The following is a 144,179-nucleotide window of genomic DNA, read 5'->3' as shown; positions in this document are numbered from 1 at the left end:
GGTTGCTCTCCCTCCTCCTTAAGGATCCCAAAAACACAATACGAGACATCATGGACCCTGGCACCTGGGAGGTAACACACCAACCGTGAGTCTCTCTCATTCCCACAGAATCTCCTATCTGTCCCCCTAACTATGGAGTCCCCAATGACTAATGCTGTCCTCCTCTCCCCACTTCCTTTCTGAGGAACAGGGACAGACTCTGTGCCAGAGACCTGTACCTCATGGCTTACCCCTGGTAAGTCATCCCCCCCAACAGTATCCAAAACGGTATACTTGTTATTGAGGGGAATGGCCACAGGGGATCCCTGCACTGTCTGCCTATTACCCTTCCATCCCCTGACTGTAACCCATCTACCTTTTTCCTGTACCTAATGTGTGGCTACCTCGCTGTAACTCCTCTCAACTACCCCCTCAGCCTCCTGAATGATCCGAAGTTCATCCAGCTCCAGCTCCAGTTCCCTAATACGGTTTCCAAGGAGCTGGAGTTGGGTGTACTTCCCACATATGAAGGCAGTGACCTTTACCTCCCACATTCCACAGAAGGAGCATGCAACTGCGTGGCGCCCATGCCTCTGTTCTAAATTCACACACAGACTATTGAGAAAAAAAAACAGTAATCCAACCAAATCAGTGCACAGATCCATTTTTTTGTAAGAGGGGGAGGATGGGTGGGAGACACTGCCTAATTGCTGTTTCAGGTGAAGCAACTTGTTGCACTATTCCCAGTTTATAAACTGGATTTCACATACAGAGGGATTACCAATCTTCCTTCTGGCTGCCCTGTAGTGGGAATTCACTGGGAGTATTAAATAATTCGGAGTGGGCCTTCTGACCATACAGTGGAATAGCTCTGTCCTGTAAGACAGCTGCTAGCCAGTTGCAGGGTCTAATTGACTGATAAACTAGAAGCTCAGTAGCCCCTCTGTCAGAATGGTGGCTGCTGTTGGCACTAGAAGCGACTTGTGAGGTAAAAGGGCTCAGAATTCGAGACCACTCTGGAATTTGGGCTGGGTCCGACAGGGATGACCTAGTGAGTAGTGTAAGGTGCATGATGGAGTGGATGCTGCGTTGAAGAGGCTGGGAGGTAAGGAGGAGACTTATAGAGTTATACAGCACGGAAACAGACACTTCAGTCCAATTTGTCTGCACCGTCCACACATCCCAATTTGACAAAGCACCATTTGTCAACATTTGGCCAATATCCTTCCTGTTGGTGCACTAATCTCGATGCCATTTAAATATTGTAATTGTACCCACCTCCGCCACTTCCTCTGGCAGCTTGTTCTAGACACACACCACCCTCTGCATGCAAAAGTTCCAACTCACGTCCTTTTAAAATCTTTCCCCTCTCAGCTTAAACCTATATCTTCTAGCTTTGGACTCGCCCGCCCTTGGAAAAAAACCTTGATTATTCACCCTATCCATGACCTTCATAATTTTATAAACTTCTATAAGGTCACCCCTCAGCCTCTGATGCTCAAAGGAAATATGGCCCCTACCTATCCAGCCTTTCCTTCTAACTCAAGCTCTCCAGTCCCAGCAACATCTTTGTAAATCTTTGCTGCATCCTCTCAAGTTTAATAACAGAATGGCAACCTGAACTGCATGCAGTGTTCCAAAGTGGCCTCACCAAAGTCCTGTACAGCTGCAACATGACATCCCATCTCCTATACTCTATGCACTGACCGATGAACGCAAGTGTGTCAAATGCTTTGTTCACCACCCCATCTACCTGTTACCCCACTTTCCAGGAACTACATATCTGCACCCCTTGGCCTCTTTGTTCAGCAGGGTCCTACCATTAAGTGTGTAAGCCCTGCCTTGGTTTGCCTTTCCAAAATGCAGCACCTCGCATTTACCTAAATCCCACTCCATCTGCCACTCCTAGGCCTGTTGGCCCATCTGATCTCCATCCCATTGTACGCTGGGATAATCTTGTGGGATAATCTCCACCAATTTGGTGTCATCTGAAAACTTACTAACCATACCTTCCATATTCACATCCAATTCACTTACATAAATGACAAAAAGCAGTGGGTCCAGCACTGAACCTTACAGCACATCACTAGTGATAATGGGAACTGCAGATGCTGGAGATTCCAAGATAATAAAATGTGAGGCTGGATGAACACAGCAGGCCAAGCAGCATCTCAGGAGCACAAAAGCTGACGTTTCGGGCCTAGACCCTTCATCAGAGAGGGGGATGGGGGGAGGGAACTGGAATAAATAGGGAGAGAGGGGGAGGCGGACCGAAGATGGAGAGCAAAGAAGATAGGTGGAGAGGGTGTAGGTGGGGAGGTAGGGAGGGGATAGGTCAGTCCAGGGAAGACGGACAGGTCAAGGAGGTGGGATGAGGTTAGTAGGTAGCTGGGGGTGCGGCTGGGGGTGGGAGGAAGGGATGGGTGAGAGGAAGAACCGGTTAGGGAGGCAGAGACAGGTTGGACTGGTTTTGGGATGCAGTGGGTGGGGGGGAAGAGCTGGGCTGGTTGTGTGGTGCAGTGGGGGGAGGGGATGAACTGGGCTGGTTTAGGGATGCAGTGGGGGAAGGGGAGATTTTGAAACTGGTGAAGTCCACATTGATACCATATGGCTGCAGGGTTCCCAGGCGGAATATGAGTTGCTGTTCCTGCAACCTTCGGGTGGCATCATTGTGGCAGTGCAGGAGGCCCATGATGGACATGTCATCAAGAGAATGGGAGGGGGAGTGGAAATGGTTTGCGACTGGGAGGTGCAGTTGTTTGTTGCGAACTGAGCGGAGGTGTTCTGCAAAGCGGTCCCCAAGCCTCCGCTTGGTTTCCCCAATGTAGAGAAAGCCGCACCGGGTACAGTGGATGCAGTATACCACATTGGCAGATGTGCAGGTGAACCTCTGCTTAATGTGGAATGTCATCTTGGGGCCTGCGATACCGCATTTCCCGCGACACATCCCTCACACCCCGCCCCCGCCACAACCGCCCCAAGAGGATCCCCCTCGTTCTCACACACCACCCTACCAACCTCCGGATACAACGCATTATCCTCCGACACTTCCGCCATTTACAATCCGACCCCACCACCCAAGACATTTTTCCATCCCCACCCCTGTCTGCTTTCCGGAGAGACCACTCTCTCCGTGACTCCCTTGTTCGCTCCACACTGCCCTCCAACCCCACCACACCCGGCACCTTCCCCTGCAACCGCAGGAAATGCTACACTTGTCCCCACACCTCCTCCCTCACCCCCATCCCAGGCCCCAAGATGACATTCCACATTAAGCAGAGGTTCACCTGCACATCTGCCAATGTGGTATACTGCATCCACTGTACCCGGTGCGGCTTTCTCTACATTGGGGAAACCAAGCGGAGGCTTGGGGACCGCTTTGCAGAACACCTCCGCTCAGTTCGCAACAAACAACTGCACCTCCCAGTCGCAAACCATTTCCACTCCCCCTCCCATTCTCTTGATGACATGTCCATCATGGGCCTCCTGCACTGCCACAATGATGCCACCCGAAGGTTGCAGGAACAGCAACTCATATTCCGCCTGGGAACCCTGCAGCCATATGGTATCAATGTGGACTTCACCAGTTTCAAAATCTCCCCTTCCCCCACTGCATCCCTAAACCAGCCCAGTTCATCCCCTCCCCCCACTGCACCACACAACCAGCCCAGCTCTTCCCCCCCACCCACTGCATCCCAAAACCAGTCCAACCTGTCTCTGCCTCCCTAACCGGTTCTTCCTCTCACCCATCCCTTCCTCCCACCCCCAGCCGCACCCCCAGCTACCTACTAACCTCATCCCACCTCCTTGACCTGTCCGTCTTCCCTGGACTGACCTATCCCCTCCCTACCTCCCCACCTACACCCTCTCCACCTATCTTCTTTGCTCTCCATCTTCGGTCCGCCTCCCCCTCTCTCCCTATTTATTCCAGTTCCCTCCCCCCATCCCCCTCTCTGATGAAGGGTCTAGGCCCGAAACGTCAGCTTTTGTGCTCCTGAGATGCTGCTTGGCCTGCTGTGTTCATCCAGCCTCACATTTTATTATCTTAGCACATCACTAGTCACTGGTCTCCAGTCTGAAAAACAAACCTCCACCACCACCCTCTGTCTCCTATCTTCATACCAGTTTTGTATCCAATTTGCTAGCACCGCTGGATCCCCGATGATCTAACTTTGGTAACCAGTCTACCAAGCAGAACTTGTTGAATGCTTTGCTAAACTCTATATAGACAACGTTTACCACTCAGCCTTCATCAATCTTGGTCACCTTTTCAAAAAACTCAATAAAGTCAGTGAGACATGATTTCTCACGCACAAAGCCATGCTGACTATCCATAATCAATCCTTGCCTTTCCAAATGCATGTAAACCCTCAATAGGGATCTAGGTGGGGGAAGGAACCTCCAAAAGGGACAGGGCAGCCTCGAGAGAAGATGCTTCCTCTTGGTGTTGATCTATGGGCAATATAGATAAAGTTGCCAAGGCTCCCCCCACCCTGTGTTATGCCAGTGTTGTGGGAGGAAAGGTGGGGGAGGGGAAATACAAGGCCCTTGAGTGGCCATTAATTGGCCTCGATAATCCACAGTTCAGGGAAGTTACCATACCCAGTGGGAAAAAGCTCAGGATTGGGCAGAAGATGGTGGCCACACACGCCAACGTTGCCCAAGGCGGGGCTCAGGGAAAGAGGCTAAAGTTCAGCCGCGTTATTCTATCTGATATATTAGTATAAAATTGCTAAATGCCTTAATTTGATTTTTGATTTAATTTGACTTGATTTGATTTAATTTGATATATCACTCTCACGTGTACCTAAGTACAGTGAAAAGTTCTGTTTTGCATGTAGTACAGGCAGATCATACCATATAAAGTGCATTAGGGTAATAGAACAGAGCGAGGAATACAATGTTACAGCTGCAGGGAAGGTGAGCAAAGAGCAGGGTCACCATTAAACTTAAAATTTGAGAGTTCCATTCAGAAGTCTAATAAGAGTGGGAAAGAAGCTGTTCTTAAATGGTTGGTAAGTGTATTCAAACTTTTATACCTTCTGCCTGACAGAAGAGGTTGGAAGAGATTATAACTGGAGTGAGAGGAATCTTTGATGATGTTGTCTGCCTTCCTGAGGCAGCAAGAAATATAGATGGAGTCAATGGAACATAGAACATAGAACATAGAACATTACAGCAAGGTACAGGCCTTTCGGCCCTCAATGTTGTGCCGACCTGTCAGACCAATCTCAAGCCCATCTAACCTACACTATTCGATGTGCGTCCATATGCTTATCCAATGACGACTTAAATGTACCTAAAGTTGGCGAACCTACTACCGTTGCAGGCATAGCGTTCCATTCCCTTACTACTCACTGAGTAAAGAAACCACCTCTGACATCTGTCCTATATCTTTCACCCCTCAATTTAAAGCTATGCCCCCTCGTGCTCGACATCACCATCCTAGGAAAAAGGCTCTTCCTATCCATCCTATCTAACCCTCTGATTATTTTATATGTCTCAATTAAGTCACCTCTCAACCTTCTTCTCTCTAATGAAAACAGCCTCAAGTCCCTCAGCCTTTCCTCGTAAGACCCTCCCTCCATACCAGGCAACATCCTAGTAAATCTCCTCTGCACCCTTTCCAAAGCTTCTACATCCTTCTTATAGTGCGGTGACCAGAACTGTACGCAATACTCCAAGTGCGGCCGCACCAGAGTTTTGTACAGCTGCAGCATAACCTCTTGGTTCCGGAACTCGATCCCTCTATTAATAAAAGCTAAAACACTGCCTGCCTTCTTAACAGCCCTGTCAACCTGGGTGGCAACTTTCAAGGATCTGTGTACATGGACACCGAGATCTCTCTGCTCAACTACACTACCAAGAATCTTATCATTGGCCCAGTACTTTACCTTCCAGTTACTCCTACCAAAGTGCATCGCCTCACACTTGTCCGCATTAAACTTCATTTGTCACCTCTTAGCCCAGCTCTGCAGCTTTTCTATGTCTCTCTGTACCCTACAGCATCCTTTGTCACGATCCACAACTCCACCGACCTTAGTGTCATCTGTAAATTTACTAGCCCATCCTTCTACACCCTCATCCAGGTCATTTATAAAAATAACAAACAGCAGTGGACCCAACACCGACCCTTGCGGTACACCACTAGTAACTGGTCTCCAGGATGAACATGTCCTATCAACTACCACCCTCTGTCTTCTTTCAGCAAGCCAATTTCCCATCCAAACTGCTATATCCCCCACAATTCCATTCCTCCGCATTTTGTACAATAGCCTACTGTGGGGAACCTTATCGAACGCCTTGCTGAAATCCATATACACCACATCAACCGGTTTACTCTCATCTACCTGTCTGGTCACCTTCTCAAAGAACTCAATAAGGTTTGTGAGACACAACCTTCCCTTCACAAAACCGTGCTGACTATCCTTAATCAATTTATTCTTTTCTAGATGATTATAAATCCTATTCCTTATAACCTTTTCCAACACTTTACCAACAAACTGAGTTAAGGCTCACTGGTCGACAATTACCAGGTTATCTCTACTCTCCTTGAACAGGGGAACCACATTTGCTATCCTCCAGTCGTCTGGCACTATTCCTGTCAACAATGACGAGTTAAAGATCAATGCCAAAGGTTCGGCAATCTGCTCCCTGGCTTCCCAGAAGATCCTAGGATAAATCCCATCCGGCCCAGGGGACCTATCTATCTTCACCCTCTGTAGGATTTCTAATACCTCTTCCTTGTGAACCTCAATCCCACGTAGTCTAGTAGCCTGTATCTCAGTATTCTCCTCGACAAAATTGTCGTTTTCTAGAGTGAATACTGTCGAAAAATATTCATTTAGCGCTTCCCTTATCTCCTCTGACTCCACATACAACTTCCCACTACTATCCTTGATTGGGCCTAATCTTACTTTCATCATTCTTTTATTCCTTAAATACCTATAGAAAGCCTTAGGGTTTATCCTGATCCTATCCGCCAACAACTTCTCATGACTCCTCCTGGCTCTTCTGAGCTCTCTCTTTAGGTCTTTCCTGGCTACCTCATAGCCATCAAGTGCCCTAACTGAGCCTTCACATCTCATCCTAACATAAGCCTTCTTCTTCCTCTTGATCAGAGATTCCACCTCCTTCGTAAACCACGGCTCCCACGCTCTACAGCTTCCTCCCTGCCTGACAGGTACACACTTATCTAGGACACACAGGAGCTTTTCCTTGAATAAGCTCCACATTTCTACTGTCCCCATCCGCTGCAGTTTCCTTCCCCATCGTATGCTCCCTAAATCTTGCCTAATCTCATCGTAATTGCCTTTCCCCCAGCTATAACTCTTGCCCAGTGGTATACACCTATCCCTCTCCATCACTAAAGTAAGCATAACAGAATTGTGATCGCTATCACCAAAGTGCTCACTTACTTCCAAATCTATCACCTGGCCGTGCTCATTACCCAGTACCAAATCTAATATGGCTTCGCCCCTTGTTGGTCTATCTACATACTGTGTCAGAAAGCCCTCCTGCACACACTGGACAAAAACTGACCCAACTATAGTACTCGAACTGTAGTGTTCCCAGTCAATATTTGGAAAGTTGAAGTCCCCCATGACAACTACCTTGTCTCTCTTACTCCTATCGAGAATCATCTTTGCTATCCTTTCCTCTACATATCTGAGACTATTCGAAGGCCTATAGAAAACTCCCAGCAGGGTGACCTCTCCTTTCCTGTTTCTAACCTCAGCCCATACTACCTCAGCTGACGAGTCCCCAAACATCCTTTCTGCAACTGTAATACTGTCCTTGACCAACAATGCCACACCTCTGCCCCTTTTACCATCTTCTCTGTTCTTACTGAAACATCTCAATCCCGGAACCTGCAACAACCATTCCTGTCCCTGCTCTATCCATGTAATGGAATGGAATGTTGGCTTGTGGGATGGTCTGGGCTGTGTTCACAACTCTCTGTAGTTTCTTATCTATCTGTGCAAAGCAGTTGCCATGCCAAGCCATGATGCATCTGGACAGAATGCTTTCTATGGTGCAACTATAAAAATTGGCAAGAGTCTTAGGTTATTGATGGGCTATGGAAGGACTGAACTTTACAAATGGCCTTGCAACATTTTGAGCCTTTAATGCAACAATCTATTATTTAGTTGCCAAAATGCTTGCTCACTCTGGGAGAAGAAGACTTTATGGTTCATTACAACAGACGCTGGAATCAAAATCTGATCCCAGCCAACTTGAACCGAGCATGACTGCCCCTACCCTGTCCCTGCCTGTACCTCACTTGCTGAAAAGGGAATATTGGACTTAGAGACAGAAGCCTTGGAGCTTTCAAGTCTGCTTCAACATTCAAAAAGGTCAGTGGCCCCTGTTCAAATCAAATGTGAACAGAAAGGAAATCTATTCATTCTCACAATTGACAATCCTATCACAATAGCCTTCAGGAATTCCAACGCAAATCACTAACAACAGAGTAAATCTGTGAAGCAAAGTACAAAATACTTGTGTAGATGTCAGCCTAACCCTTCAAAACATCCATCCATCAGCCAGTGTGAACTCATGGGAATGCAAATCATCAATATGCTTGAGATCCTATTTTAACACAAGTTCTACGTTTTGCATTTTGCGCCCTGCCAAGTCGTTGGAATGTAAGGTCTATCTGGCTACAGTATTCCTACGTTATTCCCTTTTAATGTTTCTGCTGTTTTCCTGTTCCAAAAGAAATCTTCACAGAGCTTTACGTAAGCATTGCCACAATTTTCATTTTGCTTGGCAATGACTCCATTAGTGAACAGGCTGGGGAGCACCCATTCTCTCTTGTAAGGTGTGACAGACAATACTAGATTAGGACAGCTACCTTTGTATCACAGCCTGAGTGTGCCACTGCCATAGTCCGGCTGATGTTGAAAGCTTTGTACGCGCTTTTGTCATCTCTGGATCCCTGGGCACCATCCCTTCCCATGCACACAGACAAATCTCTTCTCCATACCTTAACTTGTACCAAATCCCAATCTAGCTGCTGCATGCTTATTTTATTTGTCCACTGGGAGTGGGCTGGTTTGCCATCAAGAAGTTGTAACCTTCTCTCAAACGGTTTTGTCTCTGTGAGATATTTGTGAACAAAATTCATGTCTGCCATCTTGCCTGGCATCATGCAGTGCTGAAAGACATGCATGCCACGTTGTGCCAGTTGGATAACTCCTATCAATTCTGGTGGACAATGATCCAGCGCTCCATGCTAACAACAAAGTGTGCAGCTGGATGAACACAGCAGGCCAAGCAGCATCTTAGGAGCACAAACGCTGATGTTTCGGGCCTAGACCCTTCGTCAGGAAAGGGGGATGGGGAGAGGATTCTAAAATAAATAGGGAGAGAGGGGGAGGTGGCCCGAAGATGGATAGAGGTGAAGATAGGTGGAGAGGACAGTATGGGTGGGGAGGTAGGGAGGAGATAGGTCAGTCCAGGGAGGATGGACAGGTCAAGGGGGCGGGATGAGGTTAGTAGGTAGGAAATGGAGGTGCAGCTTGAGGTGGGAAGAGGCGATAGGTGAGAGGAAGAACAGGTTAGGGAGGCGGGGACGAGCTGGGCTGGTTTTGGGGTGCAGTGGGGAGATTTTGAAGCTGGTAAAATGCACACTGATACCATTGGGCTGCAGAGTTCCCAAGCGGAGTTGCTGTTCCTGCAATCTACAGGTGACATCATCATGGCACTGCAGGAGGTCCAGGATGGGCATGTCGTCTAAGGAATGAGAGGGGGAGTTGAAATGGTTCACGACAGGGAGGTGCAGTTGTTTATTGCGAACCGAACGAAGGTGTTCTGTAAAGCGGTCCCCAAGCCTCCGCTTGGTTTCTCTAATGTAGAGGAAGCCACGCCAGTTACAGCGGATGCAGTATACCACATTGGCAGATGGAAAGTCATCTTGGGGCCTGGGATGGGGGTGAGGGAGGAGGTGCGGGGGCAAGCGTAGCACTTCCTGCAGTTGCAGGGGAAAGTGCCAGGTGTGGTGGGATTGGAGGGAAGTGTGGAGCAAACAAGGGAGTCACGGAGAGAGTGGTCTCTCCGGAAAGCAGACAAGGGTGGGGTTGGAAAAATGTCTTTAATGGTGGGGTCGGACTGCAGTGCCATAATGATGCCACCTGTAGCTGAAGAAATTCCTCCTCATCTCAGTTCTAAAGGGCTGTCCCTTCATACTGAGGCTGTGCCCATGGGTCCTAGTCTCTCCTACTAGTGGAAACCTCTCCTCCATGTCTATTCTATCCAGGCATCCTAGTTTCCCATAAGTTTCAATCAGATCCCACCTCATCCTTCTATTAGTCATCAAGTACAGACCCAGAGTCCTCAACCCCTTCTCATAAGATAAGCCCTTCATCCCCAGGATCATTCTTATAAATCTCCTCTGGACCCCCTCCAATGCCAGTACATCCATCCTTAAATTCTGAGCCCAAAACTGCTCACAATATTCCAAGGCAATATAGTGTGGAGTGAGAGGAATACAGCAGGTCAGGCAGCATCAGAGGAGCAGGAAAGTTGACATTTCGCATTTATACCCGAAACATTGACTTTCCTGCTCCTCTGATGCTGCCTGACCTGCTGAGTTCCTCCAGCTCCACACTGTATTGACAGTGGCTCCAGCATCTGCAGGTCTTGCTATCTCACAATATTCCAAATGTGGTTGGCCCGGCCACAACAGTACATTCTTGCTCTTGTATTCGAGCCATTTGTTCCTGTGCAACTTCTATTGGCTTCAATGACTGGATATTGAGCTTTGGGTAGAGTCTTTCAACAGCTCTTGTTCTAATCCGAGATGCTTTCCTTACTTATAATGCACAGTTTGCAAGTTGGCTGGCACGTCTCCCATATTAAACCAGTACTTAATTAACTCTGACGCACTTTAAGCTGTCCCAAAGACTAGAAAGACACTGAATATGTGTATGTCTTTGCTTAACCAAAAGAATTAACAGAATTACTTTTGCAGTGCTACAAGAAATCAGATAGTTTGTTTTCAGATTACTTGCGTAGCTCTGTGTTCAGTCATGGAGAAAGTGCTTGAAAAGATAACCTTGCACATCTCAGCATTTAAAGCACGAGAATGGGGCTGACATAGACAGCTGGCATGGTATCAATGGACTGAATAGCCTGCTCCTGTGTTGCAAAGGTCTCAAGGTCTCCATTGCTCAATAACCTTACATCTCTTCTTTTAATGTATTTTTCAAATTCCTTTATAAGGAAAAGCAATTATTTTCCTTCTACACTGCATGTAGGCATATTCATTATAATTGGTACATTAGGGTCAAATGTTCACCTGTAAGTACAGTTAGTTCTGTTCCTCGGAGCTTTTCCATTCGGTGGTGCTTTGAACAAGGGGTAACAGGTCATTACAAATCAACGGCTATCAGACAGCATAACAGGCTCTTTGCCATTTCCTGCAATCATTCAGAAGTTGACTATCAACCGTCAGGCTAGAAAAAAATGACACTTCTTTCAAAGGCCAAGTTTTAAAAAAGGCAAACACATACACTGTCATCTTTCAAAGTACCTTTCTCCTCACTAAAGGAACTTGTCTGGTTTATTGAAGAGGAAACTAGCATTTGATAAAAGTAGCAATTTGACAAAGACTCTCTGAGGACAATTATCTAATGTTGGCCTTGTATGCCACTATGAAATGAACTCGATTGAATTTGCTCAGCTTCTATTCCCACTAAAGACAATGGAAGGGAGTCTAGATTGTGACATACACTAAGCAGCCAGTACACAACAAGACCTCCGCAACCAGCGCTTCCAGCTCCGCAATGTGTTACCCCCTATTAACCACCAAAAGGGATACTGATTGTGGATGATCAGCCATGATCATAATGAATGGTGGTGCTGGCTCGAAGGGCCGAATGGCCTACTCCTGCACCTGTTGTCTATTGTCTTTTGGGACTCAAAAACAATCAGCAAATCATGGGGGTCCTGCTTCCTTCAACCAGAGATTCAAGACAGAAATGTATCCTATCATTTCTGATGGGGGGTTGGGGGCATGGCATGGCAAGCAAGGGCAGCACAAGCAGGCCATTTAGCCCAGCCAGACAATGCCAGTGTTTGTGCTCCACTCAAGCCTCCTCTCATTTGCCTCGTAAAAACATAGACAAAGAAATTAGAAGCAAGAGTGGGACACTTGGCCTTTCAAGCCTGCTCTGCTCCGATCAAATGATCCTGGTTAATCATCTCGCTCAAAATCCTGTTCCCACTTTCTCCCCACATCCTTTTCATACAATAGACCCACCGCCCCCATGCCCGATAACTAAACCTGAAACAGCCAGAGAGGCTTGCCTCACCTCATAGTCTGTTAAAAGAAGTGTAAAAAGTGGTATAAGCTGCCTCTCACCCCCCAATCTGTTATAAAGAGGTGATTAAATGAGATGAAATTCTTTCAGTCAGTCTATAATCAATGAGTAACAATTTACTCATCTAACTCTAACAGTGAACAAGTTAACAGAACTACTAATGAACCAAACAATTCCCACTTAACTACTAATCCTGAATTAAATAAAATTCTATGGTATGCTGTTCCAATAAGTATAACTCCCACTTATATAAACCAAAATAATAAAAGAAATTAAAACTTAATCTCTCAAAATTACAGCTAGGATATATATCTCCCGGCGTGCTCTGTGACCCCTCTGCTGATCTTCAGTCAGGAACGCCTTTCTCTGTCAAATTCCTGTGTTAGGAACGTCTCTCTCCTTCAAATTCTTGTGTCAAGAATATTAGCTAAGACTGTCACTGTGCCTTTTAGTCAGATGATGGTTTTCTGAGAGCTTACAGAATTACGAGAGCCACGGATTTTCTCTTTAGTGCTGATGGTTGTTACCTTTAACAGATCGCAGTTGTCTCACCCCAATTTCAAATACCCTTTTCTTTTATACCCCGATGACCTAACAATTTCTAAAGAAAGGTTTGTCCCTAGGTCGTCAAAACCATCAGAATTTAAATTTAATTGATTTGTAAGTCTCTAAGCGCCTGGTTTAAATTAATTAGTTGCTTTTCTAACTGGTTGCCTTGCTAACAAGACTACTGCCTGGATTTCTAACCATCAGCCTATAAAAACATCAACTTTTAAATGGTCCATGTAATCTTCCCCACTCTCATTTTACAAACATCAAATCCTAACATTCTGCCTTCCAGTCGTGAAATACCAGACCAACTTTGCAACACTTTGATTCCTTTCTCCCAAGAACTATATCTAACTCCTTCTTGAAAAGTAAAGTTGACATCTGAATCAATTGTGATAAATTTTATGCCTTTCTCATTCATATGGTTGTCAACCATGCCCAAAGTTCATCTGTCCGACCTGAGAGGCCTCTTGCTCTGAAATGGATCCAGTTTAATCTATCAGTCTTACCATGTCATCTAAGTATTTTTAAATAGAGCCATACAGCACAGAAACAGACCCTTCGGTCCAACCAGTCCATGCCGACCATAATCTCAAACTAATCTGGTCCCACCCTTCTGCATTTGGACCATATCTCTCTGATATTTCCTATTCAAGTATTTATCTAAATGTCTATTAAATGTTGTAACTATACCCACATCCATCACATCCTCTGGAAGCATTTTTCTTTATTCTGTAACTAATGACTGTACCCAGGTACTCTGTACCAAGGATGATACCATGTCTTGGTGGCATTGTTACACTGTAACTGGTCCTGCAACTGAAGAAGTTGTGCCTGGGTACCTCTACATCTAAGATGGTGCTACAAGTGGTAACTTATAAACTTTTCACTGCAATTATTTGACAACATGTGACAACAAAGCTAATACAATTCAATTTCAGTCCACACATGAAGCACATTCTTAAACACGTCTTTTTTTAATCTTGAAATGTCTTGTTCTTTCTTAAAACACGTTCAATTTTAGGATGCTTCATCACAGCGCTGAGGTTGAACACATCTTCTGGTCAGATCTGATTTAAGCTTCACGATAATTTCTTCAACATAGTCTGCAGCAACACTGAAATGCTCACTGATCTCCCACATCTGACTGGAAGAGCACATCACTCTACTAAATGCCATCTCTGCCCCTTTAACAATCTACAGATCCAGAAAATACCTAAAAACAAACATAACATATGCTTTGCTCAAAAAACCAGCATTCGTACAGTCTTACTGCTCAATGCACTGCTCTGGGAAACCTTAATACCTGTCCTCTGTATTAAAACTCAATCAAAAGACAGATGTCAGTAAAACACTTTTAAAAACTCACCCTACTCATTACTGCAGATTTACAACAAAAAAAAATAAAGATTTCTAAGTTTTTAAGTCTTAAAATCAAACACTTAGCTGAGCAGGCTCTGAAATCGTCACAGATCTCTCAGCTGTCATGATTCAAATTGCTATGGCGATATATTTCACACCCTCACAATTCAGGGTGAAAAAGTTTCTATGGCTGCTCTAGTGCATTTACTAGTTTGCCTTTCCTTACTCAAGATAGAAAAGATACCTGTCAATGTTTGCCTGACATGTACGTCCACATATCTCTGGTCTCATCCTTGTAAATCTTTTTCCCATAGTTTCTATATCTTTTTTATTATCAGGTAACCAGTACTACACACGGTACTCGAGGACTGATCTCACCATGGTTAGCACAACTTTGCTGCTTTCAATTTTACTCCTCTCAGAATAATTTTTAACATTTTGTTAACTGGTGCTGAGACAGCTTGACCTATTTGTTCCATTCTTCCAACTGGACTTGCACTCAAATAATTTCTTCTTCCCAAAATGTATTACCTCACGTATTTCAGTGTTAAACTTCATTTGCCAATTCTGTCGGTTTATTCATGCTGCCTCCTTATTATGTTCTTTCTCAGTATTGAAGATCCTGGACAGGTCAATCTTAGAGTCATAGAGAGGTACAGCATGGAAACAGACCCTTCAGTCCAACTCATCCATGCTGACCAGCTATCCTAAATTAATCTACCAGCATTTGGCCCATATCCCTCTAAACCCATCCTATACATGGGCCCATCCAGATACCTTTTAAATGTTGCAATTGTACCAGCCTTCACTTCCTCTGGCAGCATGTTCCATGTGTCCACCACCCTCCGCATGAAAAAGTTGCCCCTCAGGTCCCTTTTAAATCTTTCCCCTCTCACCTTAAACCTTCTAGGTTTGCACTCCCCTTCCCTGGGGGAAAGACCTTGACTATTCACTCTGTCCATGCCCCTCATGATTTTAATAAAGTCCTCTTTGACCTTCTGCACCTAAACTCTGACCATTGGCCATCAGCCACAGCCATACTCACAGAGCATTGTGTTCTGTCACCAATCAGCAGGAGAGAACGCTCTCCATTATCTGATTGGGTCTTCGTTCTCAGTCAAAAAGTAAACTTCTCCCATGCTCAATATTTTTATAACTAATGAAGAAGGACTTTCAATGTGAGAAGCAGGTGTTACTTGAGTCATAACTTTTTTTATTGCTGTGTTTGCTTGCTGCATTGTTCTAGAGATCTATTTTCCATCGCCAGAAATTCCTGGACAGTGTTGGAGGGTGGAATCAGGATGGGAGCAACAGAACGGGGTATGCAATCAAATTTAACCTACTCCAAGAGCTATCTCAGTGACAAGCAAGTCTCATTTCAGTAACCGTAATGATATAATAGGGTTTCTTACTGGCGGGTGAGGATATCTGTCATAGGATCCCTATGGCATGAAAGCAGGCCATTCAGCCCATCCTGACACTCCAAAGAGCATCCCACCCACACCCATCTCCCTACCCCTGTAACACTGCATTTACTGTGGCTAATCCATCTGACCCGCATGGACACTATTACATGAACAATCCGTCTTTGGGCTATGGGAAGAAACCAGACCACTTGGAAGAAAACTCACACAGACACAGGGAGCATGTGCAAACACCACACAGAGGTCTGAGGCTTCATTCAAACCCAGCTCCCTGGCACTGTGAGGCAGAAGTGCTAACCACTGAGCCATCGTGCCATGCCACAATTGAAGTAAAGAGCTCACAACCATGGGCATTTCTCCCCATTACTGAAACCTACTTAGTGATATAAAGCAAACGACCGCGGACGCTGGAGATCTGAAACAAAAACAGGTATTGCTGGAGAAACGCAGCAGGTCTGGCAGCACCTGTGGAGCGAGAACAGAGTTAACATTCAAGTCCAGCAATCCTTCATCAGAACTTAGTTATATGAGGCTTATGGGATACCACTTACAATCAAAAGGCAAGGCAACACTCCACAAACTATCACAGGGGTTGACCCTGCATCATTGATATCATTCTGCATCAAAGCCTAGCCGTCTAGCTAACTACCCCACTTTCAAAAGAGAGGAGCTAAGCATGGGAGCTGGTCATAGACAAACTGTATTAAAGAGAAGAAGATCACGGATGGAAGTGAAAGAAGTGTCTGGCTAAAGGAATAGCAAACAGAAGTTTTACATGACTGCAGAACCTTTTACAATATAAGACACACATCACACTTCATTGTCAGTGAAGTACTTTGGAAGTATAGTCACTACTGTTGTCTAGTTCCTCCTTAAAGCAAGCGAGACAACTCCAACCAAAATATTGTGAATGAATTTGCACTGGTGTCCCGCAATCCCCAAGTGGTCAAATCACTATGAACACAAGCCAGTAGCAACACAAACAGCCCCAACTTAATTCAGAGATAGTAGGACCTACAGATGCTGGAGAATCTGAGATAACAAGGTGTAGAGCTGGATGAACACAGCAAGCCAAGCAGCATCAGAGGAACAGGAAAGCTGACGTTTCGGGTCTGGACCCTTCTTCAGAAAATTATATACTTTATTCTTAATTCTGAAGAAGGGTCCAGATCCAAAATGTCAGCTTTCCTGCTCCTCTGATGCTGCCCAGCCTGCTGTGTTCATCCAGTTTTATTCGGAAGCAGGTTACCCTATATGACAAAGCCATAATATCTCTAATCCTACTCAGCCCCTTAACACTACTATACTTCCCGAGGCTCTTGTTGATTTGTGCAGCTCCCCCTCTCTCTGTCCCCATGGGTATGTGAAGCTGATTTCTTCCCCTCTATCTGCATGGTCAACAGGTCATGCTGGTCTCCTCAGAAGGTCCAAGGGAGGGGTCTGCAGGTTAACCCTGTTCTTATTACACTTTAGACAGCTTTCTGGAATTTTCTTATACTCTGGCCATTCAAGGAGATTCATTTAATAGTTTCAAACAGAGTCAATCATTTGGATGGTATGCTACTGTCAGTTCTTTGTATTGCAGGACCCACTGCCTTTCTGCCTACTTGTTTGGCGGATAAGTTGTTAGGTGGATAAGTTGTTAGGAATATGTCTGCCCAGGATAACTGTTGCCTTTACATTATACTAATGTCAGTAGCACCTGGGCGCTGTGTTTGCACTGTGTCTGGTGAGTGAGTTTTGTGATTCAAGAGTTTTACTTAGCCAATGTATCCCTTGCTCCTTTGCCAATTTCACAATGTATCTGTGTTTTAGTAGCCAGGAGCTGCTACACTACCCTAATGAAGGGAAGTGGAAGCCAATTTGGACAAAAGAAATTCTAATAAACAGCTGTGTACATGGGAATGTAGGAGGTGAAGAGGTGAATTGGTAGAAATTTATAAAATAATGACAGATATAGATAGAGTTAATGGTAGCTGTTTTTCCCGAGGAAGGGGGATTTCAAGATTAAAGGGTACATTTTTAAAAGTGAAAGGACAGAGGTTTTAAAAAAGACAGGAGAGGCAAATATTTTACTCAGAGGATTGTTCATGTGTGGAATGAACTTCCTGAAGAAGTGGTGAATGTGGGTACAATTACAATGTTTAAAAGACATTTGGACAAGTATGTGCATAGAAACGGTTTGGAGGAATATGGGCCAGGAGCAGGCAGGTAGGATGAGTTTAGTTTAGGATTATGTTTGGCATGGGCTGGTTGGACTGAAGGGTTTGATTTTGTGCTGTATGACTCTATGATTCTATGGAATAATGTTTTCTTCTTTTGCACTGGAGATTCAGGGATAAACATTGGCCAGGACAATGAAGGGTATTGCCCTGGTCTTCTTCAAAACAGGTTCTCCAAGAATTTGAGGAAGATAATTAAAAGCAGCCAACATGGATTTCCAAAATAATGAAATGTGAGGCTGGATGAACACAGCAGGCCCAGCAGCATCTCAGGAGCACAAAAGCTGACGTTTCGGGCCTAGACCCTTCATCAGAGAGGGGGATGGGGTGAGGGTTCTGGAATAAATAGGGAGAGAGGGGGAGGTGGACCGAAGATGGAGCGAAAAGAAGGTAGGTGGAGAGAGTTTAGGTGGGGAGGTAGGGAGGGGATAGGTCAGTCCAGGGAAGGCGGACAGGTCAAGGAGGTGGGATGAGGTTAGTAGGTAGGAGATGGAGGTGCGGCTTGGGGTGGGAGGAAGGGATGGGTGAGAGGAAGAACAGGTTAGGGAGGCAGAGACAGGATGGACTGGTTTTGGGATGCAGTGGGTGGAGGGGAAGAGCTGGGCTGGTTAAGTGATGCGGTGGGGGGAGGGGACGAACTGGGCTGGTTTTGGGATGCGGTGGGGGAAGGGGAGATTTTGAAGCTGGTGAAGTCCACATTGATACCATTGGGCTGCAGGGTTCCCAAGCGGAATATGAATTGCTGTTCCTGCAACCTTCGGGTGGCAGCATTGTGGCACTGCAGGAGGCAAATGATGGACATGTCATCTAGAGAATGGGAGGGGGAGTGGAAATAGTTTGCGACTGGGAGGTGCAGTTGTTTATTACGAACCGAGTGGAGGTGTTCTGCAAAGCGGTCCCCAAGCCTCCGCTTGGTTTCCCCAATGTAGAGGAAGCCACACTGGGTACAGTGGATGCAGTATACCACATTGGCAGATGTGCAGGTGAGCCTCTGCTTAATGTGGAAAGTCATCTTGGGGCCTGGGATAGGGGTGAGGGAGGAGGTGTGGGGGCAAGTGTAGCATTTCCTGCGGTTGCAGGGGAAGGTGCCGGGTGTGGTGGGGTTGGAGGGCAGTGTGGAGCGAACAAGGGAGTCACGGGGCGAGTCGTCTCTCCGGAAAGCAGCCAGGGGTGGGGATGGAAAAATGTTTTAGGTGGTGGGGTCGGATTGTAGCTGGCGGAAGTGTCGGAGGATGATGCGTTGTTTCCGGAGGTTGGTGGGGTGGTGTGTGAGAACGAGGGGGATCCTCTTGGGGCGGTTGTGGCGGGGGCGGGGTGTGAGGGATGTGTTGCGGGAAATGCGGGAGACACGGTCAAGGGCGTTCTCGACCACTGTGGGGGGAAAGTTGCGATCCTTGAAGAACGTGGACATCTGGGATATGCGGGAGTGGAATGCCTCATCGTGGGAGCAGATGCGGCGGAGGCGGAGGAATTGAGAATAGGGGATGGAATTTTTGCAGGAGGGTGGGTGGGAGGAGGTGTATTCTAGGTAGCTGTGGGAGTCGGTGGGCTTGAAATGGACATCAGTTACAAGCTGGTTGCATGAGATGGAGACTGAGAGGTCCAGGAAGGTGAGGGATGTGCTGGAGATGGCCCAGGTGAACTTGAGGTTGGGGTGGAAGGTGTTGGTGAAGTGGATGAACTGTTTGAGCTCCTCTGGGGAGCAAGAGGCGGCGCCGATACAGTCATCAATGTAACGGAGGAAGAGGTGGGGTTTGGGGCCTGTGTAGGTGCGGAAGAGGGACTGTTCCACGTAACCTACAAAGAGGCAGGCATAGCTGGGGCCCATGCGGGTGCCCTTGGCCACCCCCTTAGTCTGTAGGAAGTGGGAGGAATCAAAAGAGAAGTTGTTCAGAGTGAGGACGAGTTTGGCTAGGCGGATGAGGGTGTCAGTGGAGGGGGACTGGTTGGGCCTGCGGGACAGGAAGAAGTGGATTGTCGGTGGAGGGGGACTGGTCGGGCCTGCGGGACATGGGTTTCCAAAAGTCTACTTGACAAACCCGATTGAGATCTTGGAAGATTTTAAATGTGGGGTCGGTCATTCACAAATGGTGATGATGATGTGGAACTCTCTCCCACAGAGATCTGCCACTTGAAATTTTAAAAAGTAAAGTTGACAGAGTTTCATTAGGTAATGGAAGTAAATGGCATGGAGGTGGCATCAACATAACTGATTGATGAGTCAGGCCAGAGGAGTTGAGTGGGCAGCTTGGTCTTAAAATGAACATGGTTTGCCAATACAGCACTCAGTCAGTGCTGCACTGATGCGTCAGCCCAGGTTTTAGTTCTCATGTCCTAGAGTGTCTCTCCAACCCAGAAACAGTGCTACCAACAGGGCCATGGTTGACATGTCCCAAGCCAAGCAACTGATGTAGGAAATGCTATACAAAGTAGCCCTTAGCCTCATCCAATAAATTCCTTGGGATACCTTGCCAGAGTTTATTTACTTTGATATGCACGGAATTTCCCTACTCAACATATCTGTCACCTCCTCAGGACCGTATCACCATTCAATTAAATCATCTATCCCTCAAATTCGGTTTACCCCTACTCTTGACTCATATCCCTTTCTGAACATAAATCTATTGACATTAGGCCCTTAAAAATTTTGCAGCTATCCAAAGTTCTCTGGGAAAGAGTTTCACCTCTTTATTAAGATTTGTATGACTAAGCATTTCCTGATTTCACTCCTCAATGACCAGAGCTGAATTTTAAATCCTGAAAGTCAAGTCTGTTAATATTCTTTTTAAAATTTGTGTGGGCTGCTTCCGATTACTTGTGCCCCCTTCCTTCTATTTAGTAGCCTCGTCTCCAATTAATGTTTCTGAAATTTTCCCTGGTATAAATGTCAGGCTAATGAGTTTTTAATTGCTCACATTGTTGAAAAACAATGTTACCTTGTTGATTCTTCACTGCCCTTGTTGGCATTGGTCTATGTATAAATTTGAAATAGAAATCCTGGTTTTAACTCAACTCATGTAATGCGTCACAACTAATTATGGCTTAGAGAATTATTTAACACGCCAATGAAGGACTCTTGTGATATGCTGGTAGTGACCCTATCTCTTGACCAGGTGGCCAAGATTTAGGTCTCACCTGCCCTACAGGTGAGAAATATTTACAATATGTACTTGCACATTATACGTGGCTCTCTGATGCAGTGGCAGTGTCCTTACTACTGATTCAGGAGGCCATCTCCTCCAGAAATCTGTCATAACATGCCTGAACAGATTGATTAGAAAATATCTAGAGGGTCATATAGACTTTCACTGGGGTCAGATGCATGTATCGTCTTCCCTAGTGAAGGAAATTAAGTTAGTAGTAAGTTATTACTTCCAGTGAAAGGATGTAGCTTGGGAAAATTCCAAACCAGGAGTGTTTGGTTAGAACTCTGCAAGCTGAGGAAATCTCAGCTCTGAGTTGTGAATAGTCAAATGAAAAGGCTTCACATCTCACAGGCCCAGGGCTAAGTACTTACATTAAACCTGTAGATTTGATAACAAAATAATGTCTCTGGGTTTCTGAGTACTATAATATCATGACATTGGGAAGCAGAAGGCGTTTTGTTTTGCTTTGTGTTTTGAAACTTTTCAAACTGTTACATGTAGGCGTCTTGGTTTATTTAATGTTTCTCCTGCTGTATAATAAATTTCTGCATTTTGATAAACACAAGCCTCTCAGTTTGGTTTTAAGTGTTCACTGAAAGACTGCCACATTAAATTGAAAGTTAACGTTTACCAAACCAGATTTTGTTTTGAGACCTGACTTGCCCAGTGGGATAATTAGCTGAGATCACAACAATATGTTATATTCACACACTTCTGGTATGATCCTTTGTACCTTAGTGGAGTGTCAAAGAGGGTGTATTGTATAAAACACATGTTCTGAAACAGTTAATAGTGCCTAATTTGATAAAATCACATGCACATACAATATATCTCTCTCTGTTTGGGAGCAGACAAGATTTCTAAACTATCCTTTGTGGGGAGACAATGTTTTCTCTACAACTCTGCGAGACCTTAGTAATTATGCTTGACTAGGAATATAAACTGCTCTTATTGCTAACATTCAATGAATCACCTTTTTACCTACGACAAGTGCTCCTTCTGGTTTGGTATGCTTGCCTTTATTGGTCAGTGCATTGAGTATAGGAGTTGGGAGGTAATGTTGTGACTGCATGGCATATTTAGGCTTCAATCTGCTAGAAGTTAATTTCAAACATTTGTTTCCATTGCCATGGGTCTTTCCAGGCCTACAAGCACGGACAGGCAATATGTTGATAGTTGCTCTGTGAGTTGCCCACATTCCTCTCAACACCGACTCTCAAACTGCATCGAAGTCTGATAGCTCCAGGGATGAGAATCTTCAGTTCTGAGAATTGACTGAAGAAGTTGGAATTTTTCTTCTCGGAAAAACATGCCAGATCTAGGTCACTTTTGGAATAACATGCTCAATTGTGGTCTCCCTGCTATTAGGAAAGATGTTTTGAAACGTGCAAGGGGTCAGAAAAGATTTACAAGGATGTTGCCAGGGTTGGAAGGTTTGAGCTATCGGGAGAGGCTGAATAGGCTGGGGCTATTTTCCCTGGAATGTCAGAGACTGAGGGGTGGTCTTGTAGAGGTTTATAAAATCATGAGGGGCATAGATAAGGTGAATAGATAAGGTCTTTTCTCCAGGGTGGTGGAGACCAAATCTAGAGGGCATAGGTTTAAGGTGAGAGGGGGAAGATTCAAAAGGGAGCTAAGGGGCAACCTTTTCATGCAGAGAATGGTGTGTGTATAGAATGAGCTGCCAGAGGAGGTGGTGGAGGCCAGTACCACTACAGCATTCAAAACACGGCTGGAGGGGAATATGACTAAGAAGGGTTGAGAGGGATATAGGCCAAATGCTGGCAAATGGGACCAGATTTATTTAGGATATCTGGTCAGCATGGATGAGTTGGACCACATTGTACATCTCTACAACTCAGCAACATTTTACTCTCAAGCACTAATAAACAAGGCACTACTCACAGCATAGACAAAGGACCACATGCTGGCAGTGGTGACAAATAACAGCAGCCTAAATTCAAATTCCATACAGAAATACCCACAACAAGGATAGCGTTGTAGATCGCCAACAGCTACAGGCTGCGACAGCCATTGCAACATTGACAGGGCAATCTCAATACTCCAGAGACAAACCATCACCAAGAAGGTGGAAAGAAGTGCAGGGAGATATGTGAGGAGAGATGAAGTTCAGTCCAACTTAGAAAAGTGCAGATACATTTGTGATGGGAAGGGGTGAAAATTCCATTCCAGCAGGTTTGCTCACCTGCAGTGCAGTGGGTCTGGGTAATAAATGGCCTGGTCAGTTTATTTACATTTCTCCCAAGTTAGTTTTGGGTGGTGGCGATGGGGTAAGAGCAGTGAGCCATCTGCTGCTCACAAATCTGAGCCCAGAGCTGACATTGTGATTGAGTGAAAAGATTTTTCTCTCAACATCCCTTCTTAGTATGTTTGCACATCAGTTTAAATCTGTGCCCTCTCAGTCATTTTCTCTTTTACAATCTCAGTTTCTCCCTCCCAATCTATCCAGATCGAACACTATTTTGCAAACCTCCATTGAATCTCCTCCCAGCCTTCCGTTTCCGAAGAAGAAAAGTTCCAATTTCTTCAGTCTGTCCTCAGATCTGAAGATTCTCATCCCTGGAGCCATCAGATTTCAGTGCAGTTTGAGAATTGTGTTGAGAGGAATGTGGGCAACTCACAGAGCAACTATCAACATATTACCTCTCTGTGCTTGTAGACCTGGAAAGACAGATCTCTATGGCAACAGAAACAAACATTTGAAATTAACTTCTAGCAGATTGAAGCCTAAATGACAAATAAGGTATCGGGAAGCTGGCTGAGACAATGGTGAAAATGAATTCATTTGTCTTCATTCTTCAGTTGACTTGCTTGAAAAGCCTTACCATCGAGAGGTTTAACTGATTTCTGAAAATCCAAATAACGCAAGAGAATTTGTCAGCTAACTTCTTAAACAGTTCCTGTGGGTTAGGAATCTCAATGTTACACTACACCGACCACTCTTTCTGGAACCTACAAACTCCTAATGAACATCTCTCTTAATCAATGCCCTTCCACATTACAGCAGTGGCCATAATTCTCAACTACTTCACTGGCTGTAAAGTGTATTCGGGCATCCTGAGGTCATGAAAGTTCAACGCAAGTCATTCTTCCTTTCATCATCAGTATCCCGCCAGATACTCTCATGCAACTTTCCCTGATTTAAGATCAACTGGCTCATAATTTCCTGATCGAAGACTCCCATTTTCCAAAAACCAAAAGTCAGCACATTCTTAAAGGGAACAGATGACAAGTGTAAAGACATAACCTGAAAAATGTTATCAGTTAGAAGGTGCACAGAGACACTGAGTGGCTCAGTTTCTAGAACCAGTCCACGCAATGTGCTGTTTGTATTCACATTAAGCTGATGCTTCAAAACACCTAAGAGTCTGGTTTGAAGTTACCTGAAGCTAACGATGAAATAATACCAGTTTCTAACAGTTCATCACAAGAGCTGTACTGTCTTTTGCCGGGAGTGGGGGGGGGAAAATCTAACGTTGGAGCATTCAGTAAGCCACAATTCTCAGCATGTACTGCCTCTGTTCTAAGCATCTAAATCTTAGTGTTTTCATCCTTGAAACGTAAAACAAAGGTTTTGCAGCAGGAACCATTGTCAAACTGCCATATTCTATTTTGGATTTTGCATAGTTTCATGTCCTGTGGTCAGCATCTGTTCCTAATGCCAAAATAAAGTCTTGACTGCTGAACCAGGTCTGGGTGGCATCATGCCCGATTAGGCAGAGTTGGCACAAAGATCAAACTGGACAAAACCTGGGGCAGTATCCAGGTTATCAACAAAGTATTTGATAAGTGAGATGGTAAGAACTGCTGATGCTGGAGTCAGGGATAACATTGTTGAGCTGGATGAGCACAGCAGGCCAGGCAGCATCAAAGGAGCAGGAAAGTTGATGTTTCGGGTCAGGACCCTTCTTCAGAAAAGTGAACTTTATGAGTGGGGCGATATGAAGAGTGGCAAATATTCCATCCCTCTAATAACCAAAAAATGGACATTACAACAGTATAATAATAATGGACGGCAGACATGCAATCTCTGGATTATTACTAGAGCCGTATATAAACTGGCAGAGTGCATAGAAGATTTGAGAAATAGATGGGCAGCTCAAAGATTGGTGTGGAGAAATAGTTCCAGTTTGTGAAGCACTGGTACTGTACTGGGAAAAGTGAAGACGATACCTTCGGGGACTGAATCATGCTGGGACCCAGTCTTCTAGCAAGCTGCATAAGCAGGCAGGCAGAGAGCATTTTAAACGAAATAGTGAGGGCCAGTCATCAAACGTTAGAGCCATGTGTAAGCACAAGGCAAAAAGAGAGGTATTAAGATGGAAAATGATAAACTGACCATGACACGAAGGGGATAGAAATTAAAAATCTAAGAACAAATCAACTGGTGAGGGCATAGGTTACAAAAATAATAAATAAACAAGGCCCTGTATTGGCAAGATGTGATGAGGGATGTGTTATAGTGATCAAGAGGGACCGTGAGCTTTTCGCCATTTATAGAACTGATGCGTATCTGAAAGTCAGGTTACTGCATTTACTGGTGTTACAAAGACAGATGGGAAAATGAATTGACAAAGCCTTTTTTTCTCCTGAAGAAGGATCTAGGCCCAAAACGCCAGCCTTCCTGCTCCTCTGATGCTGCTTGGCCTGCTGTGTTCACCCAGCTCTACACCTTGTTATGACAAAGCCTGCTGTTTGGTACTGCAATCATCAACGTCCACGCCCTCTACCACAGATGTTCAGTCAGACACGTACCAGTGCTTTCTCCAAGATACACTGCAAAAACTCCTGAACACTCCCACGACAGTATCTTCCAAGTACACAACTACTTCCATCGAGGAGGACAAGGGAAGCAAGTACATGGGAATATCACCATCTCGATGTCACTCAAAATATATCACTGTTCCTTCACTGTCACTAGGTCAAAATCCTACAATTCCCTCCCTAGTGGCATTGTGGGTGCACTCTAAATGGACTGCAGTAATCAAAAAGGCATCTTAACGTACAATAAATACTTAGCTTGCCAACAATGTCCTCATCCCATGAATACATTACAAAAGGACATAAGGAGGCTACAAAGCATCCAAAGGCAAGTTGAGTGTTGGAAAAGATCTGACAAATGGAAACTAGTGAGAAAATGGAAGATTGTTCATTTTGCAAGGAATACTAAAAGAATATCTAAATAGCAACAGATGGCAGAGCTGTGATCATAGAATCCCTACAGTGTGGAAACAGGCCCTTTGGCCCAACAAGTCCACACTGACCCTCAGAGCATCCTACCCAGACCCAATTCCTACCATTTCTCTGTAACTCACCTAACCTACACACCCTTGAACACTATGGAAGATTTAGCATGGCCAATCCACATAACCTGCACTGTGGGAAGAAACCCACGCAGACACGGGGAGAATGTCCAAACTCCACATGGACTATCGCCTGAGGGTGGAATTGGACCTGGGTCCCTGGCGCTGTGAAGCAGCAGTGCTAACCACTGTGTCACCATGCCGATACAGGAATTTGAGAGTCCTGGCGAACGAACTGCAAATGATTAGTCCGCATGTAATGAAGAAAGTTCATCAGGTAAATGGCAAGGCCTTTAGGTGAATTGATATCAGGCAGGATCTTGGGGTGCAAGTCCATTGCTCCCTGAAAGTGGTAACAAGTGGATAAGATGGTGAAGGGGGCATACAGCATGTTTGTCTTCATCGGTCAGACCGATAAGCTGGCAAGTCATGTTGCAGCTGTATAAGAATTTAGTTCAGCCACATTCGGAATATTGTGTGCAGTTCTCATCACCAAACTATAGGAAGACATGGAGTGCTTGGAGACGGTGCCAAAGAGGTCTACCGGGATGTCGCCTGGATTGGAATGTATCAGGCATAGGGAGAGGTTGGACAAACTTGGATTGTTTCTATATTGAGAGGCTGAGGGGATGACTTGATGGAAGTATACAGAACAGCTTATTCTGCTTTACGTTCTAAACATTATTGCTTAGTGCAAGGGGAAATGAAAATGGAAGTACAGAGACAATGCTGATTTGATTTTGATCTTACCGTCATTTATACTTTACAGTAAGAACACAATAAAATACTGTGAGAAGCTTTCATTTGTTGCCACTAAACTGCACCATTTTGAATAACTTAAGGATAAGGATAAATAACAAAAAGAAACCCTGGTGAGTGTAGTGTGCAGTCCAGTGTAAATGGGTTGGAAGCAGTTCAAGAAGGATTATATAGGCCTAATATCTGGAATAGGCAGGCTGTTTGTGAGGAAAATTTGGACAGGCTACACTAGTGAAGAAGAAAAAGTGGCAGCTTGATTAAAACTTATGATCCTGAAGATTCTTGTCAGGGAAAGGATATTTTCTCTGGAACGGTAAGGATTTTAAAATTTTTCCTCAGAGGGTCATGACTCTTTGGAACTCTCCTCTTCAAAAGATGGTAGAAACATTCTTTGAATATTTTTAAGGCACAGGGAGATACATCCTTTGCTCTCCAAGAATCTAAGCTCATCAAGAGAGCAGGAATATGGCCTAAGATCTTATTGAACGTCACAATTGGACAATCGCTGCTCCTCGTGGAAATTTAACAACTTATACACTCAGATTTTTTTTTAAAAAAATCATTCTTGGAATGAAGAGATCACTGGCTAAGCCAGCATTTATCACCCATCCCTAATTGCCCAGAGGTCAGTTAACAATCAATCACATTGCTGTGGGTCTGGCATCATCGAGTCATAGTCATGCAGCATAGGAACAGGGCCTATGGTCCAACTTGTTCAGGCTGACCATAATCCAAACTAAACTAGTCCCACCTGCCTGCACTTGGCCCACATCCTGCCAAGCATTCCTTATTATGTACTTACCTAAATGTCTTTTAGACATTGTAACTGTACCCATATCCACAACTTTCTCTGGGAGTTCATTCCACATACAAACCACTTTCTGTGTAAAAATGCTGCCCATCATGTCTTTTAAGAAAAATTTTTCTCCTCTCACCTTAAAAATATCCTCCTTGGTCGTGAAATTCCCCATTTGAGGAAAAGACACTTGCCATTCACTTTATCTACTCCTGTCATGATTTTAGAAGCCTCTAAGGTTAACCCTCGATCTCCTACGTTCCAGTGAAACAAGTCCCAGCTTATCCTTGTAGCTCACACCCTCCATTCCCAGCAACAGAGAACCCTAAACGTTATTGCAGTCTTCTTCCCTGAAGATAGCAAAGTGTGGAGCTGGATGAACACACCAGGCCAAGCAGCATCTCAGGAGCACAAAAGCTCATCAGAAGGGTCTAGGCCTGAAACGTCAGCGTTTGTGCTGCTGAGATGCTGCTTGGCCTGCTGTGTTCATCCAGCTTCACACTTCGTTATCTTGGATTCTCCAGCATCAGCAGTTCCCATTATCACTGATACAATTCTTCCCTGAAGGATGTTTTTGAACCAGATGGGTTTTTCCTGACAATGGATTCACGGCCATCATTAGACTCTTAATTTCAGATTTTGTTTTATTATTGAATTCAAATTCCACCATCTATCATGGAAGGATTCAAACCCAGCTCCCCAGAATTTTACATGACCCCACACCCCACCTCCAAAGCCTGTGCATCATTCACAAGGCTCAAGTCAGGAGTGTGATGGAATACTTCCCACTTACCGGATGGGTGCAGCTCCAAAAATACTCCAGAAGCTTGGTACCATCCAGGACAAAGCAGCCAGCTTAACTGGCACTACATCCACCACCAAAGCTCAGTAGTACACACTGCTGCTATCTACAATATACACTGCAGAAATTTACCAAAGATCCTTAGACAGCACATTGCAAACTTGTGACCATGAACGTGTAAATCACAGATTTTGTGGTTGAGAATTATATTTTTAGTGGAGATAAATCAGATCAGAATCTGGCTATATTTGGGAAGAAAATGGGTGCTTTTCCTGCAGGATTATCCTCAGAAATTCAGACAGGGCAAACTTAATTTATATTGACTAAGCAGAGAAAAGAACTAATTGTCACAGAATCAGGGAGCAGGCGAGGCTGGTCAATGTCTAAACATGATGACCCTTGTAGCTGTTTGGCTGTATATGATAGTACTTTCAAAAATATTAAAACCCCTATGCAGAAACAAATGCTTCCCAGCAGATATCATCCTCACAATTAATTATAACAATATGCAATTGATAACATGAATAGACAATGGCCTATTAGCATGATCACTATTTATCCAGTTTCTGGCAGCCTGGCTTTAAATCCTACCATGACAGGTGGTGGAATTACAATTCAATTTTAAAGAAGTAACAGGAATCAAGAGTCTAATGAAGACCATGAAACCTCTTGACAGAAAAACCTGATTCACTAATGTCCTTCAGGTAAACCAACTGCCATCCTTACCTTGATAACAAAGTGTGAAGTGGATGAACACAGCAGGCCAAGCAGCATCTCAGGAGCACAAAAGTTGATGTTTTGGGCCTAGACCCTTCATCAGAGAGGGGTGAAGGGTCTGAAGAAGGGTCTAGGCCTGAAACGTCAGCTTTTGTGCTCCTGAGATGCTGCTTGGCCTGCTGTGTTCATCCAGCTTCACACTTTGTTATCTTGGATTCTCCAGCATCTGCAGTTGCCATCCTTACCTTGTCTGGTCGACACGTGACTCCAGGCCCACAGCAAGGCAGTCAATTCTTAACTGCCCTCAAGGCAGATAAATGCTGGCCAAATTAGTGACACCCACATCCCATGAATGAATTAAAAAAAACCAAATACAACAGTGAAAACCTGAGCTTAACGATCTCCTGTTCCGAAATGCGAATAATGAGAATTGACTCCAGTAATTTTTAAAACTGTTTTATTCAACTCGTGCAACTTTGTGTAATAAAAGTAATTCACAAATTAGAAATACAAAACAAAATTTGCATAAAGTCCAGAATTTCAAAACATTCATAATTTATCAGACAACAACCCTTTATAAATTTTCATAATAAAGGAGAGTTAGAGCTAGGTTTTCATTTATGGGCCTGTACCACAGTCATAGTTAAAAACAGCTTATTAAAAATAATCGATTACTATCTGAACTGGCTAAAATAATCAGTACAATATTCTACAGTAAGAAAACAAGCCAGCGCTGTAGTAAAACATAACAAAATATGTTTCTGAAGTAATACATCTTAAAAAAAGATGCAAATTTCTTTTCATTTCCCTCTCCTGTCTGGATCTGCCTGTTTCACTGAAGACACTTCAGACTGAACAGTAGTGCGACAGTCAGTAGAAAAGTTCAACACTCTTGTCCCAGCTCCTCAGTAGTTTGACTCAACACTGTTCTGGTGATCTGGCTGTGTGACACCATGCACCCACCATCACCTCAGGTGAATTTATATGTAAGATTGTTAAGGAATTATTCTCAATCACAGGCAAGATTTTTGAATCAGACCCTGAAGTGCAGCACAATATTGAACAATGTACTTTTCAAATGTTTCCGACCCCTTTAGAGTCACAGGTTTACAGTACGGGCTGTTTACAGTCTTGCTTTTGTTCACTTTTATAGCTCCCCTCCAAAATAGGAGCCACGACCTGTGATGTCCTGCTCAAAGAAATTACCCACAAATTAATGCAACTCAAAACTGCTGCATTGGGATGGTTTTTAATGTTTTACAGTATAAACACCGAATACCAGCAGGTTCGTTAAATGAAAGATAATAGCATCCTGTAATAATAAAGAACATGCCCAACAGGACCCTTAATTCCCAATTACACGGTACTCTCTGTTAACAAATAAATTGCAACAAGTGATAGCATTCCGTATCAACAAACGGGCAGCAATACACATATTTGGTGACAGTCATTACTCAGTGTGTATCAGTTATCAAGATTTCTTGCTTTAAAGCTGTTTTGCAGACACTGTCTGGATTGCTTCTCCAAATCAAACAGGGTTATCTGTCAAGTGTGGTCACAAGCTGGTCGTAAAAACTGATTCTTCCGGTGGGTTTTGCATAACACCATTAGGTGTAGCCGCAGAATTAAGCTATTCAGCCCATCCAGTCTACCCTGTCATTCAATCAAGGCTGATATGTTTCCCAAATCCATTTCTCCCACATTCGTCCTGTAACTCTTGATCCTCTTACTAGTCAAGAACCTATCTAGGAGAAAACAGGGTTAACGTTTCGGGTCTGGTGACCCTTCCTCAGAACTGTTCTGAGGAAAGGTCACCAGACCCAAAATGTTAACTCTGATTTCTCCTTCACAGATGCTGCCAGGCCTGCTAAGCTTTTCCAGCAACTTTGTTTTGGTTCCTGATTTACAGCAACCACAGTTCTTTCGGTTTTTACTTAAGAACTTATAAATCTGTCTTAAAGACACTCAATGACTTGGCCTCCAGAGCCACCTGTGGCATTAAGTTCCACAGATTCATCACCAACAGATGAAAATATTCCTCATCTCAATTCTGAAGGGTCATCTGAGGCTGTGCCCTGGGTCCTAGTTTCTCATACTACTAGAAACATCTAACCAGGCCTCTCAGTCTTCTCGAGGTTTCAATGATCTACCAACCACCAGCACACCACCCCCAAACCCTCTCTACAAAACTTCAAACACAGACCCAGAATCCTCAACCCTCTCCTCATCGGACAAGTTCTTCGTTCCCGGGATCATTCTTGTGAACCTCCAACGCCACTACACATCCTTCCTTAGGAAGGAGGCTCAAAGCTGCTCGCAATATTCCAAATGTGTCTGATCTGAGCCTTATTTGGTCTTGGAGTAAATTTCTGGTCTTGTGTTCAAGCAACCTGAAATGAATGCTCACATTGCACGTGCCTTCCTAACTGTCAACTGAACCCTCACGTTAAGCATAAGAGAATCCTGAATTAGGATTCCCAAGTCTATGGGCTTCAGATTTTGATAACTCTCTGCATTTAGAAAAATGTCCGTGCCTCTATTCTTTCTTCCAAAGTGCATAAACTCACACTTTCCACATTGTTTTCCACGTGCCACTTCTTTGCCCACTTGCCAACTATGTTCAAGTCTTTCTGCAGCCTCCCGTTTCCTCAACACTACCTGCCCCTTTAGCTATCTTTGTGACATCTGCAACAAGGTCCTCAGTTCCTCTGCCCTGATTGTTAATGTATGACATGAATAGCTGTGGCCCCAACACTGATCCCTTCAGAGCTCCACTAATCACCAGCACCATACTGACAGATTCCTTTATCCCCACTCTCTGCCTTTTGCCTGTCAGCCAATCCTTTATCCATGCCTGTACCTTGCCCCTACACCATGGGGTCTTATCTTACTCAGCAGACTCCTGTGCAGCACCTTATCAAAGGCCTTCTAGAAATCCAAATAGATCACATCTACTGGATCTCCTCTGTCTAACTTGCTCAATACCTCCCTGCAGATTTGTCAGGCATGACCGGCTCTCAACGAAGCTGTGCTGACTCAGCCCTATCTTACCTGGAATCCCAAGTATTCCACAACCTCTTCCTTAATAATGGACTCTAAAATCTTACCAATGACTGAGGTCAGGCGAACCAGCTTTGGGTTTGCTGTGGTGTTGTTCTGCTGATTGTTTCGGATGCGAGTGGATCGGTACAGATAGAAATATATCAAATGGTGATGAAATAGTCAGCTGTTCTCAGTCAATTAACTGCTCAAAACCTACAACAGTGCCAAGTCCTATATTACGACAGACCAAATGTTCAAAATGCTCTCAAAACAATTTGCATTAATCCATTTATCACTGTAGTGTTATTTTACTCTAACCTTGTCAAGATAACTGTTTAAAGTAGAAATACCATCTAAAATCAACAGAATTTTGCAGTAACATATCATCCTGGTGGACTGAGAACGGTAATACTCGAGAAGTAGAACTCTCAACACGAACATACTGATAACACCACACTGAACAGGCTTGAGCAAAGGTGAGTAATTTAATATAGATCCTGACTCGCCAACAAGACTCAATCTCCTGTGGCACTGGGAGAATTCTAGCTATCAGAAGACAGTTACTATTCTCTGTCACAACCAGCATGCAAAGATTGTTACTCACTCAAGTGAAACGCAATGCTGAAAGCATCTTTGAGGTTCCAAGGTAAGCACAATATTCGCTTAACTATGCTGTGTTAGAGGGCACAGCACAGCACCTTCCTTCCGGAGGTGCACTGGACTGTCCTGAGCTTGAAGAAAATTTATCTGCCAACAGATGTTAAGCTTGAAAATCTGGGGCGTAGGTAGTCAAATGTAGATAAAATCGTCAGAACGTGAGATGATTTTTAAATTGCCAGGTCCAGTAAGTAGACAAATGACCCAATGTCACTATATGCATTGTTCAGACACTTCCACTCGCACTGCTGCCTGTAAAACAAACCAACAATCCAATCTAATTTCTGCCTTGCCTAATATACAGATGATTTGGTGTCTAGGTTTGGTATCCTTCAGATTTCAATTTCCATTTACAATAAGGGATATCCCTCCCATAGAACAGTGGACCCGAGCTTTTGAGGCTTTGTTTTGGTTTGCTTGCCAATGAAATTCTCCCCCTCCAATCTATTATAGAGCAGTGAGCTATAGGAAGTCAGCTACTGGTGGGTAACCTGACTGGGCGATCACACCATGCATAAACACAATAGTGGATACAGGAATGTATAATAAAAGCACCAACTTAGAAGATTTGATCACAGATCATAGATTCCCTACAGTGTCGAAACAGGGCCTTCAGCCCAACAAGTCCAGACCGGCCCTTAGAACATCCCACCCAGATTCATCCCCCTAACCAAAACACCCCTGAACACTATGGGCAATTTAGCATGGCCAATCCACCTAGCCTGCACATCTTTGGACTGTGGGAGGAATCCCACGCAGACACGGGGAGAACATGCAAACTCCACACAGACAGTCGCCCGAAGCTGGAATTGAGCCGGGGTCCCTGGCACTGTGAGGTAACAGTGCTAACCACTGAGCCACTGTGCCGCCCTTCTGGCAGATTTCAAGGGAAGTCTGGGATACCTGACGAGGTTGTTCTGACAAACCCTTTTAAATAAACAAACTATGTGCGTCATTAGCCATGGATGGTTGTGATCTCTGAAAAAAAGGTTAAAAAGATCAGCAAAGTTCACTGGGATGCAAATAAGCCGAAGCAACAAGTTTTGTCAGGAGTTAGAGCTGGAAATGTTCACACATGAAAGGATATGATTCATAATCAAGCGTTTGCGTCAGGACACCAGTCAAAACAAACTCTGCGTTGTGGACATCTGGAAATATCAGGGCAGCGAGGGAGGAAAAAAAACAAAACCAGAAGTTACAAATCAATACAAAAACTAACTGTTCAAAGGAACTGTCTCAGGCATAGATAGTTACTCACCTATATTTCGGTGAAAATAATCCCGGCATAAGTGAAGGTCGTTTTCACATGAGATGAGGATTATCTCAGACAAACTCTTAGGAGAGAGAAAAGGGACTTGTGAGTAGCTGAAGGACTGACTAACATACAGCAAGTGAAGAAATTTGTCAATGTAATAGTCCCAATTCCATTTCCCAGCATTAATTCATTCCCTTTTCCTTTGTTCAAATGTGTGGGGATGCTGGGAAGAAGCATTTGCACTTCAGATACCAGCTGTCAGCAGACATCACTCCTGTGTCAGGCTTAACAGAGCCATTTAAAATGCCAGGAACTAACATCAGGAAAAAATCACCTTCTCGCTGAGCAAGAGTAGCAATTCCACCCCAATTTATTTTTTACAGATCGATACATGTTGGTAGCTCACTTACAATGATGAACCTCATTTCGTGTTAGACTGTTACAGTCTAGGCTGCATTTGAACCCAGCGGGTGGAAAGAAGCGAAAGTGAAAGTTTATCACACCATCCAATTTCCATGAACAAAAGAACTGAACAGGTACCTTAGTTACTTTAACCAGAAGCGAGGTTGTTCTCTGTTTCTGCTCATTTTTGTTTCCAAGGCTGATCAAGGTTAAGGAGCCCAGGAAGCAAATGCCCTAATGGTTTTCATCATGAAAACAGGCCTAACGTCTGTCTGTTTGCCTGATGGTGAAATCCGGGGTTTCAGCATCCGCAATGCTCAAACAGAAGTGCACTTAGACAACCAACCTTGTTCTGTTTATGCTCCATGATCTTGCGATAGGAAGGTTGTTTGGGCAGCAGTTTACCACCTGCACACTCTATTATGGCTTTCATCGTCGCAAGACTAGGGCAAATTCCAGGAGTGATGTAGAAATACTTCCCCTGCAAGAAAATAGGCAAAAAACTGAACAGACACAACGGCTACAGCAAAAATTACATCGCAGAGTGAAGCCACTTGGTTTGTACTAGCCAAAACAAAAAAAAAGCCACCTCATCTCATTTTCTGAAGAAGGGTTTAGGCCCGAAACGTCAGCTTTCCTTGCTCCTCTGATGCTGCTTGGCCTGCTGTGTTCATCCAGCTCTGCAGTTTGTTATCCCACCTAATCTAATCCCACTTTCCAGCATTTGTCTGTAGCCCTACAGGTTACACAAGAACTCTAGAGATAGGAATAGGCCATTCAGCCCTGCCAATCTATGAGATCATGGCTGATTTACCAGAGGACTCATATCCCCATTTTTGCGGCAGTTCTTCACAGCTCTTGACATCTCCATATTTAAAATCTACCTCCTCTTTAAACACCAGTGATCTAGCTTCCAGGAGTTAGAGAATTCCACACGATGGATAACTCCAACAGGGTCACATTTAAGTTCTTCTACTATTAACGCAATCATAGCTTTTTATAGCACAGGATGTGGCCACTTGACCCACTGTACTTCTGTCTACTTGCAAGAGCTTTGCTCTGAATGCCCTGCAAAACTTTATTTGAGTTGATATAATTAATTCCCAGGTTCTGCCTGATGCTTTACAGCAAGTTCAGACCTAGAGAGAACTTGCTCAAAAGTTCTTTAGTTATGCTAATTCTTGCAGCTTTTAAACTTGCCTTCATTTCAGTGTGAACACATACACAAAGAAGATCAATGGTAGCTACATTTCTTTTCCTTTCTTGAAAGGGATTAGTCAAAAGCTCTGCATGGCTGTTATCTGTGCAGGTCTTGAGTGAGCCTTATTCACGAGCATTGAAATACAACATGCACAGACATAAACAAACATAGGGAAGTACATGAACCTTGCCTTGAACAGGGGAGCACTCTGTGCCCTCTTAAGTGACTCCTCCAAACTGAAACAGAAGAGAACCTCTGCTTCTGCATCTCTCAAGACAAAATTCTGCTCATCTGCAGGGAGAAGAAAAACTACCCATTAGAAAAGACTGCAGCTTTCGATTTTGGGTGTACACATTAAAAATAAATCTACAAGCATCGATCTTAACTCAAGCCCCTTGCACAACAGCGTATGGACTGGAGGCTGGCTTCTGGGTAAGATGTTTTAGGGGGTCAGCACACTACATCCATGCACTGATATGACCAATTAGAGGGATATGAATTTGTTTATCCAATCTGCACTGATCATGCCTGTCCTGAGACACTAAACAGAGGTAGCTACTTCCCCACTGGGGGATAGCACAGCAGGAAGAGAAGTGTCCCAGGTGCTGGAAAAAGTCAACAGCTTGGCTAGCTCACCATCAGCAGAGGAGCATTATTAACCTGCCCAGTCAGCGCAGATCCATGATTTCTGGTGAGAAGACCTAGAGAAGCCGATCGGGCTGGAGGTGGATACATGAGTAGATTCAAATGCAACAACTTCAATAACATTTTAAATTGTTAGGAGAGTACTTGAAAAGGCAGAAAGCTTGGGAACCACGGGGAGAATTGCACTAAGAGAAAGGTTCAGTGAGCCAGAAAGGGTGAGCCCCACAACGATGGGCCAAATAGCCTCCTGTAACAATTCTGCCATTTGCAACACACCAACAAACAGCATCAGTCACTATACAAAGAGAAGACCCGATATTGGAGATGTGCATATTAATATTAGGGTTACCTCAGATCTGGAGTAGCCGACGTGCAGTGAGATAAGGGAGAGCTCTGAAATCAATTACTGGCACGCTGACTTACCAATAAACTTCTGACTTTTAAAACTCTCCTCTAACCACTCGGGTGTGACGATGTGATTTACGGTGGAGATGGCAGTCAAGAACTTCACTGTACGGGTCACCTTATTTGCCACCAGATGGGTACATTTCTGAGCAGACTCTGCAACTTCACCACCAAGCACGTACAGTTTCTGAAAAAAAAATCGAAGAATGAAGCTTTTTCGTTTTGACGAAAAAAAAAACCCCTGAAGTACGTCATAAGTGCTAACCATGCACTAACACGGCACGAACTATGTAGTAAAACGGCCAAAGAGGATGAATGCAAAAGTTATTGAATGAAATTTTACACAGTTCCTTGACCTATTGTGGCAGGGGACCAAAAGTACCACCAAAGAGGGAGGTTCTAGGAAGCGTGTTAAAGAGAAAGGCACTGAGAAACAGAGGGGTTTGAAGGAGAGAACAGCAGGGTTTGGGAATACAATGGCTGAAGAGAACGCAGCCAATGGGCAAGGCAATTACAATATCATGGTGATAGGACATTTCCGAGAGGCACCGAGATCTGGGAATGTGTGCGAGCTGCAGCAGATTGCAGAGATAAAGAACCACGAGATTCTGGAGGGATCTGAAAGCGACCAAGAATCTCAAACTTGAGCGGTTGTGTCACTGTGCCTCTGTGTTTGGGGGTGGGTGGGGTGCGCATGTAGTGGCATTGTGGGTCAGCAGGTGCAGAGGCAATAGGTGACCATGATTAGCTGACAGTTAGATAAAGCAGTGTTGCGGATGAGCTGAGCTTCGTGAACAGTGTGAAGTGTGAAACTAACCAGGCTGAGCTGGAGGAATCACAGCTAGAAGTAACAAAGACATGAAAGAAGGAAATCTTCAATTCTTGAAAAGAAATGTTTCGCTGAATTACCAATGTGTGTAGACAGCTTGATGACAACCGATATAATGGCCAACAAAATAAAAGGTTGTAACTTTGGTGTATAAATATTTGTTTCCTTATGGTCTCTCATGGGCAGTGGACATCACTGCCAGCATTTGTTTCATAGTCCCAAATGACCCTGAACTGTGTGGGTTGCTAGGCCACCCAAGAGTCAGTCACATTTCTGAGAGAGTGTGGAGTCACGTGCAGGTCAGACCAGGTAAGGATAGCAGCAGTCGCTGCCCCTTAACCACACAAAGCTAGCACCCGAGTTCAGCACGTAACAGGGGATGGAATTTTGCGCTTTATTTGAAACGGAATGGAGCATAAAATTAGAGAGGTTTTGCTAAAACTATCCAAAACACTAGTCAGAGTACAGTCTGGAAACAGTTTTGGTCCCAAATCGAAGGAAAGATATAGTTGCAATGAACTGACCCCAGGTATGGAAGGGCTATCCTATAGGAAGCAGTTGAGTAGGTTGGGCCTATAGCCATTGGAATATTTTCAGCAGATTGAGAGGCAACCTTACTGAAGCATGTAAGATACATAGAGGACTTGAAAGGGTAGATTGAAGAGGTGTTTCCCCTTGTGGGGTAGTCGAGGATAGAGGGCAAAATCTCAGGATAAAGGGGTGCACGTTTAAGTGGGAGATGAGGCAGAATTTTTTGCCTCAAAGGGTAGTGAATTTATGGAATTCTTTGCCACCGAGGGCTGGGTCATGCAATGTATTCAGTGCTGAGATAGATTTTTAACCAGTAAGGGAATCAACGGGTTGGGGGAATAGGCAGGAAAGTGGAGTTCAGGATTATCAGACCAACTGTGACCTCACCAAAAGCCAGAACAGATTTGCTGGGCAAAATGGCCCACTTTTACTCCTACTTCTTAAAGGACAACAGTGTGTCAGAAGTGTTTCCATGACAATTGACTATTGTGACTATGAAAAACAGACTAGTATTATACTTCAGATATTAATTGAACTCAAATCCCACTAGCTGCTGAGGTGAGACTCAAACCCTTAACCCCAGAGTATTAGCTTGGGGTTCTGGATTAGAAGTCCAGTCACAAGCCCAGAGTCTCCTTGATGGTTAAGAGACTCTAAAATTACCTTTGTTACAACTTGCCAACATCACGAACTCCCTTCCAAAAACAGTCTACCCATAGAACATGGAACATTACAGCGCAGTTACCAGCCCTCGATGTTGTGCTGACCTGTGAAACCAATCTAAAGCCCATCTAACCTACACTATTCCATTATCATCCAAATGTTTATCCAATGACCATTTAAATGCCCTTAAAGTTGGCGAGTCTACTACTGTTGCAGGCAGGGTATTCCACACCCTTACTACTGAGTAAAGAACCTACCTCTGACATCTGTCCTATATCTATCACCTCTCAATTTAAAGCTATGTCCCCTTGTGCTAGCCATCACCATCCGAGGAAAAAGGCTCTCACTGTCCACCCTATCTAATCGTCTGATCATCTTGTATGTCTTTATTAAGTCATCTCTTAACCTTCTTCTCTCCAACGAAAACAGCCTAAGTCCCTGAGCCTTTCCTCAGCATCATTTCCAACGACTGTCTTATCAATGGCCTTGCTTTAAGATGCCTGAATCCATCATTTGCACTCCAAACACACCCTACTGAATTCTCTCAGGGTAGTGGCAAGGAGTGGTTCAAACCTGGCCCAACAGTGCCTTGTTTGAAGGCACCAACAATATTCTCAATGACCATGACTGTGACAGCTTAAATTTTTCTTTCGGGTTTCCATTATCTATAATTCCATCTTTTACTGGCCAATGGGTGTTGTTTCACCCCCTTGTGGCTGCAGTCTTTCCTACATTATCATAGGCCCACAACAGCATTTACCACATTCTCCACCTGTGCCTAACTTTTATATTCCGAAGTGACACAAGGCAACCCTGTGACATTATCTTCATTGTCACCCTAGTTTCCAAAAAAAAACTCCCCATAACACAGAAGGGGGCCATTCAGCCCATATTCTCTGGGAAACTAGGGTGGGCAATAAACACTGGCCATGCCAGCGAGACTCGTGTGCTAGAATGTGTAAAGTGTTCTCATCACTTGTGTTCCTGCAACAAGTTCACAAGCCAGATTCCACAACAATATCTGGAGATTCCATTCGTTACTGGATTCCTAACTATTTTTCCCCTGAATTTTCATTTGTCTGGTACTGTATTAGTAGATCGTTATGCTAAGTACATAGGGATCACATTTGATCATGGAAATATCTTTTGAAACACGAGGCAGGAAATACTCATTTCCCTCTTCAAATGCCTTCATCATACCTGCACAACATGCTACAACACGACACACTATTTCTAATCAGTTCCAGTCAGCTCTCCACGTCAGCCCCATCTCCACTGCAATATCTAGTAGTGGCTTTCACATATGTCTAAGGTCAAGTGAAACTTGGGAAAGGGGATGGTTATGTGGCAACTGAGAGTAACTGGATGGTTTTATATAGAGGGAACAAGTTATCAGCGTGGTTGGAACTGATGGTGGGACAGTTGGAATGAAGCGTAAGCTGACAGAATAAAAACATACATCTAGACTCCATTTAACCAACTGTTTAACCTCTGCTTTTTATCACCTTAAATCTGTCTCGTGCTGGCAGAGACCTCCAGAAATAACAATCTGTCATTCCAGAACTCCAAGCCAATGGCCCTCCAACCTAACGGACAATGAATAGGGTGAACAGACAAGGTCTTTTCCCTGGAGGTGGGGGAGTCCAACACTTGACGGCATAGGATGGAAGTGAGAGGGAAAAGATTTAAAAGGGGCCTAAGGGGCAACTTTTCACACAGAGGGTTTGCGTGTATGAAATGAACTGCCAGAAGAAGTGGAGGAGGCTGGTACAATTACAATGCATTTCAAAGGCATCCAGATGGGTATATGAATAGGAAGAATTTAGTGGGATATGGGCTAAATGCTGGCAAATGGGACTGGATCGATTTGTGGCATCCAGTCGGCACTGACGTACGGTCTGTTTCTGTGCTGTATGACTCTGACACTTCAGAACCCACTGCCCTAATCAAATCCATCATCAGATCTTCCAATTCTACCTGCATCTCTTTGAACCTCACTGTGACAAAGTATTTAGTTATACTTATGCAGCAGAGGTTGTACTGGTGCAGTCCCACAGGTTACTGTTGACACTGAAGCTTCAGCCATTTATTGGCACACATCTCTCCCTATTTCCAATTCAGGGAGGGGCCTCAAGCTGTTTGAGTGAAGGATGGCAATCTCGGCATACCACACATTTAATAGATTGCCAATCAAGCAGAAAGCTGGGTCACCAGTACACCCTGCAGTAAGGGGCATCTGCTGACATGCTGTCCCTAAATTTTCACTACACTGTAAAATTAGAAGACTGGACTAAATCGCAGGCCTAGGTTGCCACTATGAATGGCTGCTCAGAGGAAAACCCCATTAACTATTACACAGAACAAGTAGTGAGAGATGAGGCACAGGGAAGGGTTACCTTGATATACTGCTGAACCTGGACAGGCTCAAATCCTGTGAACAGCACTGCTGGTGTTGACTCTGGAGGAAGCTTTTTTGACGGTGGTGGCAGATCCTCAATCCTGGTTAGACAGACGACTTGCCGAATCAGAAACTGTGATTGTATCGACGGGAAAAAAGAACCACACAAAACTACCCAGGTCATCTAGCTGTCCCGCCCCGCTGCCGTATCATGTGCTCTTTCAGTTTGCTCTCTCTTGAAAAAAACTGAGCACTGCTACAGCACTATTCCACAGGCAAAGTACGAACGCACATACCACGAGGGGGGCAGGCCAGTCGGCCCACTCTGTCATTCGAGATGACCACGGCTGATAATAATATTAACCTTAAATCCCCATTCCTACCTAACCCAGTTTCCTTTCAGCCTCTTTTGTTTAACGAGAAAGTTAAACTATTGGATTATTAAGGTGGGGGGTGGGGGTGCGGCAACAACCCACTTTGAAACTGTTGGGATTCAATCCCCAGACACGTTGGGTAGGTTGAAGTTTTGCCTCTCTGTAAAACCAGGCAGATGGTTTGCCATGCAGTGATGGCAAATAGTGGGTTCGGTTCCTGCATCAGCTGAAGTTACCAAGAAGGCTCCCACCATCCCAGCCTTGCCTGGTGACCCTCAGGTTAAACTGGCCAGAGTGGTTGCCTGCCTCTGATGAGGTGGCAGCACTATGGTCATCTGGAGGTCAGTAGTGGCGCTCCCCACCTCTGGTATTGGTCTGCTGTGGTTTCTGATGCAATTGTTGATGACAGCAAACTCGAAAAAGTGCAGTAAATGGTGCAGAAGATAGTATGCAACTTTAAGAGGACACAAAAAGGCTGATAAAATGGGTGGCTGATGAAATTCAGTGCAGTAAAACAAAAGAGGGAGATGATAAATCCTGGCTGGAATGATGAGCAATGATATGAGTTAAACAGCAGGAATGTTAAAGCGCATTTAAAGAAAAGACAGATATCAGTATATTTGTGTGCCAATCTCAAATTGGCAGGTCATGTTAGTCATTTTTTGTTAAATATACAGGATCCTGGGTACCAAAGCAACAATGTTCTGCTCAACTTAGATAAAACTGGAACAGCTGATGCAGTGCGTCCAACTCTAAGCATCCCTCTTTGGTGAGGACGTGTAGACTTCGTGCAGGATGCAGAAGAGATTTACAACAATGAGTGAAGTGGTAGTACAGTAACAGAGCAGGAAGTGTTGAAGAGATTTGATGGAGGTGCTCAATATCATGAAAGGTTTGAACAGAGTTAATAAAGGGTTGCTGCTTCCAATAGAAAAAGGGTTGGAACCAGAGGGCTAAAGGCAATTGTCAAATGAACCAAAAGTAGGAAGAGGGAAACCTTTCTTAACAAATGAGGTGATGGGATTTGGAATGCACTGCTCTAGAGGTTGGTGGGAACAGATTCAAAAATGAGTAAACGGGACAAATGTCAAAGGAGAATAATTTGCAGAAAGGAGTTGGGGAGTGGGGCCAAATGGATCATCCTTGGAAGGGGTGGCACATATTTGATGGACAGACTGGTCTCCTTCTCTACTAGTTTTGTTTTATGATTCTAGTCAAGGGTAAGCCAACGCCTGTATCCACCAACTGAACATTGAGAAAAGTTATGACAATCCAGTATGTAGCAAAGCAATTAGTTAAATTGCAATTTAAAAAAATGCATTCCATTAATTTCCAAAAAAACATTCAAGTTGAGGACAGCAGGAGTTTAAAACGACAGTTTGGAGGTTTACGTAATACAAATTGTTTCACATCTGTCATCTATTTCAGAGGCACTGGACGGACAGTTAAGGAAAACCACAAAAACAAAGCAAACACTGACAAAAATACGGCAACCAAGACTCCAAACCACAGCTGTCTGTCACAAACAGACCGGGATAGCTAGGTGTTGCAGATTCTGGTCAAGACTCTTGAACTGTCTAATTCTGGAACTCAAAGAGAAAAGCCCTAGTCATAGTCACCTTACCTTGCTCTTTTTACAGGAGGTGGAACATTATATTCATTTTGTTTCTGTTTAGTCTGGAGACGTACATTCTGTAAGATAAAAGACAGACCATCAAGACACCTCCAGCAGGTTTACACAGGAATGAAACAGATCACTCGGCTCAAGAGAATCTACGCCAGCGTTGATGTTCCACAGAAATCGTCTCATCATTCTTTATTTAATAGCCAACGTCCCTGACAGTGCCTTTGAGTTATTTTCCCCTTTGTACACATCCAGTTTCCTCAAAGCAGATCTAAACAACTGGTCTCATCTACTCCCCGAGATAGCAAGTTTACACATTCTCACCATGGTCTAGCTAAAGAAATCTCTCCTGAACCCCTTTAATTGGGCCACACTAGGTATACTGCGTCCAGTTCTGGTCACCACACGACCAGGAGGATGTGGATGATTTGGAAAGGGTGCAAAATAAGGTTTACCAGCATGTTGCCTGCTACGGGGGATTTCAGCTATGAAGAAAGGTTGGATAGACTGGGTTTGTTGACACTGGAATGCAGGAGATTGAGGGGGCAATCTGACAGAAGTTGAAATGGCATGGATAGAGTGGAAAATATGAGGCTATTTCTGAGGGTGGTGGTGGTGGAGGGGTGCACAAAGGTTCGAGGTGGGGGGGGGGGGCGCTGAATGAGAATTACTTGGCACACGAAGGGTGGCGAGTGCCTGGGATGCGCTGCAAGAGGTGGCGGTGGTACTTAACACAACAGCAGCATTCATGCAGCACTGGGACAAATGTGCAAGTAGGAAGGGAACTGCGGGATATGGGTACTGTAAGCAAAGACAGTAGTAATGGTAGGGCAAAATGCGTCAGGGCAGGCTTGGAGGGCAGTAGGGCCTATTCCTGTGCTGTATTCTTCTTTGTTCTTTCAGATTTATTACAGGCTATTTTTCATTTATGGACCTAACTCTCCACTGCATTGAAAACATCTGCTCTATAGGTCTATTTTACAAACAGCTCTCCAAGGTAGAGAGCTGTGGGCATTGCTAGGTGGGGCAGCGTTTATTGTCTGTCCTTAGTTGTCCTGGAGAAGCAGTTTCAGTTCCCACAGTGCATGTGCTGCGGGTAGACCCATGATGCTCTCCGGGAGGGAATTTCAAAGTGAAATCTGTCCACTTGTTTACTAAAAAGTTCCCAATATACAATGCAATTTACTACACATTGTTCTGACTCAAAACATGAAATTTGCTTTCCTCACCACTGACCTGCTGACTTTCGTCAGCACTTTCTGCTTTATTATTACATTTCCAACATCTGCAGTCTTTACTTTCATTTCTGTTGCCTCATTTTATAGGTGAGGTGATAGCCTAATGACATCATCACTGTACTATCAATACAGAAACCCAGGTAATGTTCTGGAGATAACAAAGTGTGGAGCTGGATGAACACAGCAGGACGAGCAGCATCTTAGGAGCACAAAAACTGTCGTTTTGGGCCTAGGCCCTTCATCAGAAATGTTCTGGAGATCTAGGTTCTAATCCCACCATGGCAAATGACGGAATTTGAATTTAATTTAAAACGTCTGGAATTAAGAGTTTAATTCTGACCACAAAACTGTTGACAATATCGGGGGGGGGGGGGGGGGGGAGAAGAGATAAAATGCCATCTAATTCACAAACATCACTTAGGGATGGAAATCTGCCAAACTGAACTGATCTGGCCTACGTGTGACTCCAGATCCACAGGATCGTGGCTGGCTCTCAATTGCTTCATGGTAATTACATGCAATAAATACTGGTCTGGCCACATCCTGTCTTAATTTATCAAGGAACAGTACAATTTAAACAAGCTGGTTATAGGCACCATTTGAGCAGGGAATTAGTTTGGAATGCAAGAACCCCTCAGAGATGCTGCCAAAAGACACCATAGGTTTGGCACAAAGCTACACAATGGCACTCAGTTTGGGTTACGCAAGGGTCACTTGGCTCCTGACCCCATGACAGCCTGGTAAAAAAACAGATAAAAAGGCTAAGGAGGTGAGACTGACTCCACTTGATGTGGGAGCTACGTGTGGCATTAAGGAGCTCTGAGACAGCAGTCAACGGGAATCGGAGGAAACTCACTGCTGACGGAAGCAATACCGAGCAGAGAGGGAGATAATGGTGGCTGCTGGGACATCCATCACTTCAGCCTCAGGTGGTCATCAGGACAGGGTCCTCAGCTGAACCACCTTCAGCTCTTTCAGTAACGACCATCTCTTCATTGTCAGTTCAGACGTGGGGCTGGTTACTGACGACAGCATAACAGAGTCAACAGTTTCCTGTGTCAGAGGACTCCATACCCTCACCACTCTCTGCGCGAAGAAATTCATCCTCGTCTGAACCCGGAAAAGGCTTTCCCCTGATCCTTAGGCTGTGTACTCTGGCTCTGGATTCCCTGGTCACTAGGAACATCCTTCCGGCATCTATTCAGTTAGAATGTTTTAGGTTTCCATGAGATAGCTCTGGATATTCCCAATGCTGGTAATTATAAGGCTAACCAACTTAGCCACTCCCTATGTGTCAGTCGTGCCATCCCAGGAATCGGTTTGGCAAACTTTCTTTGCACTCCCTCAAAAGCCACAATATTGTTCCTCAGAGAGGGAGATCACAACTACATACTTGGAATTTTAATTCCATCAGCTACCATGGTAGGACTTGAGCCCATGCTCAGTGTATTAGTCTGGGCCTCTGGATTAGGTGTGTAATTTCTATCACTATGCCACCACATTCTCTTACGACAAATGCAAATGCTTTCTTTTGCCAAGGTACTTTGATGTACATCATTTGCATGGGAATAATAAACTTGCCTCAGTTTGACTGAAGCAAACTACTCAATCTCCCACAAAGCTACATATACGTAGATATAATCCAGGAAAAAGACCAAAAACCAGGACAAGGTGAGAAAGGAAGAACAGTATGTAGATACAGTCCACACTTGAAATGAAGGGTAATTAAACACAATCATACCATCAACAGCTCTGTCGAGATCTTCAGTGGCATCCGCCAAGCAGCTGAAAACAGAAATGGACAGAATTTACCCAAAATTATTACATTTTTGTAGAAAATATTGCGCGCAGTTTTGGTTGCCACACTACCAGAAAGACACAGATGCTTTGGAGAGGGTGCAGAGAAGGTTTACCAGGATTTTGCCTGTTCTGGAGGGTTTTAGTTATGAGGAGAGGCTGGATAAACTCGCATTGTTATACTGGAAAGACAGAGGCTGACGGGAAACCTGATAGAGGTCTACAGAATTATGAGGGGCGTGGATAGGGTGGATAGTCAGGAGGTTTTTTTTACCCTCCCAGGGTGGAAAGGTCAACTACAAGAGGGCACAGGTTCAAGGTGAAATGTTTAGGGAGAAGTGTGGGGAAAAGTTTTCACACGGACAGTGGTAGAAGCCTGGAACACACTGCCAGTGGAATGGTGGAAGAAGATACATTGGCAATGTTTAAGGCACAGGAATGGGAGGCGAAAGCAAGAATAGAAATTGAACACAGGCAATAAGTAGCAGGTCTAAATTAGGACTAGGATTTGACGCAGGTTTAGTAGGTTGAAGGGAGTGCTCCTGTGCTGTACAGTTCTATACTCTTCTTTAAACTTAACACTCACACCTCTACATTTTGACAATAAAAACTGTGTGCAACCCCATGATACTGTACTGAAACACAAAGCTGTTGGAAAAATAGTCCAATCAATGATTCAATTATATTTCCAATCTCAGCTTTCATTTGGATTGTAGCCCTGTTGTATACAACTAACACTGTTCTCCATTAATACTTTTACAGGAAGGATGGACAGGGGACGGATAACTTAATCACCCCTACAAAAATAAGAACAATATCTTACAGTTAGCTACCTTTGAATATAGGAATAGCTTTGGCACAAAGGATAGATGTCATTGCACACGACTTGAGACCTGGTGATGCTTTTAGAAGTTAGGGTTTAACTAATTTTGTCTGAAGTAGGAGTAGCAGATTTAATGTTTTGATTAAGAACACATGATACAACAAAACCGTAGAAAATGGAAATCAGAACAAAGATGAAGATTCTGGAAATGCACTGGGTATTGGTCAGTGTTCAATACATGAGCTCAGTTGGCGAACTGGTGAGGAAATAACAAGCTAAGTCCACTGGAGAGGCAGATACAACAGAGGCGTTGAAGTGGCTTTTAGATAAGCACATAAATAATTCAGGATGGAGAGATAGGGGCCATGGACAGACAGGATTAGTTTAACGTGGCCACATGTTCGGCACAACATTGTGGGCTGAAAAGCCCATTCCTTTGCTGCACCGTTCTATGAGTGATGGTGAAAATTCAACATGGCGACTTTTTGGGATTTCAGCTTGGCTGTGGGATCCAGTCAAACCTTTCATCTTTTGCCATTACAGAAAAAAATATGGACTTTACATCTGCATGCTCGCATACAATACCTAAAAGATTTGCAACCAGTTGTGGATTGGGAGCAAGAGGGTCCTGGAGGTTGAACACTGTGTAGCGACTGTGCTGAATCAGTCGCAATGCGTCGAAGTTTCCCAGGAGAATGTCACAGAGCCACTGAGCATTCACACATGGTATCCTCCACTCCTTCGCCTTCTCGTATTTCAATCCACACGGTCTGTTCTCAAGACAAGCCACCAGGAAAGTAGAGTCAGTTCACTTTCAAAACAAGTACCAAAGAGGAGGTCTCACCGTACTGTACCGTGTCCCCACCACAAACTCCCACCCTCCCATCTCACACTCAGTCAGTACCTGCACAAACAGGTCTATGGAAAACTTTAAACATTGTCTCCAAGCCACCAGCATGCAACAGTGGAGATAATATAAGGTAGAGGTGGAGGTTAGATAGACCTTCGGTTTAGGATAAAAGTTCAGCACATCATGGGTCGAAGGGCCTGTACTGTGCTGCACTAGACTTACTGAGCACAAATTCTCAGTCGTGTCTATTACATGAGGCTTAATGCATTTCAGGGAGATTTTGGGTGAAACCAATCATTTTAGGATTTCAATTCTTTTATGTGAGGCTGTCCGACAATCAGTGAAAACAAATTCAACTTGTTCACCAGCGTCCTTTGGGATGAGGAACCTGCTGTCCTCACCAGTGGCAGAGCCACAACACCAGGAAGGGCTGGTGACGGGAAGACTGTGTCATATCCAGGCACTACAGCTCAGTACCTGGGGGAATTTCCTCACTTGAGAACTGCCTCAATATCATGATTAAGAGCTGGTTGAGAAATTTTCAGGAAGCAGATCATGTAAATATACAGTGCAGAAGAGGCCCTTCAGCCCATCGAGTCTGTACTGCCAAAAATACACTACTTTCATGGGTCCCGTTTTCCCACACTAGGCCCAAAGCCCTGAATGTTAAAACAGTTCAAGTGCTCATCCAAATCCTTTTTACAGGTCATGATGTTGCCCGGTTCCACTACTCTCACAGGCAGTGTATTCCAGACTCTCTGGGTGGAGAAGGGTTTTCTTATGTCCTCACTAAATCTCCTGCCTTTCACTTTATATTATACTCCTTTGTCAGAGACCCTTTAGCTGAGGGGATAACAGCTGCTTTCTATTCACCCAGTCCATGCCCCTCATTATCTAACACACCTCTATATACTCCATCTCAGGCAATATCCTGGTTTGGCGTCTGTCTTGCAGACATGCGAAACAGAAATAAGTCCACCACACTACAATGAACTATTGGCATACTATGTTCTTTTGGAAATAAACATTTTTTCTAATATTGTCCTATATAACAGGCAACTTGAATCACCTCTCTGATGAAAGGTCTAGGCCCGAAACGTCAGCTTTTGTGCTCCTAAGATGCTGCTTGGCCTGCTGTGTTCATCCACCTTCACACTTTATTATCTTGGATTCTCCAGCATCTGCAGTTCCCATTATCTTTGAATTTCTTCCTGTTGCCCTTGCATGTAATTGCTTTGCACCAGCTACAGCATTATCAGAGATCACTTTAAAGGGTAACCTTACAACAGTCGTTGTATATTCTACCTGTCAGCTTGCTGATGGACATGTCCACATTTCCATCACTCTGACTGCATGGCTGCCTGGACACAAAGTTCAACTCTGTAAAACCTACCTCTTTGGCCACTTGTCACTGACCGCACTCCATCTCACTCAATGTTGAATGTTCTTTGATCGTGCTCCTGCATCATGCCTGCCAGTTAACTGCTAAAAGTTGCTATATAAATGCACTTGTTGTCATACAAAGACAACCTGGTTTTTTTAATTGATTGGTGAACCTTTAAACAATGATCAAATTCAAGAGAACATTTCCCCAGCCAGTATTTCTGTTTTTCCACCAAAGTGCATAGCCTTACATTTCCCTACAATGTACTCTGTCTGCCAATTTTCTTGCCTACTCTGTTAGCCTCTTCAAATCCCCTTGAAGGGAGCTACCACTTTGTAGTTTCATATCATCTGCAAATGTGGATTTATAACATTTAACCCCTACATTCATACGGCAGTGAACAACTACATTCAGAGCACTGATCCATGCAGTATCCGCTTGCCAAAGCTTAAATACCTGACGTGATGCATTTAATTCATCTGTTTTCTGTCCATTAACCAGTCTGCAATTCAATGTCAGTATGTTCCCTGTTAATCTGATGTGTTCTACTTTTGTTAACCAAATGTCTTGTGTGACCTTATTATTGTTAGCCTTCTGAAAAGGTTCATACACACCAATTACCCCATATCTATTCTTCTAGCTGCATTCTCAAATCTCCACACGTGTCAAATATGACTTCTCTTCCATAAGTCCGTGTTCAATCTGTCCAATGATTGCATTGTTATTGATTCTTATTTTTCCTCTGACTGATGTTAAGCTAATAAATTCTGTAGTTTCCCCAGGATCTCCTACTTTCCTTCCTTAAAACATGAGTTTGCATGTCATTTTCCAAACTGCAGAAAATCCAGAATCCATCAAACTTTCAAAGATGCTCATGGATACATCGACTAACTTTTCAGTAGCTTTTCAATGCTCTGCGACATCGATCCATGGGGAGGTAGCCAACAGGATACAAAATTAGCTTGAAGGTAAGAGACAGAGAGTGGAGGTAGAGGTTTGCCTTTGGGACAGGAGGTCTGTGGCCAGTGGTGTTCCACAGGGGTCAGTTCCAGGTTCACTTTTATATGTCATTTTATATAAATTATTTGGATGAGAATACAGGAGGCGTGGTCAGTAAGTCTGCAGCTGGCACAAAAATTGGTGGTATGGTGAACAGTGAAGAAGTTTATCTAAGACTACAAAGAGATCTTGATCAATTGGGTCAATGGGGTCAGGTGTGGCAGATGGGAGTTTAATTTGGACAAACGTGAGGTATGGCACTTTGGTAAAACAAGTAGGGACAGGATTATACGACATAAATTGTAGGGCACTGGGCAGTACTGACTAACAGAGAGACCCAGGGGTTCAGGTACATACTTCTTTTATCAACCTGCGGTGCAACTATCAATGTGGTTAAGTAGGCATTTAGCACACTTGCCTTCATTGCTCAGACCTTTGAGTATATCATGTTGAGGTTGAATAGGATGTTAGTGAGGTATCTCCTGGAGTACTGAATGCAGTTCTGGTCACCCCGCTATAGGAAGGATATTAGTAAATTGGAGGGGGGGTCGAAAAAGATGTTCCAGGATGTTGCTAGAATGAGGAGTTTGAGTTATAAAAATAGGCCGATAGGTCCGGACTTTTTTCACTCAAGCGTAGCAGGCTGAGGGGTGACCTTATAGCAGTTTATAAAATCATGGGGGGGTATAGATAAGGTGATTGGCAGGTTTTTTCCCCTAGGGTGTGGGATTTCAGACTAAAGGGGCAGATTTTTAATGTGACAGGAGAAAGATTTAAAAAGGGACCTGAGGGGTAACTTTGTCACGCAGAGGGTAGTGTGTGTTATAGAACAAGCTACCCAAGAAAGTGATGATGGTGGGTACAATTACAACATTTAAAGGGCATCTGTATGGTTACATGAATAGGAAGGGTTTAAGGATATGGGCCAAATGCTGGCAAATGGGGCTAGGTCAAATTGGGAAGTCTGATCAGCACAAACAAATTGAACCAAGGGTCTGTTTCTGTGCTGTATGATTGTTGTGTAATGTATCTCTCCTGACTAGGACACTTTTTCAGCAAGTTTTAAAACATTTTGTTAATCTGCAGCACGATAACTCTACACAAACCTCGGAACCAAATGTTAATGAAGCCTGAAGTCACCCAGTGAATCTTGTGTTGTATGCACATACGCAGTTATAGCACAAAAGGTAACTATAAAATCATTGACAACAGTAGCAATCTGGGAAGAAATATTCCAGGCTGGTTGTTTATCCACTAGCAAGACAGTAGATGGTCTTGAACTGTTGGCAGTTCTGCTTGCGAGCAACCCATGGCAGACAGCAAATGATACTTTTAGAAACAAAGATCTTCCTAATTTAGAAGGAGAATGCACTGATGTGTCACTGGAGTAATTCTAAGCATTACATGCAGCATGAATGCAAAATTAGCTGCAGTTCTTATCCTTTTTTTTAAAGCCAAAACAGATCTATATACTGTGACCCATTAAAAATGGTCTTCATGTGTTGGCTTATCCCCCCACCCCTATCATCACCAACAACTGTGAAAATATAGTCATGGGGGTGTACAGCATGCAAACAGACGCTTCAGTCCAACTCATCATGCCAACCAGATACTCTAAATTAATCTTGTTCCATTTGCCAGCATTTGGCCCACATCCCTCCAAACCCTTCGTATTCATGTGCCCATCCAGATGCCTTTTAAATGTTGTAACTGTGCCAGCCTCCACCACCTCCCGTGGCAGCTCATTCCATACGCGCACCACCCTCTGCATGGAAACGTTGCCCCTTAGGTCCCTTTTCAATTTTTTCTCTCGCACCTTAAAACTATGCCCTCTGGTTTCGGACTCCCCCAACCCGGGGAAAGGACCTTGTCCATTTACCTTATCCATGCCCCTCATGATTTTATGAGCCTTGGTAAGGTTACCCCTCAGCCACCAACACTCCAGGGAAAACAGCCCCAGCCTGCATCTCCGAGGCCCAGCTCAGCAAGATGGCGGCAGGGTAAGACGCTCCGCTCTGCTCGCCGGTTCCCTTTCCCTCCTTTTATCATCTTCTCTTCTCTCTCCTCTCTGTAGTAATTCGAACAACATTGGTGGTGACCGCAGCCTAGGAATTACAGTAGCGCCTGCACCATTGTGAAGATGGGACTTGGAACTCCGATCTGGACTTTTCTTTTTCTTGCTTTCCTTTTGGCTCTGTTAGATCTTTTAATTGTGGTTTTTGTAACCAAGTGGGTGCCAGTCAATGGTGACTTTGTGCACTTCTTGCTGTACTTATGTATTTCTATACTTAGTACATGTGATAAATAAATAAACCATTCTACTCAGCCTCTCCCTGTAGGTCAGGCCCTCCAAACCTGGCAACATCATTGTAAGTCTTTTCTGAATCCTTTCAAGCTCCCCACATCCTTCCCATAAGACGGAGACCAGAACTGACTGCAGTATTCCAAAAGTGATCGAACCAATGTCCTGTACAGTCACATGACCTGCCAACTCCTATAATCAACGCACTGTCCAATAAAAGCAAGCATACCAAATGTCTTCTTCACTAATCTGACTACCTGCGACTCCACTTTCAAGGGACTAAGAACCTGCACTTCAAGGTCTCTTTGCTCAGCAACACGCCCGAGGACCTTATCATTAAGGTATCTAAGCCCTGCCCTGATGCTCCAACACAAGGGACAGGGATCCTTCACTGCAAAATGTTCCATGTTTGCACAACAGCAGTAAACACAGAAGTGTTTCCAACCATCTGCAATTCGTGAGGTGTTCTGTTTTTGCTCTAACACCCTCATCTTCACAGTATGCTATCCCTTTCTGCAGCTGGAGAGAATGGTAGGTGTAGCAATGATGCAAAATGCAACGTCATGAAGTCTCTCCCCTTTCCAAGGGATACAGCAGCTGTGGACCTTATTTGGAAAAGAGGAGATGCAAGTTCTATTTGCAGCAAGCCCCTTCGCTCTGCTTGCAGTCATGAGCCATTTCCTAATTACACCAGTTGCCTGGGCTCACTGACCAACACTGGCCAAGAAACCTTCTAATCAGTGAATCTCTGCACGCTCCCTACTTTTGTCACCTCCTCCAGCCTCGCAACGATTCAAGGCCTCAGCTTTCGTGAGATACTGGCCTCTTGCACATCCCTGATTTTAATGACTAGACTAAACAAAAAGAAAATCAGAAAACTGCTGTTTCTGATTGTCAGCACCTGCAATGGTTGGAAAAACTCAGCAGGTCTGGCAGCATCTGTGGAGAGAAAACAGGGTGAATGTTTCAACCCTTCTTCAGAACCCGCTGTGGCTGCACGAGCAATTGCTTGGGACTGAAGCTCCAGAATTCTCTCACCAATTCACTGTTACAAGATGCTCCTTAAGAGTTACTCTTCTGTAGGAGGCTTGGTTTACTTGCACCCCTTCCAGTGGAATCACAGCCTTCCTATAATGTGGGTCGTGACCAGAACTGCACACAGTGCTCCACTTGTGGTCTGCCTCCCTGCTCTTATCACCTATGCCACGACTGAGAAAGAGAAGCATCTCACTGCCTTCTTAACTGCCCTATTATCCTGCCCTGTCACCTTCAGGGATCTGTGGACAAGTAAGTCAAGATCCCTCTTTTTTTTGAGCTTCTGAGTGCATTTCCATTCAATGAATACCACCTTGTATCTTGTTCCTTCTCACATGTATCATCCACCAGTGAGCTGGCCATCTGTCCAATCCATTTATGTCGGACATAGGAATGGGATGGTCATCAATAAACCATGCAGAGAACTCAGAATGTGTACCATTACGTATTAGCATAATTTGGAACTCAAAGTAGAGATAAAATAGGTTCTGTGAAGTCAACTTTGTTTCAAAATGTCAAAAAGATATTTTGAACAGTGAACTAAAGAAATCATTTCGAAAGAAGTTACGCTATTCAAGTTGCTTGCAGGATACCTGCGACATTCACTGAGGAAGTTGAAGTTTTGGTATGTACAGAAAGCCCATAGGGGTCTCTGGTGGATTTCAGTTCAGTTCAGAACCAGATTTCAGTTCAGACATTCAAATTTCAGTACAGAAAAGTTTCATCATATCACAGGGGTAGTATCAGTTTAAAAACCTCCAAACTGAAAAAGTTCATGGTAAGAGTTTGCCTTGAGTGTTTTTAAGCTGTCAAAACTAACTAAAAATTGAGGCTTTCGGAAATGGAGGGAGATTTCCAGGCAATCAAAACCAGAACAGGTCAGCAAAGTAATAAATTGAAGACTTAAGATCAGAGTAACATTTCATTGGGATTGAGGATCTCTAAAGGATATTGCTGGGAAAAACAGTTTATACTTTGTTTTGCTGTTTATGTTAGTATCATTTTAATCTATGAAACCAAGTTTCACTCTGGGATCAGACTTACCCCATACTACGATCAGCTAAGGACATAACAGAACATAGAACAATACAGTGCAGAACAGGCCCCTCAGCCCTTGATGTTGTGCCGACCTGTGAACTAATCTAAGCCCATTCCCCTACACTGTCCCATCATCATCCATATGCTTACCCAAGGACTGTTTCAATGCCCCTAATGTGGCTGAGTTAACTACATTGGCAGGCAGGGCATTCCACACCCTTACCACTCTCGGAGTAAAGAACCCGCCTCTGACAGCTGTCTTAAATCTATCACCCCGCAATTTGTAGCTATGCCCCCTTGTACAAGCTGAAGTCATCATCCTAGGAAAAAGACTCTCACTGTCCACCCTATCTAATCCTCTGATCATCTTGTATGTCTCTCTTAAATCCCCTCTTAGCCTCCTCTCTATTGAGAACAGACCCAAGTCCCTCAGCCTTTCTTCATAGGGCCTGTGCTCCAGACCAGGCAACATCCTGGTAAATCTCCCTTTTCCAATGCTTCCACATCCTTCCTGTAATAGGAACTGCACACAATGTTCCAAATGAGGCCGCGCTAGCGTTTCGTACAGTTGCAGCATGACATCACGGCTCCAGAATTCAATCCCACTAACAATAAAACCTAACACTGTAAGCCTTCTTAACAACACTATCAACCTGGGTGGCAACTTTCATGGAACAATGTACATGGACACCAAGATCCCTCTGCACATCCACACTACCAAGAATCTTTCCATTGACCCAGTATTCTGCCTTCCCATCATTCCTCCCAAAGTGAATCACCTCACATTTATCCATATTAAACTCCATTTGCCACCTTTCAGCCCAATTCTGCAGTTTATCCAAGTCTGCCTGCAACCTGCAACATTCTTCCACACTGTCCACCACTCCACCAACTTTAGTGTCATCTGCAAACTTACTAACGCATCTACCTACGTTGCGTCCAAGTCATTTATAAAAATGACAAACAGCAGTGGTCCCGAAACAGATCCTTGAGGCACACCATTAGTGACCTGACTCCAGGCTGAATATTTTCCATCAACCACCACTTGTTGCCTTCTTACAGAAAACCAGTTTCTAATCCAAACTGCTAAATCTCCCTCAATCCCATGCCTCTGTATTTTCTCCAATAGCCTACCACATGGAACCTTATCAAAGGCTTTACTGAAGTCCATGTACACCACGTCAACTGCCCTTCCCTGATCCACATGCTCGGTCACCTTCTCAAAAAACTCAATGTGGTTTGTGAGACACGACCTGCACTTGACGAATCCATGCTATCTCGAATCAAGGTGTTGCTTGCGAGATGATTATAAATCCTATCTCTTATAATCCTTTCCAAAACTTTTCCTACAACAGATGCAAGTCTCACAGGTCTATAATTACCTGGGTCATCCCTACTGCCCTTCTTGAACAAGGGCACAACATTTGCAATCCTCCAGTCCTCTGGTACTAAACCTGTAGACAATGAGGACTCAAAGATCAATGAAGTTCCTTGTGTGAAGTGTGATGAGAATGGCGGGGTTCAATACAACACGAAGGCTGAAATAAATAGCACGGATTGGAAAAAACTGGACAAGCATACAAAGTAGGCAAGGAACAGAAGATGACAAATGATAAATTCAGATCAGGAAAGGTGGAAGCTAGAATGCTTCAATGTGGATTGGCTGGGTTGAAATGCCCCATTTGTGTGCCAAATACCTCAAGTAAGGCCCAATGGTATCAATGTGGATTTCACAAGCTTCAAAATCTCCCCTCCCCCCCACTGCATCCCAAAACCAGCCCAGCTTGTCCCCCGCCTCCCTAACCTGTTCTTCCTCTCACCTATCCCCTCCTCCCACCTCAAGCCGCACCTCCATTTCCGATTTACCAACTTCATCCCGCTCCCTGGACTGATCTATCCCCTCCCTACCTATACTCACCTCTACAGGCTCCATGCCAACCCCTTTATTTTGTATGTCTCCTCTCCACCTATCTTCTCCTCTATCTATCTTTGATCCGCCTCCCCCTCCATATTTATTTCAGAACCCTCTCCCCATTCCCCTTTTCGGATGAAGGGCCCAGGCCTGAAACATCAGCTTTTGTGCTCCTAAGATGCAGCTTAACTGCTCTGTTTATCCAGCCCCACACCTTGTTATCTCGGATTCTCCAGCATCTGCAGTTCCCATTATCTCTAAGGTTTCTGCTTGCTAACTCTTCCCAGGATTTTAAAATTCTGTACAAAAAGAAGAAAATGTGTCTCAGTTTAGAGCTTGCAAAGTATCAAGTGACTAAAGAACAAGGCCCATTACAAAAACATTCTAAGCTAGCACAGATCCAAAGAAAACGCTCAAAATCCGAATCAATTTTACCACCAAAAAGCTCGGAGCAATGAGCTGCATGGACAAAACCTCGAGCATAAATCAGAATCAAATACACAGTGCTCACCACCACCATCAATACCAATTTTTTATATTAAGGTTCCAAACTTCCAGGCAAGTGGGACTTCAGTTACACAGAGACTGTGGAAGTAGGGGTCAGTCCACTTTACGCAGGTCAGAGAATGTCTAAAGGAGATTTCGTGGAAAAGTTTTCAAAAACACAGTAGTATTGATACTTCCTCCTTATCTGCTCTTGACAATATCAAGGTTGGTCAGCAGAGGTCACAGATTTTAAAAAAACAGGAACAAGATGTAGAAAGATAAAAACAAAGGGTTATGATCTGGAAGACTTATGATCTATAAAGTACAGCCTGAAAAGGTTGCAGGAACAGACCGAATAACAACTTTTAAGTTGTTAAATACCTGAAGGAGGAAAGAAAAACTTTGCAATGCTGAAGGTTACATGAAGTTGCATAGGTCCATTTGAATCGGTCATCCAAAATGACTAACACAGGTACAATAGCCTTATCCTGTTATGTACCCAATCAATGAAAACCTTAAGCAAAAAGTACTTTTATTTTAGAATTCTGGCTGCACTGCATTCTGCCTCATTAGCTCTATCAATGCCACTTTGAATTATCCCCCATTAACTCCCTGCTCTCTCCTCACCCATGCCCTCAACTGCTCCAGCCCACAAACACTCGAGAGTTATGACAAGTAGTCTTTGGAAAAGAGACAGGGAATCATGATGAGCTGTAATTATGGCAACTGTACCTTTGACTACTAATTATTTCACTCAAGAAAGCAGTTGACCAACATTGCTCACGAGAGTACCAGTCCTTCAGGCATGAAAACTCTAATAATTTCACTCCAGGTGGCCTTGATACTTTCAGTAAAAGGATTCTGCCTATAACTGCTCACTGTCATTTTTAAAGGAGTACTCAACCAAACACATCCCAAGCCAAATGGAGTGCCATTACTTAAAAAACTTGGCAGACAGCAAGTCAGAATTAAACTAGTGGAAGTCTTTTTGTTTTGCGGTGACAAGCACTATCCATCACTAATAATCGCTGCCATTTCATGTTAACAATCAAGAACTTACTCTTTGCAGATGAGGACGGTGTTGCTACGACAGAGATATCCTGTGTACTTGGCCCCGGCTAAATAACCCATCAGCTTCAAGTCTGCTCGATCGTTGTCCATGAATCCAGTGACAGAAATCATCTGCAAAGTCACAGGAAGCAACTCAGTTTTGTTTTTCCAGACATGCTCCATCAAAGCAGCTTTCATCCATGGTCAGCAGAGAGAAGGGAAGAAAAAGACTGCGCAAATAAGTAGGAAGGCAACATTTTCCACGATGCCAGCTTATTTAAGACACAGCATCTTCTTGATCTTCAGACACAATGACACTATACACCACAGACAGCTCTCCCTGGTTTTTTCAGTACCGCATTGTGAAATTACCAGTCAAATTAAGGATTCATTTCTTAATCTGTCCAACACAACGGTAAACCTGCCTCTGGGTTGTGTCATTAGTCTGGTCACTGTCAATCTGTGAAGTGAAACTGCACACCAAAATAAAAAGTTAGAAGTTGTTATTGCAACGGAGAGCTGGTGAGGCCCTGTTAGAAACCCTTTGAGCAGCTTTAATTTTGATTACCCCCACCTTCGACAAGCACTGTTCGATTTGCAGCTCAAGGACCTGGAAGTTAGTTATTGATTGAGTTATTGATCGTTTGAATATGCTCCAGTTCCTTAAAAGTTTGAGCGGAACATAATCAATCAGTAAAGGGATTAAGGGTTACAGGGGAGAAGGCTGAAAAATGGAGATTTGGATCACTGAAAGGCAGGGTGAACTCAATGGGCCGAATGGCCTGCTTCAGCTCTAATGTTTGGTGACAGAGGGCCAGCTGGTTATCTTACAGCACGTGTATATTGTTTTGCAGTCCTTGAGCTCCTTAACCTCCTGCTTTACAGATTTCACACACACAGAGCTCCCTGATATCGTGATGAAGCAGTTCCCGTTTATTGAGCTGTGTCAGTTTGAGAGGGTCCAGACTGAATGGTGAGAAGATTATACAAGTGACAATGCAAAAACGGGCCCATTGGTCAACAGGGGTGATGCCTGGTCTAGGGCGTGATTACTGTCTGCTCCCCCAATCACTCCCAAAACTGAGGAACAACTGTCCTATCTCTCAGGATAATCACTGAATGCGTTGGCAAGAATAAAAAGCCACGCACAAAGCACAATCCTCCTCAGGTTCAACACAGCCTCCAAACATGACAGCTATTACTTCAGCCAATTGAACTTGTCAGTGGTACTGCTTCACCAGGTCCTGCAGGTTTCATTAGCTTCTGATTCAGGGTCCCTCTGTACAGTAATTACTTTCAAAAGGGAATAGATGAAATGAATAGTTTAAAAACCTTAAATGGCTAAATCATTTCTAGACACAGAGTCTGTCACACCTTGATTCTATTATGGCCATCTGTGATAATATTGAACTGTCAAGCGGGCCTTTGAGTAATAGCTGTTCCTCTGACAATGCATCAAAAAGGGCAGTAAAATGCAAGCAATCTTCAGCGGTAAACATAAGGATTCAAGAACAGTTTAGTAACACAATGAATTCAGAACACAGTGACAGCTCCCATAATTTTCAGAGGAAGATAGGGGCAAAATATCTACTTTATTAACCATTGCTAAAAATTAAATCAAAATAAATCGATTCACTATTACACAGCTAGGTGCAAGCTACAGATGATGCAACAGTTTTTGTGAAGATTTTCCTGAATTGTTGGTGAGATTTGAGCAACATTTATATTAGTTTCGCTTCAAGTTAGTATTTCTAAGCCAGTGTTTCTAAGAACTCATTTGGTAGCTCTCTCATTTTGAATCACAGGGTTCCAGGATCAAATCCCACTCCAGGACCCTTGGCGCAAAATTCCAGGTTGCCATCCAGGGGAGCATCCAAGATATGCTGCACCATCACAGGTGTCATCTTTTGGACGATTCATTAAACAGAGGATCAAGAACGTCACCAAGGATGAAGAGTTTGAGCTATAAGGACAGGCTGGGTAGGCTGGGGCTACCTCCCCTGGGAGAGTAGGAAACTGAGGGGTGGCCTTATAGAGGTTTATAAAACCACGAGGGGCACGGATAGGTGAATAGACAAGGTCTTTCCCCGCAGGTAAGGGAGTCCAATACAAGAGGGCATAGGTTTAAGGTGCAAGGAGAAATATTGTAAACGGATCCAACAGGAAGAGTTTTCACGCAGAGGGTGGTGTGTGTATGGAATGAGCTGACACAGAGGCTGGTACAATTACAACATTTGAAAGGCATCTGAATGGTTACAGGAATAGGCGGGGTTTAAGAGGGATATGGGCCAAATGCTGGCAAAGGGGGCAGGATTAATTTAGGATATCTGGTTGGCATGGATGAGTTGGAATGAAGGGTCTGTTTCAGCGCCGTCAAAGTCGATGGCTTGTTTGGGTGGATGCAGACGATCTCATTGCACTATTCTGAACAAGGGAAGGGAGGCTATTCCTGGCATCTGGTGAATATTTATCCCTCAACCAAAGTCTCAAAAATAAAACTGGTTGGTCATTATCACAGTGCTATTTGAGGGAGCCTGATGTGTGCCACATTGTCATTATGTCAGAAACATGACGGCCAATGACAAGTACTTCATTAGCTGTGATTATCTTTGCAAAGTCCAGTGGTGATGCTAAGAGCCAGATAAATGCAAATCTTTCTGTTCTTATTCAGTCCACATTTTATGATTAAGCTAGTTGATTCAAAGAGTTTTAGCACTTGTCTCGTCTCGCCTTTTTAAATACTGCCACGCCGTCAGACTCAAATTCAAACAACAAGAAATCTGCAGAAGGTACTTGGTCACTGAGGCTGAATGAGGCAACCGATGCTGTGCACCAGCTTATTATCCACTTTGGAAACAGTTTTCCAAAGTTCTCTACTGAGTGGTTCAGTCATTGGCAGCATCAATTGCTCTGAATGGTGGCGTAAGAGAATTTAACAACGACAAACCGCATTGTAAGAACAATGTGCAGTAGGTTATAACGCACCACAAATTGCCAAACCGTGCTGTTTCCCATCCTCGACATAACTTAGGATTCGGCCAGGGGTCCTACGTGATTTTTTCATACAGCTTCACACGAAGGAAGCATTAGTGAGCGTGGATAGGAGAGTCAATATAAAAGAGTGCAATGTAGGCCTTTTAGAAGGATGGAAGAAAACTGATTTGATTGAATTGTGGATATCAAGGCCAAAGACGATGATTGCAACAAATTATTTCCAGCGGTTTGACAGTCTATGGCTGGAGCCAGGAGCCACAGCTCAAAACTCAGAGCAAAATCAGGAAACATTTTGACAAAACCAAACAAGAGTTTTGTACAGGCTCCTCAGTACCCAACGGCCCAAACACACCTTCCAGGTGAAGCAGTAAATTTACCTGCACATCACTCAATCTAGTCTATTGTATTCACTGCACAAAATGTGGCTTCCTTGACACTGGGGAAATGACCACTTCACAGACCGCCTCACATTCTGTCTGCAAAAAAATGACTCTGGGTTTTCGGTTGCTTGCCACTCCAACACAACAGTTTTCCCTGGTTGTTTCTCTATCTCCAGTGCTCCAGCAGAGGTCAGCGCAAGCTGGAAGAACTGCATCTCATTTTCTGCTTGGGGACCCTGCAGCCCTCCGGACTCAATACCGAGTTGAACAATTTTAGGGCCTGAGGCACCTTATCCCTTACCCCAAACCCCACACATGGCCTGCTTTTACACACAATCCATTATTAGCCACAAGTAGTCTCCACGAGCAGCCATTCATTCTCCTAGGGTGACCGCCATCCGCTCCTTTGTCTGTCCAACTGTTCTTCTCTCTCTATGGCTCTATGTCTACCTATCACTTACTCCTTAGCCTCTCTGATGGTCTGAGCCAATTTTGAGCCTCCCTGGACTCCATGGAATATTAGCCACAAAACTGGACCTATTTCTTGCTCACAATTAAGTGAACTGACAAAATTTTCAAAAAAATAGCCATCTTTTGGATGAGACACCAACAGTGGCCAAACTGGTCACATCAAGCCAATATAAAAAGGCCGCTGGCATGACTGCAGGAAGGGCAGAGGGAAATTTCCCTAAGGTCATAGCCTATATTTACCTTGTACACTTACTACTCAAAATCAGCATTAGCAAGTATGAGGTGCTCTGGTCCTTGTCACATCTCTTATTTTCCAAGTACAAAGTGGTTGCCATATTTTGGCATTTCAAGTGACTACACTTCACAAATATATCATTCGCGGTGCACTGCCCTTTGGGAAATTGAGCTGTTCTTTTCAAAAAAAATTCATCTTTAATGTAGAAATTGATCCCTCTGATGTCATCCAGGGGGCAAAAACCAGATCGCTGAAAGTTTGGAATCACATGCAGACCAGAGCAGAGGAGGGTGGCGGATTTCTTTCCCTAAATTAGTGAACCAGATGGGTTCGTGAAAATGAATCAACAATCGTCGCCATTAGTTCAGTTCTTTATCCTACATTTGACCAAACTCAGGATTTCACTGTCAGCCACTGGGGTCTGGATTATCAGTTGAGTGACATTATCACCATGCCATGGGAAGTCCAACATATAAATGCACCATAGATTCATGGAAACGTACAGCATGGAAACACATCCTTTGGTCCAAACTTGCACCACTTTCTTTTTAAGTGAAGTGTTGTTCAACAGCTTTGACAAAATAGGATTAGCCCACCAAAATTCTAGCAATCCCAGTCACTGAACCGCATACAACGCCTAGTGGTAGGTTACTCACATGCTGGGAGCAGGGCTTGCCACCTGGCGGGAAAGCAACCGGAAAATGCAACCCTCGATGAGGTGGTATCATTTTCTTCTTCTTTAAGATGGTATTCAACCAATGAGCGGTGATGCATCGCTTTCCTTCTCTCAGGGCCTAGCAACAGAAGGGCAACATAAAAATTTTCCGCAGGCTGAAGCATTAAGAAAACAATGGCCCCGAACCATCTCATAGAAATATTGCCAACAGGACGTACAAGACAATTTAAAACAAAAGGAAGATCATAATTATTTGGGTATTGTGAGCTGGGTTTCAACACCGCGCCTCAATGCTGCACTTGAATTTCAAAGCACACTCTGATGGGCAGAGATAGTGGGAACTGCAGATGCTAGAGAATCTGAGATAACAAGGTGTGGGGCTGGATGAACACAGCAGGCCAAGCAGCATCAGAGGAGCAGGAAGGTTGACGTTTCGGGCCTAGACCCTTCTGAATCCCCCTTGCTCCTCTGATAGTGCTTGGCCTGCTGTGTTCATCCAGCTCTACACCTTGTTAGCTCCGATGGGCAGAAGTGGGTTTTCAGTGTCAGCATTCTGTGAAGGACGTTGATGAATCTCACGCCAACTGCGTTGACGAGGAACTCGAGAAGGTTCACTAGCACAGCAATGGGCCCAACTCTTACATTTACAAATTGAATTTGCATATCAATGTGAAGCATACCACAATCTAAAGCACATCGCTGGCTCCTCTTGGCTGAAGGAAGTTACATTTCTAAGATACCCCAAAAGAATACTGTTTTTGTACAGAGGACAGGAGGTGGAAAGAAGGGAAAATAAATTGCCAGCCGGGAAAATGTTATATTGAACAGCGTGCAGCAAATGCACACCCTATCCATGTCTACATGTAGTTGACTATATGCTGTTCCTTCTTTCCAAACTTGTTTTAAGTTCTGCTTAAGTTAATTGGCCTAATTAAACTATTTGCACCAAATTCCTATTTTCCATTTGATGTTCCTTCATTAAAATTATTGGCTACTTCTGCTCACAGTGCAAAATAACAATCACTGGGCTGTATCAGTATTCATTCAAGTTAAAGACAGTTCAAAACTGTAAAGCAGACAGTAAGAACTGCAGATGCTAGAGTCAGAGATAACAGTGTGGAGCTGGAGGAACACAGCAGGCCAGGCAGCATCAGAGGAGCAGGAAAGTTGACATTTCGGGTCAGAACGGAAGGAGGGTCTTGGTCCGAAACGTCAAATTTCCTGCTCCTCTGCTGCTGCCTGACCCGCTGTGTTCCTCCAGCTCCACACTGCTGTTTCAAAATTGAAACTACATTTTACAGTAACTGCTCAAAAAGGTACATGTATTAAAAGGTCAAGTGGCCATATCCCCCGAGGACCACAGGGCTGCTCTCGCATTGCAGAGGTGACTGGTGGTGAGTTTAACACCTCAAGCAAGGGAGGGATGTCGAGAAGATGGGACCTTCACAGTGACCTCAGACAGCAGAGGAATTGAGCCCATACTGTTGGCATCACTCTGTGCTGCAAGCCAGCCATCCAGCCAACTGAGCTAGCTGAGCTCCAAAGTCAGTGTACACTTTCTCAATGTGCAGAGTACATTAATGAGTGCTCAGGCACGATGGAACTAACACATCACACCTGCACCTCATGCAAAGGTGAGGGCTGCATGTTTTATTTGACAAAAAAAAACTGTGTAAAGGTCGTTGAAGGATGAATAAGATTGATTTGGCCGTGGGGAAAGAGCGTGAGAGAACAGTGACATTAATGAGTGGAATTGAGAGTACGCGCTGCAAGGAATTAAAGGCGAACAAGAGAACGCTTCAGAGTACAGAGTGACTCAAAACAACTGCTTCAAATTATGAAGGGATGCCTTCTATCATTGCAACTGGTGTGATCAATTCTCTCAAGAGTACAGAACTAACTAATGAGTCACAGTCAGGAGTCAAGTATGTTCTTTTCTTGAGAGTTTCCGTCTCGGCATTGATTGCAGCTCACCAGGGAACAACTGGAAAAGGTTAATTACATCCCAGAAAGGTTAGCAAGTATCCCAAAATAATGAGATCAGACAGAACACTGTTGATAATAAATGGGACTGTAACATTCATGCTTACTCTTATTGCGTTCCTTGGTAAACACTGTCGGCGTTTGCAGCTTCTTTGCCCAGAAGCACCTCAGCTTGGGCGGGTCACAGAAGTTTACAAAGACACAAGCCCACGTGGGACAAATGGTCTACGTTTCACACAAGCTTCCTGCCATCTTGCTTCGTTTCACTCTATCAACATATCTGTCTCTTCCTTTCTGCCCCCCGGTATTTACTCGAACTGCATCTGCGCTCATCACCTTCACTGATTCACATGAAGAAGGGGTGGGCTTCCCATTCAGAGTAAACAAAACTCTCTCAAATTCCTATGGAGATAGTAGGAACTGCAGATGCTGGAGAATCTGAGGTTACACGGTGTGAGGCTGGATGAACACAGCAGGCCAAGCAGCATCAGAGGAGCAGGAAAGCTTGACGTTTCGGGTCGGGACCCTTCTAAAGGGAGAAGGGTCCCGACCCAGAATGTCAAGCTTTCCTGCTCCTGTGAAGCTGCTTGGCCTGCAGTGTTCATCCAGCTTCACATAGTGTTCTCTCAAATTCCTTACTGGATTCGTGAGTGATTGATTAATAATTTTATCAGGTCTAGTATTGGACTCTCACTCCCAAATCACATTTGCTTCACGCTACCAGAATCAAAAATTACACATTTTGTCCTGCTTACTTTTACAGAGTGAGCGCTCTCCCACAACTATGGGCAAACTGCTTTAAGAACATAAGAACTGGGAGCCGGAGTAGGCAATTCTGCACCTCGAGCCTGCTCTGCTATTTAATATAATTATCTCACCTCAGCATCAACACAACTTTCCTGCCCACTCCCCACAACGCTTCAACCCATTTTCAGAATTCCCCCAGAGATTATTTGCCAAACAGAATCTCCTATGCCCTGCCTCGACAAGATCTGCTGGTTTTCCAGTTAATGCACATTGATCAATCCTACTCACTTTGCTTCCCAAACTTAAATTCAGTGATTTCCACTTCTATCCACGCAGCTAATAGCTTTATGAAACCAACTGCAATGAAATGCCCATGAAGAAAACCAACATCAATGTTTTTTAGGGTCAACCAAGGATGGAAACTCATGTATATATTTCTTCATTCTAAACAGAGTCAGACAGCATGGAATCAGACCCTTCAGACCAACCAGTCCATGCTGACCACTACCCCAAACTAATCTGGCCCCACCCATCTGCGATTGATATCGTAACAGCGCCTGCATCTACCACTTCCTACAGAATTGTTTTTCTTTATTTATTTTCCTTTATTTACAACGATCGTAGCCAGGTACTCTCTGCCTAAGGCGTGCTGTGTCTTGGTGGTATTTTTACACTGTAACTGATCTTGTAACTGAAGAAGCTGTATCTGGGTGCCTCTATATTCAAGATCGAGATAGTAAGAACTGCCGGTGCGAGCGAATCTGAGATAACGAGGTGCAGAGCTGGATGAACACAGCAGGCCCAGCAGCAGAGGAGCAGGAAGGCTGATGTTTCGGGTCTGGACTCTTCTTCAGAAATGGGGGAGGGAAAGGGATTCTGAAATAAATAGATAGAAAGGGGGAGGCAGATGGAAGGTGGATAAAAAGAGCAGACAGGTGGAGAGGAGATGGACAGGTCGGGGGGCAGGGATAGAGCCAGTAAAGGTCAGTGTAGGTGGGGAGTTAAGATGAGTGTTGGTCAGTCAAGGGAAGATGGGCAGGTCAAGGAGGCGAAGTGAGGCTGGTAGGTGGTGGGGTGGAGATGGGAGTTGGGGTGGGGGTTGAGGTGGTAGGAGCGGATAGGTGAGAGAAAAGACGGGCAGGTTATGGAGGTGGGGTTGGTGCCAGTAAAGGTGATTGTAGGTGGAGATATCCCTGGACTGACCAACCCCGACCCTAACTCCCCACCTACACTCACCTTTACTGGCCCCATCCTCGCCTCCTTGGCCCGTCTGTCTCCTCTCCACCTATCTTCTCCTCTATCCATCTTCTATCTGCCTCCCCACTCTCTATCTATTCATTTCAGAATCTCCTTCCCCTCCCCCATTTCTGAAGAAGGGTCTAGACCGGAGACGTCAGCTTTCCTGCTCCTCTGATGTTGCTTGGCCTGCTGTGTTCATCCAGCTCCACACTTTGTTACCTGGATATCTAAGATCGGGCTGCAAGTGGCAACTTATAAACTTTTCACTGTACTCATTTGAGTACGTGTGACAATAAAGCTAATTTAAGTTCATTCCACACACGAACCACTCCTAAAAGAAAAAAAACACGCTCAACTTTAGGACTCTTCATCTCTGCACTGAGATCCAACACATCTTCTGGTCACGTCCAATTGAAGGAATTGATCAAGCTGCTCAACTGTTTCTTCTATTACCTTCTTACGACCGACCAGCAGACTAACACCCCAATCATCAATTCAAAGTTACTTCACTTGTATTTTGCTTAATGTCAAAACCAACACAGAGCCAGTGAAGCTTGACTTCCCAATCTTGAATTCCACTTGGATCTTATTGAGACCAGTTCTTGAATTCTGCAGCAACAGCCCAGAAGAAAGCACCAACATTTATAATGAAGAAGCCTGACACCTTCCCTTTTGACACCAAACCTGGAGGCTGCTTTATGGTTAGAGCTGCACATCAATAGTACAGACAAACAGATTAGCATTCCTCTCTGATTAAGGAACAGAAACCGTGTCAGATTAGCAAATAGGTGCCATGTCCAGGGGGAGTACCTGAACCCAGCCTATTCTCTATAAGATAATCTCACCGAGAAATGCCACCACCTTGAAACATCAGTGCAGCCATAAATACTTGTTTTCTGTAGTATCCCTTCTGCAACTCTTGCCTCAAAATGTTTCGGAAACATTTCTCTCTGAAAGTTCTCATCTTGCAGTAAGATGGCTTTCGCAACGATTGATCTGGGTTCTCAATGAAACAGGAAGTGGCCAAATAGATTTTAAGACAAGACCGTATTTTTCTTACTTTTTGCACATTGGGAGAGTCCATTCTTCAACTATTCTGTGCTGTAAATTCCCTCTTCAGAACACCACAGAAACAAGCATTACTATAGTCTCAATTCTCCCTGCAAGTGCCTTTTCTGGACAAGCTGATCCATGTGACTAAGGTAGTTCCTTAGATGATGAGTTAGTTAGACTTACTTAGTTAGATGAAACATCTGCAAATAAAAGTTCCAGCTCAGCGAGCGAGTCAACAACTGAAGGCAAGCATGCCAAAAGCCTTTTTAACCAGCCTTCAAAGAATTATGTACCTGCACCTCTCAGTTCCTCTGTTCTACAACACTACCCAAGGCCCTACCATTAATTGTATAAACCCCTACCCTTGTTTGTTGGGCCAAAATGCAATACCTCGCCTTTATCCAGACTGAACTCCATCTGCCATTTAGCAGCCCATTGATCTTTTTGTTATCTCAGAAAACCTTCTTCACTGTCTACAGTGTCAACAATTTTATTGTTGCCCACAAACTTACTAATCATGCCTCTGAAGTCTCATCCAAATCGTTTATATTAATGACATTCAAAAAGGACCCAGAACAGATTCCTGCAGGACACTGCTGATCACAGGCCTTCAGCCCGAAAAGCACCCTCTACCATTATCCTGTCTCCTTCCATTACGCCAATTATGTATCCAATTGGCAAGCTCACCCTGAATCCCATGTGACCTAACTTCACTTATTAGTCTACCATGCGGAACCTTGACAAAAGCTTTTGCTAAAATCCAAATTAACAATGTCTACTGCTTCACCATCAACCACCTTTTTGGTAACTTCCTCAAAAATCTCAATCAAGTTTGTGAGATGCAATTTTCTTTGCACAAAACCATGCTGACTGTCCCTAATCAATTCTTCCTTCTCGAAATGTCCATAAATCCTAACTTTTGTAATCATGTCTAACAATTTACCCACAACCAAGAGCCAGACTCGCATAGTTACCTGGTGTTTCCTTACCAACTTTCCTAAACAACAATACAACATTAGCCACCCCCCAGTTATCAGACTCCTCACGTGTAGTTATAAATGAATCAAATATTTCTGCAAGGGGTTTTGTAAGGTCCTCCCTTACTTCCCACAACATTCTGGGATACATCAGATCAGATCCCAGAGATTTATCCACCAAAGATCCTTTAACAGCACCTGCCAAACCCACAACCACTTCCAGCTGGATAGACAAAGGCAGCAGATATCTGGGAATGCCACCACCAGCAAGTCCCCCTCACCATTCTGACTTGGAAATACATCGCCATTGCTTCACTGTCACTGGGTCAAAATCCTGGAACACTCTCCCCAAGTGCATTGTGTGGCAACTCACCGCAGATGGACTGCAGCGGTTCAAAAAGTCAGCTCACCACCACCTTCTCAAGGGCAACAAGGGATGGGCAATAAATACTGGTGCATCGGCCCATGAAAATAAAAAAAGTCTTGTTTCAATTGTATAGGAGTTTGGTCAGAGCACGTTTGTAGTACTGTGTGTAGTTTTGGTCCAAGTGCATGACGAAGGATATTATTGCCATCAAGGGCCTGCAGAAAATATTCACCAGACTTGTTCCCAGGATGGTGGGACTCCCACAAGGAGAGATTTGGGAAGCTGGGCCTGTATTCTCTTTCACTCAGAACATGCCAAATTAGCTTTATATCCTCTTATGATCTTGACAACTGCAAGTATCGCTTACAAGCCAGGGTTCTCAAACAGTGCTTCACAGGCTCGAATGCAAAGGGTTATTCAACCACTTCTTGCAAACTGGAACTCACTACATCTGTGGAATTTTCGCAGATTTCCTGCAACTGAACAGCCTGCCACGGCACAGCTTCTGTTTACTCTGAAAACGAAGCTGGCAAAGAAAATAAAACAAAACGAATCGAGTTTTAAAGCTTCGTCTTCCCACCTCCTTCTCAACCAATCTTGTGGTCAACGTGCAAGTCTCTTGAACCATAACTCTCACGAAGCTGTTTAGTCACCAGCAGTAAGCCAAGGGACCCCTGAGACACAGCAACAATCCCACGGGAGTTATTACAAAGCTTTAGGATTTGAGCTGTTTCTAATGTGCTTGCACACAGGGTCACTACCCTGTGGCGGAGTGGTCACAGTGCTATTCAGTTCTGGTGCACCAACCACGGTTGAAAAGCAATGAGCCAGGCTACACAATTAATTTAGCGGACACACTGAAAGCCTTGTGACACAGCCTCTGCAGAACGAAGTGGACAGGCTCTCTGAGTAATTGCAGAGCTGGCCTACACCGCAATTTGTCTAATGAAGTACTGAACTGGTTTTGTGCATGACCATTCACTGAACACAGGAGGTGCAGCATCAGCTAATCTCCAATTTTTCAGGGGCACTGACCAATTCAGTGTCCAGTCATGGCCATTTGACCTGTATCTGCAAGGAACGGATTAGTCAGACTACTGCATGCTTGGGTCAAGTAGCAACGCTTGGCCCCCAGCAGACCAGGCTGCACTGGCAGTTCTCAGCACTTTCCAGATTCAGTTGGCCTAACCCATTGGAGTGAGGGCACCCAATTCTTGTGAACTTGTTGACAATGTGCTATCCAGCACGGAGGACTGTTTATGGTTTACTGTCCTTGAATGCACTGCAGCCTGGGTATTACCAGCAAATTTGTCAGAGACCACTGCAGGCCACTGTGGCCCCAATCACTACCCTGCTATAAGGCTACGATTGACTGGCACTGGTCTGTCCTTCAGATTTCCAGTCCAATTACCTCCTCAGCATGAAGGAGGAGCCATGGGAAACCTGTTGGAAGTTTGCAATCTCATCAGTCAGAGCCTCTAATGGCCACTGGATATCAGATCTAGATTTTCTGGTCACGTGTTCTCAAAAACTGAAGTACAGTGTATGGTGAAAAGTCTATAATGTCACTACACAAGGCTACCTAGTCACAAAAATCCTAACAGGTATAAAGTAGTAAAAAAGAGAGAGAAATAAAATTAAGCATTACAGACCATTTTCCTATAAGTAGAGGAATAAAGAAATAAATGTAATAGTTAAATGTTTAAGTGCTTCTTAATGCAAAGTAAGAAAACATGGAAATAAAGTTAAAAGTTCAATAGTCTTTCGAATGTTTAGCTATAACGGGGACCCAAACTTCTCCAGGAGACCTCAGCCGTCTGTTCTCACAGGACGTTGAACACCCGAAACTTCATAACCAGTCTCTGTTTCTTTCACACAGACAAGTTTCAACCCTCTGCACATTTCCAGCCTTTTGCTTTTACATTAGGCTTGCACTTTTGTTTATTTTGGTCCAAAACCATGTCGCAGCTAAAAATGAAAATGGTGTTGGCAGTGGATTGGACGAAGAGCAGAGCTGATGGCCACCATCACCTCCTCGGTCTGCAATAGTTACAACCGACGGGCCAAGGGAATGAATACTCAACCAAAAGGACAATGGCCAAGTTTGCACACACAACTTCATAGGGAGCACGCCAGCAGATAAAGCCGTAAAGAAAGGCCAATGAATTTGGGGCTTTGTAAATAGCTGATTAACATACAAGAACAAAAAGGACAAACTACACACTCATGTAAACCACGGGCTGTGTCACAGTTAAAATACTGTACATCGTCTGAAGCAACTCACTATGGAAGAAATTAGAAAGCCAGAACAAACATGCAACTTAGTGCGATTGGAACAGGAAACTATAGTTATTGGTAGGAATGAGACAGAACATTTCTGTTGAAGCACAGAAACCCAATAGAAAAGTTAATGGAGGCTTTGAAAATTATGAAGCCTTTTCGGAGGGTGATAACAAAGATGACTTTCTTTGGTCGACAGGCTGTCATCAGGTTATGAGTAAATAAACAGAAGGTAATTGTAGTCCCTTTACATCGAGCGTTATACATGAGTCGAATACGTTTTGCTTTAAGAATTGGTTGACACAGGGAGAATGTGAAGAGAGAAAAGGTACAGGACTGTTGCATGAGCACAAAGCAAGCAGGATTAGTTTTATATGACAGTAAAATGTCAGCAGAGATGCAATATGCCAAGTACTCTCCTATGCAGTGAAATGCCATGGCTCCTCACTCAATTAAGAGGGAAAGGAAGACCCGTGGTTTATTTATTCATTCTGCTTGAGAGACAGAACACTTCATTTGTATATTGTAGAATATAGCTGTTCAGGATAAAGGGATCAAAGTGTTTGGAGCGAAACCAGAAAAAGGGTACAAAGTCAGATAAGCAGGCTCAACAGGGCCCAAGGACCTATTCGTGCCCCTATTTTCTACAGGTTATCATAGGATATTAGGTTTAGATTGTATTGTCAAATGTACTCAAGTACAGGGGAACAGTGAAAAGCGTACAACGTCGCCACAGGCATCTTAGGTACAAAGGTATCAAAGTACAAAAAACTGAGGCACAAAGTACTAAAAGACTGAAGCAAAGTTATAAAAAGGTACGCATTACAAACTATTAGTGTAGAAAAATAAAGAAATCATAGTTAGCAAAAGTACTTAATACAAACTAAGAAAATAAAGTTAGGAGCCGTTCTTGAGCACTTAGCCATAATACAGTCCCAATTTCCTCCACTCAGTTTGCTATCTGGGAGACCTCAGCTTCATGTTCTCAACACCGCTGCCACAGATACCTGGGGTGGGGGTGGGGGTTGGGGGTGAGGGGTGGTCCTCCCGCACAGCTCGCTCTTCCCTCTTTAGGCTCAACTCCGCACGACAAAAGCCATGCTCCAGACCCAACGGATATAGTCGATCCCTCAAGTCCCAAATACCACCCCTAAATGCTCCCTCACTTCAGATCCATTCGAACTGAAGTCAAAACTCTAGAATGAGTCTCAAGTTACAGGTCATGACTGACCCAGCAGTAGGCTTTAAAATTATTAAATGGCATGCGTTGATATTCTGTACATAAAATGCCAAAGAGAAACTGGAGCAGGGGAAACAAGAGTAAGCCATTCAGCCCCTCTTCCATCACACTGCTTGTACTGACTTTCTATGGTCTTAAGCTGTGAGAGATAAAATACAGCCACTAACAGCAGCACAGAGCTATTATAACTGGGAACAATATGCATTCATATGCAAATAGAAGACATTGTAAGGATGACACATTCCTATTATTTTTACTCTCAATGGTAAACATCAAGGGAAATACCAGAGGCAGAGTGTTATGTCGGACTGTTTTATTCCATGTACAAAAATATCATCTTTCCATCTCAAATTATATTTCACAGAATCAGAGATAGCACATAACAGTTAACTAAACAGATTAGTGAGCAGCAATGAGCCATCAAAAAAGCTGCATGAAAACTATTTTTTTTATTAATACAATGTACAAAACAAGTTGGAAAGCTGAATGAGACTGCATAATAGTCTTGGGAAAGCATCTTGATGACATGCATGCAAGGAAGGGAAAGGAAACTAAATGCGTGTGCTTACCTGGGTGTACATATTGCTGACCTGACTTTCACACAGAAGGTGCGTACATCTATTGGTCAGGGTGGAATCTACAATTCCACCGTGGGCTTGGATAATCTGGACAATGAGTAGGAATGAGACTTAGAAAATCATTTATACACCATATGAATTTTTACTACAACTATAATCAGAAGACTTTCCTAAAGTTAAACCATGTCATCAGGTCACATTGTTTGCAATCTTTGGATTAAACGGCATTACCCCCTCCCCACCCCCCCGCCAAATATTTACTCATTTAAAGAAATTTACCAGTTTAATTTTTGCCATACATTTAATGCACCACAGAACAGCTGACATGGAATGTAGAATGCCTCATGACTAAAATCAGTGCAGATCCAGAACTGAACAGATCTACTTCTGGTTCCATATCTTTCAGTGATGCACACAGAACACGAGATGAGACAGGGAGGCAATTTGACTAAACTGTGTAGATTTGTTTCTTAAAATAGACATTTTCAGTCTCGTGGTTTGAGACATTTGCCTGGACTCTCCCTCCCTACCTGGAAGAGCACTGCACAGGGCAGTCCTGGTTAACTTGGTCGTACTTCTGTTTGAAACAGAAGAATGTGGATTCAAGTCCCAGTTCAGGGTTCTGAAGGTATAATGCAGGTTCACACTCCCGGTGCAGTGCTGAAGCATTAAGGGAAGCAACTTTCCAGAAAAGGCATGATGTCTATACCCTTGGCTGCTTTGACAAGTGGATCTAAAATGCCTCACTGCTCTTCTTAAGACAAAGACCGTAGTTACCTCTGTGTCTGGGCCTATGTTTATCTCTCAACCAAAAATCAGAGGCAAGTTATTCAACCCATCCAGTGTTCCTTTACACCAGTGAGATCATATCTGACCTAAAGAATCTCTCAACTCCACCGAAATCCTTGATTCCTGTTACTGATTAAAAAACCTCTCTCAGCCTCAACTTTATTTAAACAACCCAGCCACGACAGCCTCTAGAGTACTGAATTCTATATATTCATTGCTCTCAAAATATTCTTCCTCATTTGTGCCCCAAATGTGCAACTCCTTACCCTGGGATAATGCAATCTACACACCCCCCCCGCCCCCCGACAACCTCTCAGTACCTCCCAGGTCAATGGCCCTAAAAAACTTCTCCTTCAGTAAGGTTGCCTCTCACTCTCCCCAACTGCAGTGAGTACAAGGTCAACCTACTCAACTTATTTTCAAAGTCCTTCCGGACCCAGGCATTAGCAAAAACTATAAAAGCTTTCGTCAGACGACAACGGAAACACTCAACAGTTTTGGGTCCCTTACCTAAAGAAAGGTATGTCAGCATCCAAGGAAGTCAGACAGAATTGTGCAGCATCGAAACAGACCCTTCAGTCCAACCAGTCCATACTATATTTCATGCTCCCTAACTAAATTAGTCCCATTTGCCTCCACTTGGTCCATATCCCTCTAAATCTCTCTTTCACGTATTTATCCAAACATCTGTTACATATTGTAAATTTATCTGCATCCACCATCTCCTCAGGCAGTTCATTCCACACATGAACCAGCTTCAGTGTGAAAAAGTTGCCTCTCAGGTGTCTCTTAAATCTTTCTCCTCTCACTTTAAAAATATGCCTTCTAGTTTTGAACTCCCTCCACCAAGGGGAAAGACATTTGCTATTTACCTTATCTACATCCCTCGTGAACTTATAAACCTCCATGAAGGTCACGCTTCAACCTCCTACGCTCCAGTGAAAACAGTCCCTACCTCTCACTAGTAACTCAAGCCCTCCAGTCCAGGCAATACCCTGGTAAATCATTTCTGAACCCTCTCCAATTTAATAATATCCTTCGCATAGCAGGGCAACCAGAGATATACACAGTACTCCAAAAGTAGCCTCGACATGCACAACCTCAACGGAACGTCCCAAGTCCGAGACTCGAAGGTCTGAGCAATGAAGGCAACCGTGCTAAACATCTTCTTAACCGCCCGGTCCACCTGTGGCACAAATCTGAAAGAGCTATGTACCTGAATCCATAGGTCTCCTTGTTCAACAACACTCCCCGGGGCTCTACCATCAACTGTGCAAGTCCTGCCCTTGTCCATCTTCCAAAAATCATCTGGGATTTTTCCAGAACCTAAAGGTTCTGACAAGATTACATTCACTACCTCTGTCGCTACATTTTTTGTTTAAAATCTTAGGATGTAGGCCTCCGGACTAAGGGACATTTCAGCCTTTCACTCCATTAATTTCCCCACTTCCTGTTTTCTAGTGATAGTTTATATTTATTTTGTCCCCCTTTCCTCCTGGATGCATGGTAATTTGGGAATGCTATCATATTCTCTGCAGTGAAGGCTACTGCTTAGTTCCCCTGTCATTTCCTGGCTCCCGTTATTATTTCCTCAGACCCTTTAAGGAGCCTATGCTCACAACTGTGCCCCCACCCCCTGCTCTCTCTCTTTTTTTTTGCCTATTTAAAGAAGGTCGTACTGCCTGTTTTTATACTTGCGAGATTGCACTAATGGCTTTACTTCACCTCCTTCATTCTGCCGTCTTCTGTTGGTTTTACCACTAGCCCTTGCCAAACCGCTATTCAGAATAGGCTCCCCACAACAATATGGTGTGGATACAAATAGGCCATTTCGGATCCAGTAATGTGTCATGAAGCAGGCTTAATAGATGATCTTGGAAGAAAAAGATCTACTAAGGAACAGTGATCATAATATGAAACAACTTAGCATCTGTTTGAGAAATGGGTTGGAAACAACTGTTACTAAAATTAAATAAGTTGTTTAAAGAAACAGCATGCAGTTTGGTAATGTGATACTATTTTAACTTTCTGGGTTGCCATTGTTGATTTATCCTCTTCCTAGTATCCTTCCTCACTAGGGTATTTGTTTGCTGTGAGCTCTTAAGTTTTTTTTCCCCCTAAATGTCTGCATTGTTCCTCCATCATCTCTTCTGTAAAACGTTTTCCAGTCCAGGCCACTCCAGAGAGCCTTGCCCTCATTTCCGTGTCATTACGCATATTTAAGTTTAGTAATAGTTGTTTCCAACCCACTTCTCAAATAAATGCTAAATTCTATCATATTATGACCACTGTTCCTTAGTAGATCCTTTTCTTCTAAGATTATCTATTAAGCCTGCCTCATTATACATTACTGGATCCACAATGCCTATTTGGACCCACACCATATTGTTGTGGGAAAATTATTCTGAAAATACTCGATGAAGCCTTCCAAAGTGAAACGTCTGGTCATTACAACATTCCTAATTGTGGGACCTTGCAAATACACTGACTAGTCTCAAATTAAACTTCATTGGTTTGAGAGACATCCCAGGATCAAACCCAAATTCCTTTTCACAAGGTTTAATCAATATTTCCTTGTCCCAGGAATCCTCAAGCAACGTTGCAGAACAGAATTGGAATTAGATTTTATTGTCATGTGTGTTAAAGTACAGAACTACAGGAGTACAGTGAAAAATGTACAAAGTTGTCATTGCCGTGCCATCTTAGGTACAAAATCTTGGACTCAAAACAAAAAAAACCTAAAGAAATATAATTTTAAAAGTTCAATATCACATTCCTCCTACAGCCATGGGCCTGCAGTCACTCCACTTTGGGCAGTCATCATGAGGACAGACTCACCCTCACAATGGGCCTACACACGCCACAAAGGCACGGTCTCCCCTATGCTGGGCTGAGTCTCTCATGGCCGACCACCATCTGGACACGCTATCAGCTTCGCTTACAGTACTGCTTTAATATCCTAGTTTAAATTTATTCTCGCAGACACTGCCTTTCAAGGATAAGTGCTTAGCTTTTCCAGTCCTTACTCTTAAGTCAAGTGCAGATGATTTTACTTCGATCCAATGATAAATTACACAGAATGTAACGAACATAAACGAGCCATTCTTCAGTAATTATACTCCAAAATAGCCCCCTCCCACACTTCTGCAGCCAACACTGTCAACTACATACAGCAGAATGACCAAAAGGCCACACAGTGATCACAGCCAATGCAGACTTCCTGCCTTTCCTCTTGGCTTGACAATTCTTCTTCTTCAGATCACAGTCCACTTCCCTTTTCAGACCCACAGTTGAATCTGTCTCCTCCACATGAACAAATGGTCTAGGAGCAGAAGCAGCGCATTTGACACCTTGAGCTCATTTCACCATGTAATAAGATCAAAGGTTATCCGACTGTGGTCTCAGTTACACTTTCCCATCTGACCCTGACATGCCTGGGCTCCCACATTGATCAAAACTCTAACTCACTCAGGCTCTATTAGGTTCTGGGGAACAGAATTCCAAACTCTAATAATCCTCAGAGAAATAAGTTATTCCCCCATTTTTAATATGGCGACTTTGAATCATATCTCCCTGTTTTAGTCTTACAGCAGGAAATGTCTTTCACGTATTGAGCCTATCCAGACTCCTTCAGAATCCTATACATTACCTGGAACATGTAGCTGATTGATACAAAAACAGAACTTGCTGGAAAAGCTCAGCAGGTCTTGCAGCATCTGTGAAGAGAAATCAGAGTTAACGTTTGGGTCCAGTGACCCTTCCTCAGGACTGATGGTAGTGAGGAAAACGTCAGTTTACATGCAGTAGATAGGATGGGGGGGCGCGGGAGGGGATAATGAGTAAACAATAGTTGGGCATAGAGCACAAAGAGAGAGAGAAGAACAGTTCGACAAAGGAGTGGATAATGATCTGGCTAAGAGGGTGAATAGCTGTTAACGTAGACTGTTAGTGGTTAACAATGGGTAGTGTGTAATCATAAGCTATGTGATAACAAGGCCTGGTGTGTGGGGCCAGGGGCTAGGACACGGGAGGGTTTAGGCCCTAAAATTATTGAAATCTATATTGAGTCTGGAGCGCTGTAGGGACCCCAAGTGAAAAGTGAGGTGTTGTTCCTCCAGCTTGTGTTGGGCTTCGCTGGAACACTGCAGCAAGCCAGAGACAGAGATGTTGGCCAGGGAGCAGGGTGGTGTGTTAAAGTGGTAGGCAGCTGAAAGCTCAGGGTCTTTTTCTGCAAGCAGGATGTAAATGTTCTGAAGTGATCACCCAGTCTATAGCTTGCTTTCCCAGTGTAGAGGAGACCACATTGTCAGCAGCGAATGCAGTAGGCTAGATTGTGAGAAGTGCAGATAAAGCACTGTTTCACCTGGAAGGTATGTTTGGGCCCCTGGATACCGAGGAGGGAGGAGGTAAGTAGGAAGGTGTTAAGCTTTCAGCAGTTGCAGGAGAAGGTGCTGTTGGGGGGGGGGGGTTTTGGAGGTAATGGAACTGTGGACCAGGGTGCCCCAGAGGGAACGGTCCCTGCGGAAGGTGGACAAGGGGAGGAGTGTCTGGTGATGGCATCTTGCTGGAGGTGGTAGAAATGGAGTCTGATGATGTTCTGGATGTGGATGCTGGTAGGATTGCAGGTAAGGATGAGGGAGCCCTGTCGGTTGAGGGCTCTGTCAACAATGGAGCTGGGAAATCCTCGGTTGAGGAAGAATGTGGACATTTCGGAGGTTCCCTTGTCGAAGTTGGCCTTTTTGCAACATATGCGATGATTGGTCAGTGGACTGGTGACCAGTCATCAATGACACAGGCCTTCTGTCTGCCAACAATCATGTGTTTGAGTGAAACAGTGGCAATTACTACTGCCTCACAGTACCAGGGACCCGGGTTTGATTCCACTCTCAGACTGTCCGGAGTTTGCATGTTCTCCCCATGTCTGCATGGGTTTCCGCTGTCTGCTCCAGTTTCCATCCTCAGTCCAAACATGTGCAGGTTAGGTGGATTGGCCATGGGAAATGCAGGGTTACAGGGAGAGGGTAGGGGAGTAGGTCTGGGTGGGATGCTCTGCGAAGGGTTGGTGTAGATTTGATAGGCTAATGGCCTGCTTCCACACTGTAAGCATTCAATGATTACAACAAAATGATCTCACATTCTTCTCAGCTCCAGTAAATCAACGTTTAACCTGTTGAACACTTCTTCGTAAGAGAAGTCCTTCATCCCAGGAATGAGTTGAGTCAGCACTTGCTGAAGGCTTCTCAAACTCCTTTCTCCTTATGTCCTTAGCTGGCTTCCCTCAAAAAGGCACCTATAACATTCTGGTGAGTGACTCAGTGCAACAACAAGCTTGCCATTCCAGCCCAGGTCTGTATAAAGATGTCTCCTTTGAAAGCTCCATTAAATCCAATAGTGGCCCACCTGCATTATGATCCCTTACCCCTCTCATTCCAGATCCCTTCAACACCCCTTAAAATAAGTGGAAGCATGAACAAAATTAAAACATCGCACCGGTTATCCACAGCAGAGCTGCAAATCCGCAATCCAATTTTGTCACCTAGCAATGCATGAGTTATTACCTTTTTCCAAGTTGCCAACAGTTGTTTATCTGACATTTGCTCAGGGTAGTCAGCAATTGCAAAAACGCAACCCAATAAAAAGGACTCTTCTGGGACTGAAAAGAAAAGAGGAAGGAAACTGAGCAATTGATAGTTGCAATTATACAATTCACGACTACGCAGCTGTGCTGACATGTTCAGATGTATAACTGAATATAAAGAGAGTGCCTAAAAATATTTCAGAGTTGTAGTCTGTTCCCACACGATTAATCCTATGTGGTCCCTTCATCTGATTTTACAGCAATCTGTGTCAGAAAGGAATCCTGAAGCTGCCCACTTTATACATGTAAAAATTAACGTCTATATAGCACCTCTACTGTAATCAAACGTCCTGAAACACTTTCACAAGAGTATCATAAACCAACATCTGACACAGAGGAATACAGAAATATTTGGGCAGACAGCCAAAAGCTGAGGCAAAGACAATGGTTTTAAAGAGCATCTTAAAAAGGACCAGAGACAGGGATTTCAAGAGAGAACTCCAGAGTTTCGGGTTTTAGCAGCCGGAAACGTAGCCATCAATGGTGGAGAAATCCAAATTGCTGGAGTTAAATAGCTTTCTTGTAAAGTTGTGGAGACAAGGGGCATTACAGAAATAAGGATGAGGCAGACAAGATCTGAAAAGTGACAAGCATTTTAAAAGAGTGGAAATGTGGGAGCCAGCATCGATCAGTGGGAAAGTTAGCTACCATCAGTTCTGAGGAAGGGTCACCGGACCCAAAACATTAACATTGATTTCTCTTCACAGGAGCTGCCTGACCTGCTGAGCTTTTCCAGCAATTTCTGTTTTCGCTAGATCACAGCGGTGATAGATATAAAGAATGTGCTGGAAGACAAAGAGTGGGAAGCCTGAGTGGCCTCTAATATGATCCTGAACAGGGGAGGCGATTGCCTTCTTTATTCATTTTATTCTTTGTTCATTCACGAGAGGAAGGTGTCGCTGGCCAGGCAGCATTTATTGTCCATCCCTAATTGCCCAGAGGGTGGTTACGAGTCAACCACATTGCTGTGGGTCTGGAGTTACATGCAGGCCTGACCAGGTAAGGATAGCCATTTCCTTCCCTGAAGGACATTAGTGAACCAGATGGGTTTTAGCCTAGTGGTATTATTGATGGATAGTTAATCCAGTGATCCAGATAACGTTGTGGAGTCCCGGGCTCGAATCCTGCCACGGCAGATGCTTGAATTGGAATTCAATAAATATCTGGAATTAACAATCTACGATGACCACAAATCCATTGTCGATTGTTAGAAAAACCCACCTGGTTCACTTTTCAAGATAATAAACTGTAGAGCTGGATGAACACAGTAGGCCAAACAGTATCTTAGGAGCAGAAAGGCTGACATTTCGGGCCTAGACCCTTTGTTCACTTTTCATTTCTGAAGGGTCCAGACCCAGAACGTCAGCTTTCCTGCTCCTCTGCTGCTGCTTGGCCTGCTGCATTCATCCAGCTTCACACCATATTATTTCAGATTCTCCAGCATGTGCAGTTCCCACTATCTCTCCTTCACTGATGTCATTTAGGGAAGGAAACTGCCATTCTCACATGGTCTGGCCTACATGTGACTCCAGACCCACAGCAATGTGGTTGACTTTTAACTACCTCTGAGCAATTAGGGATGGGCAATAAATGCCACCTGGCCAGCGACACCCTCATCCTGTGAACAAATAAAAAAAAACCCAGTCAGGAGTAGTCATGTTTACAAATGACAGAAGCACGGGTGAGGGTTTCAAGCAGGTAGATCGTAGCAGAGTCAGTATTGTGCAAGTCAACAGGAATGAGACTTCAGACACTTCTGGGTCGGTGTGGATGCACGCTCGGAAACTCTGAAGGGTCAAAGACACTAGTGAGATCGTGATTAACTCAGTTAGCAGTGAGGAGGGTGGAGTTAGTGATCAGGGTCTGTCCAGAGGGCCGAAGACAATGGCTTTGGTCTTCTCCTTATTTTTCAGTGCTATTGGATGGGTCTTCAGAATAAACACTGGCAATGCAAGCAAGACCCAAATAACCATTTAATCAGAGATAGTAGGAACTGCAGATGCTGGACAATCCGAGACAACAAAGTGTGGAGCTGGATGAACACAGCAGGCCAAGCAGCATCAGAGGAGCAGGAAGGCTGACATTTCGGGCCTAGACCCTTCTTCAGAAAAATGAACCATTCAATTAGAGCTTTCTGACACAAGCCTGTGTGTGACCGGCATTGAATGAATGTAAACTCACTGGAAAAACACGGTGGTCTCTACATCAAAAATGCTGGAGTGGTAACCACAAAGCACCTAATCCTTCCACAAAACCCTTCTAAATATGCACCAATAACAGATCAGGAAACGTTCTTCATTAGATTTTCAGACACTCCAACCAGAGATTTACAGACCATATTATACACTATTATCTCCCATCTGTGAATAAATGTTTAAATTGTCACTGCCTCAGGGTGTGGCTGAACCCAACAGCATCATTTTTATAGGGGCTTTTTGCTTATAAATTCCTGCCTGTAAGCAGGTGTTCAGCAACTGGTCGCAATAATGGGTCATCCTCTTAATGCGCAAATAAGACATTTTCATACAAGAGCTAACATCACATTCCTTCTGGGAAAAACACAACAGATTTTCGAATTATAAAAATAAAAACCAAAGAACTGTGGATGCTGTTCATCAGAGACAAAAACAGAAAATGGAATCATAGCCGAGGAAGAGTCACTTCACCCGACACATTAATACTGATTTCTCTCCACAGAGGATGCCCAACCTGCTGAGCTTTTCCAGCAATTTCTACTTGTCTTTTCAAATCGCAGGTCAGGTTTTTTGAAAAGTAGTACAGCTGTTAAGGGTTCTTGCTGCATAAAGTACTGCAGTTGTTGATAATTCTTGTATTTGTCTTAACATAGAACACAACAGTGTAGTACGGGCCCTTCGACCCTCGATGTTCGCCGACCTTTGAAACCAAACTGAAGCCCATCTAACCAGGCTTGGGGACCGCTTTGCAGAACACCTCCGCTCGGTTCCCAATAAACAACTGCGCCTCCCAGTCGCAAACCATTTCCACTCCCCCTCCCATTCTTTAGATGACATGTCCATCATGGGCCTCCTGCACTGCCACAATGATGCCACCCGAAGGTTGCAGGAACAGCAACTCATATTCCGCTTGGGAGCCCTGCAGCCCAATGGTATCAATGTGGACTTCACCAGCTTCAAAATCTCCCCTTCCCCCCCTGCATCCCAAACCAACCTGTCTCTGCTTCCGTAACCTGTTCTTCCTCTCACCCATCCCTTCCTCCCACCTCAAGCCGCTCCTCCATCTCCTACCTACTAACCTCATCCCACCTCCTTGACCTGTCCGTCTTCCCTGGACTGACCTATCCCCTCCCTACCTCCCCACCTATATTCTCCTCTCCACCTATCTTCTTTTCTCTCCATCTTCGGTCCGCCTCCCCCTCTCTCCCTATTTATTTCAGTACCCTCTCCCCATCCCCCTCTCTGATGAAGGGTCTAGGCCCGAAACATCAGCTTTTGTGCTCCTGAGATGCTGCTGGGCCTGCTGTGTTCGTCCAGCCTCACATTTTATAACCTGCAGTTTCATTGTCTTTATAAGCTTCAGTAACATTCTCTATTCATCAAGCTCCAAACTGCTACGTGGCTACTTGCAAAACAAAAACAGCTTTGATTGTGTGCCTTTGCAATTTTTAAAAAATAATTTGAATACATACTGCATAAGAACAAACTATTCACCCCAAGTGGTCCATGTTTACGCTACACATAAACCACCTCACAATTCTTATTGCCTCATTTGGAGTGATGAGTAAATATGTCCCTCTGAGACAGGCAAGAAGGGGTAAGATTAGGGAACCTTGGATGACGAGAGCGGTGGAGCTTCTAGTGAAAAGGAAGAAGGTAGCTTACATAAGGTGGAGGAAGCTAGGGTCAAGTTCAGCTAGAGAGGATTACATGCAGGCAAGGAAGGAGCTCAAAAATGGTCTGAGGAGAGCCAGGAGGGGGCACGAGAAAGGCTTGGCAGAAGGAATCCGGGAAAACACAAAGGCATTTTACACTTACGTGAGGAATAAGAGAATGGTCAAAGAAAGAGTAGGGCCGATCAGGGATAGCATAGGGAACTTGTGTGTGGAGGCTGAGGAGGTAGGGGAAGCCCTAAATGAGTTTTTTGCTTCTGTCTTTACGAAAGAAACCAACTTTGTAGTGAATGAAACCTTTGAAGAGCAGGTGTGCATGCTGGAATGGATAGAGATAGACGAAGCTGATGTGCTGAAAATTTTGTCAAACATTAAGATTGACAAGTCGCCAGGCCCGGATCAGATTTGTCCTCGGCTGCTTTGGGAAGCGAGAAATGCAATTGCTTCGCCACTTGCGAAGATCTTTGCATCCTCGCTCTCCACTGGAGTCGTACCTGAGGACTGGAGAGAGGCAAATGTAATTCCTCTCTTCAAGAAAGGAAATAGGGAAATCCCCGGCAATTATAGACCGGTAAGTCTCACGTCTGTCGTCTGCAAGGTGTTGGAAAGGATTCTGAGGGATAAGATTTATGACCATCTGGAAGAGCATGGCTTGATCAAATACAGTCAACACAGCTTTGTGAGGGGTAGGTCATGCCTTACAAACCTTATCGAGTTTTTTGAGAATGTGACTAGAAAGGTTGATGAGGGTCGAGCTGTGGATGTGGTGTATATGGACTTCAGTAAGGCATTTGATAAGGTTCCCCATGGTAGGCTCATTCAGAAGGTCAGGAGGAATGGGATGCAGGGGAACTTAGCTGCTTGGATACAGAATTGGCTGGCCAACAGAAGACAGCGAGTGGTAGTAGAAGGAAAATATTCTGCCTGGAAGTCAGTGGTGAGTGGAGTTCTACAGGGCTCTGTCCTTGGGCCTCTACTGTTTGTAATTTTTATTAATGACTTGGACGAGGGAATTGAAGGATGGATCAGCAAGTTTGCAGACGACACAAAGGTCGGAGGTGTCGTTGACAGTGTAGAGGGCTGTTGTAGGCTGCAGCGGGACATTGACAGGATGCAGAGATGGGCTGAGTGGTGGCAGATGGAGTTCAACCTGGATAAATGCGAGGTGATGCATTTTGGAAGGTCGAATTTGAAAGCTGAGTACAGGATTAAGGATAGGATTCTTGGCAGCGTGGAGGAACAGAGGGATCTTGGTGTGCAGATACATAGATCCCTTAAAATGGCCACCCAAGTGGACAGGGTTGTTAAGAAAGCATATGGTGTTTTGGCTTTCATTAACAGGGGGATTGAGTTTAAGAGTCGTGAGATCTTGTTGCAGCTCTATAAAACTTTGGTTAGACCGCACTTGGAATACTGCGTCCAGTTCTGGGCACCCTATTATAGGAAAGATGTGGATGCTTTGGAGAGGGTTCAGAGGAGGTTTACCAGGATGCTGCCTGGACTGGAGGGCTTATCTTATGAAGAGAGGTTGACTGAGCTCGGTCTCTTTTCATTGGAGAAAAGGAGGAGGAGAGGGGACCTAATTGAGGTATACAAGATAATGAGAGGCATAGATAGAGTTGATAGCCAGAGACTATTTCCCAGGGCAGAAATGGCTAGCACGAGGGGTCACAGTTTTAAGCTGGTTGGTGGAAAGTATAGAGGGGATGTCAGAGGCAGGTTCTTTACGCAGAGAGTTGTGAGAGCATGGAATGCGTTGCCAGCAGCAGTTGTGGAAGCAAGGTCATTGGGGTCATTTAAGAGACTGCTGGACATGTATATGGTCACAGAAATTTGAGGGTGCATACATGAGGATCAATGGTCGGCACAACAATGTGGGCTGAAGGGCCTGTTCTGTGCTGTACTGTTCTATGTTCTATGTTCTATTTACAAAAGCAGTTTTCGCCAGTCCCCACATTGTATCATCTGTTACTGCAATGGCAAACATCAAACCTGCCAGCGCGAAACAAAGACAAACATTTTAGACTTTCCTCAATTCACATTTTGTTTTAAATGCCAAGGACATGCACAGTCAGATTACAGTGCAGCAGGGAAAGAATGGATGCGCTTAAGTGGTGCTAGTTAATTTGCATTTGTATTTGCCCCTTGACAAGTGTTTTTTTCCACTTGACCTGCTTATTGAAGACCTTTAGCAGGCAGTATCTTTGTCCTGCTCTTGCATCCTCTGAGGTTAATGCAGGCCCTTTAAAAATTAATCCAGGAGCTGTTCAGGGTGAGCTGTTGCAACTGTTGATGAATAAGATTGCTCAATTAAGCAGGGAGCCAGAAGGTGGTGGTCAATACATTTAGATATGTTGTGACTAGAGAGCTACAGTAGGGGAATATTAACATTATACAGTCATTTTGTTCACTAACACTCTGGGCTTCATGGGAATAAAACTCAAACTGCCCACAGAAATAAACTTAAAACTAAAACTAAACCCCGTTAATCACCCATACACCTGAGAAAGCTTGCATCCAAATTCAGCAAATGGACTGCTGACTTTTATTTCAAATGGAATGGAACATTAGAGGTTTTACAATAAGTACATATTTTTAGCAACATTTGGCACTAAGTGATCAGATCACAGCTGGAGCAGAATTCATTGCGTGGAAACAGGCTGTTCAGCCCATCACGTCCACAATGACCCTCCGAAGAAGATCTACACTATCCTTGTAACACAGCAACTCCCATGGCTAATCCACCCAAACTACACATCACTGAACACTACGGGCAATTTAGCACAACCAATCCACCTACCCTGCACATCTTTGGACTGTGGGAGGAAACCAGAGCACCCGGAGGAAACCTACACAGAATGCAAGCTCCACACTGACAGCTGTGTAACAGTAGCAATGAACCCAGGTCCTAGGTGCCGAGAAGCAGCAATGCTAACCACTAGGCCACTGTGCTGCCAGTATTCACAAACACTGTGAACAGTTTTGGGCTCATTATCTAAGGAAAGATAGACTGGCATTGGAGACAGAAGGTCCATTTAGCCGTTATCAGTTAGGGAGGGACTGTTATGAGGCAGGTTTGAGTGGGGTGGATCTGTAAATCTCTCCTCACTCTGCTCTGCTTTTCCCCATGTTTTTTCCCTCTCCTCTTAGTGGTTTTCCCTTTCTCTAGCCCCCGCCACTCCCCTGGAGAGTGGAGTTGCACAGCGGACACAAGCAAGTCTCGCGGCAGATAGAAGACAGTACGGGCAGAGCTGCCTTCTACTCTGGGGGCCACAGGTACACCCCATAAGCCCTTGAACGCTGCGGGTAGCACGTCCTGGAGCAGCATTTGGAAGCCAGCCCCCAGAGCAGTGCGCGGGCAGTGAGCCCCCGGAGCAGCGCGTGGGAACCAGCCCCCAGAGCAGCGCGTGGGCAGTGAGCCCCCGGAGCAGCGCGTGGGAACCAGCCCCCAGAGCAGCGCGTGGGCAGTGAGCCCCCGGAGCAGCGCGTGGGAACCAGCCCCCAGAGCAGTGCGCGGGCAGTGAGCCCCCGGAGCAGCACGTGGGAACCAGCCCCCAGAGCAGTGCGCGGGCAGTGAGCCCCCGGAACAGCGCGTGGGAACCAGCCCCCAGAGCAGCGCACGGGTAGTGAGCCCCCGGAGCAGCGCGTGGGAACCAGCCCCCAGAGCAGCGCGCGGGCAGTGAGACCTGGAGCAGCGCGTGGGAACCAGCCCCCAGAGCAGCGCGCGGGCAGTGAGACCTGGAGCAGCACGTGGGAACCAGCCCCCAGAGCAGTGCGCGGGCAGTGAGACCTGGAGCAGCGCGTGGGAACCAGCCCCAAGAGCAGTGCACGGGCAGTGAGCTGTGGAGCAGCGCGTGGGAACCAGCCCCCAGAGAAATGTGCGGGCAGTGAGACCTGGAGCAGCACGTGGGAACCAGCCCCCAGAGCAGTGTGCGGGCAGTGAGACCTGGAGCATCGCGTGGGAACCAGGCCCCCAGAGCAGTGCACGGGCAGTGAGCTGTGGAGCAGCGCGTGGGAACCAGCCCCCAGAGCAGCAACAATAAAAGGAGATGAATTGATTGATTAATCTCATCAGGAACCTATCTATCTCTGTCTTAAATACACGCAATGAATTAGTGTCCATAGCTCTCTGTGGCAATGAGTACCACAGATTCACCACGTTCCTGCTCATCTCAGTTCTAAAGAGCCGTCTCTTCACTCCGAGCTTGTCCCCTTGGGTTCCCTCGTCTCTCCTGCTGGTAAAAGCATCATCTTCATGTTCACTTTATCCAGGCCCCTCAGTATGGGGTAAATTTCAAACAGATCCTCCCTCATCCTTCCAAACTTCCATCTATACCCAGAATCCCCAATAAATCCTCATATAACAAGCCCTTCATCCCCAGGATAATTCTTGTAAACCTCCGCTGAACCCCTCAACACCAGCACTTACTTCCTTTGAAACAGGGCCCGAAACGTCTCAATATTCTTAATATGGTCTGACAAGAAATCTTGTACAGCCTCAGCAGTACATCTTTGCTCTTATATTCTCACCCTCTTGAAACAAATGTTAACATTGCATTCGCCTTCTGAACTGAACACTTAACCTGCATGTTAAGCTAAAAGGAATCCTGAACTAGGCCTCCCAAGTCCCGTCACATTTCTGAAGCGTTTCCCTGCTGGAAACATACTCAATGCTGCTATTTTTCCTACCAAAGTGCAAAACCTCATACTCTCCTGCAGGGTATTCCACCTGCCACTTCTTTGCTCAGTCTCCTAGCCTGTCTGAGTCCTGCTGCAGCCTCTCCTCCTCCTCAATACGACCTGTCCCTCCAGCTATCTATGTTTCATCCGCAAACTTAGCAAGAATACCGTAAGTTCCTTCATCTAGATTGTTAATGTACAACATAAACGGTTGTGGTCTCAACAGGGGCCCTGCGGAACTCCACCAGTCACCAGCTGCCATCCTGAAAAAGGCCCCTTTATCCCCACTCTCTGGTTTCTGTCACTCAGACAATTCTCTCTAAACACTCTGCTGCCTGAATCTCACCACAAGACCAGCTCACACCTGTTACCCCTGTGCTCACCGACCGGCACAAGCTTGCAGTAAAGATGTGAAAAATTTCAACCTGGTTTTCAAATCCCTCCCAGGCATCACCGCACTCACTTCCATACCGTCCTCCAGCCCCACAAACCCCCAACAAGATGCTGGAGATCCTCGAATGCCAGTCTTGTGTCTAACCTAATTTTAATCAATCCACCAAAGGTGGGCGTGACTTCAGCTGCTTACAATTCACGTTTTGGAGCTCGTTCCCTAAACATCTCTTCCTTGTTTTTCACCTTTTAGAAAAGCACCCTCTTTGACGAAAGTCTTTTATCACCCGACCCAACATCTCTTCAAATGGCTCAGTGTCAGAGTTTGCTTTATAATGGTCGTGTCAAGCACCTTGGAATGCTTCATATGTTAAAAGGTGCTGTCTATATACAAGAAAACAAAGTGTGGGGCTGGATGAACACAGCAGGCCAAGCTGCCCCCACACCTCCTCCCTCATTCCCATCCCAGGCCTCAAGACATTTCACATCAAGCAGATGTTCACGTGCACCTCCGCCAATGTGGTATACTGCATCTGCTGTACCCGGTGTGGCCTCCTCTACATTGGGGAAACCAAGCGAAGGCTTGGGGACCGCTTTGCAGAACATCTACTCTTGGTTCGCAATAAACAACTGCTCCTCACAGTCACAAACTATTTCAACTCCCCCCTCCCATTCCTTAGACGATATGTCCATCATGGGCCTCTTGCAGTGCCATAATGACGCCACTCGAAGGTTGCAGGAACAGCAACTCATATTCCGCTTGGGAACCCTGCAGCCCAATGGTATCAATGCGGATTTCACCAGCTTCAAAATCTCCCCTCCCCTCCACTGCATCCCAAAACCAACCCAGCTCGTCCTTGCCTCCCGAACCTGTTCTTCCTCTCATCTATCCCCTCCTCCCACCTCAAGCCGCACCTCCACTTCCTACCTACTAACCTCATCCCGCCCCCTCAACCTGTCCGTCCTCCACGGGCTAATCTATCCCCTCCCCACCCATACTCTCCTCTCCACCTATCTTTTCCTCTATCCATCTTCGGTTCGCCTCCCCCTCTCTCCCTATTTATTTCAGAATCCTCTCCCCATCCCCCTTTTCTGATGAAGGGTCTAGGCCCGAAACGTCAGCTTTTGTGCTCCTAAGTTGCTGCTTGACCTGCTGTGTTCATCCAGCCCCACACTTTGTTATCTTGGTTTCTCCAGCATCTGCAGTTCCCATTATCACTGATATCTATATACATGTTCAGTTTATAACGGACCAAATGTGCCTCTAGTCCAAAACTAGTGACTTTATACATGAAGGATATCTTCAATTATATCGACTGAGCTCCAAACACATAAATTGCACAATTACACAAAAGAAACTGTAAACAAGTGTTTCAAAAGGACTTCACAACAGCGATGGAATTGGATCGGATTAGGTCCAGGGTCGGATTAGAACAAGTCAGCATGGATTTAGTTAGGGAAGGTCGTGCCTGACAAACCTGTTAAAATTCTTTGAAGAAGTAACAAGTAGGTTAGACCAGGGAACCCAGTGGATGTTATCTATCTAGACTTCCAAAAGGCCTTTGATAAGGTACTTCACGGGAGGCTGCTGAGTAAGGTGAGGGCTCATGGTGTTCGAGGTGAGCTACTGGCTTGGATTGAGGATTCGCTGTCTGACAGAAGGCTGAGAGTTGGGATAAAAGGCTCTTTTTCAGAATGGCAACCGGTGACAAGTTGTGTCTTGCAGGGTTCAGTGTTGGGGCCACAGCTGTTCACCTTATATATTAATGATCTGGATGAAGGGACTGGGGACATTCTGGCGAAGTTTGCCGATGATACGAAGATAGGTGGACAGGCAGGTAGTACTGAGGAGGTGGGGAAGCTGCAGAAAGATTTAGACAGTTTAGGAGTGTGGTCCAGGAAATGGCTGATGAAATTCAACGTGAGCAAATGTGAGGTTTTACACTTTGGAAAAAAGAATACAGGCATGGACTATTTTCTAAATGGTGAGAAAATTGGCAAATCAGAAGTGCAAAGGGATCTGGGAGTGTTGGTCCAGGATTCTCTAAAAGTTAATTTGCAGGTAGAGTCCGTAATTAAGAAAGCAAATGTAATGTTGTCACTTTTCTCAAGAGGGTTGGAATATAAAAGCAGCAATGTGCTTCTGAGACTTTATAAAGCTCTAGTTAGGCCCCATTTAGAATACTGTGTCCAATTTTGGGTCCCACACCTCAGGAAGGACATACTAGCCCTGGAGCGTGTCCAGTGGAGATTCACACGGATGATCCCTGGAATGGTAGGTTTAACGTATGATGAGCGGCTAAGGATCCCGGGATTGTATTGATTAGAGTTTAGAAGGTTGAGGGGAGATCTAATAGAAACTTACAAGATAATGCATGGCTTAGAAAGGGTGGACGCTAGGAAGATGTTTCCGTTAGGTGGGGAGTACCCATGGGCACAGCCTTAAAATTAGAGGGGGTAAATTTAAAACAGAAATGAGGAGATATTTCTTCAGCCAAAGAGTGGTGGGCCTGTGGACGTTAAATGTCTTCGAGGCAGAGATTATTTCTTGATCTCGCAAGGAATTAAGGGCTACAGGGAGAGTGCAGGGAAGTGGAGGTGAAATGCCCATCAGCCATGATTAAATGGCGGAGTGGACTCGACGGGCCGAATAGCCTTACTTCCACACCTATTGTCTTATGGAATCAAAGAGACTACACTGATGAGAAATTGCTGAAAAGTAGTTGGGGTTAGTGAGTTTTTAAAAGAGTCAAGCTGTTTGGAGGTTTTTTTAAAATGTTGAGGGAGCATGGAGTTGGAGAGCAAAAGGATCAAGGGAGAGTTGCATTGAAGGGGAAGTGGTGATGGAAACTGGCTGCAACACAACGAGAACTATAAAATATATTTTCCCCCAGGAAGGCAGTATTTACAAGAGCTGTAATTTAGACAGCTGGGTAAGGCAGCTTGGAGAAAAGCTGTGGGGGATTTACAAAACGCAGCGGCCGGGTGGTGGTGGTGGTGGGGGGGGGGGGGGGGCTTCAAAAACCTGGCAGTGGAGGAGGCCTCAAAAGAAGGAAAATATTCAAACACATACCTCTGGTGGGATTTCTCTTTATCTTTGGCGGGACAGGGGGAGTCTATTTATAACTAGCAAGTTGATGAATACAAATATGCAAATTGGTAGCTTAGAGTTTGTGGACTTCAAAGAAGCCAGGCCTACATTACTATGTCGCAGTTACAGCCTTCAATTTCACTGCTGCAGACAAAACTGAAACCAGAATGTTGACCTAATTCTTTTTTAAAATTCATTCAGAGAATGTGAGCATTGCTGGTTGGGCAGCATTCACAGCCGATCCCTAATTGCCCATAGGACAGCTGAGAGTCTACAACAATGCTGTGGGCCTGGAGTCACATGTAGGTCTGACTGGTAATGATGGCAGTTTCCTTCCCTACAGAGCATCAGTGACCCAAATAGGTTTTTCCTGACAATCAACAATGGTTTCACGGTCCCCATTTGACTTTCCTCATGGAATGGAATCCTCTCCAGTGTGGAAACAGGCCCTTCGGCCCAACAAGTCCACACCGACCCTTGGAGCATCCCACGCAGACCCATTCCCCTTGTAACGCATCTAATCTGCACTTCCCTGAACACTATGGGCAATCTAGCATGGCCAATCCACCCTAACCTGCACACCTTTGGACTGTGGGAGGAAGCCGGAGCACCCGGAGGAAACCCGCGCAGGCACGGGGAGAACGTGCAAACTCCACACCGGCAGTCACCGGAAGGCGAAATCAAACGTGGGTCCCTGGCGCTGTGAGGCATCGGCGCTCAACACCGTGCTTTCAACTCCGGATTTTATTGAATTCAAATTCCACCATCTGCCAACCCATGTCCCCAGGCCATTACCCGGGTCTGCCGATTCCTCGACCAGCAATAATACCATGAGGCCATTGCTTTTACCACTAAATGCTGAGGAGAACGTGCAACCAAAAACTGCAGCAACTGGCCATCGAGTGGCAGGGATTGCATTTTCGACGTTAAAATCTTAACTGGACGCATTTTGAAGGACACAAATATTTGTCGTGACGTAATGGCTGCCAACAACACCCTCTCGTCAACTTACTTTCGAGGCCCGGATCGTGCCCAAAGATCGGCAGCTGCTGCTGCGGAACAGAACGGTGCTGCTGCAACTGTTGTAAATGCTGCTGCTGCTGTTGTTGCTGTAACCTCTGGAGGTGCTGCTGCAAATGATGGTGCTGCTGGGAGAACGCATGCTGCTGTTGCTGCTGGAAGGGATGCTGGTGCAGTTGAGGGTGGTGCTGTTGTTGCTGCTGCTGCTGTTGTTGTAGCTGCAGTTGCATTAGATGCTGCTGCTGCTGGAGCTGCAGCAGCTGGTGCTGCTGTGCTTCGGGGGTCAGCTGCTTAACCTGCGTGAACAAGACAGCGCTCGTGTGTCTCGGGTCCGGGCCCTGCTGGTTCTGATTGGTGGCTTCCAGGTTTTTAGTCGGGGCTGAAAGGGACTGTAAGATCTGCAAGAGGGAATAAGAGACGGATGTATAGTCAGGACGCACAGGAATCATGTTCAGAATTGTGGCTGTTCAATTATCTGGGTGCAAAGGGAACAGTGAGCAGTCCTGGCTGAACACAGTTAATTTTCTGCCTATTCTTTTTAATGGCCAATAATTTGGGAAACTCTGCACCAGCCCCATACACATGAACACAACACATCTCTCAGTTCAATGCACAGTTTTAAATGCACCTTTGACTTATCTAAAGACAATTCTGCACAAGCAGCAAAACTGAGTCTCACGCGACCAAAATCTTACACAAGCCATCTTCTAAATGTCAGAAACCCCCAGTGGCTGAATGCTCTAATCATCATTGATGTGGATTGCAGTGCAGTAGAAGCAAATTCAATATTAACTTGTAAATGGGAACTGAGAAGGAGAAAGGACATTGCACAGATAGAGCGAAAGAGCGGAGAAGTGAAACTAATAGAACAGCTATTGAAAAGAGACAGTGCAGGAATTTTCACCAATGACAAACAACCACACGGTGGCTCAGTGGTTAGCACTACAGCCTCAAAGTGCCAGGGACACCGGTTCAATTCCTGTCTCGGGCGACTGTCTGTATGGAGTTTGCACATTCTCCCCGTGTCTGCGTGGGTTTCCTCCGGGTGCTCCAGTTTCCTCCCACAGTCCAAAGATGTGCAGGCTAGGTGGATTGGCCATGCTAAATTGGCCATAGTGCTCAAGGGGGTATGGGTTATAGGGAGATGGGTCTGGGTGGAATGCTTCAAGGGGCGGTGTGGACTTGTTGAGCTGAAGGGCCTGTTTCCACACTGTAGGAAATCCAATCTAATCTAATCCCTGCAGTTGTGTTTATTGTTAAGAGTTTGGTATGTGGCTTACAACTGACTGCAGGATCTCTCTTCCTGGCAGCTATCTGATACATAATACTATCCAATTTCAACAAGAAGTATTAAAAAAAAACACAGAACACTGGCGACAGGCAGAGATAACATTTTGAGTCCAGCAGGAGCCTCTTTTGGAACTTCTGTCTTTAAAATAAGAAAATAAGTTAGTGTAGGCTACCTTCTTAAAATATTCCTGGTCCATAACAAGGAGAAAAGAGTTAAAAAGGATATGAGGGGACATTTTTTCCCACACAGAGGGTGGTCTGTATGTGGAAGGAACTGTCAGAGGAAGTGGTAGATGCAGGTACAGTCACAACATGTGAGTTTTGGACAGCTACATGAATAGGAAAGGTTTAGAAGGAAATGGGCCAAACACAGGAAAATGGGACGAGTTTAGTTTGGAAAATGTGGTTGGCACAAATGAGTGCGTTCAGAAAACAAGGACATTAGTAAATCTGATTGAGAAAATACAAAAGCTATGAGAAGTCTGTGGCCGTTTTCACGAGGAGCATTGAAATATTAGGCTGATTTGATGAAGACATTTCATATTATGACTGGTTGCAATAAAGTAAACAGGAACACTGCTTTCACTGATTAAAAGATCAAATAAGGAATACAGATACATAACTAAACCAACGAGAGTAGGTGAAGCTATTTTGTTTACCCAAACAGGGGTCTGTTGTTGCACTGTGATATATACAGCGTTTAATGACAAAAACAGGGACTGTAAAAACACAAAAGAATGGGTTTAATAAATAGTGCAAGAATATAACTGAAAAAGTTACAAAGAAACAGGTACATGGGATTAGGATTACTTGGTGTGGAGGTTAACACCAGCACAAATGTACTAACCGTGAACTGGGGCATTAACCTGCTCCTCCATTCAAATGGCTACACTTTCACATCCCGTAGCACCACTAAGACCACCCCTGCAGTCCACCTGGTCGGCCATAATCCTGTCTGCCTCAGCCTTACAATTACTCAACAGCTCTGTCTCCACTGTTATCTGAGGAACAGCATTCCAAAGCCTTATTACCCTCCAAGAGAAAAAGTTCTTTCATCTCTTTCTTCCATCGTAATGTGATAGTTGTGAACTGCGACACTTAGAATAATAGAAGCCTTATGATGAAGAGACAGTCCAGTCTGCAGCAAACCTCCGAACAGCATCTCACCCTATCACCGTAGCCCCACATTTACCCCTGCTTACCCACCTAGCCTGCACATCTTCGGACCGTGGGAGGACCCCAGAGCACCCGGAGGAAAGCCATGCAAGCTCCACACAGACAGACACACAAGGGTGGACTTGAACCCAGGTCCCTGGCGCTGCCAAGAAGCATTGCTAACTACTGAACCACCCCACTTACGTTTAATAATGGCTTAAGTGATTGGCTAAACAGTTTGTTTCTCTGTTACCGCTTCTGTTAATTAATGGCGTCAAATACACAAAACGCTGAGGCAATATTCACAGCAATGTCTCCCTCCCTTTGTCTCTGACACCCTACCCCTCGTCAGTTCTTCTTTCCCTCCTGCACCTCCTTCCCCAGGCCAGGTGAGGCAGGTACCAGATGGACTGACAGTTGCAACGCAGAACTGAAAGACTGATTATAACAATATCCATCAGAAAACCTGAGAAACAGCGATACAAGCCACATGGGAACAGTAATTATTAGACATACTCAAAGTCTCGTGATTTTGGATAATGGATTGGGCTGCTGACCTGTGGTTACATTCACTGTTGCTGCACTCAAGCTCCGAGGGCCAAATCCAACCCCTGCCACATCCTGAACCATTTACTCCAATACCAGAAGATTAACAACAAGGTTCTTGCTGGAGCTGGCCATTTCACTATGAGCCTCATTTATCAGTACTGCTACTCACCTTTCAACTGGTGAAAGTGCTTTACAGTCTGCATGACTGCTGTCACGGACAACAATGACATCGAGAAAACTACAAGTCAACAAGGACATGACAGGGCCAACAGCAGCTCTTACACATCGAGGTGATGTGATGATCAAGAAAGAATGCAAGAGAATGACCAAGAAAGCAGATGAATTACACTCAAATCAGGCAAAGAGAAACTGCCTGGAAGTGGCAAATGAGTTTAATACTTAATACTTAACAAAACAGGAAGGGTCATTTGACCCGAAACGTTAACTCTGATTTCTTTCCACAGATGCTGCCAGACCTGCTGAGCTTTTCCAGCAACTTTTACTTTTGACAAAGAAAATCTGATTGGATCGAGAGGGGAAAACAGGTAGAAAAATGCAGGCCTGACTTGATAAGAATAAAATCCCTCAACAATTTAACAACTTGAAGGAATGAGCTCCGCAGTTAAATTTTTCAATTTCGGGGCCAGCAACGTTGACAGTCAACGCATAATTCACTAACTCAGCTTTCAACTACAACTACCTTGCATTTCTATTGTGCGGACAACGCAGTAAAATGTCCCTGGGATGGCTTCACAGGGTGTTATCAAGTAAAATTGGACACAGTCACAAAATGATATTCGGACAGATGATGAAAAACATGACAAAGAAAAGCCATTATGGAGCTGGAGGCCATCTGATCCCTCAAATCCATGCTGGGCCCCTTAGAGCTATCCAACCAATTCTGTTTCTCACCTCTATCACCCTAGCCCTATGTGCTTACTTCCCTCAAGAGCCAATCCAACTGTGTTTTCAAATCATCAACTGTGATGGTGTTGCCATGACAGCTGGCATGCTGACACTTGCCACTACATTTCAGGCCATTACCAACCACTGCATCAAAAAAAACCTTTCTCTCACGTCTCTTCCACCAGAAACCTTAAATCTGTTTTCCCCTGTCCACGAGCCATCCGCAAATGGAAACAGTTTCGTCATCCACATTACTTAAGGCGAGAGAAGGCCCGGTTGATGTGTTCCAATGGGATCAGTGCTGCAAACACAACCATCTCCCAGATACATTAAAGACTTGGAGGAACTGATTGTACCGTGACTAACCTTGCAGACCACACAGAAACAGGTGCAAAGGCAGGTCACGAAGGCGGTACTACAGTTTACAGGGATATTTTGATACGTCAAGAAAGTGGGCGAGAAGTTAGCAAATGGAGTATAATGAAGGAAAACTTGTGCCGTTGGAAGACAGAACAAAAGATCAGAGTATATTTAAACAGAGGAAAACTGCAGAAAGCTGCAGCGCAGAGGGCCTTGGGGCAACTTGTGCATGAAACACAATAAAGCTAGCACACAGGTGCGGCAGGTATCAGCAAGGCTTTTTGCAAGGGGTTTGCAGTCCAACAGTAGCGAAGTGTTACTGCAACTGTGCAAGGTGAGACCACATCTAGAGCACTGTGAGCAGTTTGGTCCCTCACTTAAGGAAAAATATCATTTAATTGGAGGCAGTCCAGAGAAAATTCATTTGATGATCCCAGGCACGGAAGGATTGTCTTATGAACAAAAGATAAACATGTTGGGATTCTAATCCCTGGGGTTTAGAAGGCTGAGAGGCGATTTCATTGAAACACACTGGATTCTTAAGGGGCTTGACAGGATAAAAGTTGAAACAATGTCTAGATCCAGAGGGCATGGTCTCGAATAAACGGGCACCAATTTAAGACGGAGACGAGGAAGAATTTTTTCTCTGAGAGAGAGCTGTGAATCTTTGTGAATCAGAGAGCTGTAGTGTATAGTCCTTGTGCATGAAACACAATAAAGCTGGCACACAGGTGCGGCAGGTATCAGCAAGGCTTTTTGCAAGGGGTTTGCAGTCCAACAGTAGCGAAGTGTTACTGCAACTGTGCAAGGTGAGACCACATCTAGAGCACTGTGAGCAGTTTGGTCCCTCACTTAAGGAAAAATATCTATAACCCCATGTGAAACAGGAGCAGGAGTAGGCCGTTTGGCCCCTTGAGCTTGCTCTGCTATTCAGTAGGATCATGGCTGCAAACTGCAAACCCCTTGCAAAAAGCCTTGCTGATACCTGCTGCACCTGTGTGCCAGCTTTATTGTGTTTCATGCACAAGGACTATACACTACAGCTCTCTGATTCACAAGAGTCCTTGTGTATACTTAAGACCAAGATAGGAAGATTCTTAGATAATGGGAACTGCAGATGCTGGAGATTCCAAGATAATAAAATGTGAGGCTGGATGAACACAGCAGGCCAAGCAGCATCTCAGGAGCACAAAAGCTGACGTTTCTCTGATGAAGGGTCTAGGCCCGAAACGTCAGCTTTTGTGCTCCTGAGATGCTGCTTGGCCTGCTGTGTTCATCCAGCCTCACATTTTATTAACATAGGAAGATTCTTGACTGGTTGGAGAATCTGGAGGGTTACAGGGAAGGTGGCCAGGAAAGTGGACAGGAGGGATGTTGGATCAGCCATGATCCTACTGAATAGCAGAGCAAGCTCAAGGGGCCAAACGGCCTACTCCTGCTCCTGTTTCACATGGGGTTATAGTCAGCTTGATTAATCTTACACATCTCCAATTCTAAAGGCTGATTCACATGCAAATCTAACATGGCTTTAACTATGATGAGGTGTTTAACACTGAAGTGCCATTTGATAGAAGCGAACAGCAGGGCAGCGTAAACAAACCAACAGTTTCTGGAAATTCACACTTCACTGTGTCTTCCTTAACCCTCTGAACTTACTGTTTTATTTGGGTATGAATGACAGTATACGTCATGAACAATCTTATTTTCCACAGCAGGATCTGTTGTTATCAAACTAAGAATCCATTTTATTCCAATGGTCATTTTAACCAGGCAATTCTGATTGACCGGCATGATAAATACAGGAAAAAGTGACCATTCAACCCAGTCAGCTATTCCTGCCACACCAGAGCTCCCCCATTCACAGCATCAGACCGGCTTCATGACTGTCCTATTCAAGAAACCCTGTCTCCTTGATGCACCTCATACTAACAATGAATTTCAATCTCAAAAAACTTTTAAAACTGCCCCTCTCAGGAAGGGTGTAAGGGCAACAGGACAGATGCAATGTTGTGATGAAAAAGAGCTGGAGAAGTTCAGTAAGCATCTGTGGAGAGGGGGAGAAAGAGGTCCAGGGTCACAATTCTCTACACAGACTCAGCCAGATCTGCTGAATTTCTCCAGCAATTTCCTTCTTTAATTCAACTTGAACCGTTTCCGCTTCAGCAGACTTCCAGCATCCACAGCACTCCGCTTTCATCGGATGTCATGCTGACCCAGATGGCAGCTGGGACAATGTCATTAGGATGTAGAGAAATTAGGAATATTGTACCATTTGCCAGAACTACGTGGGAGAGAGATCTGATGGAGGCTCAAGTTTCTAAAAAGCTGACGTGATAAAGAGAGTTCAGTCATCCCAAAACTGGTTAGTGGAATCAGGAGCAGAAACTTAACTTTAACCGCACTCCTCACACATTAGAGGCAATCTTGCAGTAAGAGCAGGAATGCAGAATTTTAGAGTCATAGAAATACACAGCATGGAAACAGACCCTTCAGACCAACTGATCCATGCTGACCAGTATCCTAAATAAAGCTAGGTCCATCTGCCAGCTTTTGGCCCATACCCCTCTAAACCCTTCCTATTCACGTACACATCTGGATGCCTTTTAAATGTTGTAATTGTACCAGCCTCTACCACTTCGTCTGGCAGCTTTTTCTATACACACAACACCCTCTGTGTGAAAATGCTGCCCCTTGGGTCTCTTTTAAATCTTTCCCCTCTCACCGTAAAGCTATGCCCTCTTATTCTGAATTCCCCCACCCTGGGATACAGACCTTGTCTATTCACCCTATCCATGCCCCTCATGAATTTATAAACCTCTACAAGGTGACCCTTCAGCCTCCAAGCTTCCAGGGAAAAAAGCCCCAGCCTAATCAGCCTCTCCCTATAGCTCAAACCCTCCAACCCCAGCAACATCCTTCTAAACCTTTTCTGAACCCTTTCAAGTTCAGCAACATCCTTCCTATGGCAGGGAGGCCAGAAGTGCACGCAGTATTCCAAAAGTGGCCTCACTAATGTCCCGTAGAGCCACCTCATGACCTTCCAACTCAAATACTCAATGCACTGTCCACAAAGGCAAGCGGACCAAACGCCTTATTCACTATCTCTACTTTCGAGGAACCATGAACCTGCACTCCGACAGCTCTTTGAAGCAGGCCCTGTAATCTCTGCAAAGGTAAAACGGAAAATGCCGGCAATAAGAGTGAGAGCGATGCAGCAGTTTAGGCCTATACTTCAGAGAATGGGAGGAGATCTGATTGAGGTATATAAAATGCTAAAAAGAGGATTGACAGAGTAGGTCTAGAGTGGCTGTTTGTCCTAGTGAGGCAATCGAGGATGAGCGGTCATCATTTTAGGCTAAGTGCCAGCAGATTTAAAAAAAGAAATGAGAAATTATTTCTTTCAAAACGGTCATGAATCTGTGAACTGCACTACCCCAGAGGGAGGTAGACGTTGGGACAATGAATAACGAGGAGACAGGCAGGTTTTTGATTAGTAACGGGTGGAGGGTTATGGGAGAGGGGCAGCAAGTGGAGGTCAGTCACAAACGTACTCAACAGTGGAGCAGAATCGAGGGGCTGAACTGCCTACTCCTGCCGTGAGTCCTTATGTTCAGAGGTGGAGCAGATAAAGCTTCAGCAGGGAAAGGCGGGTTTTCATTTCAGATCGGTAAAATCCCGAGCAGGGCAAGACGGGGAGACGCTGTCACAGACGGTATCAAAGCAGAAGAGCCAACTTTCACAATCCGCAATCCGACCGCATCGCTGGTCTATCATCCAGAACAAAAAGGCTGCGCTCCGCATGTAGAACATAGAACAATACAGCGCAGAACAGGCCCTTCGGCCCTCGAGGTTGTGTCGACCTGTGAACTAATCTAAGCCCAACCCCCATCTGCTCTCCTGTAACAGATTCTGCGTGCCCGAGCCCGGGAACGACGAGCCACTTACTTGTGCCACGTTCGACGGCCTGGAGATCTGCTGAATGTCGGCGTTATTGGTTATATTGCGCAGCGTCCTGACCGCAGGGCTCCAGGCCGTCACCATCTCCGGGCCCTGAGCCCCCTGCCCCCCGGGGGCGACCAAGCCGGCCCTGGCCTCCGGGTTAGAGACGGAGCTCGGAACCGGCGGGACGTTGGCGCAAAGGTTGATGAGGGCAGATTCCTTGCCGTGAGCCAGCCTGCGCTTGGCCGCAGCGGCGGCGCCAGTGGGGGTTGGGATTTCCGCCGGGGTCCAGTTCAGGTTCCTCTCCTGCTTCTCGGGGGAAGAGTCCGAGGAGTCGTCGAACATGATCTCCCCGGCCGCCTTCTCGCCCGACCGCTTGGGGGGGGAGCCCGGGATGCTCAGCGGAGAGGCTGCTCGCGATGACGCGGGGCTGCTCCTGGCCGAACACTTGTCATCCATCTCCGGCTCCTCACTGTTTCCGGCCAGCTCTTCCTCTTCCTCCTCCTCCTCCAGAACAATGAGGCGAGGGTGATACGCACACTCATCCTTCCGGGATTTCGCTGTCACACTGTCCTCCACCCAGTCTGGCGTTACCACTTTGATGCTGCTTCGACTCAAAGCACAGTTGTACTTTTCCTGCCGAAAGAAAACACAGATTAAACCTTTCTGCCACCTATGTTGGGAAAATTCATCACTTTTATTTTCTTTTTCCACAACAGGCCTCCAAAAGTGGAACCCACGGCTGGCCAGTCTTTTTTCCCTTTTGTAGGGAGGCTACCACCGAGCCACTACAGGGCCTCCTCCTGCCAAAAAAAATCATCCATGGCTACATTCTATTAGGTACAAATATAATTTTTGTATTTTTTAAGATATAGCGGGACAGAAAATGAAGACGGCACTGACAACAGTTTTTCCGTTCTTACATATAGAGTCATAAAGTCATACAGCATGGAAAAGACGTTATCAGTCCAAACAGCCCATGCCAACCAGGTTTCCCAAACTAAACTAGTCCCACTTACCTGTATTTGGCTCATATCCCTCTGAGCTTTTCCTATTCATGTATCTGTCCAAAACTCTCTCAAGTATTGTAACTGTACCAGCATCTACCACTTCCCCTGGCAGTTCATTCCACATACGATCTACACTGTGTGTGAAAGAGTTTCCCCTTGGGTCCCTTTTAAATCTTTCCCCTCTCATCTTAAACCTGTGCCCACTAGTTTTGAATTCCCCTACCCTTGGGGAAAAGATCTTTGCTATTCACTGTATCCACGTCCCTCGTGATTTTATAAATCTTCTGTAAGGTCACCCCTCAACTCCAATGAACAAAGCCACAGCCTTTCCAGCCTCTCCTTATTGGCAAAGCCTCCATTTCTGGGAACATCTTTTCTGAACCCTTTGCAATTTAATAATATGTATATTTTTCACCCTACCACCAGGAAAACACTCACGTAGCCAAGTGAATATTTACATGCAAAGCCTGTTAAGGATAATGCTGACAGCAAAATGTGAATTCATCACTTTTAACAGGCTTCCTCTGATTTTGTTTCACATACGTTTTTCACGTTAGGAAGTTGCACCTAAACCCAGGAGAACTGGGCAGGAGGAGTTCATAGAATTTTCTGGGGAGAAATTAGAAATGTTTTGGTTTCTAATTTGAATGGATCATGCTGCGGGCGGTTGAAATATAGCCTGGTGTTCTTTCAGGAGTAATCGCAGTAATTCTGGAAAGAAAGAGTGTGCAAATGTATCAAAAATACAGGAGGCCAGGACCTGAAAAACAAAATAGCAACTTCATATTTGTGATACAGAAGTGGTCTCTAACCAATGGCCTTAAGTTGTTAAAAATTCTTCTCTTAAAAAAAAGGAACAGATTTAAGAGTATCCATACAACCATGGGACAGCGGAACAGAATGAGGCCATTGAGTCTGCTCTGCCATTCGATCACAGGTGATACACTTCTCAATCCCATTCTCCTGCCTTTTCCCAGTGACCCCTGACCTCCTTACTCATCAAGAATCTCACTCAATGTCTTGGCCTCCACAGCCTTCTGCAGCAATGAGTTCCACAGACCCATCTCCTTCCAGCTGAAGAAATTCCTTCTGATCTCAGGTCTAAAAGGTCATCTCTTCGTTCCAAGGCTCTGCCCTCAGGTCCCAGCCCCTCCCACTAGTGGAAACATCTTTTCCGTATCCACCCTATCTGGGCCTCTCGATATTCCGTAAATTACAAAAACCATTCCCCCCTCTCTTCCTTCCAAACTCCATCAAGTACAGACCCAGAGTCCTCAATCACTCCTCATATGACAAGCCCTTCATCCCCAAGACCATTCTCATAAATCTCCTCTAGACCCCATCCAATGCCAGCACATCCTTCCTTAGACACAGGGCCCAAAACTGCTGTGACATGCATGGAACCCTTTCAGCAGAACTCAGGTATTCAACCAAACTAGATTATAAAAGAGATATTTAAAGCCAAGCTGATATTTACAATTCACGTGTCATGTAACATGATCCCAACCTGTCCTCACACTCCTTCGCCAGCCACTAGTCCCAATCTCACCACAGTAGCTGGTGAAAACTAAATTGCGATCAATACATTTGGAATTGAATAGATTTGTCTCCTTAATGGTGACTTAACACAACCACTGATTGCTATAAATACTCATCAGACTCACTACTGCCCTTTCAGAAAGGAGGAGATCTACCATCCTTCACTGGTCTGGCCTTCGTGTGACTCCAGACCCCGTGCAACGCAGTTGATTCCTAACTACCCACTGGAAGTGGACTAACAAGCACTTCAATTTCAGGGCAATTAGGGACTTACAAAACAAAAAGTACTGACTTTATTAGCAAAACCCACATCCCCTGAAAGAACAGAGAAAATTCTTGGGCTCCTATTTTTAAAAGAAAACCTTTTCACAGAAAAATTACAGTTTAGGATTTTAAAAAAAGTTATGTCACTGATCAAAGGAATGATCACATTTATTCTGTAGGAGCTCGGGTGAAACAATTACAGTTTAACCTAGTTGGCAGATACATTATCCACTCCTTTGTCTGTCCAACTGTTGTTCATCCTCTTTGGGCTCTATCTCCACCTATCATTTACTCCACCACCACCCCCCCCTCCACCTACTGCACAAAAGCCAACATTTTCTCTAACTACCGTCAGTTCGTAGGGTCACTGGACCCGAAACGTTAACTCTGATTTCTCTCCACAGACACAGCCAGGCCAGCTGAGCTTTTCCAGCAACTTCTGTTTTTGTATCTTTTCGGTCTTCTCAACCACCTTATTCTGCCCGTATCGCTGACACACGCACCTACGATCTCCGTAGCTTTCCAGGGTCCTACCATTCACACTATAACCCCTTGCCTTGTCAGCCCTCCCTCAGTGCGTTACCTCACACTTTCCCTGGCTGAATTCCATTTGCCAACGCCCTGCCCAGCTAACCAGTCGGTCCATGGTTATCCTTCCGTAGTTTACAGCGATCCGCTTTGTATCCACCACGGTACCATTTCTCTCTCGGGGAGATCTAAAGGACGTGGAGTTGGTGGATGAAAGATATCTTTTGTGGATACAGTGATGGAAGGGATACAAGTACAAGGGCAGAGAATGACTTGGAAATACGGAGGGAACGTTTTGTTTCAAAATTACAGTTTTGCCAGAAAAGAACGCACAGTAGGTCAACAAGCACAGGAGTTACTTCCAGACTCAGATATAACAAAATAACAAATAGAAGAACCAAGAGTGGGCAATTGAGCCACTTGAGTGTGCTCCGCTAATCAGCGCAATATCGGATGATTTCATCTTGGCTCCCAAGCTACTTTTCTGCTTTTCCCCCATAACCCATCACTAACTAAAAATCTCTCTCTCGCTTCTCTACAAACTTACTCCATGTCCCAGCATCCAACACACTCTGGGGCAGTGAATTTGAAAGATTCACAACCCTTTACATGAAGTAACTTCTCCTCATTTCCGTTTTAAATTTGCCCTCCTTTGTCCCGAAACCATGGCCTCCTGTTCCTAGATTGCCCCACACCAGGGAATGTTTGTTCTGCTACTTTATTACTTCCTTTTGGCACCTTATACTTGAGTTACAGCTAAAACCCGACATCACATGCTCAGATACTGCGTCGCCAAGCACTGTGGAACTAAAAAGGGCAGGAGGCCACCAAAACGAGAAACTGGTCAGACAGATGGCTGTAAAGCCTTACGGCTGATCTAGTATTAAACAACAGCACCATAAACATTAAAGCAGTTTCCTGCAGGAACGGAGAAACCTTCAGTTATAGCTAATAAATTGTTTTTCAGACTGCAGACGCTCCCACAGGATCATCACCATTGGGATACAGGTCATATTGTTCCCCAGTCGGCTCAGGACATTCTCCCCCAAGGCAAATGGCTGTTAAGTGGCTATTTACAGCCCTGCGCAACAGCACAATTTTGTTTTCCCCCTGCACATTTGCCTTTAACAACTGGCTGTAAAAAAGATTTTATGGGTATGACACAGACTGTCCCATTGAAATACATCCAACAGGCAATTTCTGTGGGACCTAAGCCTTTCAGAGATCTCTGTCTTCAATAGCAGCAATCAGCATCTGACATTAAAGCCGTTTAACTAGCACGACCCTCTTCCTCCCTCCAAGAAAGTATACACTCAAATCATTCCAGCTGAACAAATGAAAGTCACCCAGCAGTTGACCACTGGTTCAGCAAATGTGTGACTACGATCTTTTCCAAACCAGAACAAGCAATTTAAAGCTTTCTCTGCTAACAGATGGGCTGCACAGCAGGGCGCCTATACTTAAGGAAATTGGCAGAAAACTCCGGGCAGGGAAAAGGAGGAGATATATTTTGAAGCAGCAAATCATCACGGAGTCTTGGTCAAGGTGCTAAGTGCGCTCTAGATTGTGCTGAGTGGCAGCCTCAATGCACGGTGTGGCCCCCTCTTACTGAGGTATACCTGCCCAAAAAGGTGCTGCAGGCAGATTCAGCCCTAGCTTCCAATGGGGAAAACCATTCAAACAGGGATATTTGCGGGATGAAAGGGGGAAGAAAGAAAAAGCAAAAACCAATTAATGAAAGAGGTGGTGCAGGTGGAAACGTGGTCCAGGGCAGAGAGGCCTGCTGCAGGACGGCATATTCTATAGTACACCCCCAGCTTGAAACGATAAGACCCACCACACGGCTCCAGCGGCATCCCACGCTCGCCACATGGCTCCTAAACTCAGGGCCGCCACACGGCACATCTTGGAACATCAGCCTTCCACAACACGACCTACAAACTCCTTCTGTGAATCTACTACCTAATGCTCTATTGCTGGCATCCACCCTGCCTCAGGCCCTCCTTTCAGCTGGTCACCCTATCCCCTCGAATCGGCCCGCAGCTGCTCCAAGGTTACGTGCGCGGCAACAGATGTCAGCATGCTGATCGTGATACTTCCGATTTTAGAGACTGTGCCATACACAGGCGTCGGAGACCCAGGCAACTGGAACAGGAACGAGAGAGAATGCTGCTGCTCACGCCAGGCCAGCCAACATAAAAGTATGCCATTCAGCCCCTTGAATTCGCTCCACCATTTTATAGAGATCATGATTGATTTGATCATCCCCAACTCCATGTCTCCTTCTACCCAGAACAATCCATTTGCTTCCTGATGAAAAATCGGACTCTCTCAGCACTGAACATACATAATGTCTTTGAGAGCCCTTTGTGGTTAAGAACGTCACACATTCACGACCCTCAGAGAAAAAAACTGCTCCTCGCTTCTGCATCAAATGCGTGACTCTTTATTCTGAGATTAGATCCTCAACTTTCCCACAACCATCACCATCACCCTTCGGTCACACACTTGCCTCACACACACACGCATTCACCAACACCAAAGAGCTGTTAACATGTCCATAAGCTTCCCAAAAGGTTAGCGAATGAACTAACCAGGAAATGGCACTGGCTACTGTAAAAAGGAGCAGCCTGCCTTGACTAACATTCCCCCTTCCAGCCCCACAATGATCAAGCATCACAAAACAGAACTCCATTTTGAATACATTTCTGAAAAGGGAATATTGTTTAACAATGCTGGAAATTAAAGACCTTGGAGTACAAATTCATAATTCCTTGAAAGTGTGGTCTCACATAGACAGGATAGTGAGGGAGGTGTTTGGTATGCTTTCCTTTATTGGTCAGTGCATTGAGTATAGGAGTTGGGAGGTCATGCTGTAGCTGTACAGGACATCGGTTAGGCCACTTCTGGAATACTATGTGCAATTCTGGTCTCCCTGCTATATGGAGGATGTTGAACTTGAAAGGGTTCAGAAAAGATTTACAAGAACGTCGCCAGGGCTGGAGGGATTGAGCTATAGGGAGAAGCGGAATAGGCTGGGGCTATTTTCCCTGGAGATTAGGAGGCCGAGAGTTGATCTTATAGAGGTTTGTAAAATCATAAGGGAGATGGAGAGGGTGAACAGTCAAGGTCCTTGCCCCAGGATAGGGGAGTCCAAAACTGGACAGGATAGGTTTAAGAGGAAAGATTTAGAAGAGACCTAAGGGGTAACTTTGTCACGCAGATGGTGGTGCGTGTATGGAATGAGCTGCCAGAGGAAGTGGTGGAGGCTGGTACAATTACAACATTTAAAAGGCATCTGGATGGGTATATGAATAGGATGGGTTTAGAGGAATAGTGGTATTATTGCTGGACTGTTAATCCAGAGATCCAGATAATGTTCTGGGGACCCAGGATTGAATCCTACCACAGCAGATGGTGGAATCTGAATTCAATAAAAATATCTGGAATTAAGAGTCAAACAATGACCATGAATCCATTGTCGACTTTTGGGGGAAAACCCATGTGGTTCACTAATGTCCTTTAAGGAAGGAAACTGCCATCCTTACCTGGCCTGGCCCTACATGGGACTCCAGACCCACAGCAACGTGGTTGACTCTTAACTGCCCTCAGGGGAATTAGAGATGGGCAACAAACGCTGCCGAGCCAGTGACGCCCTCATCCCGTAAGTAGAGAAAAAGAAACGGGAATATTTAAGTTACGGATATCTGGGTGATACAGACTAGTTGGGCCAAAGAGTCTGTTTCTATGCTGCATGACTCTCAAGTCTTGATCAGAAATGCGCAGCTCCATCAAGCACAGGGAAAGGTGGTCATAGCCAGCAAATTGTTCTGGGACAACATCCAGTCTTAAAAGGGTACATTCCAGGCGATGCTAGCGACAACATCACACTCACCCCCTGAGGTTCAGGCACGATTAAGTGGGTGCAAGCCTTGTTGAGTTTGAGTTGGCAGTCCCCTCCATAAAAAGTTATTAAAGCCCATAGCGTTTTGCGGTCTTCAGCAGAAACCTGGAACACAGAAATGGAATGAGACACGTACTTGATAAACACATCTGAACGGTGTATAGTTTTTAAGTATTTACTTATTACACACTTGCAGCACAATATAAATGACAATGAAGTCTCATCTCTTAAGCCAGCACTCTAATTAAAATAGAAGCATTCAGCTAGAAAATGCAATTCATTTCCAGTGGCTAACAATTCCACAGCACAGAAACGGCATCTGGAATAGAATGTCGGAAAGTGTGAGATAATGCACTTTGGGAGGAAGGTTAGAGGCGGAGACTGTTTTCTAAATGGGAAAAGGCCTCATAAATCTGAAGCACAAAAGGAGTTGAGAGTCCTAGTTCAGGTTTCTCTTAAGGTTAACATGCAAGATCAGTTGGCAGTTAGGAAGGCAAATGTTATGCGAGCATTCATTTGGAAGGGGCTAGAATCCAAGAGCACAGATGTACTGCAAAGGCTGTATAAGGCTCTGGTCAGATCACATTTGGAATTTCGTGGGCAGTTTAGGGCTACGTATCTAAGGAAGGATGAGCTGGTCTTTGGGGGGGGGGGGGGGGGGTCCCAGTAGAGGTGTACAAAGACAATCCCAGGGATGGACAGCTTGTCATTGGAAGAGAGATTGAGGACTCTGGGTCTGTGCACGATGGAGTTTAGAAGGATGTGGAAGGGATCGGATTGAAACTTACAGAATACTCAGAGGGCTGGATAAAGTGAGGGCAAAGATGATATTTTCACTACTAGGAGAGACATGGAACCCGAGGGCACAGCCTCAGAGTGAAAGGGTGACGCTTTGGAACTGAGCCGAGGACTAATTTCTTCAGCCAGAGGATGGTGAATCGGTAGAACTCATTGCCGCAAAGGGCTATGGAGGCCAAGTCATTGATGTATTTAAGACAAACAGCAGGAAAATGGGGTTGACAAACATATCAGCCATGATCAAATGGTGCAGCAGATTGATGGACTGATGGCCTAATTCCACCCCTATATCTTTTGAACTTAATGTAAGATTTTACACCAGGTAAAGAACCATGCTCATTCTAATGACGTCAGAAACGAGTGAAACCTTTACTGTTTCAAATCTGACAAGTCTCAACAACATGCTGTTGCCCGGAAACAGAACACTGAGGTCCAATTTCCACCAAATCCAACTTAGTGGGGTTGTATTTTTCTTCCCATTTAACATTCCTGCACGGTTACTTGCATCGCAGCATGAGTTCATTCCAACCTCAAGAAGCAAATGAACTCCATACGTAAACATTACACACTTTCTAAAAAAATTAATCTCCTTTTCTAATCACCTGGTTCAGAGATGTTATTACACGCCTCTGGAGCAGGTGGGACTTGAACCCAGGCCTCCTGGTCCAGGGACAGGGGCACTACCACTGTGACACAAGAGGACCCATTGCATATTAAAGGTTAAGAATAACCAACTCACTTCAAAACTCTTCTTTTCCAGAAGAAATCACCCAGGCTTCGAAGTTTAATAAATGTACAACCGATGCAACGAAATATAAGGGATCACTGCTCCTTCTTTGACCGTTTGACTGTGCTCCCAACTAACAACATGAACTCACCTGCAAACTGTGTAGCCAGAGGTCTCTGGGAATATACTTCAGCACTGAGTCAAACACAAAGCCTCCCCCACTGCCCACTTCTCCTTAAATTGATCAGACAAGGCAAGAAAGAAAACACCACATGGCTCACAGGACAGGTCCAAGACTAATCCAAATTGTCCACAGTTAATTTTTAATAAAATAAGTCTATGGTAAACCAAATCAGCTTTCTTACTAATACTAACCAACTATGGAATTCCTTCCCCCACCCCAGATTTCCCCTTGAACACTTCCACGATATCTTGTCGATATTTTCCAATCGGCCTGTTCAAATATGTTACAACACAACTCAAGGGGTCCTCCAGTTTAAGTCAACATAGAGAATCATAAAATCCCTACAGTATGCAAAGAGGTCATTCAGCCCATCAAGTCCACACCAATCTTCCAAACAGCATCCCACCCAGCCCTGCCCCACCCCTCAACCCTATTCATGTAACCCTGCATCTCCTGCAGCTAATCCACCTAGCCTACACTACAGGGCAATTTAGCATGGCCAAATCCACCCAACCTGCACATCTTTGGACTGTGGGAGGAAACCGGAGCACCCGGAGGAATGCCCCGCAGACACGGGGAGAATGTGCAAACTCCACACAGACAGACATCCGAGGCTGGAATCGAACCTGGATCCCTAGCGCTGTGAGGCAGCAGTACTAACCACTGAGCCACTGTACCATTCTGTATTTTATGATTCTTGCATGAAATAAATTAGAATTTTTTTAAAATCAAGATTGTGGGGACAACCAAAACAAAAAACGACTGCACCAACATAATTTCTTCATACAGGAAATTCCTTTTCATAAAGAACGAACGAACCTTCAGTACCATCAGATCACGAGTGGGCCATTCATCCCGGTCAGCCCGTTTTATCAGATTTTGAATCAATCCTCATCTTTATTCCAACTACCTCCTTCGGTTCCACAGGCTTACAGCAGAGATGGATCGGGGGGCACCAACAATACAGATGTTCAAAGCAGAGGAATTTTGACAGAGCAATGAGTCGGTCCCCTCTGTCACATCACATGGCAAAGGCCACAGACTGAGCTAACTGGCAGAGGAAATTACAGGGGATGAGAGAATATTGAGAATATTACTCCCCACGCGAAGCGGCGGGGGGGGCGAGGGGAGCTGAGAGGATCTGGAACACACTACCTGAACAGGTTCCACAGGAATATCCAAACGATAACTTACTCCTGAATTGAATTGATTAGCCTTCCTGTCACAAACACTCAAATGAGTGCCGTGAAAACTCTTATACATCCATACTCCTGAAGGACTGATTGGCAGGGTCAGGGGGCAGAGGCTAGAGGTGGGACTGAACAAATGAATAGCTTTTTCACGGGGAGGCGATGATCCAAGTGGTATTATCGCTAGACTGTTAATCCTGAAACCCGGGTTCGAATCCCACCACGGCAGATGGTGGAATTTGAATTCAATTTATAAAAAAGATCTGGAATTAAGAGTTCTAAGGATGACTATGAATCCATTGCTGATGGTCGGAAAATCTCATTTGGTTCACTAATGTTCTTTCAGGAAGAACGCTGCCATCCTTACCTGGCGTGGCCTACATGACCCCAGACCCACAACAATATGGTTGACTCTTAACAACCCTCTGAGAATTACATGCTGGCCAAGCCAACAATGCTTTCATTGTGAATGAATTAAAAAAACACACTGCACTAGCCCAACGCACACGCGTACCCGATCTAAAGGTCTCTTTCAGATCCAACCCCAAATACACAGTTCGAAAAAAAAGTGCAAATAAAATTAAAAGCAACAAACAAACATAGTTGCCATATAAAGTCGTTTTGATCATATAGAGAGCTAAACAGCAGCAAGTATCAACACTTGTGTGCAATACAGGGCAGCACAGGGTAGAGTGAGCTGAGTACAGTCACCAAAACATCACTCCACAGTCTATCTCAACACAAAAGGAATATGCAAGGAAATTAGAAACACAATTCAGATAATCCTACAGCGAATAGGGGAAAGGAAAGACTTAACAGTACGCTGACGAACTGCATTTAGTAACAAAATGATCAAGGCAGCCCTAGGTCAGAGTGTGAAGAACCCTATCTGAAGAAACTGTTTTGGCTGTTCGTTTTCAGGTGAGCTGGTTGCAAGCAATTTAAACTGGAACAGACCACTAAAGCGTTTTCCGTTGCACACTTGGAATGTAATTGGCCATATTCTACATCAACAGTTTCAACATAATCAGCCTGTCATACACCTCCACATTTGGTTTTCTCAAAAAACACCACAATGCAGGTCTTTGCTACGAGCAAAGGAATGGAAAAAGACATGTGAATCCTTTAACAAGCAGTCACTGAGGAAAGAATTCTCTGTGCCTCGAGGTGCCGGTGCAGGTCAGTGAAAATTATAAAGACGTACCCTTGACAGGCAAGCTGTAACTCCTGAGAATACCTGTCCTCCTTCTGGAGAGAAGCCAGCGACTCTGTGTGCTTTACATCAAGGAAATAAGCTGCAGAGTTCGTTATTCTGGGTCAAACATTAGAAGTGACAACAGCAGTGTATAACAAAGACAGACCCAGTTTGGTCTAAGATATGGGGAGGTGGTTCACAAGTGGAGGACGGAAACCTGAGGGAGCATTGGCACACGGTGTCCACCGAGTACAGGGGCCTTCAGGAGGTGCAGGATTTTGATCTACCTCCTTGTGCAGGCGCTGGGATGAAGCTAGTGAGCAAATTAGCATGAGCCACTGTAAGTCTCTGAAGCTGTGCATTTTCAAGCACTTACTGCACGGCAAGCAAACATTCTTGAAAATAACAGCGATCACTTGCTCATAGAACATTGCGACTTGAGGAGATTTAAGGTCCATTGATCAAAAGCTTGGCAAAGGAGGTAGGTTTTAAGGGATTCTGAACACAAGCGTTAGATGAGCTCAGACACCATTAGGTCACGAGGATGGAGGAGATTATGTCTAAGAAAATGAGCCAATCAAAGGCTTCATAAGGGGTTATGTGCTGTGATGCTATCCCTTCCCCAGCAAAACAAAAAATCCATGGAGGATATGATGCTCGGAGACGGAAAAGGCAGCGCGTACAATGAATAATAGGGGAGCCAGCACAGACTGCTGTCATTTATACAGACGGCAGAAATGACTGTGTGGAGGGTTGGGTTAGTAAATTTGCTGATTACACTGAGATTGGTCACAGGTGGTTAACAGTTAGGGCGAGTGTCTTGGGCTACAATAAGATGTAGGCAGGATTGTCAAATAGGCAGCTGGAATGTTACCCTGAAAAGTGTGAGGTGATACACTTTGGAAGGAGTAATTTGACAAGCAAGTACCCAATGAACAGCATGATGCTAGGAAGTTCTGTGGAACAAAGGGGCTTTGCCGTGCTTGAACTGCACGTTAGCAGGGTGGTGAAAACATATATCGGATACTTGCTTTTATCAATCAAGGCACAGATTACAAAAGCATGGAAGTCATGTTAGAGTTGTACAGAATTTTGGTGAGACTGCAGTAACAGGACTGTGTGCAGGTGTGCTCTCCACATTCCAGGGAGTATATGATCGCACCCAATGGACACAGAGGAGATTCACTAGGATACTACCTGGGAGAGTGGATACGCTTCAGCTGGTTTTGCTGGAACAGAGAAGACTGAGGGGCGATCTGATCGAGGTGTACAAGATTGTGGACAGAGCGAAGGGTCAGTCACAAGGATACACAGGTTCAAAGAAAGGGCAAGAGGTTTCGGAGGGATGTGAGGAAAACATTTTTTTTCTTAAAACCTCGTGATGTTTGCAAAGTGCTGCCTGGGAGAGTGGCAGAGGCAAAAACGTACTTGGATGACAACTCGGCACATCATAACGCTCACAGCGAGAGGGCAAGTCGCTGGTAAATGGGATTAGGTTGAGGGTCAGGTGTTACGTGTGTAGGTGCAGACTCAATGGGCTGAAGGGCCTCTTCTGCACTCTATGATCACAGTTGGACAGATATTTAGGAGGGAGGTGCACAGAGAAACGGTGAGGACAGTATCCCCTGGGACACCAAGTTCGGGGTTTACGGTCAGTGACACAGGAAGGAAGGCTGGGAAGGTTAACTTACAGTGGGCTGTGCCTTACAGACAGGCACAGAAGGAAGTTACAGACTAACGCAAAAGGGAGTCAGCGAGGTGTACAGCAAAGAAAAAAGCCCTTCAACCCAGTGAGTCTGCGCCAAAAAGAACCAACTATTCCAATCCGATTTCCAGGACTCAATCATAGCCTTATAAATATCACAACTATACATCTAAATGCTTGTTAACAATTGAGGTTTCTGCTTCTTACAGAGTCCCAAAAGGTTTCCCTTCACATCTTCTCTGAACCTTGGAAAGGCACAATACTGAGAGTGGGTTAGGGAAGGAGCCCCGGAGGGGACCCTCAATAGAAAGGTAAAAATGGACATAGTGAAGGGCTTGGATCTGGAGCAGTGATCACAACGAGCACCCAAACGGAATCAGGGAAGAGAAGACAAGGCTCAAAGCTGCAGGGAAAATCTTCAATTCCACCAGCTGTACAGCGCTTCACTCCTGGATTTCACTGCAGAATCGCCTCAGGTTCGCTTGTAGCAAAATGCAACCCATCCCCCTACACGGGTGAGAGATCTGAGCACTGAAAGGATACGGAAGGAGCTGGCCACACCGTACTGACAAAAATACCCAGGATGGCTGCAAAAGAGGAGAACAAAAAAAAGTCAATAAATACGTATATACCAGCTCAACATTCTTAACACTGCATGCTTTTCCACTTCTCAAAACTTAACCATTGTCCTAGTCTGGCACAGGGCTCCCACGGGCTTCAAAATTTACCTGGTGCCGTTTTTAATCAAATATACAACCTCTTTGAAATGGGTATGGCAGCGTCGTGTACTATATGACTTCATTCTATGGCCAATAACTATGACTCTAGACTGGTAATTCAGAGGCTTGGAATACTCAATTGGAAACAACATTCCGAGGTAGGATGCAAATTGTGAAACACAGTTAATTGAGTAAGTCTGGGAGAGATGGTAATGGTCATCACAAAAACCACCACACGATCATAAAAATCTAACTGATTCATTTAAGGTAATATATTTATGTAAAGTTGTTGTCCTTCCCAGTCCAGCCTCCAGCAATGTGCTTGAATCTGAACTACACTCTAAAACAAGCCAATGAAATACAGTGAGGTATCAAACCATCACTTCTAAAACAAAATCGCATACTCTTCCCCCCAACAAAAACAAAGGCAGAATCTCCCTTGTCCTAACATCATCCCACCAACCTCCGTATCCAACGTATCATCGTCCATCACTTCCGCCACCGACAATCCGACCCCACAACGAAAGAGATATACCCCTCCCCACCTCTATCTGCCTTCCGTAGGGACCACTCATTTTGCAACTACCTCGTCTGCTCCACACTCCCCACTAATCCCACCACCCCCGGCACCTTTCCCCGCAACCACAGGAGGTGCTCCACCTGCCCCTGCACTCTTCTCCCCTCCCCCCCCCCCCCCCCCCCCCCCCCACCCTCAAGGCACAAAACAAACCTTTTATATCAGACAAGGGTTCACCTGCACATGTGGTCTACTGCATCCTCTGCTCCTGACGTGGCCTCCTCTCCATCAGTGAGACTAAATGGGGGCTCGTAGACTGCTTTGCAGAGCATCTGCGCTCTGTTTCTGACAAACACCACCACCTTCCGGTCATGAACCATTTTAACTACACTCCCCTCCCAACTCCCTGGGCGACATGTCCATCCTGGGCCTCCTCCAGTGTCACAATGACATCCCCTGCAAACTGGAGGAACAGCACCTCATATTCTGCCTCAGAAGCTACAGCTCAATGGCTTAAATGTGGACTTTACCAGTTTCAAAATCTTGGCCTCATCCCATGTCCAACCCTCCATCTATTCCCCGCCTCCTTGACCCGACACAATCTGTCCCATCTTCTCTCCCACCTATCTGCTCCCCCCACCTCACTGACCAATCCTCACCACTGCCTACCTGCACTCACCTATCACCATTCCACCTACTCTTCCCAGTCCCACCCCTCCTTATTTCAGAGCACCCTTCCCCCTCCCCCGTTTCTGAAGAAGGGCCCAAACCCGAAATGTCAGCCTTCCTGCTCCTCTGATGCTGCCTGGTCTGCTGTGTTCATCCAGCTCTACGCCTGGTTACCTCAGTAATAACTGCCGACACTGGAGTCTATCTCTACAACTAGCCGTGGTTTCAGCTGCTTCACAAGTGCAATTCACAGCCACCCTCAAGCAATGCTCACAACAGCTGAAACCGACCCAACAGACCTTGTGAAGAAAACTACAGAACTGTTTTCCCTGCACGCATGTGGTTTTTCTCCCCCCCTCCCATTCATTTTGACTTGTGGAAAGGAGAGTTTAATAAGGAGCTTCGAGTAGTTTTTTGTACTTTTTACTTCATTTAAGCAACCTGTAACTAGAAACTGACGATCTGCAATGAATCGTAATTCCTCATAAAGTACAGAAACCTGGTCCGTGCTTTCTAACAAACCGGGACCAGAAGAGGAGGGAAAACAGATCAGATGGCTGGGGGAATTTTACACAATTATTTCTTTAAAACAAAACACTAACGTCTGTGATGATTCGAGAAGCAGCAGGGCTCGATTTCCAGGGCACTAGTCCAGTCCGGTGCAGAAGAGTTTCTCAGGAGTGCAGCACACCCTGGGTTGTGTGCTCTGGTCACAGAGATTCAAAGGGGTTGGGGGGATGCTCCTGGATAAGGCAGGGTCATGTTTGCACTGCACCACCAGAGCTTACAGAACTGCCCTGTACCCACCCAGCGACATTTCCTGCTCAACTCCCTTCCACGCATGGCATTCTGCACACCAACGTAGATCCCAATATTGGCTTCCAGTTCTGGGGGCATACATCATTAGCCCACACATTTTAAAAAAAGAACTTAGGAGGAATTGCCACTCAGCGGTATTACCCTCCGGTTCTGCAGCACCTCAGATACAAGTCAAACCCTCAACGATGCTCCCGTCTGAATATTCGGGACCAACAGAGTTAAGCAATTGAAACGCAGGAACAAATGTAGGCCATTCAGCCCCTCGAGCCTGTTCCACCATTCAATAAGATCATGGAACCTAACTCCATTTACCTGCCATAACAAGGTGTAGAGCAGGATGAACAGGGCAGGGCAAGCTGCATCAGAGGAGCAGGAAGGCTGACATTTCAGGCCTGGCATCTGCAGTTCCTACTCTCTCTGAATCCATTAACCTGCTTTTGGTCCATACCCTTTTTTACATTTGCTTTACAAAAACAAAAAAAATCATCTCAGATTTAAAACTAACAATTGACCCAGCATCCACTGTTGTGTGCGGAAGAGAGTCCCAAATATCTACCGTCCCGTGTGTGTAGAAGTGATCCCTATAAGTTCCCCCAAATGCTCTGACCCTAATTCTCAGATCATGCTCCCTAGTTTCAGAATCCCCAACCAGTAAAAATAGTTTAACTTTATCTACCCTGTCTATTCCTGTTTATCTCAAAGACTTCGATCAGATCGCCCTTGAACCTTCTAAATTCAAGAGGAAATTCTAGAGAAAATTCTAGAGAATATCAATTATTTGAAGTCAGAAGTGTTTTGATATAAGTCACTTTCACTAGCCTACTGAGAACAGTGTGGTAAAATCCCATGGTGTGAAAAAATATTTTAACTGCAAAATTAATTTTCTAATGGGAGACCACCAGTCCTGGCCTGCCTTTCCACTCCTCAGCAATCCTGTTCCGTTCATTGTTGGAGGAATTAAAGGAATAAAATCCCAAGAAATACGGCTAGAATCCAGGTATCCACTCATTCTCTCTCATCTGTCAATGCCTGGGGCTCCATAAGTCACTGTGGCCATTGGCCATTGTTATGAAACTGAGAAAATGTACTGAGAAGGCTATTTGACTCATGAAGTGTGTGCTGGTTGAAAGATCTCTCCAGATTTTGTAAGTCACAAGTGTTTTATTTCAATTTGCGACAAGCCTCACTTTAGGGGGCTGTGCTGTGAAGTGAAAACTAAATTCTCTACGCCCCTCCAATTCTTTTATCTAAACCTCCTTGGCTGTTGACCACTGCACTCTTCACACTTCCATGCACTGTCCCATCAGCCTCCGCTGTTGCAAGGAGGTGTCCAGTCCTCTCCACCCGCCCACACACACACACAGCACAACACCTCGGATATCTCAGAATTTATCGTGGCTAGATGGAAGCATCGGACTTGAAACATCAGCAGGTCAGCCACGATCTTACTGAATGGCAGGCTGGGCCTGAATGGCCTCCTGCTGCTCTAGTTCTGTGTGTACATATTGGACAACACTGCCAAATGGCCTCCCGCGTGATATCCCTTTGTCAGGCAGTGCTGACCAATAGTGAGTGAAGTGTTGGCAGTTAAATTACTGCACATTGCAGGATAGACCTGTCTGAGAAAGCGCAGATAATGGATCTTAGCTCAACAATCATTGTTCACAGCTCTGACTATAAAGAACTGTGACACCATGCTGAGGCTGCACAAGATTTTGGTGAGGCCACTTTTATAATACTGCACACAATTCTGGTCACCTTGCTGCAGGAAGGAGACTGTTAAACTAGAAAGAGCACAAAAACTTCACAAAGATGTTGTCGGATCTGGAGCGTTTGAGTTACTCAGTGCGAATTGGTAGGCTGAGGCTGTTTACCCTGGAGCTTGGGAGGCTGAGCGGAGACGTCATAGAGGTTTATAAAATCAGATAGGGTGAATAGCCAGGATCTTCTTCCGTAGGTAGGGGGGAGTCCAAAATTACAGCGCATAGGTTTAAGGTGAGAGGGGGAAGATTTAAAGTGGACCTGAAGAGCAACTTTTTCACACAGAGGGTGGTGTGTGTATGGAATGAGCTGCCAGAGGTGGTCGCACAGGTAAGTACAATTACAACATTTATCAGGCATCTGTACGGTACATGAATAGGAAGGGTTTCAAAGGATATGAGCCAAACGGGATTAGTTCAGTTGAGGATATCTGATTGGCATGGACAGGTTGGACCGAGGGGTCAATCTCCGTGCTGTATGACTCTGTGATCAGTGCACAAGACACCAACACCTCTCTATGCAATGATGCTGCCCATTATGGGGAAAGGAAAGTGCTGCGGCCTGCGCACTGCCACCGAAACCTGCGACACTATTCATCCTCATAAGCTGCAGCTTCAAACCACACGGAACTGCAGACTGCGGTGGTGAACAATGATTTCAAACACTGCAAGACCTTAAATGTTCGATGCTTTTTTTTGGGGAATGCTACAGAACTGGATACGTGCTCATAAATATCAAGGTATTATTTCATTCATGACAAAAAAAAACACAAGTTACAAAGTGAATCGAGCACTTTAATTACAATGTTTATGAAGTGGACGATGCAGCACGAGCTGGGTTGATCAGGGAATGGCGGCGAGTTGTTTCAAAAGGAGTTCTAATTCAAGACTTCACTTCATGGTTCTCCTCCACATGCCCTTGCAAACTGAAGATTTCATCTCAGACTTTGATACCCTATTCATGATCTCCTAAATTATTGAATGATTCAGTGCTTTCCAGAGATAGAAAGAAATTTTTATTTCACACAACTGTGCCGTGCTCAAAGCAGACTGCGTAAATTATTGAAAACCGACATACTGTAACAATGAAAATTGTTACAAACCAGCAAGAAACAAAATTTAGTCTCCTTGCCAAAATGAAGTGTCCATCCCAAAAAAATTTTGCAATGTGGGGGGGGGGGGAGGAGCGAGAGAGCGAGAGAGCGAGAGAGTGAGAATGTAAATATTGGCTAAAAATTTTATGACCGGAGTTGTGAGAAAGAAAGTGGCAAAGGAAGGTGCACTGTGTCGGCCAACATAGAGGGAGATCGACTCTACATTGGATGCCTGAGCAAAGGAGGATCCAGGTGGAAACCAGCATCACGCAGAGAAAGCCAGCCACAGACACAACATCAGCATCGGTCAGCTACCGCAATGAATCAAAGTGCACCATTGTACCACTCCACAGCAAAAAGGCTGAATGCACTGAGGGATTTCTTTTCGGGTACTGCATCTGTAAACCCATTACCTCAGACAGCACAAACGCAGTGCTGATTAGGGGAACTAAAATCAACCTGCAGTTAACACCAGCCCCAGCATACGGTCAAGGAAGTAGGTCGTATACACAGAGACCAGTCCAGGCAAAAAAAAACTGACTGTACCTTGCTCATTCTTCCTGTAGGGAGACGGGACAGCCAGTGTTTCCCTTTGTGGGGAAAAAGTAGAACGAAGTTTTATGCGGAGGGGTGGCAGATTTAAAACAAGCAAGAAATTACTTCTCTGGAATGATTGCAAATCTGATGGCACTGAATAAATTTAAAGAGGAACGAGAGATATTTTCAGTTAGCAACGGTCTGAAGGGTTGTGTGGAGTAGACGGCAGGGTGATGTTGAGGTGGCAGGGGAGGGCAGCCACGATCAAGCCAAAGGGTGAGCAGACTCAGGGCGGGCGAGGGGGTGTGCACTGGGGACGGAGGTGGTGGAGACACAACCGAGCGCGAGAGAGAGCGAGCGAACCGCCCAAATACGTGGTTCAGGCAGATACAAATCATCTTTTCCACCGGGGAAATTAGACAATCAGACGGAGGGAGGCCCCTTGCGAGACTACAGGGAGAACGAGGATGAAAGATCCTGTCTTACAGAGGTTGCCTGGGCTGAACAGTTTCCTTTCTGGGCTGTAACCGTTTCAGGACTGATTTATATTTTACATCCAAGCCATTTTACAGTGGTGTGCTCTTTAGATTGTAAAAGGTTGCCATGCAGCAGACAAGGAGGGTATAAAGCTCACCTTAACCACCGGCAGATCAAACACTTCCCGAGCTTCTCCAACCTCTGGGTTGTCACCATCTTCTGCAATAATGTGTGTCGCCAGCGCATTATAGGAGACCTCTTTCGCCTTGCCAGCCTTCAGCAGCTGGATCACCTAATGGAACAAGGAGCAAGCTGTGAACATACACTAGGTACAGGATCAGCTGACTGCTCAGGGTATAGCACTGCGCACACATGACAACAATGAACAGTGAATCTCCTTAACCAAATGGTTTCTTGAGAAAGAAACAGAGCATTTAACGAGAACAGAATCAGAGTGAACTGCAGTCCAACCAGGTCCAGGCAGAGAACAAAGGGATAAACAATGGAAAAACAAATAAAAATAGGATATTAAAATTTCACAGCTGTGACTTTACGACAATGAGGAATGAGAGTTGGCAGTCAGAATGCACTAACAATCATCACACTTACAGACAGGTAACTGTACTTCCTTGGGTAAGCTTAGCCTGCAGATTCAGCAAGTTCTTAAAAAAAAAACCAAGACAAACTGCCCCATTCTCGTAAGGCTCGCAGTCGAGCCGTCTCGGCAACTCTGCAATGCTGAGGGCTGCTGCACAGCCCACATTCTTCAACCAGAACGCCATGGAACTCACCAAAGCACCACCAAACTGCAGCTTCAATTCGACACGTGGGTAATGCACAAGAGAAATCAACATGAAGCAACCTGCAGACACCTGGCAAAGTTTACGATATAGGAGACAGCACTGCAGTAAGCTTCCACTGATTAGTAGGGACAACTGAGAACAAGAGCCTTCCTGTTGGCTGCCTTCCCGGCACAGTGCGAGTATAGATACAGTCAATGGATGGAAAGTTGGCTTGTGGGCTGGACCGGGCTGTGTTCACAACTCTCTGTAGCTACATAAGGCCCTGCACAGAGCAGCTGCCATACCAAATTGAGATGCATCCGACAGAACGCTTTCTACAATGCATTTATAAAAATTGTTAAGTGTCTTTATGGACATGCCAAATTTCCTTAGCATCCTGACAAAGTGGAGGCAATGTTAGGCTCAGAGACCCCATAACTCTTTTCTCAAATGAAGGGGCAACACTCGTAGCTCTCCAATCGACTGGAATGGTTTCAGAATCAAGGAAATTTTGGAACATTGCAAATGTATCTACTGTGATTGCAGTCACTTCCTGTAAGTCCCTGGGAAAGCAATAAATGATTGTTACATGATCTTCCCTCCCAATGGTCAGGCTCCTGAAGAACTCTGGGGCATTTTCCAACGTTACAGGCACCCAATAAAAGAATAGTGCCACTGCACGTTCAAGCCTGCACTTGCATTACTATTCCAATGAATCTGCCTCCTGTCACATCTACTCCATTCCTCCATCAACAGAAACATTTTTTTAAAAATCTGAAGGCAAAAATATAACAGAAAAGGTCAGGAATCATTAGCAAAGCTCCAGTAGCATGGTCGTCCCAAGCAGCATTTATTCACAGGCAACAGGAGGCGGCCAATCAGCCCCTCTGAATAGAGATGTGATGCATATTCACACATCAACCTGTATCCCTTGACATTTCTGATAAATAGAAATTATAAGCCACAGAATAAAAATTAACTGATCTAGCAACAAATGCAGTTGGCCAAAGGGAGTTCTATTCCTTATGTGAAGTAACTGCTTCCCTATTTCACTCCTGAAGGCTCTGGCTCTCCTTTGAAAGACGATGCGAACTGGTCACAGACTTCCCCATCCAGGAGAGGATCAGGGAGGTGGCAGCGCGACAATCCGACCCCCTCCAGGCTGACGTTCTGCGGTACGGACTCGAATGCCACCATGGCAGATGGTGAAATTCAATAAGATTCCTGAATAAAAGACTAATCTAACGGCAATCACACAGCCATTGTGGTAAACACCCACCTGGTTCACTAATGCCTTTCAGGAACGATCGGTTATCCTTACGCAGTCTATTACTCCAAAGCCACAGCAATGCGGGTTGATGTTTAACTGCCTTCTGGGCAATTTGGAATCAGCAATAAATGCTGGCCTAGCTACTAATGCTCACAGCCCATCCACAAATAATAATAAAGACTTGAACAAAAAAATTCCCATTCCTCTGTGAAATGGTCAATCCCATTCGTTCAGACTATCCACAACTGTTTCCTCTGACTTGAAAAAGTGTCTGGCAAAGCATGGGGCTTTCTAACTCCCCTTTATGACAGGGTGAGATGAAAATTCTTACACTTGTTTCCATGCAAGTTATCTGTAGCCCACTTCATTACATATTGCATAAGACATGATCAACACTTGGATGACATCCCCAAATTGGAGCTTTAGCTCATCCACACTTTGAAGGTAAAGAGGACCTGCGTATAGGAGTCGAGACGAGTTTCTGCAACAATGAGGGACCTTAGTGAGGTCCCTCTCAAAATACCGCAAACAGAGTAGTCTCCTCATCGACAGAGGTACACACTTGGTGTAGAATGAGCAAAACAGTTTCCTCAAACTAATTCCTGGGATGTAGGGACTGGCCCACGAGGGAGGATGAAATTGACTGGACCGTTATTCTCCAATGTCTAAAAGAACGAGACGCGAGCTCAATTAAACCGGAGATGACAAGGTGTAGAGCTGAATGAACACAGCAGGCCAAGCAGCATCAGAGGAGCAGGAAGGCTGACGTTTCGGGTCTGGACCCTTCTGGAGAATCTGAAATAACAAGGTGTAGAGCTAGATGAGCACAGCAGGCCAAGGAGCATCTGAGGAGCAGGAAGGCTGACGTTTCTGAAGAAGGGTCCAGACCCGAAACATCAGCCTTCCTGCTCCTCTGATGCTCCTTGGCCTGCTGTGCTCATCCAGCTCTACACCTTGTTATCTCAGATTCTCCAGTATCTGCAGTTCCTACTATCTCTGTAGCTCATTTAAACCGGAAGTCACTTGTGCGAGTTGTGTCCAAGGCCCCTAAGTGCAATCACACTGCAGGGTAGCGTATATAAGCAAAGAAATAACGAGGGGCTTGTCAGAGAGGTGCAGCAACAGTCGTGAGAAATTTCAATCTAAATATTGACAGGAAACATAAGGTGGGCAAAGGTAGCCAAGGTAAGGAGTTTGCAGTATGTTTTTAGCATAATTTCCAAGAATAACTTGTTCTGGAGCCAACCAGGCACCAGGTCTTACTACAGTGGGATGGCGCAATGATCCAGGATTAATGAATAATCTCAGTGAAGGCACTCCTAGCTAAGTGATCATATCATAAATTTTGTTTGCAGGAGAAGAAAGTGAGACCAAGACTAGTATTTCAATTTTAAAGTAAAGGCAATTATGAGGGAACTGATGCAGACGGGATTGCAGTGAACAGGCAGGTTTAGCTAAAGACAAGTCAAGTCAGGAGATATGCAGTGGCAGATCTTGAAGGAAATATTTCAGAATATACAGAACTGATGCATTCCAATGAGCAAAATTCCAAAGGATGGACCAACTATTCACAACTGGAAATATTAAAAAAAATCAAAGTGACTACCTAAAGACAGGTAGCAGGCCAGAAGTTTGAACAGGCAGAAGGAGAAAAACATGTCAAAAAAAGAATTAGAGGGAAAGATGTGTCCAAAATTTTCTAAAAATATTTAAAGATGAAAAAGATGGGCATCAGACCAGTAGACAGTGATAGCAGGGAATAAATAATGGAAAGTAAGGAATGATAGACAAATTGAACAGCTACTTACTTCAGTCTTCACTACATTGTATCCAAGAAAAATCCCAGATGTGGCTGTAAATCAGGATATAAAAGGGTGAAAGAACATCAGGAAAAATCGGAATCAAAGGAGAAGTGATGTACTGAGTAAAGTTTTGGAGCTGCAGTTTGCTATGTGCTTGCGTCCTTTTTTTCCCTCATTTATTCACAGGATTTGGTTGTCACCAGCCAGACTGGCATTTACTGCCTGTCTCTAATTGCCCTTGAGAAGGTGGTGGAGAGCTCTGGCCTTGAACCACTGCAGTTCACATGCTGTGGGTTGACCCACATTTCTGTTAGGAAGAGAATTCCAGGATTTTGACCAAGCCATGAAGGAATGGCAATATATTTCCAAGTCAGGAATGAGTGGCTTGGAAAGGAACTTGCAGGTGGTGGCGATCACAAGTATGTGTTGCCCTTGAGCTTCTAAACAGTAGTGACTATGGGATTTGGAAGGTGCTCTCTAAGGAGGCTTGGAGAATTTCTGCAAAGTGTCTTATAAAAAGTACACACTGATGATATTGAGCATCGGTGACAGAGGGAGTGGATCCTTGTCTATGAGATGTCCATCATGCAGGCTGTGTTGTGCTGGAATGTCAAGTTTCTGGGCTGTTGTTGTATGTGCACCTCTGCAAGCAAATGGAGAGCATTCCATCACACTCCTGACTTGTGACTTGTTGACGGCAGACCGTTTTTGGGGAGGCTGGAAGTGAGTTCCTCACTGCAGGATTCCTAGAGTCTGACCCACTCTTGTAGTCTGTACATTCACGTGGCAAATCCATTTGAGTTCCTGTTTAAGCGTATCCCCCAGGTTACTGCTGTGGGGATTTTGGCGATGGAAATGCCACTGAATGTCAAGGAGCAGTGACTAGATTCTATGTTGTCGGAGATACTTATTAACTGGCATTTGTGGGGCATGGACATGGTCCAGGCCTGGCTAGATTTGGACATGGAATGCTTCAGCATCTGATAGAGGTGAATACTGTTGGCCAATGGCAGCACACGTCTCCATTTTTTGAATTGATGATGAAGGCAAAGCCATTGATGAAGCAGCTGAAGGTGGGTGGGCCTTGGACAACATCCTGAGGAACTCCTGCAGAGACGTCCTGTTGCCAAGATGAGATGATGCAAGACAGATGCTGTCTAGGTAGGACACTGACGGCAATTTAACAGGCTCAGGGAGCGGGCCGAGGAAGGGCTTGATGTCCCTGACAGTCCGCCCGTCCTTTGGCAGTTCTGCCCACATGGTGCTCCCTGGTACAGCCAAAGCTTTTCATGCCTAGTGGGCGTCAAGGGGGCTGCAGAACATCATAAACCGGAACAGTAACATTTAGATTTATTAAGCCTCTTTGTTTCTGTTGTATAAGTTTCCATTTGGCCTTTCCAGTTTGTGTTTGGTTTTGAGTTGGTGCTCCAGAAAGATGGTGTTTTATTCTACGTTCATTTCAATTTTTGACCCCCGGAACAGCCAAGGGAGCTTTTATTTTTAATCAAGAAATATTTATTCCACACTTTGAGCCATTGTTGCCCCTACCCCAAGAGTGGTTGATGGCAGCAGACTCAAGAAAAATACTTTTTTTTTGTCTATTTGCTGTTACTTTTTGGTTACTGGAGTTTCATTTTGGTTTAAAAGTTGGGAAAACTTTTACCTTAAAGATAATAAAATGTGAGGCTGGATGAACACAGCAGGCCCAGCAGCATCTCAGGAGCATTATCTTGGATTCTCCAGCATCTGCAGTTCCCATTATCACTGATAAAACTTTTACTTTGCTGTTTTAAAAAAAAAAGATAGAGTGAGCTGAGCTCCCAAAAGTGTTGGTTTGGGAGGGGGGGGGGGGGGTGTGGGGGAGAGACTTGATATTTTTGAGCAAGAAAAGAGGATGTAGAGGAAGGAGGACCAAGAGGAGGATGAGGAGGAATTTTCATCACTCCCCTAGCAGACGGAGAATCAGCGTGATTCGCCATTCCAGAGGGCTGCAAAGGCTCAGTTAACAAGTACGTTCAAAACAGAGATCAATAGCTCTCTACATGCCATGAACATCAAGGGATACAGTGGTAAGACCATAAGACACAGGAACAGAAGTGAGCTGTTTGGCCCACTGGGTCTGTTCTTTGAGGTCGTGGCTGATCTAATAATCCTCAGCTCTACTTTGCAGTCTTTTCTCCCCAAGCATCAACTTCCGCATGGACTAAAAACTGGCTGCCGTGAAAGTACTTAACTAAGTCTTGACTGTCCACTGCAGTCAAGAATTCCACCGACTTACCTCTCTGCACGTAGTCATTTCTCCTCATCGCTATCATAGGATTCTGACATTATGCCCTCGCGTCCTCGACCCTCCCACAAAGGTAAGGAAATTTGCTGCATCTATCCCATCAGGCACCCCCTAAGAATCGTCTCTTCAACCGGTCTCCTGCCATTCTGCTATACTCCAATGAGTGGAGCTGGAGGAACACAGCAGGCCAGGCAGCATCAGAGGAGCAGGAAACTTGGCACTTCAGGTCAGGACCATTATAGAATCCCTACAGTGTGGACACAGACCCTTCGGCTCAACAAGTCCACACCGACCCTCAGAGCATCCCACCCATCTCTCTAATCCACAGATCCCTGAGCACTACTAGCAATATGGCACGGCCAATCCAACTAACCTGCACATTTTTGCTCTGTGGGAGGAAACAGGAGCACCTGGAGGAGACCCATGCAGACACAGAGAGAATGCGCAAACTCCACACAGACAGTTGTCCAAGGGCGGAACTGAACCCAAGACCCGGGGAGCCACCATGCCACCGACCCTTCTTCAGAAAAAGGGTCCTGGCCCAAAACGTCAACGTTCCTGCTCCTCTGACACCGCCTGGCGTGTTGTGTTCCTCCAGCTCTACATCGTGTTATCTCTTGCTTTCCCAACTATTTTAGTGTCACCCACAAACTAGTACATTCATTTCTGTCATTAAAATACATTATAATTAATTGTGGCCGCTGCACTGATAGCACAAGAAAGTGACGTTAAAGTGACGTTAAAGTGACGTTAAAGTGACGTTAAAGTGACGTTAAAGTGACGTTAAAGTGACGTTAAAGTGACGTTAAAGTGACGTTAAAGTGACGTTAAAGTGACGTTAAAGTGACGTTAAAGTGACGTTAAAGTGACGTTAAAGTGACGTTAAAGACAAAGATCAGCCACGGTTCCATTGAATGGGAGTGTGTTCTTGAAGAGCTGAATGGCATACTGCTGCTCCTACTTCTGATGTTCTGTCAAGGCTAATATTACCCATCTCCAGTCACTTGGCTGTGTCAAAGTCATCTGCTACCGGTACCTGGGCCATCACGTTCCTGTTCACCAGTCTCCAGCATTACTCCCTACCTGTAAGAGCAGGTTTTAACATCTGACCTGACTCCTTTAAGAAATAATCAAGAAGACAGTGACAAAAATACTTTGCACACAACGAGTGTACACATGACATACACGTTTAATCACACCACTTAGACTACTTTAACAGCAAGTTGTCAGAGCTACTAAGACATGATTTTGGGCTAACTGCATCTATCAGTTTCTTAAAAAGGCCATCAAACCACCAACAAGTTATTTGCGAAAGAAATGTGGGGGGTCTTATTATGGTCGAATACCTGGTTTTACCACGGGTTCAAACGGCAATAAAACTTGAGCAGGGTTACAGCACCTGGGAGGCAGAGGTTGTGTGAAGTTTCTTCCTAAGATGGTCAAGAATGAGGTCTAACTCATCGAGGGTAAACATCATTTCAGAAGAAAACGAAGAAGTAGGGGAAAGAGAAGGATTAAAACAAAAATCACCCAGTGAAAATCAGACAATATTGTGGGGAAAAAGTGTGGTTACCCGGTTTGACAAGAATAGTAGAGAACAACATTACTGCACTGCGACAAAGCAACTTCCTACTGCAGGGGAGATGGAACGTAAAAGTAGGAAAGTTTTGCCTCTGCTCTCAGGACACTGGTGAGATTGCACCTGGAGTACCGGATACAATTGTGGCCTTACTTCAGGAGGGATATTCTAGGATGGGAAACAGCTCAGAAAAGATTTAATTGGATAATTTGTTGACAAGGAGAGTGTCTTATGAGGAAAGGCTGAGCAGGCTGGATGCTTACAGCTTGGTGCCTCAGAGGGGTGATCTTATGAAACATTAGATGCTGAATGGGCTTGGCTAGGTAACTGATTTTTGACAGCATCCCGTTGAAAGGAGGCTAGAATTGTTGGGGAGTGAGCACTGTTTCAAGATAAGGCGTCTCTCATTTAAGATGAGATCAATAAAGTTACCCCAGAGGCAGCTTTTAAAATTATCTCCCATGGAGCACAGTGGAGGCTATAACAAAGACAGAGTTACATTTTTGATCAACAACGAGGACTAGGGTTATAAAGGCAGAAAGTGGAGTTTAAGCCACAGACAGGATCGTCATGATGAATACAAAAGCTGAATGGCCTATTCCTGTTTCTTCTGATCTTATTCAGAATGTAATTAGCAGTGAAGCACATCACCATCAGGAGCAATGTCAACTTTCACAAAGAATGTTTTCAGTGTCATGCCTTCACATAAATTGCCCCAGGAATTGCCGCAATTTATTATGCATGTTGATGGCAGTTTGGAATGGCAGAAGCTTCGTAGGACCTGGACAGTCTCTGACAACATTAAAACAAAGGACTCCGAGTTGACAAAGACAGGGAAGGGCAAGGCTATGGAAGCAAGGTCATTGGTGACAATTGAGGCCTCTTCTGCAATACTGTGGATAGTTGTGTTCGCCCTGCTATAGGAAGGATATTATTAAATTACAGAGCATTCAGAAACGATTTACCAGGATTGTTGCTGAGAATGGAGGGTTTGAGTTATAAAAATAGACTGCGACTTCTTTCAATGGAGCATAGGAGGTTCGGGGGTAACCTTATAGAGATTTATAAAATTATGAGAGGCATAGATAAGGTGAATAGCAAAAGGCCTTTAGACTTTTGCTAGGGTGGGGGAATTCAAAACTAGGTGGCATATTTTTAAGGAGAGAGGACAAAGATTTAAAAAGAACGTGAGGGGGAACTTTTTTTATTTACACAGAGTAGTTCTTTGTGGAATGAACTGCCAGAGGAAGTGACGGGCGCAACATTTAAAATTAATTTGGACAAAAACATGAATAGGAATGGTCTGGCATGTTATGGGCCAAATGCAGGAAAGTGGGATTAGTTTGGTTTGGGAACATGGCTGGCATGAACTGGTTGGACTGAATGGTCTATTTCCATGCTGTATTACTGAGGATCCATGATTATTTGGCTGATCACTCGGCAAGCGAACTCGTTTTGCTAAAAGCAATTCTTGTGGTCAAACACACAGCAAGTTGATCAGAGAAACTCAGGTCCTACATCGCTGTTACCCCAGAAGCAGCTTTTAAAATTATCTCCCACAGAGCACAGTGGAGGCCATAACAAAGACAAATGCAGAGTTACACTGATTTTTGATCAACAAGGGGGACAGGGTTATAGAGTTTAAACCACAGACAGGATCATCATGATGAATACAAATGCTGAATGGCAATACCAAACACATGATAGAAATAAACAAAGCCTTCACAAACATCTAATATGTAAGATGGATACAACTCAGTGCTAGCAAAACAGATTTTTGCAAATTACGAAACAATCTCATCATTTAATGTTCACACAGGTTCATCACTGGCTCGACACCTAATCACCCTGATAAGACTATTTCTCAGTCCCTCAAAGCCTCTGCTTAATACTTCTATCTTTTCATATATTTTGGGAATAAACTCATCAACAGCTGTCAAATCACAGCATAACAATAACTTTAAACAGTTTTTATTTCACAACTAATCAAAAGAATCAAAACACAAACACTGATGTTCAAAAACTTCATTCCAAATACTTTTCCCATCAATTTGAGGCATAAAGGAAGGAGAGTTCACTTGAATAGAATAATTCTACAGTGCTAGAGATATAAACCAAATCAGTCTTTCACACTTAACAGTATTGATTTGAGGTACCCCAGCTCTCCAGACTGAGCTGTTATCAGGCCAGCCCTTACAGCAACAACAGGGAACTAATTCCTCAGGCAGAGATTACAAGGAAGGGCCTACTGTACGGCAGGAAGTGCAAAGCCAGGCGGTCGTCCACACAACCACATACACACACACACACACACACAAAAGGCATGTCACCCAGAGCACAAGGGAGAAAATAAAAACAATTACACAAAACACACAGGTTCACAAACAACATTTAAAATAAACTGGCTAGTAAAAAGACATCAAGAATGATCTACTTCCAGGTCAAATGCTGAAAAGTTGCAGAAGGCCACGAGAAGCTGCAGCAGCTTGCAGGCCGAGGCTGCTGGCACCATGGATGTCAGTCACCTTCTGGAGAGGGACAAGAAGATGGAACAGACACACTCCAAAGCCAGGGCCTCCCTTTTCCTCAACACCTCATCCCAAACCTCACTTCCCTGCTCCCACCAGCTCCTCACCTTGTACTTTCAACCCGTCACCCCAACTCTCTAACCTTCAACCCCTCTGCCTGTTTCCAATCCTCACTCCTCCTCCTCCCCTCAGCTCAGCTCCCTCACTCCCTCCTTCCAATTCTCAAGTCCTTCCACTCTCAAACCTCTCCAACCCTTCACCTCCAACCTTCAACCCTTTCTCTCCCGTCCTTCAATCCCTCTCTCTCCACTCCTTCAATCCCCTCTCCCTCCAACCCTCACACCTGCCTCACTCCAGGCCTTTCCTCCCCTTCCTCACCTGCTGATCGATGTCTCCCACTGCGAAGAACTTCACCTCCTTAAACAGATCCGGGGTGACCGCCGGCTCCTCACTGCGCGGTGTCTCCGACATGTCGGTGAGTGAGCCGGGGCTGCTGATGCTTGGGTACGGGTTATTCCCCAACCCCTTTCCCTACCTCTATCCCCGGAGATCCCACTCGATACATTCAGCAGCCCGCGCCTGCGCACCTCTCCTCCCCTGCCGGACGGGGAACCCCACCAGAACAATCCTAAAACAGCAAGGGGGATTCCCTAATCTATTTGAAATCACCCTGCACTCAAACCCGATATCCATCATTAAGCACAATTTGGTAGAATATATATTTAAATTAATCATCTACAGGTGCTTTTTTGTTCTTTATTTGTCTTTATTTTTCTGATAACTTGGGCATCTCCATTCCACGGACCCCTGTCTGAAGCGATGGTCGGGTCCGCGTTGCAATGGGCGGGGCCTGGGTGGAACAGGGGAGCGCGCGCGATTTCCAGGCGGCGATTGTTACAAATAACGCGGGAAATGTTGCCACTTTGCAAACATTGAGCTCTCTGGTTTCTGACAAACTGAAGGCTGAGGCATGAGGCATTTGGGGCAGGGTTTGTTCATTACCTGTAAATATGCCGACACCCAGTTACCAACACGAGGATCAGGCTTACCAAAATAAAACGAAACTGCTTGTGATGATACTTACCCCTACTCAAAATAAGATGAGCGTAACGTTATCTGGCCTCTGGAATCCCAAGCAAAGAGTTTGACTGCTTCCTTGGTCTGGCAGTTTCAAACAGACAGGGAGAGGGAAATATTTCTCCAGAGTAATTCTTTTTCCCAATCCTTAAAGGGTTTTCATGTTCTTTGACAAGGCAAGTTTTTTTTAAAGTTATGGTATATGCTTCCTGCAGTTGACTTCAAAATATTCATTTCATTTTTCTTAAAGTATTTTCATTCATGCGCGGTTTAATTAGTTGACGTTATTGTTTACAATATAGGAGTAGGCTGTCCGGCCCTTTGAGTCTGCTCCGCCATTCAATAAGATCATGGCTGAACTCTTGTAAGATAACAAAGTGTGGAGCTGGATGAACACAGCAGGCCAAGCAGCATCTCAGGAGCACAGAAGCTGACTTTTCGGTCCTAGACCATTCATCAGCGATCTTTTCATGGACTCAGATCTACTTACCCGCACTCTCACCGTATCCCTTAATTCCTCTATTGTTCAAAAAAAATCTACCGTAGCTTTAAAAATGTTTACTGAAGTAACGTCAACTACTTCATTGGGCAAGGAACTCCATAGATTAACAACCCTCTGGAAAATTTGCTTGCCTGTTTAGGGAATTAGCCAGGTAATTTTTCTTTGAGGTTTTAACAAGGTAAAGTTTATCCTGAAACCAACCTAAGTAAACACTAGAATAGGCCACCTGCACATCTGTCAATGTGATATACTGCGTCCACTGTTCCCGTTGTGGCCTCCTCTACATCGGGGAAACCAGACGGAAACTTGGGGACCGCTTTGCGGAACACCTGTGCTTTGTTCGCAACAAACAACTACACCTCCCAGTCATGAACCATTTCAATTCCCCCCCCCCCCCACCAACTCCTCGGACGACATGTCCATCCTGGGCCTCCTGCATTGCCACGATGATGCCACCTGAAAGATGCAGGAACAGCATCTCATATTTCGCTTGGGAACTCCTCAGCCCAAGGGTATCAATGTGGATTTTGCAAGCTTCAAAATCTCCCCTCCCCCGCCCACATGCCAAAACCAGCCCAGCTAGTCCCCAACTCTCTAACGATTCCTCCCACCTCAAGCCCCACCCCCATCCCCTACTCGCTAACCACATCCCGCCACCCTGACCTGTCCCTGGACTGACCTATCCCCCCAACTCCCCACCTACATTCACCTTCACTGGATCTAACCCCTCCTCTTTGTCCTGTCTGTCTCCTCTCACCCTATCTTCTCCTCTATCCATCTTCTACCCACCTCCCCCATCTCCCTATTTACTTCAGAATCCCCTTCCCCTCCCCCATTTCTGAAGAAGGGTTCAGGCCTGAAACGTCAAGCTTTCCAGCTCCTCTGATGCTGCTTGGCCTGCTGTGTTCATTCAGCTTCACACCTTGTTATCTCAGATTCTCCAGCATCCACAGTTCCTACTATCTCTAACTAGGATAGGCCACTTGGCTTCTTGAACCTCCTCCACCATCCAATAAGATTACAGCTGAACTCATAGCTGCACAATCCCTTCCAGCCACTGTCTCATCAAGAATCTGTCTGCCTCAACATTAAAAAATATTCAAGGACTTTGTAAGCAATGCCTTTTGTGGAACATACATCCATGACTCATCACTGGTGGCATGGTGGCTCAGTGGTTACCATTCCTGCCTCACAGCACCAGGGATCTGGATTCGATACCTACCTTGGGCGATTGTCTGTGTGGAGTTTTCAGATGGGTTTCCTGCGAGTGCTTTGGTTTCCTTCCACAGTCCAAAGATATGCAGGGGGAGGTGATGGCCAAGTGGCATTATGGCTAGACTGTTAATCCAGAGACCCAGGTAACATTCTGGGGACCCAGGTTCGAATCCCGCCATGGCAGATGGTGGATTTTGAATTCAATGAAATACCTGGAATTAAGAATCTAATGATGAATCCATTGTCAATTGTCGGCAAAACCCATCTGGTTCACTAATGCCCTTGAGGGAAGGAAGCTGCCATCCTTACTTGGTCTGGACTGCTCGTGACTCCAGACCCACAGCAATGTGGTTGACTCATAACTTACCTGTGGGCAATCAGGAATGGGCAATAAATGCTGCCAGGTCAGTGATACCCTCCTCCTGTTAATTAAAAAAAAAGGTTGTACAGATTGGCTGTGGCAAATGCAGGGTCTGGTTGGGATAACCTTTGGAGCGTTGGTGTGGACCAATGGGCTGAATGGCCTGGTTCCACACTGTAGAGATTCTGTGACTCTCACTCCTGTTAGGAAGAAAATTATCATCTTTGCTTAAAATGGGTAACTCCTCATTTTTCAGTGATGAATATTTCTTGATTCTTCCACAAGAGGATACACCTTTTCTACAACAACATTACCATAAGAAATAGGAACATTCGGTCATTCAGTCCTTCAATCCTGATCCACCAATCAATAGAATTAAGGCTGATCAAAAAAATCCTCACATCCACTTTCCTGCCTCTTCCCTATACGCCTTGATATCCCTATTTAGTTAAGAATCTATCTATCTAAGCTTTAAATATACACAAAGACTGCCCCCACAGTTCTCTGCAGTAAGGAGTTCCAAAGACTCTCACAACCCTCTGAGAAAGGAATGTCCTCCTCTTCTCAGTCCTAATCTTGCACCCCTTCATTCTGAGACAATGCCGTCTGGTTCTAGACTCCCCTATGAGGGAAACATCCTCTCAGCATTTATATTGTCAAGTCCCTTAGGAATCCAATATGTTTCAATGAGATCACCTGTCAGTCTTCTAATCTGCATGGGGAAGAGCCCCAACCTCTTTCACCTTTGCTCATCATACAATCCCTCCATTCCAGGGATCATCCTAGTGAATAGATAATAAAATGTGAGGCTGGATGAACACAGCAGGCCAAGCAGCATCTCAGGAGCACAAAAGCTGACGTTTCGGGCCTAGACCCTTCATCAGAGTCCTCCTGAGATGCTGCTTGGCCTGCTGTGTTCATCCAGCCTCACATTTTATTATCTTGGAATTCTCCAGCATCTGCAGTTCCCATTATGTCATCATCCTAGTGAACCTTCTCTGAGCTGCTTCCAATGATATCCTTCCTTAAATAAGGGGATGAACTCTGCTCACATTTTCCCAAATATGGTCTCACCAGCACCCTGTATGGTTGCAGTAAGACTTCCCCACTTTTATATTCCAATATCCTTGAAGTAAGGGCCAACATTCCATTGGCCTTCCTGATACCTGCTGCACCCTGTGTGCTGGCTTTCTGTGTGTTGTGCACAAGTCCTCCCGCAAGCCCCTTTGTTTTGCAACCAAGATCCCTTAGGATCTTATACTTTTTAATCAAAGTGTCATTTATTGACGAAACTCCACTGTCTATGAAACAGCAGCACAGATGCCAGTATCCCATCACCAAGCCACCCTTTCTTTACTTGTGCGCACTACACTGGCTGTGGCCAGCCAACTTGGAGTCAATCCCCCGAACTGAAGAGATTCTAAATCCCCTGGTTATATTAGTCAGCCAGGGCTTCCTGATTAGCCCAATCAAGGATCTCGAAGTCAACAAGATCCAACTGGTCCCAATCACTACAGTATACAAGAAACCCAAAGAACTGTAGATGCTGAAAATCAGGATCCAAAACAGAAATTGTTGGAAAAACTCAGTAGGTCTGGCATCATCTGTGGCGAGAAAGCGAAGTTAGCATTTTGTGTCCAGTGACTCTTTCTTCAAAACACCTAGTGGATTCAAGGTTTAGCCTGCAAAGTAACTTGACCAGTTGATCCAACAAGTGCACTCAAATTGTAAACACATAATGGCAGATCAAAAGTAGTTCTTGGTAAATCTGACCCAATCAGAGAAATAAGAAACATTCCCGCGTATGGCTAATAGTTTGATCAGCTGTAGTATTTTAAATGCTTTTGGTTCCTGAGCCATTCAATGTTTTAAGATGTAGATAGAATATTCCTTTCCCTTCTGGGAACATCGCTGTCAAAATTCAGTGTAGAATTTTCTGCCCACTTGCAGGGAGGTTGACCCAGTTTACAACTCAACAGAAGCTTAGCTGTGTGATAGAGGCAGAGGGGGAGAACAGATTGTGCTCAGTCCTGCCAGTAACATCTGCCACCCAAGTCCAAATACACATCAATGCATAAGTAAAAACTTGTTTCTTCACCCGGCTTCCACATAAATGCCATCAATGGGGAGGTAGTGGTATTATGGTCAGTCCCTGGCCGTGCAGTCAGATCCTGTGCGGACCAACTGACAGAGGTATTTACTGACATCTTCAACCTCTCCCTCCTACAAGCCACAGTCCTCACCTGCTTCAAGAAGACCACTATCATCCCCTTACCTAAGAAAACACAAGTAAGGTGCCTTAATGACTACTGCCCAGTGGCTCTGACCTCAATAATCACAAAGTGCTTTGAGAGGCTGGTCATGGCCCACATCAACACCAGTCTCCCAACCTGTCTAGATCCCTTGCAGTTTGCCTACCATCAAAGCAGGTCCACTGCAGATGCCATTTCTGTATCCCCACACTCATCCCTGGAATATGTGGACAACAAGGACACCTACATCAAACTCTTGCTCATCGACTACAGCTCTGCCTTCAACACCATTATCCCCTCCGGACTGATCTCAAAACTTCAAGACCTAGGTCTCAGTTCTGCCCTCGGCAACTGGATCCTCAGCTTTGTGACCCATAGACCGCAATCAGTGAAGATAGACAACTGCATCTCTTCCATGATAACCCTCAACACTGCAGTCTCCCAAGGTTGCGTTGTCACCCCTCTACTGTACTCCCTGTATACCCATGGCTGTGTAGCCAAATTCTGAACAAACACCATCTACAAGTTTGCTGATGACACCACCATGGTAGAATAGATATCAAACAACAATGAGTCAGAATGTAGAAGAAAGATAGAGGGCCTGGTCTTGTGGCACAATGATAACAATCTCTCTCTCAATATTGGCAAAACTGAAGAATTGATCATTTCTTTCAGAAAGAAAGGAGGAGAACATGCACCCCCTCACCCACCCATTCACATCAACAGAGCAGAGGTTGAGAGGGTAAAGAGCGTCATGTTGCCAGGAATAATGATAACAGAAAATCTATCCTCTACTTCCTACGTCAAGAAGGCACAATAATGCCTCTTCTTCCTCAGGCGTCTCAGGAAATTTGGCACGTCCTTAGGTCCCTCACCAACTTCTACAGCTGCACCACTGAAAGCATACTGTCCATGTGCATGACGGCCTGGTATGACAACTGCTCTGCACAGAACAATAAGAAAGTGCAGAAGGTTTTATGCACAGCCCAGACCATCACGAAGCCAACTTCCCATCCATGAACTTGATTTACACTTACTGCAGAAAGGCTGCCAACATCATTAAAGACCCTCCCACCCTGGTAATGCTCTCCTACAACCTCTTCTATCAGGCAGAAGATACAGAAGCTTGACCACATGCACCAAAAGGCTCAAGAACAGCTTCTTCCCCGCCATTATTAGACTGATGAATGGGCTCTCTAACTTCAAATAATATTGATCTTGCTTTGCACACTCCTGTGCAGTGTCACCTGTATGCTTTGCTCTATCCAAGCACCCTATGATCTGGATGTTCTTCCTTACTATGATCTGCTGTACTGCTCACAAACAAAGCTCCTCACTGTACTTGGGTACGCGTGACAATAAATCAAATCAATCAATCATTCTGTCTCCAAGACCACAAGAAACTATAGAGTCATGAATACAGCCCAGTCCATCGTGCAAACCAGCCCCTGCTCCTCTGATGTTGCTTGGCCTGTTGTGTTCACCCAGCTCTACACCTTGTTATCTTTATTCCATCCATTGACTCCATCTAAACTTCCCACTGTTGTGGGAAAGCAACCAACATAATCACAGACCCCTCCAACTCCTTCCATTGGGCAGAAGACATAAAAGTTTGAATACACTTACAAATGAATTCAAGAACAGCTTCTTCCCTGCTGTAATCAGATTTTTGAATGGACTTCTTGAATTATAATTCTGCTCTCTCTCTCTCTCTGCACCTTCTCTGTGGCCATAACACTGCATTCTGCGCTCTGTTCTGCAATCCTGATGCACTTTGAATGGTACGAGCTGCCTGTATAGCATGCAGAACAACTGTATCTTGGTACAGAGATGGTGGGAATTGCCGATGCTGGAGAATCTGAGATAACAAGGGTGTGGAGCTGGATGAACACAGCAGGCCAAGCAGCATCAGAGGAGCAGGAAAGCTGACGTTTCAAGTCGAGACCCTTCTTTAGAAATGGGGGAGGGGAAGGGGATTCCGAAATAAATAGGAGAGAGGTGGAGGCGGGTAGAAAATAGATAAAGGAAAAGATCGGTGAAGAGGAGACAGACCGGTCAAAGAGGTGGGGGTGGGTCCAGTAAAAGTGAATGTAGGTGGGTAGTTAGGGAGGGGATAGGTTGGTCCATGGAGGACGGACAGGTTAAGGAGGTGGGATGAGGTTAGTGGGTAGGAGATGGGGGTCGGGATTGAAGTGGGAGGAATGGTTAAGGAGGCAGTGTCGAGCTGGGCTGGTTTTGCGATGCGGTCAGGGGAGGGGAGTTTTTGAAGCCCGTGAAGTGAAGTATCAATATGGATGAAAGCCCCACCCCCATCTCCTACCTACTAACCTCATCCCGCCTCCTTGACATGTCCATCCTCCCTGGACCGACCTATCCCCTCCCTAACTCCCCACCTGCACTCACCTTTACTGGCTCCATCCCCGCCTCTTTGACTTGCCTGTCTCCTCTCTACCTATCTTCTCCTTTATCCATCCTCTATCCGCCTCCCCCTCTCTCCCTATTTATTTCAGAATCCCCTTCCCCTCCCCCATTTCTGAAGATGGGTCTTGACCCGAAACGTCAGCTTTCCTGCATCTTGGTACATGTGACAATAATAAATCAAACTCACATTATTAACCCAAAGGCCCAGCTAATGTTACAATCACTCCATTCAAACCCTGCTATGCCAGATGATGGAATTTGAATTCAATTTTTTTAAAAAACGACCCGGAATTATGACGATTGTGAAACCATTGCCAGTTGTCAGGAAAAACTCACCTCGTTCACTGATGTCCTTACCCGGTCTGGCCTCCCTGGGACTCCAGACCCACAGCAATGTAATTGACACTTACCTGCCCTCCGGGCAATAAATGCTGACCTAGCCAGTGATGCCCACATTATGTAAACAAATCAAACACAATTCACAAATCTATGAATTAATTAGCTTGTATCCATACATGGCTTTTTAGCCACAGTTTCATGTCCTATAACATACTTATGCCTTTGAAGATTTTTTTTTAATTTTGAAGGCAAAAGTGAAGCAGGTGGGTTTTTTCAGACAATCATTTCACTGCCCTTATTAGACTCATAATTTTTTAAAAGTTGAATTCACATTTTATCACCTGTCATGACAGGATTTGAACCTGGGCCCCTAGGTTATTAGTAGACTGCTTGGATTGATGGTCTTGTGATAATACCACTAGGCCATTGCCTCCCTATACACTGCAGCAAAGACCATTTGGCCCCTTGAATCTGTACTGACATAATTACCACTGGATGTGCACAAATTCTAATTTCCTGCACTTATCTGATACCCTTGGTTGTTGTGAAATTTCAAGTGCTCATCCAAACATTTGTTAAAGGTTTTGAGGTTTATGGCCTCCACTATCTTCCGAAGCAGTGCATTCAGATTCCCACCACCAGCCGCTGACTGAAAAGGTTTTTTTTTCCCAAATCCCCTCTAAATTTCCTGCCCCTTGCCCTAAAACTTGCCTTTTTTTATTGACCCCACAACCAAGGGGAACAGCTGCTCTCTATTCACCCTGTTTTAACCCCTCATAATCTTATACACCTCAATCATGTTCGCCCTCAGTCTTTCCTGCTCTAAAGAAATCAATCCAAGCCTTTCTAATCTCTCCTATAGCTCAATTTGTCTATCCCAGGCAATGCCCTGGTTAACCTCCTCTGTACCCTCTCTAGTTCTATCACATCCTTCCTGTAGTGAGGTGATCAGAACTGCACACAGTTCTCCAGCAGTGGCCTGACCAACACTCTGTATAACTCCAACATTACCTCCTTGCTCTGACACTCTATGCCACAACTGATGAAAGCAAGTGTCCCATGTACCTTCTTAACTATCCTGTTCACATGCTCTGTCCACTTCAGGGATCTGTGAATAATTACCCCAAGATCTCTCTGTTACTCTAAGCTACCCAATGTTCTGCTAGCTATTAAGTAGTCTCTTATCTTGCTTCTTCTTCCAAAGTGCATCACCTTACACATGTCAGGGTCAAACACTATTTGCCACTGGTCTGCCCTTCTGACCAACCTATCTATATCTTCCTGTAACCTACAATCATCTTCTTCACTATAAACCACATGACCAACCTTGGTGTCATCTGCAAATTTGCTTAGCAATTCTCCCACATGTTCATCTATATCATTTATGTATATAACAAGCGTGAAGGGTCCCAGTCCTTACGCTTACAGTACACTGCCAGACACCGGCCTCCAGTCACACAAAAGCCTCTGTGTCCCATTGCTAAACCAGTTTCTGATCCATCTCACCCGAATTCCCTGAGCTTTAACCTTCCCTATACTTTGAACCGTATTTTTGATAAGATAGGAAGGAAGATGTTTAGATCTCCCCAGTGGTTTTTATAGACCCCCATTTCTCCATGTAATGGAATGTGCCTTACAGAATGGTGCAAATTGGTATCACTTTTCATTTGAAACAGTACATGCCGCTTTGCTTTAATGAACTGCCATTTTTGCGGCTGAAATTACTTTTATTTCAATTATCCAAACTGTGAATCCAGCCAATGAAATTTGAAAGTTAATGTTTGATACAGCATGTCTTCAAGACAGAAAATGTATTCAAGTTTGTGATCAACGCATTGCTTGTCACAGAGACTCAAGATTGCAACTCTTATTGTTTCCTTTTCCAACCCACCTGTATGAATGGATTTATACTGTAAGGAAACACATAAACATACCTAAAAAGAGATTTGCAAAGCAACTGGAAGGACCAGGGCAATGGAATTTATTAGATAGTTCCTCTAAAAGCCAGTACAGATATAAGGGGGCCGAAGAATGTCATGTGCTGCACAGTTTGACTAAATGTTTGCCAGCTTAATGAGTTGTTCATTTGCTTGTCTTTTGTGAAGCTGCTTTAATCAGTAATCTGAAAATCATTAAAGTCTGAAGTCGTCATCGAAAAGCAGATGTCTGAAATAAGCACAGGAGTTCCACAAAATAAAAGTCAGCCCAACTGGCATCATCTGAGAAAAAGTATTAATGTTTCATGTTAATAACCTTTCATCAGAAATGGGAAAAGTTAGCGAGGTAAGGGTTTGGACAAGAGGCGAGTCGACGAAGGAGAAGAAAGGAGGGTCATTTTTCTCAAGAGGGTTGGAATATAAAAGCAGCGATGCGCTTCTGAGGCTTTATAAAGCTCTAGTTAGGCCCCATTTAGAATACTGTGTCCAATTTTGGGCCCCACACCTCAGGAAGGACATACTAGCCCTGGAGCGTGTCCAGCGGAGATTCACACGGATGATCCCTGGAATGGTAGGTTTAGCGTATGATGAACGGCTGAGGATCCTGGGATTGTACTCATTAGAGTTTAGAAGGTTGAGGGGAGATCTAATAGAAACTTACAAGATAATGTATGGTTCAGAAGGGGTGGACGCTAGGAAGTTGTTTCCATTAGGCGGGGAGACTAGGACCCGTGGGCACAGCCTTAAAATTAGAGGGAGTAAATTTAAAACTGAAATGAGACGACATTTCTTCAGCCAGAGAGTGGTGGGCTTGTGGAATTCATTGCTGCAGAGTGCAGTGGAGGCCGGGACGTTGGATGCCTTCAAGGCAGAGATCGACAAATTCTTGATCTCGGAAGGAATCAAGGGTATGGGGAGAGTGCAGGGAAGTGGTGTTGAAATACCCATCAGTCATGATTTAAATGGCGGAGTGGACTTGATGGGCCGAATGGCCTTACTTCCACTCCAATGTCTTATGGTCTTATGGTCTTTGATAGGTTGGGAGCAATCAGAAGCATTAACCTGACAGAGGCCTGTGGAAATGGCAGTGGGACAAGAAAAAACATAAGAAAATAAAAGTGAAAATAAGAGAAAAACTGAAGCAAGCAAAGTGGTTACTGCCTGGGTTCAATTCCAGCCTCGGGTAACTGTCTATGTGGAGTTTGCATGTTCTTCCTGTGTCTTTATGGGTTTCTTCCAACAATCTATGTGAAGTTACCCACAATGTCCAGCAATCCATGAGTAATGGCCAATTAGTTGAGTACTTTTTAAAACTAACCTATTGAGGGGTTAAAAATGTAATGAATAGCTGTGAGTCTGCATGATTCTCATGGAAAACAATTTCTCATCACTCACTTCTACCTTGTGTCTTGATTGGGCTGTTAGTGAAAATAATAAGTCTCCCTTTTTTTATTTGGATTTTAAAGCCATACCTGATTTTAATTTGGCATTGGGTTGTGAAAAGTCAATGCAAGAAGCTGCCTACAATCAGTAAAAGGAAATAAAATCATTGCATTTTTGGGAGGAATACAGAGTTGCAACACAGAACAACATGAGTGGTAATATCAGTGGACGACCTGACCCATAGCGCAGGCTAATATTGTAGGGATAGTAAGAACTGCCGGTGCTGGAGGATAACAAGATGTAGAGCCGGATGAACACAGTGGGCCAGGCAGCATCAGAGGAGCAGGAAAGCTGGCGTTTCAGGTCAGGACCCTTCTTCAGATTTTCTGAAGAAGTGTCCAGATCCAAAACGCCCACTTCCCTGCTCCTGTGATGCTGCCTGGCCCGCTGTGTTCATCCAGCTCCATACTGTGGAGATAACAAAGTGTGGAGCTGGATGAATGCAGCAGACCAAGCAGCATCTCAGGAGCACAAAAGCTGACGTTTCAGGCCGAGACCCTATATCAGAGAAGGGGATGGGTAGAGGGTCCTGAAATAAATAGGGAGAGAGGGGGAGGCGGACCAAAGATGGAGAGAAAAGAAGATAAGTGGAGAGGAGAGTATGGGTGGGGAGGTAGGGAGGGGATAGGTCAGTCCAGGGAGGATAGACAGGTCAAGGAAGTGGGATGAGGTTAGTATGTAGGAAATTGGAGGTTCGGCTTGAGGTGGGAGGAGGAGATAGAACATAGAACATTACAGCACAGTACAGGCCCTTTGGCCCTCGATGTTGTGCCGATTTGTCATACCGATCTGAAGCTCATCTAACCTACACTATTCCTTTTACGTCCATATGCTTATCCAATGACGACTTAAATGTACCTAAAGTTGGCGAACCTACTACCATTGCAGGCAAAGCGTTCCATTCCCTTACTACTCTCTGAGTAAAGAAACCACCTCTCTCATCTGTCCTATATCTTCCACCCCTCAATTTAAAGCTATGCCCCCTCGTGCTCGCCGTCACCATCCTAGGGAAAAGGCTCTCCCTATCCACCCTATCTAACCCTCTGATTAGTTTATATGTCTCAATTAAGTCACCTCTCAACCTTCTTCTCTCTAACGAAAACAGCCTCAAGTCCCTCAGCCTTTCTTCGTAAGACCTTCCCTCCATACCAGGCAACATCCTAGTAAATCTCCTCTGCACCCTTTCCAAAGCTTCCACATCCTTCTTATAATGCAGTGACCAGAATTGTATGCAATACTCCAAGTGCGGCCGCACCAGAGTTTTCTGCAGCTGCAGCATAACCTCTTGGTTCCGGAACTCGATCCCTCTATTAATAAAAGCTAAAACTCTGTATGCTTTCTTAACAACCCTGTCAACCTGGGTGGCAACTTTCAGGGACGCCCATGATGGACATGTCGTCTAAGGGATGGGAGGGTGTGTTAAAATGGTTCGCGACCGGGAGGTGCAGTTGTTTATTGTGAACCTCCCAGTCGCGAACCATTTTAACTCCCCCTCCCATTCCTCAGA

General features: G+C 44.9%; 1 protein-coding gene across 2 annotated transcripts; it reads right to left on the bottom strand.

Moving 5' to 3' along the window:
- Nucleotides 1–29,846: 29,846 nt before the first annotated feature.
- paxip1 (PAX interacting (with transcription-activation domain) protein 1) lies at nucleotides 29,847–131,709 on the bottom strand. Of its 2 annotated transcripts, none has more exons than XM_059639723.1 (21): nucleotides 131,504–131,709; nucleotides 121,035–121,169; nucleotides 114,829–114,872; nucleotides 112,590–112,653; nucleotides 108,478–108,591; nucleotides 101,248–101,877; nucleotides 93,035–93,440; nucleotides 79,914–80,008; nucleotides 73,558–73,653; nucleotides 63,083–63,220; nucleotides 58,357–58,478; nucleotides 47,876–48,060; nucleotides 46,412–46,455; nucleotides 43,433–43,500; nucleotides 41,433–41,535; nucleotides 37,032–37,200; nucleotides 36,154–36,254; nucleotides 35,109–35,243; nucleotides 34,364–34,439; nucleotides 34,194–34,253; nucleotides 29,847–30,393 (listed from the first exon to the last, which is right to left on the bottom strand). In XM_059639723.1, exons 1-21 carry the CDS (start codon nucleotides 131,594–131,596, stop codon nucleotides 30,377–30,379), a joined length of 2,895 nt encoding a protein of 964 aa, XP_059495706.1. In that variant the 5' UTR covers nucleotides 131,597–131,709; the 3' UTR covers nucleotides 29,847–30,376. The 2 variants fall into 2 exon arrangements, with proteins under 2 accessions (XP_059495706.1, XP_059495711.1); XM_059639728.1 differs by lacking the exon at nucleotides 131,504–131,709 and adding an exon at nucleotides 126,395–126,459.
- Between the last annotated feature and the right edge of the window lie 12,470 nt (nucleotides 131,710–144,179).

Source organism: Stegostoma tigrinum, chromosome 2 (genome assembly GCF_030684315.1).
Source record: "Stegostoma tigrinum isolate sSteTig4 chromosome 2, sSteTig4.hap1, whole genome shotgun sequence".
Classification (NCBI taxonomy): Eukaryota; Metazoa; Chordata; class Chondrichthyes; order Orectolobiformes; family Stegostomatidae; genus Stegostoma; species Stegostoma tigrinum.
The sequence above is the reverse complement of the archived record's forward strand: the minus strand, read 5'-3'. Positions and strand labels throughout refer to the sequence as shown.

Excerpts from the sequence above, each read along its gene's own strand:
- paxip1 (XM_059639723.1), bottom strand. The coding sequence starts at position 131,596 with ATGTCGGAGACACCGCGCAGTGAGGAGCCGGCGGTCACCCCGGATCTG. Across the intron at positions 101,878-108,477 it reads TCGTGCCTGAACCTCAGGGG|GAAAAGTACAACTGTGCTTT; the intron begins GTGAGTGTGATG and ends TTCTTTCGGCAG. Across the intron at positions 46,456-47,875 it reads ACTGGTTGCAAATCTTTTAG|CTGCTTGGCGGATGCCACTG; the intron begins GTATTGTATGCG and ends TTCTGTTTTCAG.